Below are 121896 nucleotides of genomic sequence, written 5' to 3'. Positions count from 1 at the left end.
TTCCCTGCTCCCGCACAGCCAAGGCCGAAGGGCTTGGGATCATCGCAGACATTTCCCTCTGGCGCTCCGTGCCTCAGTTTCCCCGCGGGGGCAGCGGGGTTTGGGTTCTCCTGCTGGCCGGGAATTGGGAGTGGAAGGATGGAAATCCCCCGGAGCTGGGACACGGATCCGCCTCCTTCCCTCCGGGCGGGAATTCCAGGGAAAACTCCGCCCTTTTCCAAGGAGGCCACTTGGGGGGATGCTCCTGGGGAGGGATATTCCAGCCCCGTCTTCCCTCGGAAATGTTCCAGCCCCGATTTCTCCAGTCCCGGTTCCATTTCCCTGGAATAGTCCAGCCCCGACTATCCCGCTCTCCATTTCCCAGGAATATTCCAGCCCCACTATCCTTTCTCTCCATTTCCCGGGAATATTCCAGCCCCCATTCCCTCTCTCCATTCCCGGGAATATTCCAGCCCCGATTCCCCCTCTCTCCATTTCCCGGGAATATTCCATCCCCGATTCCCTCTCTCCATTCCCGGGAATATTCCAGCCCCGGTTCCCTATTTCCATTCCCCCGGGAACATTCCAACCCCGATTCCCCCTCTCTCCATTTCCCGGGAATATTCCAGCCCCGATCCCGCCTGTCCATGACCGGATTTCCCCGGGAAATGCTCCTGTCTCAGTTCCCCCTGTCCCGTTTTCCCGGTAAATGCCCCTATCCTCGTTCCCCCGGTCCCGTTTTCCCGGGGTTTGCTCCTGTCCCGTTCCTGCCGCGGGACGCTCCAGCTCCGCTCCCGCGTGTCCCGGTTCCCCCGGGAGATGTTCCCATCCCGGTTTCCCTTATCCCGTTTTTCCCGGGAGATGTTCCCGCCCCGTTTTTCCCGGGAGATGCTCCCAAACCGGTTTCCCCTATCCCGGTAACCCTGGGAAGTGCTTTGGTCCCGGTGCGCCCTGTCCCGGTCCCACCGGGAGACTCGCTTGTCCCGGTCCCTCCTGTCCTGGTACCACCGGAAATTCTCCTGTCCCGGTGTCCCCAGGAGATTCTCCTGTCCCGATCCCCCCGTCCCGGTTCCACCGGGAGTTTCTTCTGTCCCGGTTCCCCCTGTTCGAGTATTCCCGGGAGATTCTCCTGTCCCGGTTCCCCCATCCCGGTCCCACCGGGAGTCGTTCCAGCCCCGTTTTTTCCGGAGGACGCTCCGTTCCCGGTTCCCTCCTCCCCTGCCCCGGTTCCATTGGGAGATTCTCCTGTCCCGGTTCTCCCTGTCCCGGTACCCTCGGGGGATTCGTCCTGTCCCGGTTCCACCAGGAGTTTCTCCTGTCCCGGTGCCCCGTGTCCCGGTGTCCCCTGGATATTTTCCTGTCCCGGTCCCCCTGTCCCGGTTCCCCCTGTTCGAGTATTCCGGGGAGAATCTCCTGTCCCGGTCCCCCTGTCCCGGTACCACCGGGAGATTCTCTTGTCCCCGTTTTTCCCTGTCCCTGTTCCCCCTGTCCCAGTTGCCCTAGGAGTCGTTCCAGCCCCGTTTTTCCCGGAGGACGCTCCGTTCCCGGTTCCCTTCTCCCCTGCCCCGGTTCCACTGGGAGTTTCTCCTGTCCCGGTCCTCCCTGTCCCGGTACCACCGGGAGATTCTCCTCTCCCGGTTCCCCCTGTCCCGGTTGCCCCAGGAGTTTTCCAGCCCCGTTTTTCCCGGAGGACGCTCCGTTCCCGGTTCCTCCCTCCCTTCCCCTGCCCCTCTCGCGGCCCCGGGCGGGCTCGGGGCGGCGGGGGCGGCCCCGGTGGGCGGGCGGGGGCGCGGGGAGCCCGGCCCCGCTCCGGTTCCGCCTACAAAGGGCTCGGGCCGGGCGGGCCCCGCTCACAGCGCCGGGACCCCGCACCCATGGGCGGCTGCCGGGCCCCGCCGCCGCCCGGGGCGGCTCCTCGCCCTCCTCGGCCCCCGGTAGCGGCCAGCGCCGGCGGGACACAGCCCGGGGACTGAGGGAAATCCCGGGAAGAGGCCACGGGAAGCTCGGGAAATCCCGAAGGGTGAGCGGGGACGGGGCGGGGGGACACGGAGCGCCGGGAGGGGAGCGGGGTGGGCGGAGAGGGAGATGCTCCGGTTCTCCCGGGATGCTCCAGTCCCGAATTCCTGTCCCGGTTCTCCCGAGGGATGCTCCAATCCCGAATTCCTGTCCCGGTTCTCCCGGGATGCTCCAGTCCTGAATTCCTCTGTCCCGGTTCTCCTTGTCCCAGTGGCCCCGGTTCCTGTCCCGGTTCCTGTCTCGGTTCCTATCCTGGTTCCTATCCCGGTTCTCCCTGTCCCCGTTTCCCCGGGGGAAGTTCCTGCCCCGAATCCTTGTAGGGGATTTCTGCCCCGGCATTCCCAGGGGATGCTCCTGTCTCTGTTTTATCCTATCCTAGTTCCTATCCCAGATCCCCTGTCTTGGTTCCTATCCCGGTTCCTATCACAGTTCCTATCCCTGTTCCCGTCCTGGTTCTCCCTGACCCGGTTCCTATCCCAGTTCTCCCTATCCCGGTTCCTATCCCGGTTCCTATCCCGGTTCCTATCCCGGTTCCTTTCCTGGTTCCCCCTATCCTGGTTCCTATCCCAGTTCCTACCCCAGTTCCTACCCCAGTTCCTGTCCCGGTTCTCCCAGTCCCAGTTCCTATCCCAGATCCCTTATCCCAGATCCTATCCCAAATCTCCTATCCCAGTTCCTATCCCAGTTCCTATCCCGGTTTCTATCCTGGTTCCTATCCTGGTTTCTATCCCCAATCCCCTATACCAGTTCCTATTCTGGTTCCTGTCCCAGATCCCCTATCCCAGTTCCTCCAATCCCAGTTCCTATCCCAGTTCCTATCCCAGATCCCCTATCCCCGTTCCTCCAATCCCAGTTCCTATCCCAGATCCCCTATCCCATTTCCTCCAATCCCAGTTCCTCCAATCCCAGTTCCTGTCCCAGATCCCCTATCCCCATTCCAATCCCAGTTCCTATCCCAGTTCCTGTCCCAGATCCCCTGTCCCAGTGTCCCGGGTCAATCTCCACCTGGAGTTTCTCCCTATCCCACTTCCCCCTGGACACTCCTGCCCCCATTCCCCATCCCCATTTCTGTGGGGAATTTGAGACCCCTCTGGAATTCCCGGATGGATTTTCCCCCTTGGAAGCGGGACTGGAGCTGGGAGTTCTGCTGGTGGAACTGGGGTGGGGGTGACAAAACCCCAGCAGCAGCAAATTCCCAGGGAAAACAGAATCCAAGGATCTGTGCCTGCCCCAAACGCCGTCCAGACAGCCTGGGACGCTGCCAGGGATTCTCTGGGAATCCCAGCCCAGCCAGGAATCCCTTCCCAAGGTCCCACCATCCCAAACTCCCCTTTCCCACTGGAAGCCATTCCCTGCCTCCTGCCCCTCCAGCCCTTGCCCAAATTCCAGCTCTCCTGGAGCCCCTTTGGGATGGGGAAGCGGCTCCAAGGATTCCCTGGATCCTGCCCTGATCCAGCTGCACATTCCCAGCTCTCCCAGCCCTGCAGCAGCTTCACAGTCTCCTCTCCAGCTCCCTGTCCCGCTGATTTCGGGATCCCAATTCCAGGTGGGCTCTCACCTGCCCCATCCCAATGCAGGAGCCAGGATTGGGATTGGGATTAGGATTTGGGATTGGGATTGAGATTTGGGATTGGGATTGGGATTTGGGATTGGGATTGGGATTGGGATTTGGGATTGGGATTGGGATGTGCCAAGGCCCTGTAGGACATTCCTGTTTTTCTCCAGCAGGATGGAGAACAAGGCCGTGGATCTCCACACCTTCTCCGAGAGGGAGAACGGATCCGTCCTGGAGGAGCCCTTCGAGGGACGGAGCCTTTCCAAGCTGAACCTCTGTGAGCACGGTGAGGGCGGATCCGCCTCCGGATCCACTCGGGATTCACCTCTGGATCCACTCCAGGATCCCCCTGGGGATCCACATGTGGATCCTCTTCTGGATCCAGCTCTAGATCCACCTCTGGACCCACTACTCCTGCATCCACCTCCAGATCCAACCCTGGATCCACCTCCAGATACACCCCTGGATCCACCTCGGGATCCACTTCTGGATCTGCCCCCAGATCGTCCCCCGGATCTCCCCTAGGATCCACCCCGGATCTGCCTCCAGATCCATCCCAGATCCACCCTGGGATTCCCCTCGGGATCCACCTTTGGATCCACCTCTGGATCCACCCCAGGATCCACCTCCAGACCCCCCCCTGATTCACCTCAGTATTCACCTTGGAATCCACCTCAGGATTCACCCTGGATCCACCTTGGGATCCCCCCCGGATCCATGGCGGGAGTGGGAGCGCACAGATCTCCCGGGAAGGAGCTCTGGACGTGGCTCCTCTGGTGCAGGGATGAGCTCAGCTCTCAGCTCCACGTTCCAGCCGGGATTCCCAGCCCTGGGAACGGTGGATTCCATGGTGGGAGCAGCACCGGGAGCTGTCCTGGCCCTGGCCCAGGTTTTCCAGGGATTCTGCGGCTCTCCCATCCCTGGCAGTGTCCAAGGAAAGGTTGGATGGGCTTGGAGCACCCTGGGATGGTGGGAAGTGTCCCTGGGATGGGATTTGACGTCCCTTCCCACCAAACCATTCTGGAATTCTGGGATCAAGGACACTCAGGATCCATCCCGAGGGATTTTTATGGAATCTGGGGATGGAAAAGGGAAGGGAGACCCTCCCTGGAGTCCCGAATTCCCAGTGAAGCCCCTGGATCCTGAAATTCCTTCTTAAGGAGGAGTCGGGATGGGGATGGATCCAATGGCAGGCTGGGAGGGCTGGGAATGTGCAGCTGGATCAGGGAAGGATCCAGGGAATCCTTGGAGCCACTTCCCCATCCCGAAGGGGCTCCAGGAGAGCTGGGATTTGGGCAAGGGCTGGAGGGGCAGGAGGCAGGGAATGGCTTCCAGTGGGAAAGGGGAGCTTGGGATGGTGGGATCTTGGGAAGGAATTCCCGGCTGGAAGGGCGGGAGGGGCTGGCTGGGCTGGGAACATCCAGCTCCGGATGGGAATGCTGCAAGGGGCTCATGGAGGTGACTCCGAGGGGATCTGTGGGAGTAGGGACAGTTTTGGATCCAGAGGGAGAATTTCCCATCCAGGAGATCCCTGAGTGTTGATCCCATTCCCCAAATCCCTGCTCCTGCCTCTTCCCAGCTTCCCGATCCTGCTGTTCCCATCCCTTCCCACTGGGAAACGCTGGAAAAGCCGGAGCCCCCCAGGACCGAGCCCAGAATTCCCAGCAAATCCCTTGCCCTGGGAAAGGCTGGCGGTGCCTCCCTGCCTTTGGGGTTTGATGGAATTCTGGAATTCCAGATTCCCTGGAATTCTCGGGGCTCATCCCAAGGCGAGGCTGACCCTCCAGGGAACCCCATTCCCAAGGGAGAGGAATTTCTGGGAAGGGACTGGAATAAAGTCACCCCCTGAGGTTGGGACCAGCCGGATCCCGCCCGAATTCATGGAAAACTCGAACCGGGGGTTCGAGGATCCATCGGGAGAGCAATCCCAACCTTCTGCTGGCCCAGGAACGCCATTCCCGGACCTTTTCCAGGGTTTCGGGGACCCCAAATCCCCGAATCCCGCTTGTTTTCCTCCTCCCGCTCCCTGGAGCCTGGGCAGGGGCAGGAAATGTTCGCTTTTCCTTGGATCCCGGCCCTTTGCACGCTTCCAAGGGCCGGGAATGGGAGTGGGTGGATCGGGGCGCGCCGCCAGCTCCGCCCGGGGTGTCCCGGGAGCCGCCGCGAGTGCGAAATGTCAGCAAAACATCGGCGCCCTCCTCGTCCCGCGGCTCCATCCCGGGAACGGCGGGCGGGGAGCGGGGGATGAGATCCAGCTGGAGCATCCCGGATCCCACCTGAGCCGCGTTCCCGCGGGACCCAGCCCGGAGCTCAATCCCGAGCTCCCAAAGCCGGGCTGGCTTTCGGGATCCGCCCGCCGTAACCCTTTCCCGGCCGGAGCCTTTTCCAGCCATCCCCGTTTTCCCGGGATGGACACACGGGGACAACGATGGCGTGGGGGAGGGTCCCTGGAATTCTGGGATCCCCCCATCCAGGGGTTCCATCGCCGGAATTCCAGGGAGCAGCGAGATCCCACCTGGGCATTGCCCGACAGGGATGGGCCAGGCTGGAAATGGGAATTGCCGTGGGATGGGATCCCAAATCCCAGCAGGGGTGGGATCCCAAATCCCAGCAGGGATGAGATCCCAAATCCCAGCAGGAATGGGTCAGGCTGGAGCTGGGAATTGCCGTGGGATGGGATCCCAAATCCCAGCAGGGGTGAGATCCCAAATCCCAGCAGGGATGGGATCCCAAATCCCAGCAGGAATGGGTCAGGCTGGAGCTGGGAATTGCCGTGGGATGGGATCCCAAATCCCAGCAGGAATGGGTCAGGCTGGAGCTGGGAATTGCTCCTGGCCATGGGATGTGATGAGATTCTCAAATCCCAGTGGGAATGGGTCAGGCTGGAGCTGGGAATTGCCATGAGATGGGATCCCAAATCCCAGCAGGGATGAGAGTCCAAAATCCCAGCAGGAATGGGCCAGGCTGGAAATGGGAATTGCCATGGAATGTGATCCCAAATCCCAGCAGGGATGGGATCCCAAATCCCAGCAGGAATGGGATCCCAAATCCCAGCAGGGGTGGGATCCCAAATCCCAGCAGGAATGGGTCAGACTGGAAATGGGAATTGCCATGGAATGTGATCCCAAATCCCAGCAGGAATGGGCCAGGCTAGAGCTGAGATTTGCTCCTGGACAGGGAATGAGATCCCAAATCCCAGTGGGAATGGCCCAGGCTGGAGCTGGGAATTGCCATGGGATGGGATCCCAAATACCAGCAGGGATGGCCCAGGCTGGAGCTGGGAATTGCTCTGACAGGGAATGAGATCCCAAATCCCAGCAGGGGTGGGATCCCAAATCCCAGCAGGAATGGGTCAGGCTGGAGCTGGGAATTGCTCCTGGCCATGGGATGTGATGAGATTCTCAAATCCCAGTGGGAATGGGTCAGGCTGGAGCTGGGAATTGCCATGAGATGGGATCCCAAATACCAGCAGGGATGAGATCCCAAATCCCAGCAGGGATGGGATCCCAAATCCCAGCAGGGATGGGATCCCAAATCCCAGCAGGGATGACCCAGGCTGGAGCTGGGAATTGCTCCTGGACAGGGAATGAGATCCCAAATCCCAGCAGGGAGATGATCTCGAATCCCAGCAGGGATGGGATCCCAAATCCCAGCAGGAATGAGATCCCAAATCCCAGTGGGAATGGCCCCAACTGGAGCTGGGAATTGCCATAGGATGGGATCCCAAATACCAGCAGGGATGAAATCCCAAACCCCAGCAGGGATGGGCCAGGTTGGAGATGGGAATCACCATAGCATGGGATCTCCCAGCAGGAGATGGGAATTTCCATGGGATGGAATTCCAAATCCCAGCAGGAATGAGAGTCCAAATCCCAGCAGGGTTGCTCCAGGCTGAGTCCGGCCGTGGATCAGTGCTGTGTTCATCCAGAAGGTTTGGAGGAGGATCCCTGAGGGATGAGGGGCTCTGGATCGGAGCCTCGGAGCTCTGAGGAGCACAAAACACCAGGATGGAGGCTCCAGGTGGGAATTCTGGGCTTTTCCTCCATCTTCCATTGGTGTCTCCTTGGAGAAACTCAGATTTGGGAAAGGGCAAATGGAGCTGGACTGAAAATGCTGGGAAAAGCTGCTCCCAGATATCCAGTGTTCTTGCCAGGATCCAACAGGGAATGCTTTGGGTGGGAAGAGACCTTCAAACTCATCCCATTCCATGGGCAGGGACAATTCCCAGAATCCCAGGGTGCTCCAAGCTTATCCCACCCTTCCTTGGACACTGCCAGGGATTCTCTGGGAATTCCAGCCCAGCCAGGAATCCCTTCCCAAGATCCCACCATCCCAAGCTCCCCTTTCCCACTGGAAGCCATTCCCTGCCTCCTGCCCCTCCAGCCCTTGCCCAAATCCCAGCTCTCCTGGAGCCCCTTTGGGATCGGGAAGAGTCTCCAAGGATTCCCTGGTGCTCAGGGTTTTCCTTGGAGCTGCATCCCACGGGATTTGCCTGCTGGGAACCCCAGCCTGGATCCATCCCAGCAGCTCCAGAAGATCCCGGAATGGTTTGGGTGGGATCCATGGACCTCCAATCCAATCCCACCCCATCCCAACACCTCCCGCCATCCCAGGTGTCTCCAATCCCACCCAACCTTTCCTTGGCCGTCCCAAGGGTGGAGCCTCGGGGCTGATCCCAGCCATTCCCGTGGCATTCCAAGGCCTCCCTGAGCCCGTGTCCCGCTCCCTCCCGCAGATCCCGGCCGCAGGATGAGGCCCTGGGGGTGCCGTGGCCGTGTGGGCTCCGTGGCGGCGCTGAAATATTCCGTGGTGGGACTTTACCTGCTGGTGCTCCTCATCCTGGTGGGAATCTTCATCCTGGCAGGTGAGGCTGGGCCTGGGCTGCTCCCAGGACTTCCAGGAGCTTCCATGGAATTCCCGCACGGGAGGGTTTTCTGGGTCATCCAGGGGAGGAAAAGTCGGGATCCAGCAGGGAAAAGAAACCCAAACAAAAACCACCCCGAATCTAAAGAAAACCAGTGAAAAACCCTGAAGAACTAAAAAAAAAATCCCCCCAAAATATCCCAAAAACTCATAAAAATCCCCAAAGAAGTAAAAAAAAAATCCCCCCAAAAAATCCCTAAACCCCATTAAAAAACCCCTAAGAATTCTAAAAAAGTCCCCAAAAAAACCCAAAACCCATAAAAACCCATGAGAAGTCCAAAAGAATTCTAAAAACAAAATCCCCCAAATAATCCCCCAAAAAACCCCAAACCCTATTATAAACACTTAAAGAATTAAAAAATCCCCCAAAAAAACATTAAAACCCCCAAAACCCATTAAAAACATCAAAGAATTTTTAAAACATCCCTAGAAAACCTCAAAAAAATTCCTAAATGAACCCAGAAAACCCCAAAAACTCATTGAAAACCCCAATGAATTAAAAAAGCCAAAAAATCCTAAAATTCCGCAAAAATCTGTAAAATACCACGAAGAATTCTAAAAAGAATCCCCCAAAAAAATCCTCAAAACACCCCAAAAACCAATTGAAAACCCCAAAGAAGTAAAAAGAAAATCCCCAAAAAACTCCACAAAAACGCAAAACCCCATAAAAAATCCCAAAGAATTCTAAAAAAATCCCCCCAAAAAATCCCCAAAACCCATTTAAAAAAACCATTAAAAAACACAGAGATTTTGGAAAAGAAAAAAAAAAACAAAAAAAGGTCCCAAAAAAACCCCTAAAACCCCAAACTCCCATAAAAAAATCCCAAAGAATTCAAAAAATCCCAAAAAAAATCCCCAAAAAATCCCAAAAAACCCCAGAGTTCAATGGGATCCCAGGCTTGTTCCCCCCTTGCCCTCCTGGAAGAAATTTGGGAATTTCCCACTTTGATCCCCAATCCCGGGATCTCCCTTGATGGGTTGGAAACCCCACCTCCATGGATCCATCCCTCCTTCCTGGAGTTTATCCCGCTGTTCATGGTGGGGAGGGATGTGACCCCCCCTTTTCCACCCCCCAATCCCCCCGACTGCTCTCCAAAGGCTGGGAAAGGCCAGAGAAGATTTTCCTGGAATTTTGGGGCCTCTCCCACCGATTTCTCACCATGCATTGTTTGGATGTTGTTGTAAAAACCCCAAAAAGAAACCCCTAAGGAAGTTGGAAAAAAAACCCAAAAAAAACCCTCCCAAAAACCCCAAACCCCCATTAAAAAAATCCCAAAGAATTCAAAAATCCTCCAAAAAATCCAAAAAAAGGGTTGGGAAAGGCCGGAGAAGATTTTCCTGGAATTTTGGGGCCTCTCCCACCAATTTCTCACCATGCATTGTTTGGATGTTGTTGTAAAAACCCCAAAAAGAAACCCCTAAGGAAGTTGGAAAAAAAACCCAAAAAAAACCCTCCCAAAAACCCCAAACCCCCATTAAAAAAATCCCAAAAAATTCAAAAATCCCCCAAAAAAATGAAAAAAAAAAAGGGTTGGGAAAGGCCGGAGAAGATTTTTCCTGGAATTTCGGGGCCTCTCCCGCCGGGCATTGTTGGGATGTTGTTGTTGGCCGGAGGATCCCGCAGCGAGGGCTGCGATGGATCCGGGACAAGCTCCAGTCCAGGAACAACAACAACATCAACCCCTGGCTCCGGGAATCTCCCAATTCCCACCTCCCGGAGCAGCGGGACTGGCGGGATTCCAGGAAAACCCCGGGAAAACCATTCCAAGTTGTTGCCCAAAATCTTGAAAAAGGGGAGCAGGGGGAGATCAGGGACATCATCTCCGTGGCTGCGGCTTTCAAATTCCAACTTCAAATTTCTTTCGAAATTTTGGAGTTTTGGGATTTTAAGCCGAGCGTCTGGATCGGGATGGGGTCCAGTGCTGGAATTCTGAGCTGGGGGTGTCCAGGGGGGTTTATCCCACAGGGATGGGGTGGGATAAAGGGGTCACATCCAGCCATGGGGAAACAGCCCCAGCTCCGAGCACTGGAGCTGCTGGTCCTTGGAAAACTGGGAATTTTCATGGACACCTCTCAGGCCGGAAGGCTGAGATTTCCCATGGAAAATCCCTTCCTGAGCTCCCGGAGACAGACACGGAGCCAGGAATTCCTCTCCAGCTCTGTCTCCTACCTGAGGGGAAAGGGAATGGAGAGATGCATGGAATCATGGAATGGTTCTGGTGGGAAGGGACGTGGAAGGATCTCAAATTCTACAGGGACAATTCCCACTGTCCCAGGATGCTCTGAGCCCCGTCCAACCTGTCCTGGAATGTTTTGGGGTGGGTTTGGCCGGGAATTGTTTGGGATCCAGCTGGGCCACGCGACTTTCCTTGGAAAAGAGGTTGGGGAAAGGGTCAGCGGCACAAATCCAAGGAAACACCTCGGGATCCAGCAGGAAAAAACAAAACAAAACAAAAACCACAAAAACCCATAAAAAACCCAGAAGAAGCCCCAAAGAATTCGAAAAAACCCCCCAAAAAAACCCCAAAACACCCCAAAACCCCATAAAAGCCCCCAAAGAATTAAAAAAAAATTCCCTAGAAAACCTCCAAAAAAATTCCCCAAATAATCCTAAAAAACCCCAAAAACCCATAAAAATCACCAAAGAACTAAAAACAAACTCCAAGAACCTCCCCCAAAACCTACAAAACCCCATTAAAATAAAAACAAAGAATTACAAAAAAATCCCCCCAAAAATCCATAAAAAACCCCAAAGAATTCTAAAAATAATCCCCCCAAAAAACCCAAAACACCCCAAAACCCCATTAAAAACTCCAAAGAATTTTAAAAAATCCCCCCCAAAAAACTCTAAAAACCCATTAAAAACCCCAAAGAATTAAAAAAATAAATCCCCCCCAAAAAACTCCAAAACCCCATTAAAAAAAAACATTAAAACCCATTAAAAACCCAAAAGAATTTTAAAAAAATTCCCAGTGGGAACGGGATGTTTTCCTCTCCAGAGCTGGAGTTTCCCACATGGATCTCAGGCGGCGCCTGGGAATTCCCATTCCCTGTATCCCCACCCCTGATCCCCCAATCCACTAAAAATCCTCTGAACCTGCGGCTGGGAATCTGATCTCCAACTTTTTCATGGAATTGTGGAATCGTTGAGGTTGGAAAACTTCCTTGGACCCCCTGGAGTCCAACCATTCCCCTGATCCACGTCCCCAGGGATTGAAATCCCTCCAGGAATTATCCTGGCACATTCCAGGGCTCCTGCCTCCCCTTTCCCAAATTTTGCTGAGTGCAGGGATGGCAAAGCCCCTTGGGAATGCCTGGAATTCCCACCCAGCCCCTCGGCACAACCTTTTCCCTGAGGGAATTGTTCCGAATTCCAACCTGAACTTTCCCCGGCAAAACTTGGGACTGTTCCCTCTGGTGATTCATAAATATCCCAAATATCCCAAAGTTTTTCCTCAGGGAATGTTTTTCCCTGTAGTTTTCCATCCTTCCCATGGGATCTGCTCCACCTGAGCCTCCTCAATCCCTCAGATCCCTCCCAGGAATTCCGGGGACCAGCTGGGATGAGCAGAGGGAACTGAACCCTGCGCCATTCCAGGAGGAGAATCCCGGCTGGAATTCTGGGACAAACCGTGGGATTCAGGAACGGGGATTGGGAAGATGCCTGGAAGAACCTGATTCCAGCTTGGACGGGGACAGGGGGAGGTGTCAGGGCTGGGATGGGGTGGGATTGGAGGTCCCTTCCCACCCAAACCATCCCGGGATCCTGGGATGGATCCAGGCTGAGGTTCTGTGTCCCAGCAGAGAAATCCCATGGGATGCAGCTCTGAGGGACCAAAGGAAAACCCTGAGCTCCAGGGAATCCTTGGAGCTACTTTCCAAGCCTCAAGGGGCTCCAGGAGAGCTGGGATTTGGGCAAGGGCTGGAGGGGCAGGAGGCAGGGAATGGCTTCCAGTGGGAAAGGGGAGCTTGGGATGGTGGGATCTTGGGAAGGGATTCCTGGCTGGGCTGGAATTCCAGAGAATCCCTGGATCTCTGGGAGTGTCCCAGGAAAGGCAGGATGGGCTGGGATCACCCTGGGATCATGGGAATTGTCCCTGTCCAGGTGGAACAGGATGAGCTTTATGGTTCCTCCTCACCCAACCCATCCCAGGACCCTCCAGCCCTTCTCCAGCACCCGCCCTCCTTCTCCAGCCTTGGATCCCTTGGATGGGAGGGATCCTCTGGGCTGGGAACTTCCCCTCCAGGTGCCGAGGAACCGGGAATGTCCTTGGGAGGACATCCCAGCTCTCCTCCTCACCTCCCACCCTCCTCCACCACCACAGTGTCCCGGCCCCAGGCGTCCCCCGAGGAGCTGAAGGCGCTGATGGGGAACGTCCAACGCCTCAACGAGACCTTCCGGGACCTTCAGCTGCAGCTGCTGCCGCGCCCCCCGCCCCAGGGCGACCTCCTGGAGCACATCTGGAGGCTCCAGGACCTCCTGCAGAACCACTCGGACTCGCTGCTGCTGCTCTCGGGCTCGCTGCAGAGGCTGCAGGCGCTGCTGCGGGCGCTGCAGAGCCAGGCCGGACAGACGGACAGCTCGCTGCAGAGGCTGCGGGACTCGCTGGGCCAGCAGAGCGACGCGGCGCAGCTGGAGCTGTCGCGGCTCTCGGTGGAGGCCAACAGCAGCCGGCTGCTCCTGGAGCACCACCAGCACCTCCTGGGACACCTGGGCGGGCGGCTGGAGGCGCTGGGCGAGCAGGCGGCGGCGCTGGGCGCGGCGGTGGAGTCCACGAACCGCAGCTTCTCCTACGAGCTGCGCCTGCAGCGCTCCCGGCTCCGGGACCTGCAGGGGCTCCTGGGCAACGCCAGCGCCGACGGGCGCAGGATGAGGGCGGCGCACGGGGCCATGGAGAGGCAGCTGAGGCTGGAGCTGGCCCTGCTCAACAACGTCACCGAGGAGCTGCGCATGAAGGACTGGGAGCATTCCGTGGCGCTGAGGAACATCTCCGTGATCCGGGGTGAGTGCGTGGTGGGAATTCTCCGGAACATCTCTGTGATCCGGGGTGGGAACATTCCAGAACATCTCCATGATCCGGGGTGAGTGCGTGGTGGGAATTCTCCGGAACATCTCTGTGATCCGGGGTGGGAACATTCCAGAACATGTCTGTGATCTGGGGTGAGTGCGTGGTAGGAATGATCTGGAACGTCTCCGTGATCTGGGGTGAGTGGTGGGAATGCTGCAGAACGTCTCCGTGATCCGGGGTGAGTGGTGGGAACATCTCCATGATCTGGGGTGAGTGATGGGAATGATCTGGAACGTCTCCGTGATCAGGGGTGAGTGGTGGGAACATTCTGGAACATCTCCGTGATCCAGGGTGAGTGGTGGGAACAGTCTGGAACATCTCTGTGATCCGGGATTATGTGGTGGGAATGCTGAGGAACATCTCCCTGATCTGGGGTGAGTTGTGAGAACGCTCCTTAACAGATCCAGGGTGAGTGGTGGGAATGCTCTGGAACACCTCCGTGATCTGGGTTGAGTGATGGGAACAGTCTGGAACATCTCTGTGATCCAGGATGAGTGAGTGGTGGGAATCCTCTGGAACATCTCCATGATCTGGGGGTGAGTGGTGGGAACATCTCCGTGATCTGGGGTGAGTGGTGGGAATCCTCTAGAACATCTCCATGAATCCAGGGTAAGTGGTGGGAATCCTCTGGAACATCTCTGTGATCTGGGGTGAGTGGTGGGAATGATCTGGAACATCTCTGTGATCCAGGGTGTGTGGTGAGATCAGGAATGGTCCCCATGGGATGTGTCTGTGGGTGCTCAGGGATTGGAGAATCCCTGGATTCTCCAGTTGGAGAACAGCTCCAGTGGAGTTGTTGAGGTTGGAAAGGCTCTCCAAGGTCATGGAGTCCAGCTGGTCACCACCACTGATCCATGTCCCCCCAAATCCAAGCGGACTTTAATCCCATCAGGGATGGGGATTCCAAACCACCCAGGGCCTGTCCAACCCTTCACAGCCCTTTCCATGAAGGAATTGTTCTCAATATCCAGCTAAACCTTCTCTGGTGCAGCCTGAGGACCTTTCCTCATCCCATTTCTTGTTTCTTGGGAGCAGATGCTAAATCCCAACCAGCTCCAACTATTCATGAAGTGGTGGAGAGGGAAAAGGTCCCCCCTGAGCCTCCTTTTCTCCAGGCTGAGCCCCTTCCCAGCTCCCTCAGTCTCTCCTGGGGCTCCATTCCCTTCCCAGCTCCGTTCCCTTCCCTGGACATGCTCCAGCCCCTCCAGGTCTCCCCAGTCAGGAAGGTCCCAGATCCATCCCCATCCATCCCCACTCAGGTGTCTCCATGCCCTTGGACTCTCCAAATATTCCCCGTCCATGGTTTGGAAGGAATCTCCCAAGGTTCCCTCAAAGCTGCCAGGAAAAACCAACCTCCCCCATCCCATCTTCTCTTCATTTCCCACCCTCAGCCCTTCCCAAATCCCGGAATTGTTGGGGTGGGAAGGGCCCTTGAATCCCATCCTGTTCCAACTCCAACACCCCCCACTGTCCCAGGCTGCTCCCAGCCTTGTCCAGCCTGGCCTTGGACACTTCCAGGGGTCCAGGGGCAGCCCGAGTTTCTCTGGGAATGCCGTGCCAGGGAGGAGGAAATCCATGGAGAAACCCAGGAGATCCCAGTGGGAGCTCCAGGGCGGAGCAGGAGGTTGGGAGCAGCTCCTGCCCCGTTTTCCACCTGCTGCTCCTGCAGAGACCCCACGGGCTGTTGTTGCTCATTCCTGATGCTTCCAGCTGGAATTCCAGGATCCCACTCCAGATCCCACTCTAGATCCCATCCGGATCCCACTCCGGATCCCACGGATTCCTACAGAGCATTCCCAGATCCCAATTCCTGATGCATTTAAACAAATCCCTGCCCTTCCTGCCCCTTTTCCAGCTCCCAGAGCCCTGGCTGGATCTCAGCTTCCCGAATTCCCAGCTTTTAGGATTTCTCAGAAAACAGTTCCCAGTCCTCGCCCTGGATGGGTGGGAATGACTCTTCCCAGCTTCTCCCTGCCCTGTTGTCTCTCATCCCAGGAATATTTTTTTTCTTCCCTGTTATTTTTCTCTTCAAACTCCTTGTTCCCATTGTTTTGTGTCCTGATTATTTTCAGCTTTTGGGATTTGAGCCTTTGCAGAATGAGGGATGTATTTTGCTGGAATTCCAGCTGGAGTTCCAAGGCCAGGGAATTCCAGTGCCAAGGCACTTGTTCCCCTTTTTCCAGCTGCTGAGCTGGAGGGGATGGATGTGGTGGATCCCCAGGAGCTCCAGGAGATCCATCCCTCCGGAATACCAACAGCTCCTGGGGTGCTGCCCCTCATCCCGGGGGACCCTGGCTCCCGATCCCTGGTTTTGGGATGTTTTTGGGATGTTTTGGGATGCTGGGATCACCCTGCCCCAATCACTTCGATATTTCCCTATTTCCCCGCTCTTGGATCCCACTTTTCCCTCCCCATCTGTGGGAATGATGTCACCTGCTCTGGGATGAAGCCACCAAGGGTGGGACCTGTCTCAGAGCCCTGGAATCGCGTTATCCCAAAGCAGACCCCTCCCCGAGGGCCGGCACCGGATTTATCAGCCCTGACACATTCCTGGCATCCCAAACTTCCCTCTCCTCCCATCCCATGGACGATTCCTGGGGCCTCGTGCCCAGCTGGATCCATCCCAGCTCCAGATGTCCTTGGGTGAGTCCGTCCTGTTCCCGGCTGGGTTTGGCCGAGCCCTTCCCTGCCTGGGGGGGCCTTTTCCTTCTCCCCAAATCCTTGGCTATCCTGGATCCTGGAATTGGGTGGTGGCAGCTTGGGAAGGGTCCCCAGGCTCCTCTCCAGCATCCAAGGATTGCTCCAAGCACCTCCTGTGGCTCGGGAAGGACAACATGGAGGAGTTTTTGGAGACTTTCAGAGTTTTGGGAATTTCGGGAGTTTTTGGTGACTCCCATCTTGGGAGTCATCACGAGGGAGAATTCCTGGGATCTGCTCAGTGGATCCCTGGGTGGGATGTCCTGGATCCCAGCAGGTCCCAAAGGTGACAGGACAGTCCCGTCCCTCAGGAAATGCCTCATCCCTCTGGGATTGGAGGAAGCAGGAATGGGATTTCCCAGGTGTGACCCTCAGGAGCTGTGGGGTGGGAAGGGCTGGGAATGCTCCGGAGCCTCTCCCAGCCAACATTCCCGGTTTTCCTTCAGCCCAGCTGCTCCCTGGGTCCCGAGAGCTGCTCCTGGGATGGGACCGTCCCCGGGAGCATTCCAGAAAATCTGAGGCTGCCCCATCCCTGGAAATGCCCATCCCAAGGTTTGGGATCCATTCCCAGGATCCAGTGTCCATCCTCAGGATCTGGGTCCATTCCCAGGATCCGAGGTCCATTCCCAGGGGTCTGGGGTCCATCCCAAGGGTCTGGGATCCATTCCAAGGTCTGGGGTCCATCCCAAGGGTCTGGGATCCATCCCCGGGATCCAGTGTCCATCCCTGGGATCTGGGGTCCATCCCTCATCCCCTCAGACCCTGGAGCTGTTCATTCCCTGGGAAAGAGACAGTCAGGGCCAGTAATTCCAAGTTTCCCATCATCCTTTCCTATTCCAAACCGTCTCCAGTTGGAATGCTTCCCAACCTTGACGTGGTTCAGGATCCCACTCCAGATCCCACTCCGGATCCCACGGATTCCTACAGAGCATTCCCAGATCCCAATTCCTGATGCATTAAAACACATCCCTGCCCTTCCTGCCCCTTTTCCAGCTCCCAGAGCCCTGGCTGGATCTCAGCTTCCCGAATTCCCAGCTTTTAGGATTTCTCAGAAAACAGTTCCCAGTCCTCGCCCTGGATGGGTGGGAATGACTCTTCCCAGCTTCTCCCTGCCCTGTTGTCTCTCATCCCAGGAATATTTTTTTTCTTCCCTGTTATTTTTCTCTTCAAACTCCTTGTTCCCATTGTTTTGTGTCCCGATTGTTTTCAGCTTTTGGGATTTGAGCCTTTGCAGGATGAGGGATAAAACCCAGGATTGGAATTTTGTGTGCATTCCTGGGATTTCACCAAATTGCTGTCAATCCTCTCCTCAGGGATCATCTCCAGAATTCCCAGAGGATCATCCCAGCTGGACAAATGGAAAGTGTCCCTGTCCCTGGATGATCCTTAAAATCCTTTCCAACCCCCAAAATTCCAGGATCCTATGAACATTCCCAAAATCTGTATTTTCCCAGATTTCTTGCAATCATTTCATTGGAAATGTCCCATTGTTCCAAAGGAAAATTCCCAGAGTCGCGCTCAAGGTGGAGCTTCCAGGTGAATTTTCCTGGCACTTGGAGCAGGTTGGTGGGATCCAGCTTGGAATTTCGGATCCCCAAATCCCGGGAGTTTAAAATCATGGAAAACTGCTTTGTCCTGGCTTTGTTCCCATGTTTATTGGTGATCCTGGATCTCCTGGAGCTCCTGCTGCTCATTCCCAACTCCAGAATGTGATCCTGGATCTCCTGGAGCTCCTGGTGCTCATTCCCGACCCCGGGATGTGATCCTGGAGCTCCTGGAGCTCCTGCTGCTCATTCCTGACCCCGGCATGTGATTCTGGATCTCCTGGAGCTCCTGCTGCTCATTCCTGACCCCAGGATGTGATCCTGGAGCTCCTGCTGCACATTCCCGACTCTGGGATGTGATCCTGGATCTCCTGGAGCTCCTGCTGCACATTCCCAACTCCGGGATGTGATCCTGGTTCTTCTGGATCTCCTGCTGCACATTCCCGACTCCGGGATGTCATCCGGGATCTCCTGGAGCTCCTGCTGCACATTCCCAACTCTGGGATGTGATCCTGCATCTCCTGGAGCTCCTGGTGCTCATTCCCGACCCCGGGATGTGATCCTGGATCTCCTGGAGCTCCTCATGCACATTCCTGACTCCGGGATGTGATTCCCGCCCTCCTGTTGCATTCCAGGGCCACCGGGACCCAAAGGAGACCGAGGCACGGAGGGGATGGAGGGGGAACCCGGCCTGCCCGGCCTCCCCGGGCCCCGAGGTAAGGAAAACATTCCCGGTATCCATAAAATCCCTCCCAAACCCCATCCTGAAATATCCCGGCTGATCCAAACCCACGGGGGCAGCCCCCGGTGATCCCCACCCATCCCTTGGGATGTCCCAGCTCCTGAGGGACACCAGGATGGATCTGCTCTCTTGGATCCTGGAACATCCATCCTGGAGGGAAAAACCTCACGGCCCGCCCGGCTCCAGGAAATCCGTGCTGCTATTCCCAGATTTCCAGGGTGTCCCAGCCAGGCTGGAGCAGGAATTGGCCACCCCATTCCCAAACGGAGCTTTCCAAGGCACCAGGGCTGGAATTGCTGCTGGATCCCTCCAGCAGATCCCGGGAATCTGACAGAGGGGCCTTGGCTCCGAGATTTTTCCAGAATTTTCTTTTTCCAATGCCAATAATGCCAATTTCCCCACCCTCCCTTCTCAATTCCATTGTTTTGGGGAGGAATTCCATTGGAAGCCACCAGAGGACATTCCCACCCTGAGGAAGACTTGGCTCCAGCTGTTTCTGATTTGAAGGAAACCTGGGAATGCTGCTCTGCTTCCAAGGGCTGGGAATGGCTTGGAGCAGGGGCAGGATCCCCCCGGGGACAACTTTGTCCCATGAAGGTGACGGGATCCATCATGTCGGGAGCAGGGATCCGCTGGGATCCACAGGATGGAGCTCCAGGGCCAGGACCAGAGCCAGGTTTGGATCCAGATGCAGGTCCAGGAGCAGGTCCAGGAGCAGGTCCAGATGTGGATCCAGATCCAGTTCAAAGACTAGATCCAGATCCAGATGTGGATCCAGATCCAGATCCAGATCCAGATCCAGCTTTGGACTCATACCCAGGTTAAAGTCTGGGTCCAGGTTTAGGTCCAGATCTAAGTCCAGGTTCAGGTCCAAGTCCAGGCCCAGATGTTGATCCAGATCCAGGTCCAGTTCAACATCCAAGGCCTGGTCAAGGTCCAGGACCAGCTCCAGGACCAGATTCAGGTCCCAGTTCAGATCTGGATCCACATCCAGATTCAAAACCAGGTCCAGATCCAGGATCAGGACCAGTTTCAGGTCCAGGTCCAGACCAATCCCTGTTATCCCCTGTTCCAAACCCACCCCACAGGACTCTGGATGTCAGAGGCAGGTCCAGACCAAGACCCAGACCCTGACCCAGACCCAGATCCAGACCCAGATCCAGATTTGGATCCAGACCCAGATCCAGACCCAGATCCAGATCCAGATCCAGACCAAGACCCAAACCCTGACCCAGATCCAGACCCAGACCCAGATCCAGATTTGGATCCAGACCCAGATCCAGACCCAGATCCAGATCCAGATCCAGATCCAGATCCAGATCCAGACCCAGATCCAGACCCAGATCCAGATCCAGATCCAGACCCTGACCCAGACTCAGATCCAGATCCAGATCCAGATCCAGATTTGGATCCAGATTTGGATCCAGACCCAGATCCAGACCCAGATCCAGACCCAGATCCAGACCCAGACCCAGATCCAGACCCAGATCCAGATCCAGATCCAGATCCAGACCCTGACCCAGACTCAGATCCAGATCCACATCCAGAGCCAGATCCAGACCCAGACTCAGATCCAGACCCAGATCCAGATCCAGACCCAGACCCAGATCCAGACCCAGACCCAGACCCAGACCCAGCCCCAGATCCAGATCCAGATCCAGATCCAGATCCAGATCCAGATCCAGATCCAGATCCATGCCTGGAATCCTCTGCTCCAAGGATTCTGAGGCCCTGTGACCTTGCTGGGACTGCTTTGGGCTCAAACCCTGGGATTTTGGGATCGCTCCTTCCCTGGCCCAGCCCAGCGAGGCAGAGCCAGCCTGGAAATCCGATCTGCCTGGGCCAGCCCCTCCAGCTGCCCGCGTTCCTGCTCCCTCCAGCTGGAATTTCTGGCACTGACGGACTCGTGGCTGTTTTTCCTGGGTGTAACAACCCTCAGAATTATATTGGCTCTTTTCCTCGGTTTTCCTTTTTTTTTGTTCCCCTTCTTTTTCTTGTTCAAACAGAAAAACAAAGCAATCCCAGGAGGGTTCACCTTCGGGAAGAGCCACGATTTTTAAGTCTTTTCCTGGAGTTTTTCGGGATGCAGGCACCACCCTTTGGATCTGAGAAGGTTGGGCTCAGGTGTATCCCTGGAAAATCCCATTTTTTATGGAAAATCCCCTTTTCCATGGAAAATCCACCCTCCTGCCCCCATCCCGCAGAAATCCAGGTCCTGATCCCTCCTGGGGATGGACACAGCAGGGAAGGATCGGAGCTGGGGATAATCCCTGCTGGAGCCAGGGCTGGAATTCCTCCTGGAGGATTTTTTCCTCATAAACCGGAGGAAAATCGTGGCTGAGTTTGGAAAAGCCCGGCCCAGGCAGGGCGGGAGCAGCAGTGCTGGGGAACCCAGGGCTCCCTCCATGGGGACAGACCAGGCTTAGATCCTGGTGGAGCTTTGGATCCAAGCCCGGCTCAGACTCGGGATGAATCCCGCATGGATCGATCCCATGGGATCATCCCCAGGTCCCAGCAGATCCCGTCTCCAGCACAGGGTCCCTCCCTCCACCCTGGAGCCAGACCTGGATCCAGGTCCAGGACCAAGCTGGGCTCCAGGACTAGATGCAGATCCAGGTCCAGATCCAAGTCCAGATTTCAGATCCAGACCCAGATACAAGTCCAGTTTCAGGATCAGAATCAGGTCCAGGATCAGATCCACAACTGGGTTTAGGCCCAGGTCAAGGTTCAAGATCAGGACCAGATCCAGGTCCAGGACCGGATAAAGATCCAGGTCAAAATCCAGGTCCAGCACCAGGTCCGGGACCAGGAGCAGATCCAGATCTGGGTCCAGGTTCAGCTCTGGGACCTGGACCAGAACCAGATCTGGATCCAGGTCCAGGAGCAGATCCAGGTCTGGTCCAGATCCATGTCCAGGTCCAGGTCCAGATCCAGGTCCAGATCCAGATTCAGGTCCAGAACCAGGTCAAGATCAATGTCCATGTCCAGGTCCAGGTCCAGATCCAGATCCAGAGCCAGATCCAGATCCAGATCCAGATCCAGATCCAGATCCAGGTCTCAGGTGGATGGAGGTCACCTCCAAGGTTTGGATGTGTCCCCTGTGAAGGAATTCCCAAACTCCAGCCCAATCCCCACCTCCCAGAGGTGGGGAATGCTCACCCCTGGGCTTTCCATCCCCCGCTTCAACAAACATCCACCCCCTTGGACAACATGGATCCTGGAGACCTGGGGCTCACGGGGGACACATCCCAATTCCTCGGGATGGATCCTGGTTTCCTTCCCTTGATCTCCAGCTTTGGAGCCCAGTTTGGCTCCATCCCAGCCTAAGGATGCTCAGGAATTCCTTAGCACCCAGATAAATCCATCCTGGATCCCAGGGAAGCGCAGGAAAGGATGGGACTGTAAGAGCCGAAATGAGGGATGCAGGGCTCCAGGCATTTTTCCCCCCCGTTATTTTTCCATTCAAATTCCTCGTTCCCATTGTCTTGGCTCCTGATTGTTTTCAGCTTTTGGGATTTGAGCCTCTGCAGGATGAGGGATAAAATCTGGGATTGGTTACATTGCATTATATACTTTTGTTTACATTGCATTATATACTTTTCTTTGGGTTACATTGCATTCTATACTTTTCTTTTGGTTACAATGCATTATATATTTTTCTTTTGGCTACAAATCCTTTTTCATATTTTTCTTTTGGTTACATTGCATTATATACTTTTCTTTTGGTTATAATGCATTATATACTTTTCTTTTGGTTACATTGCATTATATACTTTTCTTTTGGTTATAATGCATTATATACTTTTCTTTTGGTTACATTGCATTATATACTTTTATTTTGATTACAATGCATTATGTACTTTTGTTTTGGTTACAATGCATTATATACTTTTGGTTACAATGCATTATATGCTTTTCTTTTGGTTACATTGCATTACATACTTTTCTTTTGGTTACAATGTATTATATACTTTTCTTTTGGTTACATTGCATTATATACTTTTATTTTTGGTTACAATGCATTTTATCTTTTTATTTTGGTTACAATGCATTATATATTTTTATTTACATTGCATTATATACTTTTCTTTTGGTTAAAATGCATTATATATTTTTCTTTTGGCTACAAATGCATTATATACTTTTCTTTTGGTTACAATGCATGATATATTTTTGGTTACAATGCATTCTGTATTTTTCTTTTGGTTACAATGCATTCTATACTTTTCTTTGCTGAGCATCTCAATACAGTAGAACCAATCTACTCCTTAACTATCACCTACAGCCCATCATAACTACTGTAATTACAATATTCATGTTACTGTTCTCCAATCACTAAAAGTCAGTGCATTGCAGTTTAAGCTAGAAGTTGTTTTTCAGTTTTCTTGCAGTGGAAAATTCTGAGACCTTTTTTCTACTTTTTTGCCTGTGTTATTTTTCTGCTTGGTACAAACATCTCCTTGTTTGGGGTGGGTTTATCCTTTGCTCTAAGCCATACAAACCCCTTCTAACTCACACACCCTTTGCCTCCTTTGTTATCCAGTGAGACTGGCTCAGCAATTCTTTTATTCTTATCAAAACTTTCTTCCATCTCTATTCCTTCATCAGCCTCTACATTTAAAAATCTTTCTGCTAAGCACAGATATCTGTGAGACTTCCTTGTCAAATTTTCATCCTTCCCAGCACAGGGCGGACTCTCTGGGCTCTCACAATCCACATTGGGATTGTGGAATTCTGCTGGAATTGGCTCATTTTGTGTCCTGCTCCCCATTCCAGGCCTTCCCGGGGAGCGGGGACTGCCCGGCCCGCGTGGACTGAAGGGGGACCCGGGAGAGCTGGGCCCGCGCGGCCCCGCGGGAATGCGGGGGCTCAAAGGTACGGATGCGGAATTCCGGGCGGGAATCCGGGATCAGACGGGCTCTGGAGATCCCAGGATGAGGGGCAGAGCCCTGGGAGTGGGACCGGGGGATCCTCTGGCTTGGAAACCACCCGGATCTCCTGGAGAAATAGGAATCCCAACAATTTCTGCTCCAACTGCCAACAATTGGGAATCCCAACAATTCCTGCTCCAACCGCGGAGGGAACGGATGGATTTGGGATGTCCTCCCATTCCATGGGGCTCCAGCAGGGATTTGGGAATGATCTCCTGGTGTTTTCTGGGGCGTTCCTGGCCCGCTGTGGTTTCCCATCTTCCCAGGAAAACTGTGGGAGTAGGAAGTTGGGATTTAGCGGGACACAGCTGTCCCGGGACACCTGGGATGGGAAATTCCCAGCTGCAACCAAAACCGGGATTGAAAACCCCAAAAAACGCTCTTTGTGCCTCAAAATTCCTGCTGGGGAGGCTGGAAGGGAAAACACCCTGGGAAGGGCTGGGAATTGCAGGGAACAGACACCTGGAGAGGATTGGGATTGGGACTGGGATTGGGATTGGGATTGGGACTGGGATTGGGATTGGGATTGGGATTGGGATTGGGATTGGGATTGGGTTGGAAGGGACCTTAAAGACCCTCAAATTTCATGCCCTTCCACATCTCCCACTATCCCTGGTTGCTCCAGGAGGTTGGAAAACCCCTGGACACATCCCTGGAGCACCAGGAATGTCGGGATTTCCTCACTGGTTCATGCCGAGAGCTCCTTAAATGCAGAAAATGATCCCAAAAGTCCCCGGCTGGTTGGGTTGGGATTTGCGGGCCCGATGTAGGATTTGCTCGGCAAAGAATCATGGAATTGTTGAGGCTGGCAAAGCTCTCCGAGTCCAACCATTCCCACCCCAATCCACACCTCCGAGCGCCACATTCCCACGGATTTTGATCCCCCAGGAATGGGGGCTCCACCTCTGGTCTTGATGATCCCTCAGGGCTTTTCCAACCTCAGCAATTCCATGAAAACCCCAAAGCCATTCCCGGGTCCCGTCCCCATCCCAGGAATCCCTGCTGTCCCCACTCCAACGTGTCCCCCACCCCAAAAATCCATCCCCACCTCCCTCCCCTGGGGAGATCGGGAATGTCGGATCCAGGGCTTCATCCGACCCCTTTTCCACTGGAATTCCAGCCCCCCTGGCAGCACTCGGGCAGTTTATGGGATTCTCTGGAATTTATGGGAAACAGACCCGGGCCTGGGCACGGATCCAAAGCCAAGCTTTGCCTTAAATCCCGGATTTCTGCAGGACCCTTCTCCAAGGACTTGGCAGGAGCCCTCGGTTCCTCGGGAATTGCATCCCAGGAATCCTGGGATGGGGTCTTGGGTGTGCAGGAGCCTCCTCGTGGAAAATTCCAGGTTTAAACCTCTCCCAGAGTGGCTCCAACCTGGCAGAGGAAGGGCAGATTCCCAGGTCTTTTTCCTCTTTGGTGTTTTCCCTTTTTCGATGGATTTTTCCTCAAAATCACCCCAGTGGAGAATTTCTTTCCTCATTTCCAAATGGGAAAAATTATCCTGGGAAGTGAGGACAGGCCCACCCTCCCCACTTTTCCATGGAAAACGTCATGCAGGGAATGCACTCAAGAAGAAAGAGTGGGAAAAATCCAAGCTGGGATCGGAATTTTGGGATAAATTCGGGGGGATAAGAGAAGATTCCTTCTGGAACATCCCCAGGGTGGAGATTTTTGGGAATGTTCATGGAGGCAGAACCTGCTTCCACCCAGAAAAATGGGATTGGTGGATTCTCCTGGGCTTTTCCCAAGATTTTGGGATCCATCCATCCCTGTGGATCTGTGGGAGGAGCTGAGGGTCTCTCTCACTGTGTCTGGGCCTACATTTTGTGCCCAATCCCAAAAACAAAATTGGGAAAATGCCTGGAACACTTTGATGGTGGCTGGGGGAAGGCACCGGGCAGGATGGAGCGGGAGAGGCTTTTCCCAAATTCCCGGCTCTGTCCCAGCCCTGAGGCTCCCTCCAGGCTCTCAGGGAGTTGGATCCCATTTTTGGGATCTTCTCCAGCCCCAACACCGGAGTCACCGAGTTATTCCCACCAGAAAATTCCAGGGAAAAGGGGAGAGATGGGGAAAGGGGGAAGGAAGGAGACAGAGAAGCTGTGGCTGCCCCTGGATCCCCGGGAGTGTCCCAGGAAAGGTTGGAGCACCCCGGGAATAGCGGGAGGTGTCGGGGCTGGAATGGGATGGGATTGAGGCTCCCTTCCCACCCAAACCATTCCGGCATTCCCGGATTGCTGCTGCTGCTCTCGGAGCGGTGACGGACACCGGGAAAAGCTGGGGATTTGGGATTTCGGGATGGGAATCCTCTTCCACATTCCACGATCCCAGGGTGATCCAAATACACTCTTGGACACTGCCAGGGATCCAGGGATTCTCTGGGAATTCAGGACTCCAGGAAGGGTCTCCCTTCCTTTTTCCATCCCCAAATTCCATAAAAATCCCTCGGGATGGATCCTGAGTGTCCTTGATCCCAGAATCCCGGAATGGTTTGGGATGGGATCCCTGGACCTTCAATCCCATCCCAGGGACACTTCCCACCATCCCAGGGTGATCCAAATCCACCCTGGGACACTGCCAGGGATTCTCTGGGAATTCCAGCCCAGCCAGGAATTCCCTTCCCAAGATCCCACCATCCCAAGCTCCCCTTTCCCACTGGAAGCCATTCCCTGCCTCCTGCCCCTCCAGCCCTTGCCCAAATCCCAGCTCTCCTGGAGCCCCTTTGCGATGGGGAAGCGGCTCCAAGGATTCCCTGGATCCTTCCCTGATCCAGCTGCACATTCCCAGCCCTCCCAGCCTGCCATTGAATCCAGCCCCATCCCATCTCCTCCTTGAGAAGGAACTTTGGCATCCAGGGATTCTCTGGGAATTCAGGACTCCAGGAAGGGTCTCCCTTCCCTTTTCCACCCCCAAATTCCATAAAAATCCCTCAGGATGGATCCTGAGTGCCCTTGATCCCAGAAACCCAGAATTCCTGGGATCACTCCGTCTCCCCCACCCCATTTTGGGGACGAATCCCCCAAAACCCGGAATTGCCGCTTCCCAATCCCGATTCCTGGACGTGAGGAGCCGGGGCCGCTCCGTGATCCCGACCCCGTCCCGAGGCGGGAGCCGCATCCCTGGCCCCGTTCCCGGTAATTTCCATCTGGATCCCATCAGCTCCGTCCCACACAGCCCGCGGGAGCGATCCCGCTCTCCCAGGGAGCGGGCGGGAATTTCCTGCCCGGCTCGGCCCTGTTGGGATCGTTTCCCATCCCGTGTTTTCCCTTCTCCCGGGTTTTCGGGCGTTGTTTGTTGTTCCTGGAGCATCCCCGAGCCTTTCCCTGGGATCGGGCCAGGCCTGGCCAAGCCGGGATCGGCAAATCCGGGCCTGGAAAAGCCGGGAATGAGGGAGGAGGAGGCGCCGGGAGAGCCAAGGAATGTCCGAGCTCGTTAGTGAGGTCATTAACGGGATATTAAACAATAATTGGGATATGGAATCATTCCCGGGATATGGAATCATTCCCGGGATATCAAACTATGATTGGGATATGGAATCATTCCCAGGATATGGAATCATTCCCGGGATATTAAACCATGATTGGGATATTGAATAATTCCCAGGATATTAAACCATGATTATTATACTGAATAATTCCCAGGATATTAAACCATGATTGGGATATGGAATCATTCCCAGGATATGGAATCATTCCCGGGATATTAAACCATGACTGGATATGGAATAATTCCCAGGATATGGAATCATGATTGGAATATTAAACCATGATTGGGATACTGAATAATTCCCAGGAAATTAAACCAATATTGGGATATGGAATCATTCCCAGGATATCAAACCATGGCTGGGATATTGAATCATTCCCGGGATGTTAAACCATGATTGGGATAGTGGAACATTCCTGGGATATGGAATCATTCCCAGGATATCAAACCACGATTGGGATATGGAATCATTCCCGCGATATTAAATCATGATTGGGATACGGAATAATTCCCTGGATATTAAACCATGATTGGGATATGGAAACATTCCCAGGATATTCAGTCATTCCTGGGATATTAAACCGTGATTGGGATACTGAATAATTCCCAGGATATTAAACCATGATTATTATACTGAATAATTCCCAGGATATTAAACCATGATTGGGATATGGAATCATTCCCAGGATATGGAATCATTCCCGGGATATTAAACCGTGACTGGATATGGAATAATTCCCTGGATATGGAATCATGATTAGGATATCAAACCATGATTGGGATACTGAATAATTCCCAGGAAATTAAACCAATATTGGGATATGGAATCATTCCCAGGATATCAAGCCATGGCTGGGATATTGAATCATTCCTGGGATGTTAAACCATGATTGGGATATTGGAACATTCCCGGGATATGGAATCATTCCCAGGATATCAAACCACGATTGGGATATGGAATCATTCCCGCGATATTAAATCATGATTGGGATACGGAATAATTCCCTGGATATTAAACCATGATTGGCATATGGAAACATTCCCAGGATATTCAGTCATTCCCGGGATATTAAACCGTGATTGGGATATGGAATCATTCCCTGGATATTAAACCATCATTGGGATATGTAATCATTCCCGGGATATTAAACCATGATTGGGATATTGAATCATTCCTGGGATATTAAACCATGACTGGAATATTGAATAATTCCCAGGATATCAAAGGGGCAGGAATGTTTATCCCCCCTGGCATCGCCCTTTTCCATGGACACCATTCCATGATTTCCTGGCACTCCCTCAGGGATTTGGGAATCCCCAGCCCGACCCTCAAATGAGGCGTTTTTAGCCCCAAACGAGGTTTTCCACCCCCAAATCGGGAATTTCATCCCAAAATCCAGATGGGATTTATGGGATCTGCAGTCAGGAATTCCAGGAGCGTCAGGCTTTTGTCCTTCCTCCACCACAGAACGCGTTCCCAGAGGATTTTTGGGATTTCCCATTTTTGGGAGCAGGGATGGGAAATGGGATATTGGGAGTGAGGGGATTTTGGGGGGATTTATGGGGTCTGGAGGGGTCAAAGAGGGATGGGAATTTCTGGGAACTTATGGGAATTTATTGGGATTTCTGGGGGTCCAGGGGCACCAAAGAGGGATGCGGATTTCTGGGAATTTCTGGAAATTTCTGGGGATTTCTGGGAATTTCTGGGAGTCCAGGGACATCAAAGAGGGATGGGGATTTCCCAGAATTTCTGGGAATTTCTGGGAATTTCTGGGTATTTATTGGGATTTTTAGGGGTCCAGGGGGAATCAAAGAGGGATGGGAATTCCTGGGAATTCCTGGGAATTTCTGGGGATTTCTGGGAATTTCTGGGGATTTATGGGGGTCCAGGGACATCAAAGAGGGATTGGAGGATTAATGAGGATTTATGGGAATTTATGGGAATTTAGTGGGATTTATGGGGTTCAGTGGTATCAAAGAGAGATGGGGATTCCTGGGAATTTATGGGAATTTCTGGGGATTTCTGGGAATTCCTGGGGGCTGTGGGGGGCTCAGTGCACCCCCAAATTCCATCTCCTCTCTTCCCAGGCGAGCGCGGCCCCAAGGGGGACAAGGGGGACCGGGGGGACCGAGGAGCGGCCGGTGGCACCGGTGAGTTCCAGGCGCTCCCCACGGAGACCCCGGCGCGGAATTTGGGGGGATTTTTGGGAATTGGGAGCCCGGGGAGGGGAAATTCCTGATGGAAAGAGGAATTTCTGATGTTGGGAAAACCATCCCGGGGTTCTACTGCGATTCCAGGGACGTCCCAGCCTGGGGACATTGCCCATGGAATTCCAGGGACGTCTCTCCTTGGGGACATCCCACCTTGGGGACATTCTCCATGGAATGCCAGGGATGTCACTCCTTGGGGACATCTCAGCCTGGGGACATTCCCCCTGGAATCCCAAGGACATCCCTGGGGACACCATCCCTGGAGATGCCACCATGGATGATGTCAGCTTGGATGATGTCAGCTTGGATGACATCACCATCCCTTTGAGATGCCACAATCCCTGGGGATGTTGCCATGGATTATTCCACCGTGGATGACATCGCTGCGGGTGACATCACTGTGGATGATGTTCGCCATGGATGATGTCACCATGGGTCATGCCACCATGGATGATGTCACCATGGATGATGTCACATGGATTATGTCCCCATGGATGATGTCACCTTGGATGATGTCACATGGATTATGTCCCCATGGATGATGTCACCTTGGATGACATCACCATGGATGATGTTCTCCATGGATGATGTCACCGTGGATGCTGTCCCCAGGGCTGACATCCCCATGGATTACATCCCCATGGCTGCTTTCCCCATTGCTGATGTCCCTACGGCTGATGTCCCCACAGCTGCTGTCCCCAGGGCTGTTGTCCCTGGTGGCTGATGTCCCCCGGCTGCTGTCCCCACAGCTGAAGCCGCCATGGACGACATCGCCATGGGTGCTGTCCCCACGGCCATGGCTGCTGTCCCCATGGGTGACATCCCCACCGATGCTGTCCCCTGTCCATCCTGCCATCCCGCAGCTCCGTCCGAGGGCTCGGTGCGGCTGCTGTCCCCCTGGCTGCTGTCCCCATCGCCATGTCTGCTGTCCCCAACCCCCTGGCTCCTATCCCCATGTCCCTCCTGGTGTCCCCATCTCCATCTGAGGGCTCAGTGTGGCTGGTGAACAGCTCCTGTCCCCACATTTGCTGTCCCCGTGTCCATGTTTGCTGTCCCCATGTCCATGTTTGCTGTCCCCATGTCCCTCCTGGTGTCCCCATGTCCCTCCTGGTGTCCCCAGCTCCATCCGAGGGCTCGGTGCAGCTGGTGAACGGCTCCTGTCCCCACGTTTGCTGTCCCCATGTCCATCCTGCCGTCCCCATGTCCATCCTGCTGTCCCTCCTGGTGTCCCCAGCTCCATCCGAGGGCTCGGTGCGGCTGGTGAATGTCTCCTGTCCCCATGTCCATCCTGGTGTCCCCCTGTCCATCCTGCAGTTCCCTCGGTGCGCCTGGTGAACGGCTCCTGTCCCCGTGTCCATCCTGGTGTCCCCATGTCTATGTTTGCTGTCCCTCCTGGTGTCCCCAGATCCGTCTGAGGGCTTGGTGCAGCTGGTGAATGGTTCCTGTCCCCATGTCCATCCTGATGTCCCCCGGTCCGTCCCACAGTTCCCTCCGAGGGCTCGGTGCGCCTGGTGAACGGGTCCTGTCCCCATGTCCATGTTTACTGTCCCCATGTCCCCCTGTCCATCCTGCAGTTCCCTCGGAGGGCTCAGTGCACCTGGTGAACGGCTCCGGGGGCCACATTTACTGTCCCCATGTCCATCCTGTTGTCCCCATGTCCATGTTTACTGTCCCCATGTCCATTCTGCTGTCCCCTGTCCATCCCCAGTTCCCTCCAAGGGCTCGGCGCAGCTGGTGAACGGCTCCTGTCCCCATGTCCATGTTTACTGTCCCCATGTCCCCATGTCCATCTGGCAGTTCCGTCCTAGGGCTCGGTGCGGCTGGTGAATGGCTCCGGGGGCCACACTTACTGTCCCCATGTCCATCCTGGTGTCCCCCTGTCCATCCCGCAGTTCCCTTGGAGGGCTCGGTGCGCCTGCTGAATGGCTCCTGTCCCCATGTTTGCTGTCCTCACATTTGCTGTCCCCATGTCCATGTTTACTGTCCCCGTGTCCATTCTGCCATCCCGCAGCTCCCTCGGAGGGCTCGGTGCGCCTGGTGAACGGCTCCTGTCCCCACATTTACTGTCCCCATGTCCATCCTGGTGTCCCCCTGTCCATCCTGCAGTTCCCTCGGAGGGCTCGGTGCGCCTGGTGAACGGCTCCTGTCCCCGTGTCCATGTTTACTGTCCCCATGTCCCCCTGTCCATCCCGCAGCTCCCTCGGAGGGCTCGGTGCGCCTGGTGAACGGCTCCTGTCCCCATGTCCATGTTTACTGTCCCCATGTCCCTCTGTCCATCCCGCAGCTCCCTCGGAGGGCTCGGTGCGCCTGGTGAATGGCTCCTGTCCCCGTGTCCATGTTTACTGTCCCCATGTCCCCCTGTCCATCCCGCAGCTCCCTCGGAGGGCTCGGTGCGCCTGGTGAACGGCTCCGGGGCCCACGAGGGGCGCCTGGAGATTTTCCACGAGCGGCGCTGGGGCTCCGTGTGCGACGACGGCTGGGACGGGCGGGACGGGGACGTGGCGTGCCGCATGCTCGGCTACCCCGGCGCCGCCGACGTCTTCCGCATGGCGCGCTTCGGACAAGGTGCCAACAACGGGAACGGGATTTGGGATCGGGAATGGGATTCGGGATGGGGAACGGCTCCTCAGGACCGGGAACGGGATTTGGGATCGAGAATGGGATTTGGGATCGGGAATGGGATTCGGGATTGGGAATGGGATTCGGGATGTTGAACGGCTCCTCAGGACCAGGAACGGGATTTGGGATCGAGAACGGGATTCGGGATTGGGAATGGGATTCAGGATGGGGAACGGCTCCTCAGGATTGGGAACGGGATTCGGGATTGGGAACAGGATTCAGGATCAAGAACAGCTCCTGTGGGATTTGAGAACGGATCCTCAGCATTGTGAATGGCTGCTCGGGATTGGGAACGGCTCCTCGGGATTCGGAACAGGATTCGGGATGGAGAACAGGATTCAGGATGGGGAACGGGATTCAGGAAGAGGATTTGGGATTGGGAATGGCTCCTCGGGATTGGGAACGAGATTCAGGATTGGGAACGGGATTTGGGAGGGGGAACGGCTCCTCGGGACCGGGAATGGGATCAGGAACGGGATCAGTAACAGGATTTGGGATTGGGAACGGGATTTGGGATGGGGAACGGCTCCTGTGGGATTTGGGAATGGCTCCTCGGGATCCCAGGGAATGGCTCCTCAGGACTGGGGACAGCTCCTGAGGGATTGAGAACAGCTCCTGTGGGATTGGGAATGGCTCCTGTGGGATTGGGAACTGCTCCTGTGGGATTGGGAACTGCTCCTGTGGGATTGGGAACGGCTCCCGAGGGATTGGGAACGGCTCCTGTGGGATTGGGAACTGCTCCTGAGGGATTGGGAACAGCTCCTGAGGGATTGGGAACAGCTCCTGTGGGATTGGGAATGGCTCCTGGGGGATTGGGAACGGCTCCTGTGGGATTCAGGAACGGCTCCTGTAGGATTGGGAACTGCTCCTGTGGGATTGGGAACTGCTCCTGTGGGATTTGGAACAGGTCCTGGGGGACTGGGAACGGCTCCTGTGGGATTGGGAACTGCTCCTGTGGGATTGGGAACGGCTCCTGTGGGATTTGGGAACAGCTCCTGTGGGATTGGGAACTGCTCCTGTGGGATTGGGAACGGCTCCTGAGGGATTGGGAACTGCTCCTGTGGGATTGGGAACTGCTCCTGAGGGATTGGGAACAGCTCCTGAGGGATTGGGAACGGCTCCTGTGGGATTGGGAACTGCTCCTGTGGGATTGGGAACAGCTCCTGTGGGATTGGGAACTGCTCCTGAGGGATTGGGAACTGCTCCTGTGGGATTGGGAACTGCTCCTGTAGGATTGGGAACAGCTCCTGTGGGATTGGGAACTGCTCCTGAGGGATTGGGAACTGCTCCTGAGGGATTGGGAACTGCTCCTGTGGGATTGGGAACTGCTCCTGTGGGATTCGGGAATGGCTCCTGTGGGATGGGGAACTGCTCCTGTGGGATTCGGGAATGGGTCATCGGGATCCCGGGGAACGTCTCCTTGGGTTTCAGGAATGGCTCCTGTGGGATCCCAGTAATTCTGTCCTGGGGACATCCCTGTAATTCTGTCCGTGTCCGTGTGTCCGTCCGCAGGCACGGGGAAGATCTGGATGGACGACGTGTCCTGCACGGGCACCGAGGAGTCCCTGGAGCTCTGCAGCTTCTCGGGGTGGGGCCGCACCAACTGCGGCCATGCCGAGGACGCCGGAGTGCGCTGCCGGACAGACTGACAGCGACCGGACAGACTGACACCGACCAGACAGATTGACACTGACTGGACAGATTGACACTGACTGGACAGGCTGACACCAGCAGGACAGACTGACAGTGACCGGACAGACTGACAGTGACCGGACAGACTGACATCGACCGGACAGGCTGACAGCGACCGGACAGGCTGACACCAACCAACCGGACAGACTGACACCGACCGGACAGACTGACATCGACTGGACAGGCTGACACCAGCAGGACAGACTGACAGCGACCAGACAGACTGACACCAGCCGGACAGACTGACACCAACTGGACAGACAGACTGACACCGACCAACCGGACAGACTGGCACCAGCCAGACAGACTGGCACCAGCCGGACAGACTGACACCAAACTACATCCCAAAAGGGGATGATCCCAAAACCCATCCCATCCCATAGGGACTGACCCCAAACCCACCCCAAAGGAGAAATCCCAAAATCCATCCCAAATGGCCACGGACCGCGGCCATGCCGAGGACGCCAGAGTGAGCTGCCGGACAGACTGACACCAAAATCCATCCCATCCCATAGGGACTGACCCCAAATCCATCCCAAAAGGGACTGACCCCAAACCCACCCGAAAGGAGAAATCCCAAATCCATCCCAAAAGCGACTGACCCCAAAGACGCCTCAAAGGGACTGACACTAAATCCATCCCATAAAGGGAATGACCCCAAATCTATCCCATAAGGGACTGACCCCAAACGCACCCCAAAGGAGAAATCCCAAATCCATCCCCAAAGGGAATGACCCCAAACCCACCCCATAACAGACTGACCCCAAACCCACCCCAAAAGGGAATGACCCCAAACCCGCCCCAAAAGGGAGTGACCCCAAACCCGCCCCAAAAGGGACTGACCCCAAATCCATCCCATAACGGAATGACCCTAAACCCGCCACAAGGGACTGTTCTGTAATCCACCCCAAAGGGACTGACCCCAAACCCACCCCAAAAGGGAATGACCCCAAAATCCACCCCAAACGGGACTGACCCCAAACCCACCACAAGCGACTGTTCTGTAACCCACCCCAAAGGGACTGACCCCAAATCCATCCCAAAAGGGCCAAGAACTGACCCCAAATCCATCCCCTAATGGACTGACCCCAAACCTGCCCCGAAGGACTGACCCCAAACCTGCCCCAAAAGGGAAATCCCAAACACAACCCAAAGGGGCTGACCCCAAACCCACCCCAGAGGAGCTGACCCCAAGGGACTGACCCTAAATCCGTCCCAAAGGGAAACTCCAAACCCGCCCCAAAGGCAAATCCCAAATCCATCCTGGAGGGGAAATCCCAAACACATCCCAAAAGAGAAAATCCCAAATCCATCCCAAAAGGAGAAAATCCCAAACACATCCCAAAAGAGAAAATCCCAAATCCATACCAAAGAGACTGGGGAGAAATCCCAAACCCATCCCAAAGGGGAAAACCCCAAATCCATCCCGAAGGGGCCAGGGGTGATCCCAAAAAGGACGACCCCAAATCCATCCCAAATCCGCGTCGCAGCCCGGATCCCAGGAATGGGATCGTTCCCAGAGAAATAAAGGATTTGGTTTTCTCCCGGTGGGGTTTTGGGATTTATGGGTGTTGGTTTTTTTTGGTTTATGGGGTTTTTTTGCTTTTATGGGGTTTTATGGGGTTTATAGGGTTTTAGGGGGGCTTATGGGGATTTGTGGGGGTTTTTGGGATTTTATGGGGTTTAATGGGGTTTTGGGATTTATGAGGGTTTTTTTTTTGTTTATGGGGTTTTTTTGCGTTTATGGGGTTTATGGGGTTCATGGGGTTTTTATAGGGTTTATGGGAGGTTATGGGGTTTATGGGGTTTTATGGGGTTTATAGTGTTTTAGGGGGGCTTATGGGGATTTGTGGGGTTTTTTTGGGATTTTACGGGGTTTTATGGGGTTTTGGGATTTATGAGGTTTATGGGGCTTTTATGGGAGTTTGGGGGATTTATGGGGATGCAAGGATGGGGCTTTAGGGGGTCTATGGGGTTTTATGGGGTTTATGGGGTTTTTATAGGGCTTTATGTGGTTTATCAGGATTTTGGGGGTTTTATGGGGGTTCAGGGGATTTATGGGGTTTGGGGGATTTTGGGGGTTTTATGGGGGTTTAGGGCATTTCTGGGGGTTTTGGGGGATGTATGGAGGTTTAGGGGGATTTATGGGGTTTATGGGGTTCTGGAGGGTTTTATGGGATTTATGGCTTTTAGAGGTATTTTGGGGGGTTTTATGGGGGTTTTGGGCATTTATGGGATTTTTATTGGGGTTTTGTGGGGCATTTATGGGGTTTCCTGGGGGTTGAGAGGGATTTATGGGGATTTATGGGGTTTATGGGGTTTTACTGGCTTTTACGGGGTTTATGGAATTTACGGGGGTTTGAGAGTTTTTATGGAATTTTTGGGGTTTTGGAGAATTTTATGGGGTTTATGGGGTTTAGGGTGTTTTATGGGGTTCAGGGGTTTATTGGGGTTTATGGTGTTTATGGGGTTTAATGGGGCATTATGGGAATAATGTGGTTTATGGGGTTATGTGGTTTATGGGGTTTATGGAGGTTTGTGGGGCTTTGTGTTATTTTTTTTTTGTTTGTGGGGTTTATGGGGTATTTTAGGGGTTTTATAGGGGTTTGGGGTATTTATGGGATTTTATTGGGGTTTATGGGTATTTATTGGCTTTTATGGAGTTCATGGGGTTTTAGGGCATTTATGGGGGTTTTTGGGGTTTTATTAGGGTTTATGGGGGTTTTATGGACATTTATGGGGTTTTTATGGCCGTTTATGGCATTTATGGGACTTTTTTGGTTTGCCAGGTTTATGGGGTATTTTTGGGATTTTATGGAAATTTATGGGGTTTTATGGGGGTTTAGGGGGATTTTTTGGGTTTTATGTGGTTTATGGGGTTTTAGGGGCATTTATGGGGTTTCATGAGGGTTGAGAGGGATTTATGGGGGTTTATGGGGATTTATTGGCATTTATGGGATTAATGGAGTTTATGGGGTTTTGGGGGATTTTATGGGGTTTAAGGGGTTAATGGGGGTTCATGGTGTTTATGAGGTTTAATGGGGCATTATGGGATTAATGGGGTTTATGGGGTATTTTAGGGGTTTTAAAGGGGTTTTGGGTATTTATGAGGTTTTATTGGGGTTTATGGGTATTTATGGGCTTTTATGGAGTTTGTGGGGGTTTATGGGGTTTTATTGGGGTTTATGAGGGTTTTATGGGGTTTTATGGACATTTACGGGGTTTTTATGGCATGTATGGTGTTTTATGGGGGTTTAAGGGGATTTTTGGGGTTTATAGGGTTTAGAGGTATTTTTGGGGTTTTTATTCGGTTTTCGGGAATTTATGTGTCTCCACCGACCCCCCCCCCAGCGCCCCCCAAAATTCCAGGGCACCCCCTCTCCCCTCTTTGACCCTTCCCAGCCCCCGGAGCGCCCCAAATCCCCCGCGCCGCTTTTGGGGCCGCCCCAAAACCCCCCGGGACCGCCCCAAGCCACGCCCACCCCGCGCTGGCCACGCCCCCACACTGCGCACGCCGCTTACGTCACCCCGCCAGCGCTCGGCCACGCCCTCGGCTCTGATCACGCCCCGCGCGGATCTGGCCACGCCCACATCCCCGCCTTCTCGCACCATATTTGGTGTTTGGCCACGCCCCCAGGAAGGGGCGGGGCCGGCGGGAGCGCGCGCGCGCGGTTCGAACGCGGCGCCCGAAAACGGCCGGAAAAGGCGGGAAAAGGATCCAGGGATTCCCCGGGAATTTCCTTGGGGTCGGCACCGGGAAAAGGATCCGGGAATTCCCGGGCACCGGCGGCCGCAGCCAGCGAACCCCGGAGCGAGGTGGGACCGGCGGCTCTTCCTGGGAACCCCCGGAGCTGGGATCGCCCCCCAAAATCCTGGGATTCCCCCCCAGTTCCCAATTCCCGACCCTGGATCCCAATCCCTGTGTTGGGATCCTCCCCCGCGCCACAATTCCCAAATCTGGGATCCCCCAGCCTGGGACCATCCCAGTTCCCGGGGCCGGGATTTTGGGGATCCCCCCAATTCCCAAATCTGGGACTTCCCGAATTCCCCAGTTTGGGACCCCCCCCCCCCATCCCAATTCCCAAATCCAGCCCCCTCCCCCCCACAATTCCCAAATCCAGGATTTCCGCAATTGCCAAAATTTCCAATTCCCAAATCCAGCCCCTCCAGTTCCAAATTCCAGGACCCCCCAATTCCCAAATCTAGGATTTCCCCAATACCCAAAATTTTCCCCTAATTCCCAAATCCAGGATTTCTCCAATTCCCAAATCCAGCTCTCACCAGTTCCCAAACCCAGCCCCCTCCATTTCCCAAAATTTCCCCCAATTCCCAAATCCAGGCACCCCCCATTCCCAAATCCAGGATTTCCCAATTCCCAAACACAGGATTTCCCCAATTCCCAAATCCAGAATTTCCCGATTCCCAAATCTGGAACCCCCCAATTCCCAAACACGAGACCTCCCCTAGTCCCTAAATTCAGGATTTCCCAAATTTGTGGTTTCCCCAATTCCCAAAATTTCCCCACTTCCCAAAATTTTCCCCCAATTTTCAAATCTGCCCCTGCCAATGCCCAAATCTGGGATTTCCCAATTCCCAAATCCAGCATTTCTCTAATCCCCAAATCCAGGGTTTCTCCAATTTCCAAACCCAGGATTTCTCCAAATCCAACCTCCCCCAATTTCCCAAAATTTCCTCCAATTCCCAAATCCGGGATATCCCCATTTCCCAAAATTTCCTCCAATTCCCAAATCCACCCCCCCCAATTCCCAAATCTGGGATATCCCCATTTCCCAAAATTTCCTCCAATTCCCAAATCCACCCCCCCACCCCCCCCCAATTCCCAAATCCAGGATATCCCCATTTCCCAAAATTTCCTCCAATTCCCAAATCCACCCCCCCACCCCCCCCAATTCCCAAATCCGGGATATCCCCATTTCCCAAAATTTCCTCCAATTCCCAAATCCGCCCCCCCGCCCCCCCCCACCAATACCCAAATCCAGGATTTCCCAATTCCCAAATCTGTGATTCCCCTCAATTCCCAAAATTCCCCCCAATTCCCAACCCGCCCCCCCAGTGCCATTGGGGTCCCTCACGTCCCCTCGTGTCCCGCAGGATCGGGATCATCGGGATTGGGATCGGGATCGGGATCGGGATCGGCTCCATGGACACCTTCCAGTCCCCAACGCCCTCGGCACGCCGGGACAAAGCCGGTGAGGAACAGCGGGAATGGCCTGGGGTGATCCCAGAGGGATCGGGATGGTCCCAGAGGGGTCGGGATGGTCCTGAAGGGATCAGGATATTTGATCCCGGAATGATCCCAAAGGGATCGGGATGTTCCCAAAAGGATAGGAATGTTCCCAAGGGGATGGAAATATTCCCAAAGGGACTGGGATATTCCCAAAGCCACTGGAATGCTCCCAAAGGGGTTGGGATGTTCCCGAAGGGTTTGCGATGTTCCCAAAGGGATTGCCAGACCCCAGGGGCTGTTCCAGGGAATGCCCTCATCCCAAATCCAAGGCCTTGGAAGGATCCCTGGGATGAATTCCAGAGGCTGCTCCAAGCCCTGTCTGACCTTTCCTGGGACAATCCCGCAGATTCCCGGAAAAACTCTGCCCGTCTCTCCCCATTCCTCTTCCTCCTCCTCATCCTCCCAGTTTTATCCCTGAGCACATCCAGGTGGGAAATCCCTGGGATCAGCTGGGATTGGTTTTCAATCCCCATTTCCCATCCCCGTCCCCATCCCTGTTCCCATTCCCATCCCAGATCCAATCCCTGTTTCCCATCCCCATTTTCCAATCCCTGTTTCCCATCCCCATTTCCCATTCCCGTTTTCCATCTCCATTTCTCATTCCTGTTTCCCATTCCCGTTCCAATCCTCATTCCCATTCCCGTTTCCCATTTCTGATCCGCATTCCCATCCCTGTTTTCCCATATCCATTTCCTGTCCCTGTTCCCATCCCTGTTCCCATTCCAATTTCCATCCCCATTTCCCATTCCTGTTTCCCATTCCCATCCCCATTTCCCGTTCCTATCCCAGCTCCCTTTTGTGCTGCCCAGAATTCCCCTCTGGAATTGGGGCTGGATCTGCGGGATCTCTGTTTTTTAGGGAACAGACCCCTCCAGGGAACGGAGCCAAAATTTGGGAAAACACTGTGGGGGTTGGAAGGAGCTTTCCTAAAAATCTGGGTCAGGAACAGGTTCAGAGCATCCCGTGGGAATCATGGAATATTTTTGGCTGGGAATTCTGACCATTCCCAGTTCTGCCAAGGATCTGCGACCCTGAAATCCCCTGGGATTTAAATCCTGCAGGGAATGGGGACTCCAGGGCTGAGAATTCCAGACAGGATCTGTTCCCAAAATCCAACTGAACTTTCCCAGGAAGTTTGAGGCCGTTCCCTCCCATCCTGTGGGTGATTCCTGAGGAGCAGATCCAGGATTTCCCCTGGGATCAGCAGATCCCATTCCCAGTTGGATTTTCCTGTAGGATCAGCAGATCCCAATCCCAGTGGGTTTTTCCACTTCCAGTGGATCCCAGCGGGATTGTCCATGGGATCAGCAGATCCCAACCCCAGAGGGGTTTCCCATGAGATCAGCAGATCCCATTCTCAGTTGGATTTTCCTGTAGGATCAGCAGATCCCAATGCCAGTGGGATTGTCCATGGGATCAGCAGGTCCTGATCCCAGTGGGATTTCCCATGGGATCACCGGGAATTCTCCCCGCAGAGCCCGGCCCCGTGTCCGTGACCATCCCGGCCTCTCCCTTCATGCAGAAGTTGGGATTCGGCACCGGAGTCAGCGTCTACCTGATGAAAAGGTTGGGAATGGCCTCGGGAATCCCAGGAAATCCCGGAGATTATCCCAGTTTTCCTCCCTGTGGATACAGAGCCGAGGGAGGAATTTGGGAATTGTGGAGTGGGGAAGGAATGTGGAGTTTTGGGATAACCCTGTCCCGGCTGGAATTCTGGGATTTAGGCTCCATTCCTGGGAATTCTGGAATTTGGGCTCCCTTATTTTGGGATAATCTTGTCCCAGCTGGAATTCCAGGGATTTGGGCTCCATTCCTGGGAATTCCAAGATTTTTGGGCTCCGTTGTTTTGAAATAACCCTTTCCCATCTGGAATTCCAGGGCTTTTGGCTCCATTCTTGGGAATTCTGGGATTTGGGCTCCATTATTTTGGAATAACCCTGTTCTGGCTGGAATTCAGGGATTTTGGATGCCTTTATTTTGGGATAGCCCTTTCCTGGCCGGAATTCCAGGATTGGGCCCCATTCTTGTGACTTCCAGGATTTGGGCTCCATTATTTTGGGATAATCCTTGCCAAGCTGTAATTCTGGAATTTGGGACTTCATTATTTTGGGTTAACCCTGTCCTGGCTGGAATTCCAAGATTTTGGGCTCCATTATTCTGGGATAACCCTTTCCCAGCTGTAATTCTGAGATTTTGGGCTTGATTATTTTTGGATAACGCTTTCCCAGCTTGAATTCCAGGGATTTGGGCTCCATTCTTGCGAATTCCAGGATTTGGGCTCCATTCCTGGGAAGTGCTAGATTTTGGGCTCCATTATTTTGGGATATCCCATTCCCAGCTGGAATTCCAGGGATTTGGGCTCCATTATTTCAGGTTAACCCATTCCCAGCTGGAATTCCAGGGGTTTAGGCTCCCATTATTTCGGGATAACCCTGTCCCGGCTGGAATTCCAGGGATTTGGGCTCCACTCCTTCTCTCCACCAACCCCACCTGGAAACGGGATCAAATAAAACTTCCCTTTCCCCGAAAATTCCCTGGAGGGATTCGCAGCATTCCCGTCCCGCGGCGGGCGGATCGGATCCCTTTCCCGTTGGGAATTCCGTGGGAATTCCAGCGTTTTTCCCGGGCAGGTCCCCGCGGGGGCTGCCCCGCTCCCCGTGGGCCGTGAAGAAGATCAACGCCGGCTGCTCGCAGAGCCAGCGCAGCCTCTTCCAGCGGAGACTGCGGGAGGAGGCACGGACCCTGCGGAACCTGCGGCACCCCAACATCGTCGGTGCGCGCTCCCGGGAACGGAGGGGCCCCATCCCATGGGAATGGAGGGGTTGGCTACATTGGGAATGGGGTTGGGTGCGATGGGAATGGAAATGGATTTGATGGGAATGGGGTGGGGTACATTGGGAATGGGGTTGGATCCATGGGAATGGAGGGGTTGGATTTGATGGGAATGGGGTTGGGTACATTGGGAATGGAGGGATGGATTTGATGGGAATGGATCCATGGGGATGGAGGGGTTGGATCCATGGGAATTGGTTGGATCCACTGGGAATGGAGGGGATTTGATGGGAATGGGGTTGGATTTAATGGGAATGGGGAAGGATCCATGGGAATGGAGGGGTTGGATTTCTTGGGAATGAGGATGGATCTGTTGGGAATGGAGGTGTTGGATTTGATGGGAATGGAGGGATAAATCCATGGGAATGAAGGAGTTGGATCCATTGGGAATGGAGAGATGGATCCATGGGAATGGGGTTGGGTACATTGGGAATGGAGGGATGGATCCGTGGGAATGGAGGGGTTGGATCCATTGGGAATGGAGGCATTGGATCTATTGGGAATGGGGTTGGATCTGTTGGGAATGGAATTGGATTTGTTGGGAATTTGGTTGGATCTGTGGGAATAGAGAGGTTGGATTTGTTGGGAATGGGTGGGCTGGATTTGTGGCAATGAGGGGATGGATGAATGGGAATGGAGGGGTTGGATCCATGGGAATAGAGGGGGAGATGAGGAGGATCAGGGATTGGGAAATTCCAGACCTCCCAGTGCCTCTGGAATTCCCAGGGAAGCCAGGGCTGCCCCTGAATCCCTGGGAGTGTCCAAGGATGGATTTGGAGCTCCCTGGGATCATGGGAGGGCTCAGGGTTGGACTGGGATGGGACTGAAATCCATTAATCCCATCCGGAATATTCCATGATTATGGTTGCTCCCCCATTCCCGTTGCCATCCCCATTCCCATCCCATTCTCACGGATCCCATTCCCATTAATCCCATTCCCATGGATCCCACAGCTCCGATTCCCATGAATCCCATTCCCCCTCCAATGGATCCCATCCCCATTCCCATTCTTACAGCTCCCATTCCCATGGATCCCATTCCCATGGATCCAATCCCATTGCCATTCCCACAATTCCATTCCCATTCTCATGGCTCCCATTCCCACAAATCCCATGGCTCCCATTCCCATTCCTATGGATCCCATTCCCACGGATCCCATCCCCATGGATCCCATCCCCTTCCCATGGATCCCATGGCTCCCATTCCCACTGATCCCACAAATCCCATTCCCACGGCTCCTGTTCCCACTGATCCCATGGTTCACCCATTGATGCCATTGCTCCCATTCCCATGGCTCCCATTCCCAGTGATCCCATTTGCACGGATCCCATTCCCTGTGATCCCATAGATCCCATTCCCACATATCCCATGGATCCCATCCCAATCCCAAGGAGCCCATTTCCATCCCCATTCCAATTGTCAGGGATCCAATTCCCATGGCTCCCATTGCCATGGATCCTATGGATCCCATTCCCATGGATCCCATTCCCACGGCTCCCATTTCCAGTGATCCCATGGATCCCACAGCTCCCATTCCCACATATCCCATGGATCCCATTCCTATGGATCCCATCCCAATCCCAAGGATCCCATTCCCATCCCCATTCCAATTGTCAAGGATCCAATTCCCATGGCTCCCATTCCCATGGATCCTATGGATCCTATGGATCCCATTCCCAGGGATCCCATGGATCCCATCCCATTCCCATGGATCCCATTCCCACGGATCCCATTCCCATGGATCCCATTCCCAGTGATCCCATGGATCCCATTCCAGGGTACCGGGCGCTGACGAAGGCTCCGGACGGGAGCCTCTGCCTGGCCATGGAATTCGGGGGGGAGAAATCCCTGAACGACCTCATCGAGGAGCGCCGGGAGCAGGGCCTGGGAATGTTCCCGGCAAACACCATCCTGCACGTGGCCCTCAGCATGGCCAGGGGCCTCCAGGTACCGGGAAAATCCCGGGGAAATCCCGGAATTCTGGGGAAACCCTGGGAATTCTGGGAAAGTCATGGGATTCCGAGAAGATTCTGAGATTCCAAGGAAATCCTGAAAATCTGGGATAAAGGGGAGCCAGAGGGGCTTTCTAGATGCTGGGATAGGGATGGGGATGGGTGGGATTTCCCGGCTGGGCTGGAATTCCCAGAGAATCCTGGGGAAAGTCCAAGGAAAGGTTAGGGCGGCCTGGGATTGGGGTTGGAATGGGATGGGATTGAAGGTCCCATCCCAAACCATTCCATGATTGTGGGATCAAGGATGCTCTGGATCCATCCTGAGGGATTTTTATGGAATTCGGGGATGGAAAAGGGAAGGGAGACCCTTCCTGGAGTCCTGAATTCCCAGTGAAGCCCCTGGATCCCGAAATTCCTTCTCAGGGAGGAATCGACATGGCGATGGATCCAATGCCAGGCTGGGAGAGCTGGGAATGGAGGGAATTCCTAGGAAAGAGGAGCTTGGGGGTGGGATTTGGGAAGGAATTCCTGGCTGGGCTGGAATTCCCAGAGAATCCCTGGGAGAGTCCAAGGAAAGGTTGGAGCAGCCTGGAACTGAGGTTGGAATGGGATGGGATTGAATGTCCATGGATCCCATCCCAAACCATTCTGAGATCAAGGACACTCAGGATCCATCCTGAGGGATTTTTGTGGAATTCGGGGATGGAAAAGGGAAGGGAGACCCTTCCTGGAGTCCTGAATTCCCAGGGAAGCCCCTGGATCCCGAAATTCCGTCTCAAGGAGGAATTGAGATGGGGCTGGATCCAACCCAGGAGAGCTGGAGGGGGATTTGGGAAAAGGGCCTGGAATGGCAGCACAGGGAATGGCTCCCACTGCCAGAGGGTCGGGATTTTGGGATGTTGGAAAGGAATTCCCAGTTGGGCTGGAATTCCCAGAGAATCCCTGGCAGTGCCCAAGGAGCGGCTGCAGGATTGGACTGATCCATGAGATCCCCCAATCCACGGATTCCGAGCCACCCCTGAGGTTTTGAGGCTGGATCCGGGATTTGTCCTTGATCTGAATTCCCGGCATTCCCGGGGTTTCCCGCAGTACCTGCACACGGAGCAGCGGCTGCTCCACGGCGACATCAAATCCCCCAACGTCGTCGTCCGCGGCGCCTTCGAGACCGTCAAGATCTGCGACGTCGGCGTCTCCCTGCCCCTGGATGAGAACCTGACAGGTGGGAACCCGGGAATGCCCGGGAATGGGTGATCCCCGTAAACTGGTATGGAGTGTGGGACTCCCATCCCATGGATCCCATTCCCAGCATCCCTTTGATCCCTGGATCCTGTGGCAGTGAGTGATCCCCTTCCCAATCCTGTTCCCGATATCCCGTTATCCCGCTGCAGTGAGCGATCCCATTCCCACTCCCAATCCCAATATCCCTTTGATCCCATTATCCCGCTATCCCTCTGCTGCCGCTGCAGTGAGCAACCTCGATCCCAATATCTCCATCCCAAAATCCCTTTGATCCCATTATCCCGCTATCCCTCTGCTGCCGCTGCAGTGAGCAATCCCATTCCCAATATCCCGATCTCAATATCCCTTTGATCCCATTATTCCCAATTTGTTCCCTCCGCTCCGTCGGCAGTGAGCGATCCTGATCACATTCCCAATCCCCTTCCCTATGTCCCTTTGATCCCATTCTCAATCCCATATCCCAATCCTGATATCCAGTTGATCCTGATTTGTCCCTGTTATCCCTGTGCAGTGAGAAACCCGTCCCTGTGCTACGTGGGCAATCCCGATCCCAATATCCCATTGATCCCAATATCCCGTTTTTCCCGCTGCAGTGAGCAACCCATCCCTTGCTACATGGGCACGGAGCCCCATTGATCCCATTATTCCCAATTTATTCCCGATTTTTTCCTGTTATTCCCATGGCAGTGAGCAACCTTTCCCTGTGCTACGTGGGCACAGAGCCCCATTGATCCCTTTGATCCCGTTATTCCCTGCACAGTGAGCGACCCCTCTCTGTGCTATGTGGGCATGGAGCCCCATATCCCATTGATCCCAATATCCCGTTTTTCCCGCTGCAGTGAGCGACCCATCCCTTGCTACATGGGCACGGAGCCCCATTGATCCCGTTATTCCCAATTTGTTCCCGATATGTTCCCGTTTTTTCCTCCACAGTGAGTGACCTGTCCCTGTGCTACGTGGGCACGGAGCCCATTTGATCCCATTGATCCCGTTGATCCGGTTATCCCATTGATCCTGTTATTCCCGATTTATTCCCGTTTTTCCTGCTGCAGTGAGCGATCCGTGCCTGTGCTACGTGGGCATGGAGCCCCATATCCCGTTGGTCCTGTTGATCCCATTGATCCCGATTTATTCCCTCCACAGTGAGCAACCCGTCCCTGTGCTACGTGGGCACGGAGCCCCATATCCCATTGATCCCGTTATTCCCAATTTATTCCCGTTATCCCTGTTGCAGTGAGCGATCCATCCCTGTGCTACGTGGGCACGGAGCCCATATCCCGTTGATCCCATTGATCCCGTTATTCCCGATTTATTCCCGTTTTTCCCTGTGCAGTGAGCGATCCATCCCTGTGCTACGTGGGCACGGAGCCCCATACCCCATTAAACCCATTATTCCCGATTTATTCCCGTTTTTCCCTGTGCAGTGAGCGACCCCTCCCTGTGCTACGTGGGCACGGAGCCGTGGTCGCCGCCCGAGGCGCTGGAGCCGGGCGGGGCCATCTCGGACCGCGCTGACGTCTTCGCCTTCGGCCTCACGCTCTGGGAGATGCTGGCCCTGAACGTGCCCCACCTGCCCCCGCTCCGCGACGACGGATCCGACGGTACCGGGAACACAACGGGAATGACGGGAATTACGGGAATTATGGGAATTGCAGAGAGGGAACGGGCGTGGGGAAGGGATCCGGGGAGTGCTCGGGTGGGAAAGGGGCTCCGGGATTTGGGGAAAGGGGAATGGGATGGGATGGGATGGGATGGGATGGGATGGGATGGGATGGGATGGGATGGGATGGGAAGGGATGGGATGGGATGGGAAGGGATGGGATGGGAAGGGATGGGATGGGATGGGATGGGATGGGATGGGATGGGATGGGATGGGATGGGATGGGATGGGATTCCCGCTGGGAAAGGGGAGCTTGGGATTGTGGGATCTTGGGAAGGAATTCCTGGCTCAGCTGGAATTCCCAGAGGATCGCTGGGAGTTTCCCAGGGTGTATTTGGAGCACCCTGGGATGGTGGGATTAGAGTGGGATGGGATTGAAGGTCCATGGATTCCATCCCAAACCATTCCAGGATTCTGGGATCAAGGACACTCAGGATCCATCCCAAGGGATTTTTATGGAATTTGGAGATGAAAAAGGGAAGGGAGACCCTTCCTGGAGTCCTGAATTCCCAGGGAAGCCCCTGGATCCCAAAATTCCTTCTCAAGAAGAAATCAGGATGGGGCTGGATCCAATGGCAGGCTGGGAGAGCTGGGAATGTGCAGCTGGATCAGGGAAGGATCCAGGGAATCCTTGGAGCCGCTTCCCCATCCCAAAGGGGCTCCAGGAGAGCTGGGATTTGGGCAAGGGCTGGAGGGGCAGGAGGCAGGGAATGGCTTCCAGTGGGAAAGGGGAGCTTGGGATGGTGGGATCTTGGGAAGGAATTCCTGGCTGGGCTGGAATTCCCAGAGAATCCCTGGCAGTGTCCAAGGGTGGATTTGGAGCACCCTGGGATGGTGGGAAGTGTCCCTGGGATGGGATTGAAGGTCCAGGGATCCCATCCCAAACCATTCCAGCATTCTGGGATCAAGGACACTCAGGATCCATCCCGAGGGATTTTTATGGAATTTGGGGATGGGAAAGGGAAGGGAGACCCTTCCTGGAGTCCTGAATTGCCAGGGAATTTCCTGGATCCTGAAATTCCCTCTCAAGGAGGAGTCAGGATGGGGATGGATCCAACCCAGGAGAGCTGGAGAGGGATTTGGGAAAAGGGCCTGGAATGGCAGGAAAGGGAATGGCTCCCACCATGGACAGAGAGTCGGGATTTGGGAATCTTGGGGTTTTGGGATCTTGGGAAAGAATTCCTGTCTGGGCTGGAATTCCAGAGAATCCTGTGGGAGTGTCCAAGGAAAGGTTAGGACCCTGGGAACATCAGGAAGCGCCAGGCTGGGATCAGGGCAGGATTCCTGGGATCTGCTCCCTGCCGCCATTGCAGAGGGTTGGGATTTTGGGATCTTGGGGTTTTGGGATTTTGGTAAAGAATTCCTGGCTGGGAAGGTGAGGAGGTGCAGTGTCAGGATCACTCTGGGAATTTCAGGAAACACCGGGCTGGAATTGGGGCCGGGATTCCCGCTCCCTGCCGCCATTCCAGAGGCTTGGGGTTTTGGGATTCTTGGATTTTGGCGTTTTTGGATCTTGGGATCTCAGAAGGGAATTCCTGGCTGGGAGGGTGAGGAAGGGCTGGGCTGGAATTTCCAGAGAATTGCGGAGAGTGCCCAAGGAAAGCTTGGGATCACCCTGGGTACATCAGGAAGCGGCAGGCTGGGATCGGGGCCGGGATTATTCTCGGTATCCGCTGCTGACGGCCGCTCCCCCTCTCTCTGTCTCCCTGTCCCTCCTTCCCGTTATCCCAGAGGATTCGTGCTCGGAGGATTCCCTGGACGAGGCGGCGTACCAGGCCGCGCTGGGGTCGCGGCCGCCGCTGCCCGCGGAGGCGGCGCAGGAGCCCTCACAGCGGCCCGTGCGGGAGCTCTTCTGCGCATGCACCGCCCGCGAGCCCCCGCGGCGCCCCCCGGCGGCCACCATCGTCACTGCGCTGCTGCAGCTGCGGGAATGCCAGGAACGGGAACAGCCGGGGGGAGAGCGGGAATGAGGGGCGGGATAACGGGAATAATGCCGGGATAACGGGGTGGGAATGATGAGGGACAGCGGGGATAGCCGGGATAACACTGCAGGAATGAGGGGTGGGGGACAGCGGGAATGATGCGGGACAACAGAGCGGGAATGCCCTCGCAGCAGCCCGTGGGGCGCTCTTCTGCGCATGCGCGGCCCGCGGCGCCCCCCGGCGGCCACCATCGTCACTGCGCTGCTGCAGCTGCGGGAATGCCGGGAACGGGAACAGCCGGGGGGAGAGCCGGAATGAGGCGGGATAACGGGAATAATGCCGGGATGACGGGGTGGGAATGATGAGGGATAGCGGGGATAACACAGCGGGAATGATGAGGGATGGGATAGCAGAGCAGGAATGCCCTCAGCGGCCCGTGCGGGAGCTCTTCTGCGCATGCCCCGCCCGCGGCGCCCCCCGGCGGCCGCCATCGTCCCTGCGCTGCTGGAGCTGCGGGAATGCCGGGAACGGGAGAGCGGGAATGAGGGATGGGATAACGGGAATAATGCCGGGAGAGTGGGAATGAGGGACAGGGGACAGCTCGGGAATGCTGAGGGACAGCTCGGGAATGATGGGATAACAGAGGGGGAATGACGGGATAACACAGCCCTGAGGGACAGCGGGAGTAGCCGGGATAACAGAGCGGGAATGAGGGATGGGGGACAGCTCGGGAATTATGAGGGAGAGCAGGAATGCCGGGAGAGCGGGAATGAGGGATGGGGGAGAGCTCGGGAATGCCAGGATAACACTGCGGGAGTGATGGGATAACAGCCCTGAGGGCAGAGTGGGAATGCTGGGAGAGCGGGAATGACGAGGAATAACAGAGCGGGAATGATGGGATAACACAGCGGGAATAGCCGGGATAACACAGCGGGAATGAGGGACGGGATAATGGAACAGGAATAGTTGGGATAACGGAACGGGAATAGTTGGGATAACGGAGTGGGAATGACAGGATAACCACGGAGTGGGAACAGCCGGGAGAGCAGGAATGATGAGGGAATGAGGGACAGAGTGGGAATGCCGGGATAACAGAGCGGGAAGAACGCCAGGAGAACGGGAATAGCCAGGATAACACAGGAGCGGGAATGATGGATGAGGGACTGCGAGAACGCCGGATAACACAGCCCTGAGGGACAGTGGGAATGCTGGGAGAGCAGGAATGATGAGGGATAACGGAGCGGGAATGATGAGGGATAACAGAGCGGGAATAGCCGGGATAACAGAGCAGGAATGAGGGATGGGATAACGGAACAGGAATAGTTGGGATAACAGAGCGGGAATGCCGGGATAACTGACGATGGAGCAGGAATTCTGGGATAACACAGCCCTAAGGCACTGGGATAAGGGAGCAGGAACTCTGGGATTGCGGAGTGGAAATTCTGGGATAACAGAGCCCTGAGAGACCTGGATAACAGAGCGGGAATTCTGGAATGACAGAGCTGGGATTCCGCGATAACGGAGCGGGAATTCCTGGATAACAGAGCCCTGAGAGACTGGGATAACAGAGCTGGAATTCCACGATAACGGAGTGGGAATTCCTGGATAACAGAGCCCTGAGAGACTGGAATAACAGAGCTGGAATTCTGCAATAACGGAGCGGGAATTCCTGGGATTACAGAGCCCAGAATTCCAGAGCCTTGAGAGCCTGGGATAATGGAGAAGGAATTCCACAGCCCTGAGAGACTGGGATTATGGAGCTGGAATTCCTGGGATAATGGAGCTGGAATTCCCAGGATTATGGAGCTGGAATTCCTGGGATTATGGAGCTAGAATTCCCGGGATAATGGAGCTGGAATTCCTGGGATTATGGAGCTGGAATTCCTGGCATAATGGAGCTGGGATTCCCGGGATAATGGAGCTAGAATCCTGGGATTATGGAGCTGGAATTCCTGGCATAATGGAGCTAGGATTCCCGGGATAATGGAGCTGGAATCCTGGGATAATGGAGCTGGAATTCCCAGGATAATGGAGCTGGAATTGCTGGGATTATGGAGCTGGAATTCCCAGAATTCCAGAGCCCTGCGAGCCTGGGATAACAGAGCTGGGATTCCTGAGGTTCCAGAGCCCGGCATTCCCAGGATTCCAGAACCTGACACTCCTCCCACTTTTCCAGAGCCTGATATTCCCAGATTTCCAGGATGTGGCTCTGGATCCTGACATTCCTGGAATTCCAGGGCCCTGACATTCCCAGATTTCCGCCAGGATGTGATTCCTGACGTTCCTTGAATTCCAGGGCCTGAAACTCCTGGAATTCCAGAATTCTGACATTCCCAGATTTCCTTTCTTGTTGGAGTTTCCCTCTTTTTTGGGTCAGATTTTCCCAAGTTTTCCGGTTGGATTCCCTCAGATTCGGAGTTCGATTTTCCCTCTTTTCTGGGCTGGAATTTCCCAAGTTTTCCCATTGGATTTTCCCCCCTATTTTAATTGGATTTTTCCCCGTTTTTAGGTTGAATTTCCCACTCTTTGGGGTTTGGATTTTTCCTCTTTTTTGGATCGGATTTTCCCAAGTTTTCAGGTTGGATTCTCCCAGGTTTGGGGTTGGATTTTCCCTCTTTTTGGAGTTTGGATTTTCCCAAGCTTTTTGCTGGATTTTCCCCTGTTTTAGGTCAGTTTTTCCCACTTTTTTTTTTCAGTTGGATTTTCCCTCTTTTTTTGGGCTGGAATTCCCAAGTTTAGGTTGTATTTTCCTTCATTTTTGGTTGCATTTCCCAATTTTCCCTTTTCTTTGAGGTTTGGATTTTCCATCTCTCAGGCTGGAATTTCCCTCATTTTTAAAATTGGGTTTTACCTCTTTTTAGGTTGGATTCTCCCTTTTCTAGGTCAGATTTTCCCTCTTTTTTTGGGCTGGATTTTCCCTCATTTTCCCACTCTTTGGGATTTGGATTTTCCCTCTTTTTTAGGTCAGATTTTCCCAAGTTTTCAGGTTGGATTCTCCCAAATTTGGGGTTGGATTTCCCAAGTTTCAGGTTTGGATTTTCCCAAGTTTTTAGGGTTGGATTTTCCCTCCTTTTTGGGCTGGAATTTCCCTCTTTTAGGTCAGATTTTCATTCCTGTTTTAGTTGGATTTTCCCTCTTTTTTAGGCTGGAATTCCCAAGTTTAGGTTGGAATTTCTCTCATTTTTTAAATTGGGTTATCCCTCTTTTTAAGTTGGGTTCTCCATTTTTTAGGTCAGATTTTCCCTCTTTTTTTGGGCTGGAATTCCCTCTTTTTGGGGTTTGGATTTTCCCTCTGGGCTTTGGATTTTCCCAAGTTTTTTCCCTGGATTTTCCCTCATTTTGAGTTGGATTTTCCCCAGTTTTCCCTCAGGAATGTTTCAAATAAATAAATTTGTTCCTCTCTCTGGAATTGCTGGATTTTTCCTTGGGATTTGGGTTTTCCAGAGTGGAGGGAGCCTGGATGGGATTTGGGTGCTCTGAGGGGGGAAAATTCCCAAAAAACCCCCGGAATATTTCCATAAAAACCCCAAAAATTCCCAAAAAACCTGGAATATTCTCATAAAACCTTTGATTATCCTCAAAAACCTGGAATATTCCCATAAAACCTTGGAATATCCTCAAAAAGCCTGGAATATTTCCATAAAAATGAAATAACAGAAAACTTGGGAGTGTTTTCAGAAATTTATGGAATAACTTCAGAAAACCTTGGAATAATGAGAGAAAACAATGGAACAGCATCAGAAAAACTTGGAATATTGACAGAAATTTATGGAATATCCTCAGAAAACCTTGGAATATTCCCACAACGCCCTGGAAAACCTTGGAATATTGACAGAAATTTTTGGGATGTCTTCAGAAAATCTTGGAATATTGACAGAAATTTATGGGTTCTCGTGGTAAAACCTTGGAATATTGACAGAAATTTATGGAATATCTTCACAAAAGCTTGGATTGTTGACAGAAATTTATGGAATATCTTCACAAAACCTTGGAATATTCCCACAAACGCCTGGAATTCCCAATTCCAAGGCAACAGGAAAAGCCAATTCCCAGTAACGAAGCCCCGACCCCAATTAACTTAAATCCCAAAAAAACACCTGGGAAAAGGCAGGAATTTGGGGGGATCCTGGAGAATTCCAGGATTTCCAGTGGAATTCAGCAGCAGCTGGGCAGGAAGGGAGAGGGGAGGGACCCCCAGGGAGATTCCCAAGGGAAAGGAAAATTCCCAAGGGAATCAGGGACCTAAAGGGAATGAGCATTCCCAAGGGAATGAGGGATCCCAAAGGAATCAGGGATTCCCAAGGGTAAGAATTCCCAAAGGAGAATTCCCAAGGGAATCAGGAATTCCAAAGGAATGAGGGATCCCAAGGGAATGAGGGATCCCAAAAGGAAAGGGAATTCCTAAAGGGATCAGGGATTCCCAAGGGTAAGAGAATTCCCAAAGGAAAGGAGAATTCCCAAAGGAATCAGGGATCCCAAAGGAATGAAGGATCTCAAAGGGAAGGGAATGAAGGGATTCCCAAGGGAATGAAGGATTCAGGGAAGGGGTTTAGGGAGGGATTCCCAAGGGAAAAGAAGGGAAAGATTCCCAAAGAAAGGGAGGGAATGGTGGATTTGTAAGGGATGGGATTTGGGAAAGGATTCCCAAGGGAATGAAGGATGTGGGAGGGAAGGGATTTGGGAAAGGATTCCCAAAGAAAGGAAGGGGATGAGGGATTCCCAAGGGAAGGATTCCAAAGGGAATGAAGGATTTGGAAAGATTGGGAAGGGATCCAGGGAAAGATTCCCAAGGGATTTAGGGAAGGGAAAGTTTCCCAAGGAACTCAGCATTCCCAAGGGAGGGAAACCTTCCCAAGGGAATGAAGGATTCCAAAGGGATTTAGGGAGGAATTCCCAAAGGAATGAAGGATTTAAGGAAGGGATTTAGGGAAAGACTCCCAAGGGAATGAAGGGGAAGATTTCCAAAGAAAGGAAGGGAATGGTGGATTTGGAAGGGATGGGATTTGGGGAAGGATTCCCAAGGGAGCTCAGCATTCCCAAGAAAAGGAAGGGAAGGATGCCAGGAAAAGAAGGATTCCGGAAGGGAAGGGAAGGGAAGGGAAGGGAAGGGAAGGGAAGGGAAGGGAAGGGAAGGGAAGGGAAGGGAAGGGAAGGGAAGGGTGATTCCGGAGGGAAGGGATTTAGGCAAGGATTCCCAACTGGAAGGGAAGGATTCCCAAGGGATTTAGGGATTTGGGAAGGATTTAGGGAAGGATTCCTGATCCTGCTGATCCCACTGCTCCCGCTGCTCATCCCAATCCTGATCCCAGTGATCCTGCTGATCCTGGTCCTGATGATCCTGATTTCAACTCCAATGATCCTGATCCCAATCCTGATGATCCCGATCCTGCTGATGCCGGTGTGGATCGCGGTGCTGATCCCGGTGATCCCAGTGCCGATCCCACTGCAGATCCCGGTGTGGATCCCGCTGATCCTGGTGTGGTTCCTGGTGCTGATCCCGGTGCTGATCCTGGTGTTCCTCCTGATCCCGGTGCCGATCCTTGTGTGGCTCCTGGTGCTGATCCCAATGCTGATCCTGCTGCAGATCCTGGTGCAGATCCTGCTGATCCCAGTGTTGATCCCGGTGCTGATCCTGGTGTTGATCCTGGTGCAGCTCCTGGTGATCCTCCTGATCCCGGTGTCGATCCCAGTCCGGATCCTGGTGCTGATCCCCGTGTAGATCCGGCTGCAGATCCTGGTGGTGATCCCGGTACTGTGGATCCTGGTGGAGATCCCAGTGCAGCTCCCGGTGATCCCAGTGTGGCTCCTGGTGTGGATCCCGATACTGATCCCAATGATCCCAGCGATCCTGCTGATCCCGGTGTGGATCCCAGTGCAGCTCCTGCTGATCCTGGTGTGGCTCCTGGTGTCGATATCAACGATCCCAGTGCAGATCCGGGTGATGATCCTGGTGATCGCGGTGTGGATCCCGGTGATCCCGGTGCCTTGGATCCCGGTGTTCCTGGTGTGGATCCCGGTGCAGATCCCGGTGCCGGTGTTCCTGGTGTTGATCCCAGCGTTCCCGGTGCAGACCCCGGTGTGGATCCCGGTGCTGTGGATCCCAGTGCTGATCCCGGTGTTCCCAGTGCTGTGGATCCCGGTGCAGATCCCAGTGCTGATCCCGATGCCAATCCCGGTGTTCCTGGTGTTCCCAGTGCCGTGGATCCCGGTGCAGATCCCAGTGCTGATCCCGATGCCAATCCCGGTGTTCCCGGCGTGGATCCCGGTGTGGATCCCGGTGCGAGGGGGCTGTAGACGAGGAAGTCGTGGCGGCCGCAGTAGCGGGCAGCGAATCCCCTCCCGTCGGCCGTGGGGTCGGAAAAGGCCAAATCCTGGGAACTCAGCACCGCCCCGAACACGAACGTGCGCCTGGAACGGGACAACGCGCGTCAGGTCAGAGGGAAATTGGCAATGGGGAAACGGGGAACGACACCAGGAAAAACAACGGGGAAAATAACGGGGCAGCACCGGGAAAAATAACGGGAGAATGGAAAACACCAAGAAAAATCAAATCACCAGGAAATGGAAAACACCGGGAAAAATAAAGAGCGGGAAATGGGAAGCACTGGGAAAAATAAATAATGGGGAAATGGGAAGCACTGGGAAAACTTTAGGAAAAGTAACGAGGAAAATTTCAGGAAATGGGAAACACCAGGAAGAAGAATGGGAAAATGGAAAACACTCGAAAAACATTCCTGCCTGAATCCCGGTTTTCCTGTTATCCCTGCCCAAATCCCACTTTCCCCATCCACAATTCTCTTTCCCCATCCCAAATCCCACTTTCCCCATATCAAATCCCAGTTTCCCATCCCACGTGCCATTTCCCCATCTCCAATCCCAGTTCCCCATTCCCATTTCCCCCTCCCCAATCCCATTTCCCCATCCGCAATCCCATTTCCCCCACCCCAAATCCCAGTTTCCCCTATCCCCAATCCCATCCCCCCATCCCCAATCCCACTTTCCTCATTCCCAATCCCATCCCCCCATCCCAAATCCCAGTTCCCCACCCCAAATCCCAGTGTCTCCCCCTCCCCAATCCCAGTTCCCCATCCCCATTTCCCCCACCCCACATCCCAGTTTCCCCATCCCCAGTCCCACTTTTTCCTCCCACTCTCCCTTTCCTGCCCCCTCCCATCCCGCCATTCCCAACATTCCCGCCATTCCCGGTTGCATTCCCACCAGAGGGCGTCCAGCACTCCCAGACCTGGCAATCCCAGTTTTCCGTGTTCTCCCTCCCCAAATCCCAGTTCCCTATCCCCAAATCCCAGTTCCCCATCCCCAATTTCCAGTTCCTCATCCCCAATTTCCAGTTCCCCGTCCCCAATCCCCATTTCCCCCCACCATTGCCGGCATTCCCGGGTGTTTTCCCCCACCTGAGGGCGTCCAGCACTCCCAGACCTGGCAATCCCAGTTTTCCGTGTTCTCCCTCCCCAAATCCCATTTCCCCATCCCCAATTTCCAGTTCCCCATCCCCAATTTCCAGTTCCCCATCCCCAATCCCCATTTCCCCCCGCCATTCCCGGCTGTTTTCCCCCACCTGAGTGCGTCCAGCACTCCCAGACCTGGCAATCCCAGTTTTCCGTGTTCTCCCTCCCCAATTCCCATTTCCCCACCCCAATCCCCGGTTTCCCCCGTCCCCAATCCCCGTTTCCCCCCGCCATTCCCAACATTCCCGGCATTCCCGGCTGTTGTTTCCCCCCACCTGAGGGCGTCCATCATCCTGCGGGCGATGCCGCGGCGCCGCCGCGCCCCCAGCACCCAGAGGCGGCTGATGCCGCACGCCGCCGGCTCCGGGCACAGCGAGCAGCGCCAGGCGCGGGCACACGGATCGCTCTGCGGATCCCGACGGGAATCCCGATGGGAATCCTGGGAATGCCGGGGGTCACGGGGATCACGGGAATGCTGGGGGTCCTGGGGGTCTGGCAATGGTGCCAAGCCCGGCTCCGGCAGCACGCGGAATGCCTGCGGGAATGGGGATGGAAATGTGGGAACGGGGAATTGGGAATGGGGATGGGAATTGGGATGGGGAAACTAGGAATGGGGATGGGAATTGGGAAACTGGGAATGGGAATTGGGAACTGGGAGTGGGAAACTGGGAATGGGGATGGAAACGTGGGAATGAGGAATTGGGAATAGGAACTGGGAATGGGGGAATGGGAATGGGAACTGGGAATGGGAACTGGGAATGGGGAACTGGGAGTGGGGAACTGGGAGTGGGGAACTGGGAATGGGGAACTGGGAGTGGGAAACAGGGAATGGGGATGGGGATGGAAACGTGGGAATGGGGAATTGGGAATAGGAACTGGGAATGGGGGAATGGGAATGGGAACTGGGAATGGGGGAATGGGAATGGGAACTGGGAATGGGGAATGGGAACTGGGAATGGGGAACAGGAAACTGGGAATAGGAAACTGGGAATGGGGAACTGGGAGTGGGAAACAGGGAGTGGGGATAGGGATGGGAAACTGGGGATGGGAAACTGGGAATGGGGATGGGAATGGGGAACTGGGAGTGGGAAACAGGGAATGGGGATGGGGATGGAAACGTGGGAATGAGGAATTGGGAATAGGAACTGGGAATGGGAATGGGAACTGGGAATGGGGAATGGGAACTGGGAATGGGAACTGGGAATAGGAAACTGGGAATGAGGAACTGGGAATGGGGAAAGGGATGGGAAACTGGGGATGGGGATGGGAATTGGGAAACTGGGAATGGGGAATGGGAAACGGAATGGGGATGAGAATTGGGAAACTGGGAATGGGGAATGGGAATTGGGAACTGGGAGTGGGAAACAGGGAATGGGGATGGGGATGGAAACGTGGGAATGGGGAATCGGGAATAGGAACTGGGAATGGGGGAATGGGAATGGGAACTGGGAATAGGAAACTGGGAATGGGAAACTGGGAATGGGGAACTGGGAATAGGAAACTGGGAATGGGGAACTGGGAATGGGGAACTGGGAATAGGAAACTGGGAATGGGGAACTGGGAGTGGGAAACAGGGAATGGGGATAGGGATGGGAAACTGGGGATGGGAAACTGGGAATGGGGATGGGAATTGGGAAACTGGGAATGGGGAATGGGAAACGGAATGGGGATGAGAATTGGGAAACTGGGAATGGGGAATGGGAATGGGGAACTGGGAGTGGGAAAGAGGGAATGGGGATGGGGATGGAAACGTGGGAATGGGGAATTGGGAATGAGGAATGGGAACGGGGAACTGGGAATGGGAACTGGGAATGGGAAACAGGGAATGGGGATGGGGATGGAAATGTGGGAATGGGGAACTGGCAATAGGAACTGGGAATGCGGGAATGGGAACTGAGAATGTGGGAATGGAAATGGGAACTGAGAATGGGAACTGGGAATGGGAAACCGGGAATGGGAAACTGGGAATGAGGATGAGAACTGGAAGCTGAGAATGGGGATGGGAACTGGGAATGGGGATGGGGACAGGGATGGGAATGGGGATGAGAATTGAGAACTGGAGATGGGAATTGGGAATGGGGATGGAAACGTGGGAATGGAAAATGTGGGAACTGGAAATGGGAACTGGGAAATTGGGACTGGGGATGAGAACTGGGAAACTGGGAATGTGATAATGGGAACTGGGAATGGGGATGGTAATGGGAAACTGGGAATGGAGATGGGAATTGAGAACTGGAGATGGGAACTGGGAACAGGGAAACTGGGAATGGGGAAACTGGGAATTGAGAACTGGAGATGGGAATTGGGAATGGGGATGGGAACTGGGAACAGGGAAACTGGGAATGGGGAAACTGGGAATTGGGAATGGAAAGTGGGAATAGGGATGGGAAACTGTGAACGGGAACTGGGAACGGGAATCAGGAACTGGGAATGGGAATCTGGGAACGGGAATTGGGATGGGAACCAGCAAAGTGGGAATTGGGAATGGGGGCTGGGAATGGTAATGGAAAACTGGGAATGGGAACCAGGATGGGAATGGGGATGGGGTTGAAAAAATGGGAATGGGATGGGGATGTGAATTGGGAACCGGGAATGTGGATGAGACCTGGGAATGGGGAATAAGGATGGGGATGGAAACTGGGAATGGGAAATTGGGGATGCGGGAATCCCTGGGGGGGATCACGCACCTGGCGGATGGGCTGTGCCACCAGGCAGCCCAGCACGCACTGCCCGGGGCTCACAAACAGGTACACCCGTGACTGCGCCGGGAAAATCCGGGAACGCTGCCCGGAACTCAGCCGGGACTGCTCCGGGAAACCCAGCTCGGAATCCACCACGGCCAAAACCTCCTCGGCCTGCGGGGAGAAACGGGGTGGGAATTCTGGGATAAATAGGGTGGGAATTCCTGGGATAAATGGGGTGGGAATTCTGAGAGAAATGGGGTGGGAATTCCTGGGGAATGGGGTGGGAATTCCTAGGAAAATGGGGTGGGAATTCTGGGATGAACGGAGTGGGAAAACTGGGATAAATTGGGTGGGAATTGCTGGGGAAATGGGGTGGGAATTCCTGGGAAAACGGGGTGGGAATTCCTGGAGAAACGGAGTGGGAATTCTGGGAGAAGGGGATGGTAACTCCAGGATAAACAGCGTGGGAATTCCTGGGAAAATGGGGTGGGAACTCCAGGGAAAAGGGGATGGCAATTCTGAGAGAAATGAGGTGGGAATTCCTGGGAAAATGGGGTGGGGACTTCTGGGGAAATGGGGTGGGAATTCTCAGAGAAATGGGATGGGAATTCCCATGAAAACGGGATTTGTTCCCAAGAAAGGCTGGGTTTGCACAGGGATTTAGGGATTTCTGAGGGATGGGAATCAGGGATTGGGTCCTGCTGGGATTTAGGGATCAGATCCCATTGGGATTTGCAGTTTTGGGATCAGACTCTGTTGGGATTTGGGATCAGATCCTGCTGGGATTTAGGAATCAGACTGCATTGGGATTTGGGATTTAGGCGCTGGCTCCCATTGGAATTTGGGATTTAGGGATCAGCTCCCATTGGGATTTCGAGATCGGCTCCCATTGGGATTTGAGATTTCGGGATCAGCTCCCCTTGAGGATTTGGGATTTCAGAATCAGATCCCATTGGGATTTCGGGATCAGACCCCGTTGAGGATTTGGGATTTCGGGATCAGATCCCATTGGGATTTCAGGATCAGATCCCATTGGGATTTCGGGATGAGACCCCATTGGAATTTGGGATTCCAGCTTCCATTCCCAAAGGAAACCCCAGGAATTGCCAGTACCTTCCTGAGGGCGTATTTGGGATCCTCGGGAAGGATCAGGAGGATTTTCCCATCCCAGAATTCCGCCACCACGCGCTCCTGCTTCCAGCCCTGCCGAGGGAAAATCCCGGGAATCCCCTCAGGATTGGGGGATCCAGGATTGGGGGAATCCTGGGAATCACCTCAGGATTGGGGGAATCCCGGGAATGCCTCAGGATTGGGGGATCCAGGATTCCACGATTGGGGAATGTGTATGTCCCAAGATGGAATTCCAGGAGGGAATTCCAGGGAAGAATCCCAAGAGGGAATTCCATGAAGGAATCTCAAGGAGTAATCCCGGGCAGGAATTTCTCCTGCCATTCCCAACATTCCCCCATTCCCTCTGTTCCCAGTATTCCTGCATTCCCATCGTTCCCAGCACTCTCACATTCCCACCATTCCCCCATGCCCCAATCCCTGCATTCCTGCCATTCCCAGAATTCCCATCATTCCCCCATTCCCATTCTCTCATTCCCAGAATTCCCACATTCCTCCTGTCCCTCATTCCCATTCTGCCAATCCCATTCCCACAGTTCCTGCCATTCCCAAATTCCCACCATTCCCACATCCCCCATTCCCATTTCCATTTCCCCATCCCAATTCCCATTCCCCAAATTCCAGGAATTCCCCCATTCCCACTCTCCCCATTCCCATATTCCCATTCCCCTGGAATTCCCTCTCTCCCCTCCCACCCAGCTCCCCCCCTCCCTGGATGCTGCAGTCCCATTCCCACCATTCCCATTCCCACCATTCCTACCATTCCCATTCCCATCATTCCCATTCCCATCATTCCCACCATTCCCATTCCCACCATTCCCATTCCCACCATTCCTATTCCCATCATTCCCATTCCCATTCCCACTCCCACCATTCCCATTCCCACCACTCCCCTGGAATACCTGGGATCCCCATTCCCATCCCCACGCCCATTCCCATCATTCGCATTCCATTCCCCTGGAATTCCCACTCCCATCATTCCCCTGGAATTCCCACTCCCATCATTCCCCTGGAATTCCCACTCCCATCATTCCCCTGGAATCTCCACTCCCATCATTCCCCTGGAATCTCCACTCCCATCATTCCCCTGGAATCTCCACTCCCATCATTCCCCTGGAATTCCCACTCCCATCACTCCCCTGGAATCTCCACTCCCATCATTCCCATGGAACGTTCCCATTCCCACGGAATTCCCATCATTCCCACGGGACACCCCCATTCCCATCCCGCTGCCGGACCGTGTGTGTCAGGGCCTGGCGCAGCCTCCGGTGGTGCCGCAGGTGCTGCAGCCGATCCTCGGCAACGCCGGGAGCGAACAGCATCCCGCACGAGCCGCACTGCCGCGGGCCCAGAGAGTGCTGCCCCGCGTCCTGGGGGAATACCGGGAAAAATGGGAATTCTGGGAATGGGGGAATCCTGGGATAACTGGGAATGAACACAGGGAATGCCGGGAATGGGCAATGGAAGAGCATCCCGCACGAGCCGCACTGCCGCGGGCCCAGAGAGTGCTGCCCCGCGTCCTGGAAATGGGGAAGGGAAAATGGGAATTCTGGGAATTCTGGGAATGGGGGAATCCTGGGATAACTGGGAATGAACACCGGGAATCCTGGGATAACTGGGAATGAACACAGGGAATGCCGGGAATGCGGAATGGAAGAGCATCCCGCAGGAGCCGCACTGTCGCGGGCCCAGCGAGTGCTGCCCCGCGTCCTGGGGGAATACCGGGAAAAATGGGAATTCTGGGAATGGGGGAATCCTGGGATAACTGGGAATGAACACCGGGAATCCTGGGATAACTGGGAATGAACACAGGGAATGCCGGGAATGGGCAATGGAAGAGCATCCCGCAGGATCCGCACTGCCGCGGGCCCAGAGAGTGCTGCCCCGCGTCCTGGGGGAATACCGGGAAAAATGGGAATTCTGGGAATGGGGGAATCCTGGGATAACTGGGAATGAACACAGGGAATGCCGGGAATGGGCAATGGAAGAGCATCCCGCACGAGCCGCACTGCCGCGGGCCCAGAGAGTGCTGCCCCGCGTCCTGGAAATGGGGAAGGGAAAATGGGAATTCTGGGAATTCTGGGAATGGGGGAATCCTGGGATAACTGGGAATGAACACCGGGAATCCTGGGATAACTGGGAATGAACACAGGGAATGCCGGGAATGCGGAATGGAAGAGCATCCCGCAGGAGCCGCACTGTCGCGGGCCCAGCGAGTGCTGCCCCGCGTCCTGGGGGAATACCGGGAAAAATGGGAATTCTGGGAATGGGGGAATCCTGGGATAACTGGGAATGAACACCGGGAATCCTGGGATAACTGGGAATGAACACAGGGAATGCCGGGAATGGGCAATGGAAGAGCATCCCGCAGGATCCGCACTGCCGCGGGCCCAGAGAGTGCTGCCCCGCGTCCTGGGGGAATACCGGGAAAAATGGGAATTCTGGGAATGGGGGAATCCTGGGATAACTGGGAATGAACACAGGGAATGCCGGGAATGGGCAATGGAAGAGCATCCCGCACGAGCCGCACTGCCGCGGGCCCAGAGAGTGCTGCCCCGCGTCCTGGAAATGGGGAAGGGAAAATGGGAATTCTGGGAATTCTGGGAATGGGGGAATCCTGGGATAACTGGGAATGAACACCGGGAATCCTGGGATAACTGGGAATGAACACAGGGAATGCCGGGAATGCGGAATGGAAGAGCATCCCGCAGGAGCCGCACTGTCGCGGGCCCAGCGAGTGCTGCCCCGCGTCCTGGGGGAATACCGGGAAAAATGGGAATTCTGGGAATGGGGGAATCCTGGGATAACTGGGAATGAACACCGGGAATCCTGGGATAACTGGGAATGAACACAGGGAATGCCAGGAATGCGGAATGGAAGAGCATCCCGCAGGAGCCGCACTGCCGCGGGCCCAGAGAGTGCTGCCCCGCGTCCTGGAAATGGGGAAGGGAAAATGGGAATTCTGGGAATTCTGGGAATGGGGGAATCCTGGGATAACTGGGAATGAACACCGGGAATCCTGGGATAACTGGGAATGAACACAGGGAATGCCAGGAATGCGGAATGGAAGAGCATCCCGCAGGAGCCGCACTGCCGCGGGCCCAGAGAGTGCTGCCCCGCGTCCTGGAAATGGGGAAGGGAAAATGGGAATTCTGGGAATTCTGGGAATGGGGGAATCCTGGGATAACTGGGAATGAACACAGGGAATGCCGGGAATGGGGAGAAGGGAAGAGCATCCCGCAGGATCCGCACTGCCGCGGGCCCAGCGAGTGCTGACCTGCATCCTGAAAATCAGGAAAAGTGAGAAAAATGGGAATTCTGGGAATGCGGGAATGAGGGGATGGGAGTTGTGGGAATGGGGGAATCCTGGGATAACTGGGAATGAACACAGGGAATGCCGGGAATGGGGAGAAGGGAAGAGCGTCCCGCAGGATCCGCACTGCCGCGGGCCCAGCGAGTGCTGACCTGAGTCCTGACAGAGGGAAAATGGGAACGAACACCAGGAATTCTGGGAACGGGGGAAGTCCAGGAAAAAACACAGGGAATGTCAGGAATGAGGGAAAATTGGGAATGGGATAACTGGGAATGCACACAGGGAATGGCAGGAATGGGAGAAGGGAAGAGCATCCCGCAGGATCCGCACTGCCGGGGACCCAGCCCCCCCTGCCCTTCATCCCGATGGGAAAAACGGGAAAAATGGGAATTGTGGGAATGGGGGAATCCTGGGAATGAGCGCAGGAAATCCTGGGATAACCGGGAATGCACACCGGGAATGCCGGGATTTCCCCTAAGGGAAAAACGTCCCCAAGGGATTCCCGGATTTCCCCTCCCGTGGAAAGTTCTGGAACTGCGGAATTCCTGAATTGCCATTCCCAGGGAATTCCCAGATTTCTCCTCCCCAATTCCAGAACTCCTGAATTTCCCATCCCACGGAAAGTTCTAGAACCCCGGAATTCCCACATTTTTCCACCCAGGGAACATTCCCATGGAATTCCCAGATTTCCCAGCCCACGGAAGGTTCTGGAATTCCCGGGATTCCCGTTTTCCTGCCGCTCTCACAATGATGAGCTGATCCCATGAGGATTCCCGGGATTTCCTGGGAGCTTTTCCAGAGGGACCAAAGGGAGCCGGGAGCTCCTCCAGGGGCCTGGAAAAACAATGGGAAAAACAAATGGGAAAAGTGGGAAAAAATGGGAAAAATCAGGGGAAAAATCAGGGGGAAAATGGGAAAAATCAGGGAAAAACATGGGGGGAAAATGGGAAAAAAGCGGGAAAACAATGGGAAAAAAGTGGGAAAATGGGATCTCACCTCCTCCTGCTGGGCAGGAAAATCGGGAAGAGCCCGGCCGGGCACGGAGAGCCTGGGAAAAAAAGGGGAAAATTCCAGGAAAATCCAGGAAAAATCCGGAAAAAAAAAAACGGAATTGTGAGCTCAGGGATTGCCAGTGGGAGTGCTGGGAATTCCAGGGCAGAATTCCCAAGGTTTTCCCAAAGTTTTCCCGAGATTTTCCCCACTCACTCAATTCCTGCTGGGCCGGGGCATCCCGGGAATCCGAGCTCGTTCCAGAGGGTTCCTGGAAAAGAGGGAATTGCAGGAAAAATGGGAATTCTGGGGGTTTTACATGGAATTCTGGGGTTTTCAGGAATTCCGGGAAATGCCCAAGGAAATCTTGGATCAGTCTGGGAATTTGGGGATGTTGGGAAATCCAAGGATTTTCCTGGAATTCTGGGTTCATTCCCGGGGGTTTTGAGGGAATCTGGGGATGGAAAAGGGAGATTCCCAAAAATATCAAAAAGTCCCAGAAATTCCCAGAAATTCCAGAAAGATTCCCAAAGATCTATGGAATTCCCTGACAGTTCTTGAAATTCCAAGGGAAATCCTGGGAATTCCCCAGAGTCCCCTGAAATTCCCTGAAATTCTCTGACATTCCAAGGAACTTTCAGGGAAATTCCCAAAAATTCTGTGAAATTCCCTAAAAACCCCCTGGAATTTCAAAAAGTTCCCCAAAATTCCGCAAAAATCCCAGAAATTCCCAGGAACTTCCCAAAATCCCCCAAAATTCCCAGAAATCCCTTGACATTGGAAGGAAATTCCCAAGGAAAATCTGTGAAAATTCCCAAGAAATTTCCCAAGAAAAGTCCCCACAAGTCACAGAAATTTCCCAAAATTCCCAAGGAAATTCCCTGAAATGCCCAAAAAATCCCCTGGAATTCTGAGGAATTCCCAGGAATTCCAAGGAAATTCCCTGAAATTTGCAGAAATTCCCAAGAAAATCCCCAAAAAATCCCAGAAACCCCCCCCAAAATTCCCAAGAACATTTTCCAAAGTTCCAACAGAAATTCCCAAGAAAATTCCCAGAAATTCCCCCAAATTCCCAAAAATCCCCAGGAATTCCTTGAAAATGCCCCGAAACTCCTAAGAAAATTCTCTGAAATTCCAATGGAAATTCCCAAGAGAATTCCCAAAAAATTTCCCAAAAAAACCCAGAAATTCCGTGATAGTCCCCAGGAATTCCCTGAAAATCACTGAAAATTCCCCAAAATTCCCAGGGAAATTCCCAAAGCAAATTTGAAGGAAATTCCCAGGAATTGCCAAAAATTCCCTGAAACTCCCCAAAATTCCCTGAAGTTCCTGGAAATTCCCAAGAAAATTTCCAGAAATTCTCCCCAAATCCCTGAAAATTCCCCAAATCCCCTGAAATTCCCAAGAAAATTCCCCCAAAATCCCCAGGATTCCCACCCCTCACTCACCTCCTTCCCGCTCCATTCCCGTTGATTTTTCCCGGTTTTTTCCCGGTTTTCCTTGCCCGCTGTTTCCGGAAGGTTCCGCGCCGGTTCCTGGGGATTCTCCCCGGGGGTTTTTTGGGATTTTCCCGGATTTTTCCTGGCTCTGCTCCCGCTGCGGAAGAAGGCGCCGCCCCGGGGGAGCCGCAAACGCGGCCGGACCCCGGCCTGGAGCACCCGGAATTCCCTGGGCTGGGAATTCCCGGAATTCCCCAAAATCCTGGAATTCCCAACCCCGGAAATCTGGGAATTCCCAACCCCAGAAACCTGGGAATTCTCGGCCTTGGAAATCTGGGAATTCTTGAGCTCGGAAATCTGGGAATTGTCAGCGTTGGAAATCTGGGGATTTTCAGCAATCCCAGAATTCTGAGAATTCCCAAACTTGGAAATCTCAGAATTCTCGAGTTTGGAAATCTGGGAATTCTCGGCCTTGGAAATCTGGGAATTCTCAGCCTTGGAAATCTGGGAATTCCCAAGTCCACAATTCCCAGCCAGAGAAATCTGGGAATTCTTGGCCTTGGAATCCTGGGAATTCCCAGCACTGAAATTCTGGGAATTCCCGAGCTCGGAAATCTGGGAATTTGCAATCCCAGAAATCTGGGAATGCTCAGCCTGGGAATTGCCACCAATCCCTGAATTCTGGGAATTCTCAATGCTGGAAATCTGGGAATTCACAGTCCCAGAAATCCGAGAATTCTCGGCCTTGGAAATCCAGGAATTTTCACCAATCCCAGAATTCCCAACCTCAGAAATCTGGGAATTCTTGAGCTCAGAATTCTGGGAATTGTCACGATTGGAATTCTGGGAATTCCTGAGCTCAGGTTTCTGGGAATTCCCAATCTTGGAATTCCAGGAATTCCCGCTGCCTTTCCCCTTGGAATTCCCTTTGGAGCTGCTGTGATTCTTCTTGGAATTCCCGGATTTCCCACCAGAATTCCCAAATTTCCCAGCAGAATTCCCGGATTTCCTGTTGGATTTCCCACCAAACCTCCCAAACCCCAAATTCCCAGCTCTGGAATTCCCAGAATTCTGGGATTTTTCCGGGATTTTCCCCTCCCCCAGCAGCTCCCGCAGCCGTTTCCTCTCCAGGGGATCCAGGTAATTCCTGTGCCCGTAGAAAACCCCCACGGAAAAGTGGGAACTCCTGGCAATTCCCAAATTTCCCGCTGGAATTCCCGAATTTTCTGATAAAATTCCCAAATTTTCTGCTGGAATTCCCGGATATCCTGCTGGGAGCTGCAGTTTCCGGGACGGCGCCGGTTTCTCCCGGATTTCCTGCTCGGAATTTTGGGAATTTGGGGAATTCTGGGATGCAGATCCCGGAGCAGCTCGGGGCCGTTTGCACAGAGGGGTCCGGAATTCCGAGCAGGAGCTGGAAAAAAAAAACGGGAATTTCAAATTTTTTGGGAATTTTGGGATTTTTGGGGATATGGGGGGTTTTGGGTTTCAGGTTGTTGGGATTTTGGGATATTTGGGATTCTGGGGGGGATTTTTTGGGGTTTTTGGGGTCTCACCTGTCGGGCTCCCGGCTCCGTTTCCGGGGCGTTCCGGAGCTGCTGCAAATCCAGGAGGGAGTTCAGGGCTTGGGAGGGAATTCCAGGGAAATCCCAATCCCAAAATCCCTAAATTCCCAAATCCCCAAACCCCAACCCCCAAAACTCAAAAACCCCAAAATCCCCAAATCCCTAAAGCCCCAAAACCCAAACCAAACTCCAAAACCCTCAAAAAAACCAAACCCCAAAGCCCAAAAAATCCCCAAAACCCCAAATCCCCAGCCGGGGGTTCCGGTTCCCCTCAGAGCCCCAATCCCAGCCCAGAGCCCTTGGAGCTCCATCAGAGCTCCCTCGGAGCTCCATCACAGCCCCCTTCGGAGCTCCATATGAGCCCCCTTCGGAGCTCCATCACAGCCCCCCTCGGAGCTCCATATGAGCCCCCTTCGGAGCTTCATCTGAGCCCCCCTCGGAGCTCCATCACAGCCCCCCTCGGAGCTTCCCCTCAGAGCTCCATCCGAGCCCCCCCCCACGCCCCGGAGCTCCATCAGAGCCCCCCCTCGGAGCTCCATCAGAGCCCCCCCTCGGAGCTCCAAATCCCGGCCCAGAGCCCTCGGACCCCCACCACGCTTCCTCAAAGCTCATCAGAGCCCCCAGAGCTCCTCAAAGCCGGCCCCAAATGCTGGCCTGGAGACCTCAGAGCCCCCTTGGAGCCCCTCCCGAGCTCCTCAGAACCCCTCAGAGCCCTCTCAGTTCACCTCAGAGCCGCATCCTCAGTTCCCGCAAAGCCTCCTCGGAGCTCTCTCTGATCCTCCTAAGAGCGCTTCGGAGCCTCCTCAGAGTTCCCGGAAAGGCCCCTCGGAGCTCCCTCAGGGACCACTCAGAGCTCCTCAGAGCCCCTTGGAACTCAGTCAGAGTCCCCTCACCGCTTCCTCAGAGCCCCTTGGAGCTCCCTCTGATCCTCCTCAGAGCCCCCTCATATCCCCTCAGAGCCTCCTCAGAGTTCCCGCAAAGCCCCCTCGGACCTCCCCACAGAGCCCCTTGGAGCCCACTCAGATCCCCTCGGAGCTTCCTCGGAGCTCCCCCAGATCTCCCTCAGAGCCCCTTGGAGCTCCCTCTGATCCTCCTCAGAGCCCCCTCAGATCTCCATTAGAGGCCCCTGAGTGCTTCCTCAGAGCCCCCCAAGAGCTCCCTCAAAGCTCCTCAGTGCTCCATCAGAGCCCCTTGGAGCTCTCTCTGAGCTCCCTCGGAACCTCCTCAAAGCCCCCATCAGAGCTGCTCAGAGCTCCCTGAGAGCGCCCTCAGAGCCTCCTGAGAGCTCCCGCAAAGCCGCCTCGGAGCTCCTTCAGAGTCCACTCAGAGTCCCTCGGAACCCACTCAGGTCCCACTCTTCCCTCAGAACCCCTCGGAGTTCCCGCAAAGCCCCCTCGGAGCGCCCTCAGAACCCCTTGGAGCCCACTCACATCCCCTCAGAGCTCCCCTGGAGCTCCATCAGAGCCCCTTGGAGCCCACTCACATCCCCTCAGAGCTCCATCAGAGCCCCTTGGAGCCCACTCACATCCCCTCAGAGCTCCCCTGGAGCTCCATCAGAGCCCCTCGGAGCCCACTCACATCCCCTCAGAGCTCCCTTGGAGCTCCATCAGAGCCCCTTGGAGCCCACTCACATCCCCTCAGAGCTCCCCTGGAGCTCCAAAGCCGCCCCAGAGTTCCCTCACAGCGAGGCAGAGCAGAAATTCTCCAGAGCAGAAATCTATTTGGATTTTTGTGAAATGTACATCTAGTTTGAAAATACAGCTGTTTAGTCTGACTGCCCGTTCTCGTAAAAAGCCCAGGCTCAGAGAAACTGCTTCAGCCAAAGGACAGAGATAAAGGGGGAGAGACAGAGAGACAAAAACCTGCTATGAGAGCCGGTTAACCTGACCTAGGAATTGTTTCTGATAAAGAAGAACTAGCGGCAAATGTCACCCGAAATTTGCAAAAATGAATATGCATGAATCTATTGTAAAATTGCACGCTGAAGTATTTAAAGAGGGGGATAAAAAAGGATCTGGAATTCCAGAAGCATGCATGTCTTTAAAGGAGAGTAATCTCCACAGGCATCCGGCGCTGTAATAATAAACATAGCGGAGGTAATAAAACTTTCACAAAGCTGTGGAGTTTTGTTTGTCCCCGCAAAACAACAGCTCCGTAAGAGCCCCCTCAAAGCTGCTCAGTGCTCCATCAGAGCCCCTTGGAGCTCACTCGGAGCTCTCTCGAGCCCCTCTGATCCTCCTCATAGCCCCCATCAGAGCTGCTCGGAGATCCCGCAAAGCCCTCTCGGAGGTCTCTCAGAGCCCCTCAGAGTCCCCTCAAAGCCTCCACGGAGCCTCCCTCAGAGCTCCATCAGAGCCCACTCAGAGCTCCATCAGAGCCTCCTCAGAGTCCGCTCAGAGCTCCATCAGAGCCCACTCAGAGCTCCATCAGAGCCCACTCAGAGCTCCATCAAAGCCCCCTCAGAGTTCCATCAGAGTCCCCTCAGAGCCTCCTCACAGCTCCCGCCTCAGAACTCCTTCACAGCCCCCTCAGAGCTCCTCCAGAGTCCCCTCAGAGCCTCTCCACAGCCCCCTCAGAGCCCCCTCGGAGCCGCTTCCTCACCTCAGCGCCGCCTCCGCCATGGCTGCTTCCCGCCTTCAGCCTCGCGCCTTCGAACCGCCCGCCCTGCGCTCCCATTGGCTGAGCGCCGCGTCGTCCAGCTGTGCTCCCTCGCCATTGGTTGAACAGCGCGCGGCTCCGGGTTGTGCCCGCCCCCGCTGCTTTGCAGCCAATCAGAGAGCGCGGCTCTCCGCGCGGGCCAGCCATTAGACTACAACTCCCAGCGTGCCGTGCGAGAACACAGCGGCTCTTCCTCGCTCTGCGGCGCGCGGGAGCGGATGGGAGTTGTAGTCTCTCCTCCGCGCGTCCCGGGCGCGGGAGATTCTGAGGCAAAGGAATGCGGAAGGGTTGGGAGTTAATGGGCGGGTAACGAGGCGCTAATTAAGGATTCTTGTGTTAATGACGGCACCGGGGAGCTGCTGTGGGCGGGCATCCCTTCCACCGCCCCGGGGTGCTCCAAGCCCCAGTGGCCAGCATGGGAAAAGGGGAAAAAACGGGTAAAAGGAGAAAAGGCGGCTCTTGAGTGGATCTTTCACATTTTATCCACCAAAACTCCAAATAAATTCTTCTTTTTTGCTCTGATATGGCCCAGCTGGAAGGGTTTGGTTCCCTGTTGGTGATCGATCCCTTGCCTGGGATGTTCATTCGGTTCAAATTGTTGAATCCCCCCCCCATTTTCGGGGATAAAAAAAGGAAAAAAAAATGGGGAAGAGAGCGAAAAGGAGGGAGAAGAGGAAAGGGGTGAAGAAAGGAAAGGAAACAAGGAATGAGATGAGAGAAAGGAAAGGGAAAAAGGGGAAAGGGAAGGGGGTGAAAATAGCGGGAAGGAGAAAGAAAAAAGGAAAAGAGAAAGAAAGGAAAAGGGGAAATGGGAAGAGGAAAAGGAAAGGGGAAAAGAGGAGGCAGTGAAGGAAAGAGAGGAAAAAACCAAGGCGAGAAAAAAAAGGAAAGAAAAGGAAAAAACAAGACATCCCCCACGGCACTGCGCATGCGCAGCTCGCTGCCATTCGCGTCTACGGTTGATCTGCGCATGCGCAGTGAGATTTTCCGTACGGTGTCATGGCCGCCCTCGCAGAGGCGGTTCTATTTTCCGTACAGTGTCATGGCCGCTTTGCGCACGCGCAGTTCCATTTTCCGTACGCTATCATGGCCGCCCTCTCACACGCAGATCTATTTTCCGTACAGTGTCATGGCCGTCCGGCGTACGCGCAGTGACGTTTATGGACAGCGTCACGGCCAGTGTACGCATGCGCAGTGAGATTTCCGTACAGTGTCATGGCCGCCCGCACACGCGCAGCTCCCGTTACCGAGCGCTCCATATCTGCTCTGCGCATGCGCATTCTCCGCACGCAGCTCTGACGTCATTACGCGCGGCCCCTTCCCTGCCGGGCCTTCCCTGCGGAGGAGGCGGCGGAGCCCCGGGACGGGCCCGGGAAAAACCGGGATAAAAACGGGATAAAGCGGGAAAACCGGGATAAACCCGGGATAAGCGGGAGCGCCGGGAGCAGCGGGATCAGCGCCGCCGCAGCCATGGTGTTCTACTTCACCTCCAACGGTGAGAGAGGGAATTCCCGGGAATTCTCGGGGAATCCCCGCCCCAATCCCCTTTTCCCGCCAATTCCCGCTGCAATTCCCGCCCTGCTCCACAATTCCCGCCCTTTTCCTGCATCCCCCCCGGAATCCCCGCAATTCCCGGGATTTCTCCTTTCCCCGAGGTTTTCCCACGGGATTTTCCCACGAGTTCCGGAATTCCCGCGGGAAAACAAATCCCGGGGATGTTCCCGCCGGGAATTCCCGGGGAAAACCGGGAATGGCTCCACAAAATCCGGGAATTCTCCTTGAATTCCCAATTTGGGGCCGAATTTCAGGGGCCGGCTTTTCCTGGATTTTCCTGCAATTTTCCAGGACTTTTCCTTCATTTTTCCTGGATTTTTCCTCCATTTTCCAGCCCAATCCGGGACTATTTTCAATTCCCATTTTCCCATGAGGATTTTTTGGGATTTTGGGAATTTTATGATGCAACCATTCCAAAATAAAAGGCAGGAGCAGGGTGGAATTTGGGAATTTTGGGAGGAATTTGGGAATTTGGAGAATTCCAGCCGGAATGTGCCGGAATTCCCAGGCATCCAACCCCACAGGAATTCCCAGATTTCCCTGGAAAAGCCCAGGGAGGGAATTTGGGCTCCCCATAAACCTGGGGAAAAAATTCCCAGGAATCCAGAAATTCTGCTGGATTTTGGGGTTTTTTTTCCTGAGTTTTCCATGGATCCGTTCCTGGATCATTTTCCATGGGGGTTTCTAAGGATCCAATCCCGAGTTTCCAGAGATCCAGTCCCAGGTTTTCCATGGATCTGTTCCCAGGTTCTCATGGTTCCATTCCATTGTTTTCATTGATCCATTCCTGGGTTTTCCATGGATCCAATCCCGGGTTTTTCCCGGGTTTCCCATTAATCCATTCCTGAGTTTCCCATGGATCCATTCCGGGTTTTCCATGGATCCTTTCCTGGGTTTTTCCTGGGTTTTCCATGGGTTCAGTCCTGGGTTTTTCATGGATCCATTCCCAGGTTTCCATGGATCTGTTCCTGAGTTTTCCATGGATCCGTTGCCGGTTTTCCATGGATCCAGTCCAGGTTTTTTTCCCAGTTTTCCCTGGATCCATTCCTGAGTTTTCCATTGATCCATTCCCAGGTTTTCTATGGATCCATTCCTGGGTTTTCGGTGGATCCACTCCAGATTTTCCATTAATCCACTCCCGGGGTTTTCCATGGATCCATTCCCAGGTTTTGCTTAGATCCGTTTCCAGGTTATTCCCAGGTTTTGCTTGGATCCATTCCCAGGTTTTCCTTGGATCCATTCCTCGGTTTCCATTGATCCATTCCCGATTTCCATTGATCCAATCCCAAGATTTTCCATGGATCCATTCCCAGGTTTCCATGGATCCATTTCAGGTTTTCCATGGATCCATTCCTGGTTTTCCATGGGGGTTCCCATGGATCCATTCCCTGGTTTTCCACTGATCCATACCTGGGTTTTCCATTGATCCTTTCCTGATTTCCATTAATCCATTCCTGAGTTTTCCATGGATCCATTCCCGGTTTTTTCCCAGGTTTCCATGGATCCATTCCGGGTTTTGCATCAATCCAATCCCAGTTTCCCATGGATCCATCCCGGGTTTTCCATGGAACCATTCTGGAGTTTTTCCCCAGGTTTCCGTGGATCCATTCCTGGGTTCTCCATGGATCCAGTCCCAGGTTTTCCATGGATGTATTCCTGGGTTTTCCCTGGGTTTTCCATGGATCCATTCCCAGGTTTTCCATGGATCCAATCCCAGATTTCCCATGGGTCCATTCCCAGGTTTCCACACATCCATTCTGGGTTTTTCATGGATCCATTCCTGGGGTTCTCCATGGATCTGTTCCTGATTTTTCCATGGATACATTCCATAGTTTTCATTGATCCACTCCCGGGTTTTCCATTAATCCATTCCCGTGTTTTCTATGGATCCATTCCCAGGTTTTCCATGGATCCAATCCCGGATTTCCCATGGGTCCATTCCCAGGTTTCCACACATCCATTCTGGGTTTTTTGTGGATCCATTCCTGGGGTTCTCCATAGATCAGTTCCTGAGTTTTCCATGGATCCATTCCATAGTTTTCATTGATCCACTGCCGGGTTTTCCATTAATCCATTCCCGTGTTTTCTATGGATCCATTCCTGGCTTTTCCACGGATCCATTCCCAGGTTTCTCCCAGGTTTTTCCCAAGTTTTCCATGGATCCATTCCAGTTTTTATTGACCTATTTGTGGGTTTTCCATGGATCCATTCCCAGGCGTTTTCCATTGATCCCTTCCGGGTTCCCCATGGATCCATTCCCATTTTTCATTAATCCATTCCCGGGGTTTCCCCGGATTTCCCATGGATCCATTCCCCGTTTTCATGAATCCATTCCTGGTTTTCCCGCAGCCGCTGCCGCCGTCTACACCATCTACATGGGCAAGGACAAGTACGAGAGTGAGTGACCCGCCGGGAATTCTGGGAATTTTTGGGAATTTTGGGAATTCTGGGGATTGTTTTTTGAGTTTTGGAAATTCTCTGGGAAGTTTTTGAGTTTTTGGGGGGAAATTTTGAGAATCGCAGGAATTAATTTGGGATTTTTTGGAGGACTTTGTGGATCATTTTGGGAATTTCAGGAATTGTTTTGGGGAATTATTTCAGGAGTTTTTGGGGGAATTTCGAGGTCTATTTTCAGAATTTCAGGGATTTTTTGGGGGGGGAATTTTGTGGCTGGTTTTGGGGTGGGAATCCTGGGATTTGGAGTGGGAATCCCAGGATTTGGGATCTGAATTCTGGGATTTTGGGATGGGAGTCCTGGGACTTGGGGTGGGAATTCCTGGATTTAGGGTGGGATTTTCAGGCTGGATTTGGGGTTACAGTTCTGGGATTTGTGGCAGGATTTGGGGCTGGAATCTGGGAATTTAGGGCTGGATTTGGGGCAGGGGTCCTGGATTTGGGACTTGAATCCTGGGATTTGGGTTGGAATCCCGGATTTGGGGCTGACCCCGTTCCCGTTCCCGCAGACGAGGACCTGATCAAGTACGGGTGGCCCGAGGACGTCTGGTGAGCGCCGGGATCCGGAATTCCACCCGGAAATCGGGAATGGGGATCTGGGGGGGAGAGGGGCTGGCGGTGGGGGGATCAGGGGTCCTGGATTCCCATGGATCCCGTTTGTTCCCATGGATCCTGTTTGTTCCATTAGATTCCAATTGTTTCCCTGGATCCTGGATTCCCTTGGATCCCATTTCTTCCCATGGATCCCAATTGTTTTTCTGGATCCCATTTGGGTCCTGTTTGTTTCCCCGATCCCACTGGATTCCCCTGGATCCCATTTTTCCTTGATTCCTTTTGTTTCCTGAATCCTTTTTGTTCCCCTTGATCCCATTTGTTCCCTTGGATCCCATTTCCCCGGATCCCATTTTTCCCCCTGGATCTCATTTTCCCCTTGATCCTGTTTGTTCCCTGGGTCCCATTTGCTTCCCTGATCCCATTTGGATCCTGTTTGTTTTCCCAGATCCCATTTTTCCCCTGGATCCTGTTTCCCCCTTGATCCCCCTTGTTCCTCTGATCCCATTTGGATCCCACTTGTCACCTGGATCCCATTGGATTTCCCTGGATCCTGTTTGTCCCCTAGATCCCATTCGTTTCCCTGATCCCATTTGTCCCCTGGATCCTTTTTGTTCCTCTGATCCTGTTTGTTCCTTTGGATCTCGCTTGTTCCCCTGGATCCCATTGGATTCCCCTGGATCCTGTTTGTTTCCTTGGTCCTGTTTGGGTCCCATTTTTCCCTGGATCCTGTTTCTCCCTGATCCCATTTGGATCCCATTTGTTCCCCTGGATCCCATTTTCCCCTGATGCCATTTGGATCCCATTTTTCCCTGGATTCTGTTTTTTCCCTGGATCCCACAGGGTTTCCCTGGATCACGTTTGTCCCCTGGATCCCATTTGTTTCCCTGATCCCATTTGGATCCTGTTTGTTCCTGTGGATCCCATTTCCCCCTGGATCCCCTTTGTTCCTCTGATCCCATCTGGATCCCATTGGATTTCCCTGGATCCCATTGCCCCTGGATCCCATTTTTCCCTGATCCCATTTGGATCCCATTTCCCCCGGATCCTGTTTGTTTCCCTGGATCCCATTTGTGTTCCCATTTCTTCTCATGGATCCCATTTGGGTCCCAGCTGTTCCCCTGGATCCCATTTGCTTCCCTGATCCCATTTGGATCCTGTTTGTTTTCCCAAATCCCATTTGTTCCCCTGGATCCCGTTTTGTCCCCTGGGTCCCATTTGGATCCCATTGGATTCCCCTGGATCCCATTTGTTCCCCTGGATCCCGTTTCCACCTGGATCCCCTTTGTTCCTCTGATCCCATCTGGATCCCATTGGATTTCCCTGGATCCCGTTTGTTTCCCTGATCCCATTTGGATCCCATTTCCCCCACATTCCCCCCAGATCCTGTTTGTTTCCTGGATCCCATTTGTGTTCCCATTTCTTCCCATGGATCCCATTTGGGTCCCAGCTGTTCCCCTGGATCCCATTTGCTTCCCTGATCCCATTTGGATCCCATTGGATTCCCCTGGATCCCATTTGTTTTCCCTGATCCCGTTTTTCCCCTGGATCCCATTTTTCCCTCATCCCATTTGTCCCCTGGATCCTTTTTGTTCCTCTGATCCCGTTTGTTCCCTGGATCCCATTTGGATCCCGGTTGTTCCCCTGGATCCCATTTGTTTCCTTGGTCCTGTTTGGATCCCATTGGATTTCCCTGGATCCCATTTTCCCCTGATCCTGTTTGCATCCTGTTTATTTTCCCAAATCCCATTTGTTTCCCTGATCCCATTTGGATCCCATTTTCCCTGGATCCTGTTTGTCCCCCTGCATCCCATTGGATTTCCCTGGATCCCATTTGTTCCCCTGGATCCCATTTCCCCCTGATCCTCTCTGTTCCCCGGATCCCGTTTGTTTCCCTGATCCTGTTTGGATCCCGTTTGTCCCTGTTCCCATTTCCCCCTGGATCCCGTTTGTTTCCCCAATCCCATTTGCACCTCATTTTTCCCTGGATCCTGTTTGTTCCCATGGATCCCATTGGGATCCCGTTTGTTCCCCTGGATCCCATTTTCCCCTGATCCTGTTTGGATCCTGTTTGTTTTCCCAAATCCCATTTGTTTCCCTGATCCCGTTTGTTCCCCTGGATCCCATTTTCCCCTGATCCTGTTTGGATCCTGTTTGTTTTCCCAAATCCCATTTGTTTCCCTGATCCCATTTGTTCCCCTGGATCCCATTTCTTCCCATTTGGGTCCCATTTGTTCCCCTGCATCCCAATGGATTTCCCCAGATCCCATATGTTCTACGGATCCTGTTTGTTTTCCCAAATCCCATTGGTTTCCCTGGATCCCATCTTTTTCCCTGGATCCTGTTTGTTGCCCTTGATCCCATTTGCTCCCCTGGATCCCATTGGATTTCCCCTGGATCCCATTTCCCCCTTGACTCCATTTGTTCCCCTGATCCCGTTTTTCCCCTGGATCCTACTTCATTCCCAACTTTTCTCCCATTTTCCCCAGTCCCCCACGTCCTCTCCTCGGGATTCCCAGGAATTCTCCCCCCAAGGCCCCGTTCCCTGTGGGGATGATCCTGGATTCCCATGGATTTGGGATCGGGAATTCCCAGGGCTGGCTCCGGGCTGGAATTCCCAGAATTGCCGGCTCAGAATTCCCAGGCTGGCTCTGGGTTGCAATTCCCAGAATTCCCGGAATTCCTGGATCAGTTTTCCTGCTGTTCCCGCAGGTTCCATGTGGATAAACTCTCCTCAGCCCACGTCTACCTGCGGCTGCACCAGGTAATTCCAGGGAGAACCTTGGGAAAACCTGGGGGAAACCTCGGGGAAACCTCAGGAAAAACTTGGGAAAAATCTCAGGAAAAACTCGGGGAAACCTTGTGAAAAACAACGGGAAAACCTTGGGATAACTTTGCAAAAACCTTGGGAAAATCAGGATATCCTCTGGGAAACCACAGGATAAACCTTGGAAAAGCCGTGGGAAAACATTGGGGAAACCTCGGGAAAAACTTGGGAAAAATCTCGGGAAAACCTGGATGTCCCCTAGGAAACCACGGGAAAAACAGTGGGAAAAACTCAGGAAAAATACAGAATAGACTCAGGGAAAATCTCGGGAAAAACCTTGGGAAAAACCTCAGGAAAATCAGGGAAAAATCCTGCAAGAAGAGGGATTACCCCCAAGGAAAACTTGGGAAAAACCTTTGGAAAAACGGGGATATTCCTCGTGAAACCTTGGGAAAAATGGGAAAAATCTCGGGAAAAGTTGGATATACCCTGGAAAACCACACAAAAAGCCAGGATGTCCCAGGGGAAACCTCGGGAAAAACCTTGGGAAAATCAGGAAAACTCTTGGGAAAATTGGGATATTTCTTGGGAAACCTTGGGAAAAGTTAGGATATTTTGTGGAAACCTGGGGTAAAGGGGATGTAAAAATGGGATTTTTGGAAATTTGGGATTTTTGGAATTTGGGAATTCCCTGCAGGGCCAGACCATGGACGACATCCCCAAGGAGGTGCTGAGCGACTGCGCCCACCTGGTGAAGGCCAACAGCATCCAAGGTACCCGGGGGAAAAATGGGGAAAAATGGGAGAAAAATGGGAAATCCCAGGAAAAAAAACCCCCATGAAATCCTGGGAAAAACATTGGGAAATCCCAGAAAAAACCTCAGGAAATCCTGAGAAATCCACTGGGAAATTCCAGAAAACCCCAGAAAATCTTGGGATAACCCCGGAAAATCCAGGCAAAACCCTGGGAAATCCCAGGAAATCCTGGGAAAACTCCAGGAAAACCTGAACTTTCTCTGGTTGTTTTTCCCCATTTTTTTTTCCATTTTTGCCTTTTTTCACCCATTTCCTGCAAGCTGCAAGCTGATCCCGTTTTTAGCTGTTTTAATCCCATTTTTGCCTGTTTTTGCCCCATTTCCAGGCTGCAAGCTGAGCTCGGTGACCGTGGTTTACCCCATTTTTGATAATTTTTCCCATTTTTGCCCCATTTCCAGGCTGCAAGCTGAGCTCGGTGACCGTGGTTTACCCCATTTTTGATAATTTTTCCCATTTTCGCCCCATTTTCAGGCTGCAAGCTGAGCTCAGAGACAGTGCTTTACCCCATTTTATCCATTTTTTTCCCATTTTCCCCTGTTTTCCCCCCGTTTCCAGGCTGCAAGCTGAGTTCAGTGACCGTGGTTTATCCGTTTTTATCCATTTTTGCCCATTTTCCCCCATTTTCACCCCGTTTCCCGCAGGCTGCAAACTGAGCTCAGTAACCATGGTTTATTCATTTTTATCCATTTTTATCCTGTTTTTTCCCATTTCCCCCCGTTTTTGCCCCGTTTTTAGGCTGCAAGCTGAGCTCGATGATGGTGGTTACCCCATTTTATCCCATTTAATGCCATTTTTGCCCATTTTCCCGTTTTTCCCCCATTTCCCACAGGCTGCAAGCTGAGCTCGGTGACCGTGGTTTATCCGATTTTATCCATCTTTTTACTGGTTTTGCCCTTTTTCGCCCCGTTTCGTTTCCAGGCTGCAAGCTTAGCTCGGTGACGGTGGTTTGCCCCACTTTTAACTGTTTTATCCTGTTTTTGCCCTTTTTTGCCCGTTTTCACCCCGTTTCCAGGCTGCAAGCTGAGCTCGGTGACCGTGGTTTACACGCCCTGGAGCAACCTGCGCAAAACGCCCGACATGGACGTGGGGCAGATCGGCTTCCACCGCAGCAAGGACGTGAGTGAGATGGGATAAATCCGGGAATTTGGGATTTTGGGAACTTGGGAATTTGGGAATGGGGCAGATCGGCTTCCACCGCAGCAAGGACGTGAGTGAGGGGGTAAATCTGGGAATTTGGGATTGGGAATGTGGGAATGGGGTCAGATCGGCTTCCACCGCAGCAAGGACGTGAGTGAGATGGGATAAATCCGGGAATTTGGGATTGGGAATTTGGGAATGGGGTCAGATCGGCTTCTAACACAGCAAGGACGTGAGTGAGATGGGATAAATCCGGGAATTTGGGAATTTGGGAATTTGGGAATGGGATCAGATCAGCTTCCACCGCAGCAAGGACGTGAGTGAGGGGATAAATCCGGGAATTTGGGAATGGGATCAGATCGGCTTCCACCGCAGCAAGGACGTGAGTGAGGGGATAAATCTGGGAATTTGGGATTGGGAATTTGGGAATTTGGGAATGGGGTCAGATCAGCTTCCACCGCAGCAAGGACGTGAGATGGGATAAATCCGGGAATTTGGGATTGGGAATTTGGGAATGGGGTCAGATCGGCTTCCACCGCAGCAAGGACGTGAGTGAGACGGGAATGGGAATGGGAAAATGGGAATAAATCTGGGAATGTGGGAATGGGATCAGGTCGGCTTCCACCGCAGCAAGGACGTGAGTGAGGGGATAAATCCGGGAATTTGGGATTGGGAATTTGGGAATGGGGTCAGATCGGCTTCCACCACAGCAAGGACGTGAGTGAGATGGGATAAATCTGGGAATTTGGGATTGGGAACTTGGGAATGGGATCAGATCAGCTTCCACCGCAGCAAGGACGTGAGGGAGATGGGAATAATCTGGGAATAAATCTAGGAATTTGGGAATAAATCTGGGAATGTGGGAATGGGATCAGATCAGCTTCCACTGCAGCAAAGACGTGAGTGGGATGGGATAAATATGTGAATAAATCTGGGAATGAATATGGGAATTTGGGAATGGGATCAGATCAGCTTCCACCGCAGCAAGGACGTGAGTGAGGGAATGGGAATAATCTGGGAATAAATTTGGGAATGGGAACAGATCAGCTTCCACTGCAGCAACGACATGAGTGAGGGAATGGATAAATCTGGGAATAATCTGGGAATTTGGGAATGGGAATGGGAACAGATCGGCTTCCACCGCAGCAAGGACGTGAGCGAGGGGGATGGATAATATGGGAATAATCTGGGAATGTGGGAATAATCTGGGAATTTGGGAATGGGATCAGATCGGCTTCCACCACAGCAAGAATGTAAGGGATAGGAATGTGGGAATGGGAGTGTGGGAATAAATCTGGGAATGTGGGAATTTGGGAGTAAATCTGGGAATTTGGGAATGGGAACAGATCGACTTCCACCGCAGCAAGGACGTGAGTGAGAGAGGGGAATGGAAAATGTGGGGATAAATCTGGGAATGTGGGAATGGGAACTGGGAATGTGGGACGGGATTGGGAAAATGGGAATGGGGATAGGAATGGGAATGGGAAGAGATCGGCTTCCACCACAGCAAGGACATGAGTGAGGGAATAAATCTGGGAATTTGGGAATGGATATGGGAGTGGGAACAGATCAGCTTCCACCCCAGCAAGGATGTGAGTGATGGGATAAATCTGGGAATAAATCTGGGAATTTGGGAATAAATCTGGGGATTGGGAATGGGAACAGATCGGGTTCCACCACAGCAAGGATGTGAGTGGGGGAATGGGAATAATTTGGGAATATGGGAATGGGATCAGATTGGCTTCCACTGCAGCAAGGATGTGAGTGAGAGAGGGGAATAAATCTGGGAGTTTGGGAATGAATCTGGGAATGGGAATGTGGGAATGGGATCAGATCAGCTTCCACCGGCACAAGGACATGAGACAGACACGGGAAATCTGGGAATTTGGGAATGGGAACAGATCGGCTTCTACTGCAACAGGGACGCGAGTGAGGGGCGGGAATGGGAATAAAAATCTGGGAATGTGCAAATGGGAATGGGAACACGTAGGCTTCCACCAGCACAAGGACGTGAGAGATGGGAATAAATCTGGGGATAAATCTGGGAATTTCGGAATGAATCTGGGAATTTGAGAACGTGGGAATGGGACCAGTGAGAATGGGGGAATGGGAGTGGGAGCAATGGGAAAAGCAGGGATTGGGAATGGGATCAGATTGGCTTCCACCAGCACAAGGACATGAGAGACACAGGAATGGATATGGGAATAAATCTGGGAATGTGGAATGGGAACAGTGGGAATTGGAAGTGGGAATGGGAGTGGGAACAGATCAGCTTCCACCAATTTATTCCCATTCCCATGTCCCTCACCTCCTTGTGGTGAGGGACATGGGAATGGGAATAAATGTGGGAATTTGGGAACAAAGGAATGTGGGAGTGGGAATGAGAATGAGAATGTGGGAATGGGAACAGCGGGAATTGGGAATGGGGAACCTCGGGAATCAATTTGGGAATAGGAACCTCAGGAATTTGGGAATGGTCATTGGGAATCTGGCAATGGAAACAATGGGAGCAGCGGGAACTGGGAATGGGAACAACAGGAATGTGGAAATGGAAACATGGGAATGGGAACAGTGGGAATGGGAACAATGGAAACAGTGGGAATGTGGGAATGATCATTTGGAATCTGGGAATGGGAACCTCGGGAATCCAGGAATGGGAACACCAGGAACATTCTGCATTCCCAATTTCCCCCACAATTCCCAACACAAACCAGGACTGGGACGTTTTTCCCATTGGGAATATTCCACATTCCCGGTTTCCCCACAATTCCCGCCATCGCCAGCAGAGAGCAGCACCGGGACGCATCTCCCGTTGGGAACAGCCCCAATTCCCCATTAAATTCCTGCTTTAATTCCCAGTTCAATTCCCGGTTTAACTCTTGGTTTAATTCCTGTTTCCCAGGTGTGGTCCATGATGGTGGAGCAGTGCAATCCCAATTCCCACTTTAATCCTGATTTAATCCCGGTTTAACCCCGGTTCAATCCCAGGTGCGCTCGGTGACGCTGGAGCGGCAGGCAGCAGAGCAGCGCGCTCTCAGTTCCCAGTTTAACTTCTGTTAATCCGGGTTTAACCCCCAGTTTAGTCCCCAGTTTGACCCCAGTTCAATCCCAGTTTAAATCCCGGTGTGACCCGGGTTTAATCCCGGTCTAAGCCCCGTTCAATCCCAGGTGCGCTCGGTGACAGCGGAGCTGTGCAGGGCGGAGCAGTGCAGTCCTGTTAGTCCCTGCTTAATCCCTGGTTTCATTCCCAGTTTAACCCCGGTTTAATCCCAGTTTAAGCCTGGTCTAAGCCCAGGCTAAACCCTTGTCCCAGGTGCATTCAGTGACGGTGGAGCGCTGCGGGGCGGAGCAGCAAAGTCCTGTTAACCCCTGGTTCAATCCCAGTTTAACCCCGGTTCAATCCCAGTTCAATCCCAGTGTAACCCCGGTTCAGTCCCAGTTCAATCCCAGTTTAAACCCCGGTCTAACCCCGGTCTAACCCCGATTCCAGGTGCGCTCGGTGACGGTGGAGCGTCGCTGGGCGGAGCAGCGCACCCCCATCACACCCTGGTTCAATCCCCGGTTTCATTCCCAGTTTGACCCCGGTTCAATCCCAGTTTAACTCCGGTTCAATCCCCAGTTTAACCCCTGTTCAATCCCAGTTTAAGCCCCAGTTTAACCCTGGTCTAACCCCGATTCCAGGTCCGTTTGGTGACAGTGGAGCAGCGCGGGGCGGAGCAGCGCACTCCCATTAAACCCGGGTTTAATCCCTGGTTTCATTCTCAGTTTAACCCCGGTTCAATCCTTGATTTAACCCCAGTTCAATCCTGGTTCAATCCCAGGTTAACCCCAGTTTAAGCCCTGGTTTAAGCCCAGTTCAATCCCAGTTCAATCCCAGTTTAAGCCCAGTCTAACCCCGATTCCAGGTGCGTTCTGTGACGGTGGAGCGGCGCGGGGCGGAGCAGCTGCGGCGGCTGGAGCGGACGCGCGTGGAGCGCTTCCCGGACCTGGCGGCCGAGCGGGAATGCCGGGACCGGGAGGAGCGGGGGCGGCGCCGCATGGAGCTGCAGGAGCAGCGGCGGGAGCAGCGCGAGGAGCAGCGCCGGAAAAAGGAGATGGAGGAGCTCAGGTGGGAATTCCGGGAATGCTGGGAGTGCCAGGAGTGGTGGGAATGTCTGGTGGGAATTCCCTGAATGTTTGGTGGGAATGTTTGTTGGGAATGTTTGGTGACGGCGCCCGATGGAGCTGCAGGAGCAGCGCCAGGAGCAGCGCGAGGAGCAGCGCCGGAAAAAGGAGATGGAGGAGCTCAGGTGGGAATTCCGGGAATGCTGGAGATATTGGGAATGGTTATTGGGAATTCCGGAAATGTCTGGTGTGAATGTTGGGAATGTTTGGTGGGAATGTTTGTTGGGAATGTTTGGTGACGGCGCCGCATGGAGCTGCAGGAGCAGCGCCAGAAAAAGGAGATGGAGGAGCTCAGGTGGGAATGAATGCTGGAATTCTGGGAATGCCAGGAGTGGTGGGAATGTCTGGTGAGGACGTTGGGAACGTCTGGTCAGAATGTTGGGAATGTTTATTGGGAATGCAGCGCCGGATGGAGCTGCAGGAGCAGCGGCGGGAGCAGCGCGAGGAGCAGCGCTGGAAAAAGGAGATGGAGGAGCTCAGGTGGGAATTCCAGGAATTCTGGGAATGCTGGAAATACTGGGAATGGTTGTTGGGAATTCTGGGAATGTTTGACAGCTGTGTTTGGTCAGAATGTGTGTTGGGAATGTTGGGAATGTTTGGTGGCGGTGGCACATGGAGCTGCAGGAGCAGCGGGAGGAGCAGCGCCGGAAAAAGGAGATGGAGGAGCTCAGGTGGGAATTCCGGGAATGCTGGGAGTGCCAGGAGTGGTGGGAATGTCTGGTGGGAATTCCCTGAATGTTTGGTGTGAATGTTGGGAATGTTTGGTGGGAATGTTTGTTGGGAATGTTTGGTGACGGCGCCCGATGGAGCTGCAGGAGCAGCGCCGGGAAAAGGAGATGGAGGAGCTCAGGTGGGAATTCCGGGAATGCTGGAGATATTGGGAATGGTTATTGGGAATTCTGGAAATGTCTGGTGTGAATGTTGGGAATGTTTGTTTGGAATGTTTGGTGACGGCGCCGCATGGAGCTGCAGGAGCAGCGCCGGGAGCAGCGCGAGGAGCAGGGCCAGAAAAAGGAGATGGAGGAGCTCAGGTGGGAATTCTGGGAATGCTGGAGATATTGGGAATGGTTATTGGGAATTCCGGAAATGTCTGGTGTGAATGTTGGGAATGTTTGGTGGCGGTGCCACATGGAGCTGCAGCAGCAGCGCAAGGAACAGCTCCGGAAAAAGGAGATGGAGGAGCTCAGGTGAGAATTCCCGGAATTCTGGAAATGCCAGGAGTGCTGGGAACGTTTGTTGGGAATGTTGGCAGTGCTTGGTGGGAATGTCTGGTGGGAATGTTTGGTGGCAACGCTGGGAATGTGCAGTAGAAGTGTTTATTGGGAGTGTCCGGTGGGCATGTTTGGTGGGAATTCCAGGAATGTTTGGTGGGAATGTTTGGTGGCAACATTGGGAATGTTCGCTGGGAATGTTAGGAATGTTTGGTGGGAACGTTGGGAATGTTTGGTGGCAATGTTTGGTGGCAATGTTGGGAATGCCAGGAACGTCTGGTGGGAATGTTGGGGAGGTTTGGTGACAGTGTTGGGAATGTTTGGTGGGAGTGCTGGGAATGTTTGGTGGGAATGTTTGGTGGTGGCACCGCACAGAGCTGCAGGAACAGCTCCGGGAAAAGGAGATGGAGGAGCTCAGGTGGGAATTCCCGGAATTCTGGGAGTACCAGGAGTGGTGGGAACATTTATTGGAAATGTTTGGTGGGAATTTCGGCAATATGTGGTGGGAATGTTTGGTAAGAATGCCAGGAATGTTTGGTGGGAATATGGGGAATGTGTCGTGGAAATTCCCTGAATGTTTCACAGCAATGTTGGGAATGTTTGCAGGGAGTGTTTGGTGGGAGTTCTGAGAATATTGGGAATTCCAGGAATGCTTGGTGGGAATGTTTGGTGGGAATGTTTGGTGATAATTCCAGGAATGTCTGGTGGGAATATTGGGAATGTTTGGTGACAATGTTGAGAATCTTTGGTGGGAATCTGGGAAGGTTTGGTGGGAATTCCAAGAATATTTGTTGGCAAATCTGGGAATGCTTGGCGAGAATTCCAGGAATGTTTGGTGACAATGTTGAGAATGTCTGGTGGGAATGTTGGCAGTGTTTGGTGGGAATGTCGAGTGAGAACGTTGGGAATGTTTGGTGGCAATTCCAGGAACGTTTGGTGGGAATTCCCAGAATATTTGCTGGGAGCATTGGGAATGTTTACTGGGTATGTTTGTTGGGAACGCCAGGAATGTCTGGTGGGAATGTTGAGAGTATTTGGTGGGAAATGTCTGGTGGGAATTCCAGGAATGTTTGGTGGGAATGGTGGGAATGTTTGGTGGGAATTCCAGGAAGGTTTATTTGAAATATTTCCTGGGAATGTTGGGTGAGAATTCTGGGAATATCAGGAATTCCAGGAATGTCTGGGGGAATGTTTGGTGGAAATATTGGAAATGTTTGGTTGGAGTGCCAGGAATGTTTAGTGGGAATTCCCAGAATATTTCTGGGGAAATCTGGGAACGTTTGATACCAATGTTTAGTGGGAATGCCAGGAACGTTTGGTGGGAATTCCGGGATCAGAGCTCCTGGGGGTTTTCCAAGGAGAATCCCGGCTTCAGTCCTGGAGTGGGGACTGGGAATGCTGGGGGAGAGAGCCCGGAACTGCCTCTGGAATCACCTCTGGAACTGCCCCAGTTTCCTATGGAATTCCCTTTGGAATTGCTCTAATTCCTTTTGGAATTCCCTCTGGAATTCCCTCAGATGCCTCTGGAATTGCCTCTGGACTACCTTTGGAATTGCCTTTGGAATTGCCTTTGGAATTGCTGTGGAATTTTCTCTGGAATTCCCTTTAGAGGTGCCCCAGTTGCCTCTGGAATCCTCTCTGGAATTCTCTCTGGAATTGCACAAGGGATTTGGGATTCCCAGGATTCCCTTGGGAGCTTCCCTGAGCTCCACAAAATCTGGGATTGAAGGAAATCCGGGAATTTCCTGGGATCCAGGCTGGGAAATGAGGGATTGGGAATTTCCCAGGATCCAGGCTCAAAAATCTGGGATTGGGATCCCAAATCCAGGAATTTCCAGCTGGGAGGTCCCGGAGAAGAACCTCAGGAAAAAGGAATTGCGGGATAATCGATGAGGGGGTGGAATTCCAGAGGGAAAACCCTTGGGAATTCTGAGATGCACTCTCCGTTTTTCTGTGGGAATTCCCTCGGAATTCCGGGATGATTGTGGGAATTGTCCCTGCAGGAGCTACTCGTCCCTGATGAAGGCCGAGAACATGTCCTCCAACCAGGTGAGCAGGGAGCCCCCGGAATTCCGGGAATTCCTCGGGAAAGGGGCAGGGAAACCAGGAATAATGGGGAGAATGGGAAATATGGAAATAATGGGAATGGGGTTGGGAATGGGAATGATGGAAAAAATGGAATAAGTGGGATTGGGAATAATTGGAATGGAATGATGGGAATGGGATTGGAATGGGAATAATGGGATTTGGAGTAATGGGAGTGGGATTGGGAATAATGGGATTAATGGGAAGAACAGGAATGGGAATGATGGGGATACTGGGAATGGTAGCAATGGGATTGGGAATGATGGGATTAATGGGATTGGGAATAATGAGATAAATGGGAATGGGATTGGGACTGGGAATGGGAATGGGAATAATGAGATTTGGAATAGTGGGAATGATGGGAATGGGATGGGAATAATGGGAGGGATGGGAATAATGGGAATGATGGGAATGGGACTGGAATGGGATTGGAATGGGAATGGGAATAATGAGATTGGGAATAATGGGAATGTGATTTGAATAATGGGAATAATGGGATAAATGGGATTGGGAATAATTGGAATGGGAATTATGGCAATTAGGCGATTCATAGGAATGGGATAAATGGGATTGGGGGTAATGGGAATGGGAAAAATGGGAATAATGGGATTGTGAAGAATGGGAATGATGGGATTAATGGGAATGGGAATAGTGGGGGAAATGGGATTGGGAATAATTGGAATAATGAGAATGGGATTGGGAATAATGGGAATGGGGTGGGAATGGGATTGGGAATAGTGAGAATAATGGGGATGGGAATAATGGGAATGGGATTAGGATTGGGAATAATGAGAATGATTGGAGAAATGGGATTGGAAATGGGATGGGAATAACAGGATTGGGAATGATGGGATTGGGAATGAGATGGGAATAGGAGGAATAATGGGGATGGGAGTGGGAATAATGGGAAATATCGGAATCATGGAGATGGGACTGGGAATGGGGATGGGAATGATGGAAATAATGGGATTGGGAATAATGGGATTCAGAATAATGGGAAGAATGGGAATTATAGGAATAATGGGATTAGGAATAAGGGGAAGAATGGGAATTATGGGAATAATGGGATTGGGAATACTGGGAATAATGGGAATGGGATTGGGAATGGTGGGATTGAGAATAGTGAGAATGGGAATGATGAGAATTCCCAGAGCTCCAGACCCCAAAATGTCCCCATGGGAATTCCCCCATTCCCAATTCCCATTCCCAAATCCCACATTCCCCCATTCCCAATTCTCATTCCCAAATTCCCACATTCCCAAACTCCCAATCCTGTTCACACATTCCCAATTCCCAGTTCCCAGTTCCCAATTCGCAGTTCCCAATTCCCAGTTCCCACATTCCCAATTCTCCCATTCTGAATTCCCCAATTCCCAAATTCCCCAATCCCACATTCCCGTTCCCAAATTCCCCATTCCTATTCCTCCATCCCCCCATTCCCAGTTCCCAAAAATCCCAAATTCCCACATTCCCAATTCCCAAATTCCCTCTCTCCCCGCAGGACGGGAACGACTCCGACGATTTCATGTGAGGATCCCTCCGGCCCCGGGAGGATCCTTCCGGAATTCCCAGGAAAATGGAAATTCCCAGGAAAATGGAAATTCCCGGGAACAGGAACTCAGGCTCCGGCCCCTCGGGGACCTCGGGAGCGCTCCCGGACTTTGGGGGGAATTCCCAGGAATGTCGGAGCCAACAAAGGAACAAAGGCTGGGATCGGCCGGGGCCGCCTCTGGAATTCTTCAGATTTGGGGAAATTGGGAAAAAATATGGGGAAAACTGGGAAAAACCAGGAAAAACCTGGAAAAATGGGAAGAAAAAGTGGAAAATAGGGAAAAACTGGGAAAAACCAGGAAAAAGTGGGGGATATGGGAAGAACAGAGAAAAACTGGGAAAAACCAGAAAAAACTGGAAAAATGGGAGGGAAAATAGGGGAAAATGGGGGGAGAACAGGGAAAAACTGAGAAAAACGGGAAAATGAGGAAAAATGGGGGGAAACTGGAAATAATGGGAAAAATGGGGGGAAAACTGGGAGAAACTGGGAAAAAAACGGAGGGAAAAAAACCAGGAAAAAATTGGTGAAAATGGGAAAAACCTGGAAAAATGGGGTGGAAATGGGAACAACAGAGAAAAACAGGGAAAACCAGAAAAAACCTGGAAGAATGGAGAAAAATGGGAGAATAGGGGGAAAATAGGGAAAAACTGGGGGAAAACTCAGAAAAAAACTGGGAAAAACCAGGAAAAGGTGAGGGAAATGGGGAGAACAGAGAAAAACTGGGAAAGTGGGGGGGAAATAGGGAAAAAATGGGGGAAAAGGGGGTAAACAGGGAAAAACTGAGAAAAACTGGAAAAAGGAGGAAAAATGAAGGGAGACTGGCAATAATGGGAAAAACAGAGGGAAACGGGGAGAAACTGGGAAAAACTGGGGAAACAGTGGAAAAAAAACCAGGAAGAAACTGGGGAAAATGGGGGGCAATCCAGAAAAACAGGAAAAAGCAGGGAATTCCCCCGAATCCTCCCCAGTTTCCCGAAAATCCCGTGGGGATGTTCTTGGCACGTCCTCGGGGTCAGCCCCCCCCCAGAATTCCCCCCAAATCCCGTTGGGATGATCCCAGCGTTTCCCAGGGCTCAGCCCCCCAGATCCCCCAAATTCTCCCAAAATTCCATTGGGACGATCCCAACCCTTCCCAGGGCTCAAGCCCCCCCCCCCAAATCCCCCAAAATCCCCCCCAAATTCTCCCAAAATCCTCCCCAAATCCGTCGGGATGATCCCAACCCCTCCCGGGGCTCAGCCCCTCCAAATTCCCCAAGATTTCCCAAAATTTCCCCCCAGATTCCCCAAAATCCGGCAGAAATGCCCCCAAATCCACCCCAAATTTCCCCAGATCCCGCTGGGATGATCCCAGCCCGCTCCCATCCCTGCCATGAATTCCCGGTCTCAGCCCCCTCAAATCCCCGCCCCCCTCCCCCAAATCCCCAAAAATTCCCCTAAATTTCTTGAAATTACAGAAAGATTCTCCAAATTCCCAGAAATTCCCCCCCAGAATTCCCACAAATCCCAAATCCCCCCTCCCTGCTGTTTTCCCAGCGGCCGCGCCCGGATTTTGGGATTCCCCTAAAGCTGGGGTTGGGGATCCCCCCCCAAAAGCCGAGATTTGGGGTCCCCTAAATTCTGGATTTGGGATCTTCCAAAGCTGGGATTTGGGAATGCCGGCCCGGGATGAGGGAAAGGGGAATAGGAACCCCGAAATTTGGGATTTGGGATCTCCTAAAACCGAGATTGGGGATCCCCTAAATCTGGGATTTGGGATCTGGGTACGGGATGAGGGAGAGGGGAATGGGAACCCCTAAATTCGGGATTTGGGAATGCCAGCCCGGGATGAGGGAAGGGAGGATGGGATCCCCTAAAACCGGGATTGGGGTCCCCCTAAAACTGGGATTAGGGATTTGGGATCCGGGATGAGGGAAAGGGGAATGGGAACTCCTAAATTTGGGATTTGGGATCCCCTTAATTCGAGATTTGGGAATCCCAGCCTGGGATGAGGGGGAAGGGAGGATGCGATCCCCTAAAACCAGGGTCTGGGATCCCCTAAAACCGGGATTTGGGATCCGGATCTGGTATGAGGGAAAAGGAGATGGGAACCCCGAAATTTGGGATATGGGATCCCCTTAATTCGAGATTTGGGAATCCCAGCCTGGGATGAGGGAAGAGGGGATGGGATCCCCTAAATCTGGGATTGGGGATCCCCCAAAGCTGGGATTTGGGAATCCCCTAAAGCCAAGATTTGGGATCCCCTAGATTCAGGATTTTGGGATCCCCTAAATCCGGGATTTGGGAATCCCCTAAAGCCAAGATTTGGGATCCCCTAGATTCAGGATTTTGGGATCCCCTAAATTCGGGATTTGGGAATCCCCTAAAGCCAAGATTTGGGATCCCCTAGATTCAGGATTTTGGGATCCCCTAAATTCGGGATTTGGGAATCCCCTAAAGCCAAGATTTGGGATCCCCTAGATTCAGGATTTTGGGATCCCCTAAGTTCGGGATTTGGGATCCCCTAAAGCCAAGATTTGGGATCTGGGGCTCGGAGCGTTCCCAGTTCCCGCTGGGCTGTCCCAGAATTCCCAGTATTCCTGGAATTCCCAGTTCAGGATGCACAGGGACCTTTATTGAGCCGCGACACCGCGGGGACACCTCGGGGACACCCCCAGGCCCAGCCGGGACCCCCCCGGATTCCCGAAAAATTCCCAAAAAAATTCCCAAGGAATTCCTGGGGGCGAGGACCGGCCCCTGGCCCCGAGCTGGGAGGGACACTGCAGGGACACTGCGGGGACACCGCGGGGGTGGCACTGGGGTCCCTGTCCCCGTCCTGGGGTGACACTGGGGACCCCTTGTCCCAGTTCCTGTCCTTGTCCCCGTGTCCCCTCCCGGGGGTGGCGCTGCCGTCCCCCCGTCCCTGTCCCGCTGTCGCTGCCCCTGTCACCCTGTGTGACACACGGCCGTGTCCCGCTGTCGCTGTCCTGGGGGTGGCGCTGCTGTCCCCCTGTCCGTGTCCCCTGTCCGTGTGTCGCTGTCCCTGTCCTGGGGGTGGCACCGCTGTCCCCCTGACCGTGTCCCCCTGTACTGTACCCCTGTCGCTGTCCCGGTGAGGATCCCGGTGTCCCCCTCTCTCCGGGATGTCCCTGTGTCACCGCTGTGTCCCTGTCCCGGTCAGAGTCCCGGTGGCCCGGGCGGTCCCGGTGTCCCCGGCATTCCCGGCTCTCCCGTCTCCCCGGGTTCTCCCTGTCCCCGCTGTCCCCTGTCCTTCTGTCCCCCTGTCCCTGTCCCAGTCATGGTCCCGGTGTCCCCTGTCCCTGTCATGGCCCCGTTGTCCCCGGTATTCCCGGCTCTCCCCTCTCCCCAGGCTCCCCCTCTGTCCCCGCTGTCCCTGTCCCAGTCGTGGTCCCGGTGGTCCGGGCGGTCCCGGCAGTCCCGGTATTCCCGGCTCTCCCCGGGCTCCCCCGCTGTCCCCCTGTCCCTGTCCTCAGTCATGGTCCCGGTGGTCCTGGTGTCCCCTGTCCCTGTCATGGTCCCGGCAATCCCGGTATTCCCGGCGCTCCCCTCTCCCCAGGCTCCCCCGCTGTCCCCCTGTCCCTGTCCCAGTCATGGTCCCGGTGGTCCGGGCGGTCCCGGCAATCCCGGTATTCCCGGCTCTCCCCGGGCTCCCCCGCTGTCCCCCTGTCCCTGTCCCAGTCATGGTCCCGGTGTCCCCTGTCCCTGTCATGGTCCCGGCAGTCCCGGCATTCCCGGCTCTCCCCGGGCTTCCCCGCTGTCCCTGTCCCCCTGTCCCCAGTCATGGTCCTGGTGGCCCGGGCGGTCCCGGCAGTCCCGGTATTCCCGGCGCTCCCGTCTCCCCGGCTCTCCCGCTGTCCCTGTCCCGCTGTCCCTGTCCCCAGTCATGGTCCCGGTGGTCCGGGCGGTCCCGGTGGCCCGGGCGGTCCCGGCAATCCCGGTATTCCCGGCTCTCCCCTCTCCCCAGGCTCCCCCGCTGTCCCTGTCCCCAGTCATGGTCCCAGTGGTCCGGGCAGTCCCGGTGGTCCGGGCGGTCCCGGTGGCCCGGGCAGTCCCGGCAATCCCGGTATTCCCGGCTCTCCCCTCTCCCCGGGCTCCCCCGCTGTCCCCGGTTCCCCGGCAGTCCCGGTCTCCCCGCGGGCTCCGGGCTGTCCCTCTGTCCCCGGTACCCCCTTGGCTCCCGGGGCTCCGCTCCCGCCCGGTGTCCCCGGTTCCCCGCGGGCTCCGGGCAGGCCCATCCCGCCCTTGGCGCCCTTGGGCCCGGGGCTCCCCGGCGCTCCGCTCGGGCCCGGTTCTCCGCGCGGCCCCGGCGCTCCGGGCGCTCCCGGCGGCGCTCCCGGCGCTCCCGGCGCTCCCCAATCCCCGCGGCCGCCCCCGGGGCCCGCAGCTCCCGGAGCGCCCCCGGACCCGGTGTCGCCCTCGGGGCCGCGCGGCCCCGGCAGCCCCGGAACGCCTGGAACGACAAAGAGGGGATACGGGAATGGGAATGGTCCGGGAAAAACGGGAATGGCACGCGGGGAATGGGAATGGTCACGGGAAAACCGGGAATTTCACACAGGGAATGGTCACGGGGAAACTGGGAATTTCACACAGGGAATGGTCACGGGAAAACCGGGAGTGCTACATGGGGAATGGTCACGGGAAAAACGGGAATTCCATCCTGGGGAATGGGAATGCTCCCGGGAAAACCGGGAATTCCACAAGGGGAATGGGAATGATCCTGGGGAAACCGGGAATTCCACACGGGGAATGGGAATGATCCCGGGAGAAATGGGAATTCCATCCGGGGAATGGGAATGATTCCAGGAGAACTGGGAATTCCATCCCAGGAAAAACGGGAATTCCACACGAGGAATGATCTGATACCAGGAAAAACAGAAATTCCATCCAGGGAATGGGAATGGTCCTGGGGAAACTGGGAATGCCATCCCGGCAATGGGAATGCTCCTGAAAAACTGGGAATTCCACACGGGTAATGCTCTGGTCCCAGAAAACCGGGAATTCCATCTGGGGAATGCTCCAGTCCCGGGAAAACCAGGAATTTCATCTGGGGAATGCTCTGGTCCTGGAAAACCAGGAACTCCATCCCAGGAATGCTCCGGTCCTGGAAAACTGGGAATTCCATGCCAGGAATGCCCTGGTCCTGGAAAACTGGGAATTTCATCCGGGGAATGCTCTGGTCCCAGGAAAACCAGAAATTCCACGGAGGGAATGCTCTGGTCCCAGGAAATTTGGGATGGATGAAAATTTCATCCGGGGGATGCAGGAACACTCCAATCCCGGGAAAACTGGGAATTCGACCCAGGGGGATTGGGAAGAGCCGCTGGTTCCGTGCTGGGAGGACACAGGGGATTGGGGGGGGGAGTGACACCGGAGGGAGTCGGGGACATTCCCAAATCCCAAAATCCCACCGCTCATCCAGAGGGGGCAGCCCCACATCCACGGGATGATCCTGGTGCCATCCCAAACTTCTAGTTTGGATCCTCCTCCAGCTGCTTTGGGATCAGGATTCCCAAAATCCCACCCCTCATCCAGGGAAGGGTCACCTCTCCCTGGGACAGCCCCACACGCATGGGATGATCCCGGTGCCATCCCAGACCTCGGAGTGGGGCTTTGGATCCTCCTCCAGCTGCTTTGGGATCAGGATTCCCAGAATCCCACCCCATCCCAAGAACAGTCACCTCCCTGCTGTCCCTGTGCCCCCATCCGGGGACAGCCCCACATCCCGGTGCCATCCCAGACCTCAGACCTCTCTTCCACGTTCCTTGGGATCAAGATTCCCAAAAATCCTACCCCATCCCAAGAAGTGTCACCTCCCTGCTGTCCCGGGACAGCCCCAGACCCACAGGATGATCCCAGCCCAGACCTGATGGTTTGGATCCTCCTCCAGTAGATTTGAGATCAGAGTTCCCAAAATGCCACCCCATCCCAAGAACAGTCACCTCCCACTAGGACAGCCCCAAACCCATGGGATGATCCCAGTGCCATCCCAGACCTCAGGGTGTGGATCCTCCTCCAGAAGATTTGGGATCAGGGTTCCCGAAATGCCACCCCTCATCCAGGGAAGGGTCACCTCTACCTGGGGCAGCCCCAAAACCCATGGGATGATCCCAGCCCATCCCAGACCTCCGAGTTTGGATCCTCCAGCAGATTTGGGATCAGGATTCCTGAAATGCCACCCCATCCCAAGAACAGTCACCTCCCACTAGGACAGCCCCAAACCCACGGGATGATCCCGGTGCCATCCCAAACCTCAAGGTTTGGATCCTCTTCCAGCTGATTTGGGATCAGAATTTCCAAAATCCCAGCCCTAATTCAGGGAAGGGTCACCTGTCCCTGGGACAGCCCCGCACCCATGGAGTGATCCCAGCCCATCCCAGAAAGATGGGATTCTTCTCCGCGTTCCTTGGGATCAGGATTCCCAAAATCCCACCCCATCCCAAGAAGAGTCACCTCCCTGCTGATCCCAGTCCATCCCAGACCTCAGCCGGGATCATTCCCGGGGATCAGGACCCCCCAATCCCGCCCCATCCCGGTAAATCCACATTCCCTCCCCGGCTCCGTGCTGACCTCGGATCTGGCTGGCATTCCGCAGCATCTCCCCGTGCCGCGCATCCACCGCCCTCATCTCCTGCACGGCCAGGCTCAGGTTCCTCACGCCCAGCTCCAGCCGCATTCCCAGGATCCCGGATCGCTCCCGCAGCTCCTCCGTTCCCGCCCGGATCGCCGCCGCGTCCCTGCTCATCTCCCGCAGCTCCCGGCCGTGCCCGCGCAGCTCCCGCCCGCAGGAATCGCGCGCGGCCTCGAGGAAGCGCAGCATGGCGCGCACGTGCGCCTCCGCGCCGCCCGCGCCGGCCTCGACGCTCCGCAGCTCCTCCCGCAGCGATTCCAGCCGGGATTGCAGCTCCCGCAGCCGCTCCTGCCCGCGCTGGCGCCCGCGGGCGCGGCGCCGCCGCAGCTCCTGCGCGCCGTCCCGCTGCTCCTCCAGCTGCGCCGCGGCCCCGTCCAGCCGCAGCTGCAGCGCCAGCAAATGCACCGCCAGCTCCTGCAGCCCCTCGGAATTCCGGGAGGTTTCCCGCACGGCCGGGCCCAGCCCCGCCTGGAAGCTCCGGAGCTGATCCGCGCTCCGGGATGAATCCGCGCGGAGCGTCCCGAGGAGCCGCGTCAGGCTCTGCCCCTTGGCCGACGCCGCCCGCAGCGCCGGCGCCTCCTCGGCCGCGTTCTCCTGGAGCTCGCGGAGACGCCAGGAGTTCTGCGCCAGGCTGGAATTCAGCAGCTCCACCGCTGCTCCAAGCTGGGATTCCCGCCAGGCCAGATCCCGCAGGGAATTCCGCAGGCGGGCGGTGCCGCCCTGGCACTCCCCAGCCCAATCCCGCAGCCGCTCCAGGCTCTGGCTGATGCTCCTCAGGGAACCGGAGCAGATTTCCAGCCCCATGGAGAGGTCGGAGCCGGCGCTGGCCAGGCGGGCCTGGCTGTGGGCAGTTTGCTCCAGCTGGAATTCCTGCGCCTGGAGCGTCTCCCGCAGCTCTGAGAGCTCCCGCTGCAGCTCCGAGAGCTCCCGGCCCAGCGACGCCGTGTCCCAGAACACGGAGCTGTTCCCAGAGCTTCTTCTCCCGCCTGAGATGGGGACAGGATCTGGATGTTATCCTGTTATCCCGCTCTTCTGTTATCCTGTTACCCTGTTATCCTGCCATCCCATTATCCCTTTACCCCGTTATCCCATTATCCTGTTATGCTGTTATTAGCCTGTTGTTATCCCGTTATCCCGTTACCCCTTATGCCATTATCCTGTTATCCTACTGTTATCCTGTTGTTATCCTGTTACCCCCTTATCCCATTATCCCCCTATTCCATTATCCCATTACCCCATTATCATATTATCCCATTATCCTGCCATCCCGTTATCCCTATTATCCCATTGTTATCCTGTCATTATCCCCATTATCCCGTTATCCCTTATCCTGTTGTTATCCCATTGTTATCCCGTTTTCCCACAATCCCGTTATCCCATTACCTTGTTATCCCGTTATCCCCATTATCCCATCTTTACCCCATTGTTATCCCATTGTCTTTTCATTATCCCCTTGCCATCCGGTCATTATCCCATTGTTATCCCGTTGTTTTCCTGTTGTTATCCCATTGTTATCCCATTGTTGTCCCATCGTTATCCCATTGCTATCCTGTTCTTATCCCACTGTTATCCCGTTGTTATCTCGTTGTTATCATATTGTTATCCCGTTGCTATCCCGTCATTATCCCGTTGCCATCCCATTGTTATCGCGTTGTTATCCTGTTGTTATTCTGTTCTTATCCCACTGTTATCCCATCATTATCCCATTATCCCGTTGTTATCCCGTTGTTATCTGATTACCCTCTTGTTATCCCATTGCTATTCCATTGCTATCCTGTTGTTATCCCATTGTTATCCCGTTGTTATCCCAAATCCTTTGGAATTCCAGGATTCCATGATCCCGGAAATGGGCACTGGGGAAATTCCAGCCTGATCCCAAATCTCTTCCCACCCAAATCCTTCAGAATTCCAGGATTCCATCACCCCAGAGATGGGCACTGTGGAAATTCCAGCTTGATCCCACCCAAATCCCTTCCCACCCCAATCCTTGGGAACTGGAGGATTCCGTGATCCTGGAGCTGGGCACTGGGACAATTCCAGCCTTATCCCACCCCAATCCATTGGAATTCCAGGATTCCATGATCCTGGCACTGGGCACTGGGAGATCTTCTCCAAAGCCCCACCCACCAACCCCACCCTCGGGATCTGCCCAAAATCCTGGGAAAAAAAGCGGGGAGCTGGAAAAGGAGGGATCCCTGCGAAAGGGGGAATCCCTGGGAAAGGGAGGGATCCCTGGGAAAGGGGGAATCCTGGGAAAAGGGAGGGATCCCTGGAAAAGGGGGAAATTCATGGAAAAGGGGGAATCCCTGGAAAAGCTCACCCAATCCCTGGAGAAGGGGAATCCCTGGAGAAGGGGAATCCCTGGAAAAGCTCACCCAATCCCAGGGAAAGGGGAATTCTGGGAAAAGGGGAATTAATCCCTGGAAATCTCACCCCTTGCCTGGAGCTGCTGGTGCAGGGAGAGGATCCTGCGCTCCCACGAGGCCTGGGCTGAGCTGATCTCCGCGGAGATGGAATCCACCCTCCGGAATGCTGCCCGGGAATGTGGGAATGCCGCGGGATCGGGATGGGCATTCCCGGGACTGGGATCTGCCAGAGATCCTCCAGGATTGATCCCTTGGGAATGGGAGATCCCTGGGGATCACCTGGGAGGGGTTGGGGTCCAATCCCCCCGGGAATTCCATCCCTCGGGAATGTGGGATCCCTGGGATCCCCCTGGGAATTGCTGGAATCCAACATCCTCCAGGATTGATCCTTTGGGAATTGCCGTCCCTGGGATCCGCCTGGGAATCTCTGGGATCTCCCCTCCAGGTGATGCCCACGGTGCCCATGGATCAATCCCCCCCATCCCAGGATAATTCCCGAGGGATCCCAGGGGCTCTGGGAGTCCCACCCCGATCGTATTCCCGGAACCCCCGATGGCAATCCCGACCCCAACTCTGACCCTGATCCCAATCCCAATCCTGATTGCTATCCCAACCCCGACCATGACCCCACTCCCAATCACAACCCCAGTCCCAATCCCAACCTGAATCTGATTCCAACTCCAATCCTGACCCTAATCCCAATTCTGATCCCAATCCCACTCACCCAGCGCTCCCAGCGTGGCCATGGCGGCCAGGATCAACCCAATCATGTTCCCGATCATGATCCTGACCCCAGTCGCAATCCCAACCCCAATCCCATTCCCAACTCCAATCTCTACATCAAACCCAATTCCGATCCCCTTCCCAATCCCGATCCTGATCCTGCTCACCCAGCGTGGCCACAGCAGCCAGGATCAGCCCGGCCATCCCGAACAGGATCCTGATCCCAATCCCGAACCCAATCCTGATCCTGATCCCAATCCCAAACCCAGTCCTGACCCCGATCCCAATCCCTCTCACCCAGCGCTCCCAGCATAGCCACGGCAGCCAGGATCAGCCCGGCCATCCAGAACAGGACCCTGATCCCAATCCCAAACCCAATCCCAATCCCATCCCCATTCCCAATCCCATTCCCGTTCCCAATCCCGCTCACCCAGCGTTTCCAGTGTGGCCACGGCCACCAGGATCATCCTGGCCATCCCGAACAGGATCCTGATCCCAATCCTGACCCCAATTCCAACCTCAATCTCAATCCCATTCCTGACTCAATCCCGCTCACCCAGCGCTCCCAGCGTGGCCACGGCCGCCAGGATCATCGCGGCCATCCCGAACAGGATCCTGATTGTGATCCCCACCCCGATCCCAATCCCGATCCCGATCCCATTCCCGATCCCGCTCACCCAGCGCTCCCAGCGTGGTCACGGCTGCCAGGATCATCCCGGCCATCCCGAACAGGATCCTGATTGTGATCCCCACCCCGATCCCAATCCAGATCCCAATCCCATTCCCAATCCCGCTCACCCAGCGTTCCCAGCGTGGCCACGGCCGCCAGGATCATCGCGGCCATCCCGAACAGGATCCTGATTGTGATCCCCACCCCGATCCCAATCCCGATCCCAATCCCATTCCCGATCCCGCTCACCCAGCGCTCCCAGCGTGGCCACGGCCACCAGGATCATCGTGGCCATCCCGAACAGGATCCGCACGGCAGCGCCCAGCCCGGGATCCCCGCGGCACCGGGACCGGGACTGGGAACGGGAATGGCCTGGAAGGGATCCCGGCGTTGGGATGGGCCTCTCCCAATGGCCCTGACCCCAAACCCCGACCCTGAACCTGACCCCAAACCCCAAACCCCGACCCCAGACCCGAAACCCGACCCCATATCCTGACCCCAAACCCGACCACAAACCCCTAACCCGGCCCCAGACCTGACCCCAAACCCCAAACCCTGAGCCCAAACCCTGACCCCAAACCTGACCCCAAACCCCAAACCTGACCCCAAACCCCAACCCCAAACCTGACCCCAAACTCCAAACCCCGACCCCAAACCCTGACCCCAAACCCGACCCCAAACCCCCAGACCCGAAACCCGACCCCACATCCTGACCCCAAACCCGACCACAAACCCCCTAACCCAGCCCCCGACCTGACCCCAAACCCCAAACCCTCAGCCGAAACCCCAAACCCTGACCCCAAACCTGACCTCAAACCCCAAACCCGACCCCAAACCTGACCCCAAACCCCAACCCCAAACCCCGACCCTGAACCTGACCCCAAACCCCACTCACCTCTCCCTTTGGGGCCGAAGGGTGGCCGCGCCTCCTCCTCTTCCTCCTCCTCCTCAGCTGCCGTGGCCTCTGTGGGCACAGAGAGCGGGGTCAGGGACACCGAATCCCATCCCTGATCCCTGCGATCCCAAATCCCACCCAGATCCCATCCCTGATCCCTGCGATCCCAAATCCCACCCAGATCCCATCCCTGATCCCTGCGATCCCAAATCCCACCCAGATCCCGTCCCGGATCCCTGCGATCCCAAATCCCACCCAGATCCCATCCCGGATCCCTGCGATCCCACATCCCATCCTGAGCATCCCTGGGATCCCACTCCAAGGATCCGTGAGGTCCCAAATCCCGTTCCAGGGACCCCTGAGAGTCCAGATCCTATCCAGGAGTCCCTGAGATCCTGAATCCCATCTTGGCATCCCTGAGATCCCAAATCTCATCCCAGGTTCCTGAGATCCCAAATCCTGTTCCCGGGATCCCTGAGCTCCAAGATCCCATTCCAGGGATCCCTGATATCCCAAATCCCGTTCCGGGATCCCTGCTATTCCAAATCCTATCCCAAGGATCCCTGAGAGCCCAGATCCCATTCCAGAGATCCCTGAGATCCCAAATCCTGTTCTAGGGATCCCTGGGAGCCCAAATCCCATCCCCCTCTCCCCCCAATGGATTTTTGGGATATCCCCAGTGGAAATTTAGGATTTCCCCCTGGGTGGGGTTTTGGAATCTCCTTCCCGCCCATGGATTTTTGGGATTCCTCCAAGTGGGTTTTGGGATTCTCCCTGGGTGGGTTTTTGGGATTCTCCCCAGGTGGTTTTGGGATCCCCTCCCAGTGGGATTTTTGGGATTCTCCCGGGTGGGTTTTTAGGATTCCCAAATGGGATTTTGGGATTGTCCCCGGGTGGGTTTTTGAGATCCCCCCCCCAGTGGGATTTTGGGATTCTCCCAGCTAGGTTTTGGGATTCCTGGGTGGGATTTTGGGATTCCCGAGTGAGATTTTGGGATTCTCCCTCTGTAAATTTTTGACATCCCCTCTAATGAGATTTTGGGATTCTCCCGGGTGAGTTTTTGGGATTCCCGAGTGGGATTTTAGGATTCTTCCAGGTGGGTTTTTGGTGAGATTTTCAGATTCCCGAGAGGGATTTTGGGATTCCCAAGTGGGATTTTGGGATTCCCCCTGTAAGTTTTTGGGATCCCCTTCAATGGGATTTTGGGGATTCTCCCCCAGTGGGTTTTTGGGATCCACTCCCAGTGGGATTTTTGGGATTCTCCTGGGTGGGTTTTTGGGATTCCCTCCTGGGGGTTTTGGGATCCCCTCCAGTTTTGGGGGAGGGGATTTGGGATATTGGGATCCCCTTCCAGTGGCATTTTGGGATTCCGGGGTGGCATTTTGGGATTCCCGAGTGAGATTTTGGGATCCCCCCCGGTTGGGATTTCGGGTGCTCACCTCTCATGTTCCCCGGGCCGGGCTCAGCGCTCCCAATTCCCGGAATTCCGAGCCCGGAGCAGCTCCGGGAGCGGCGCCCCCGCTCCGGCCCCGCGGCCCCGAAACCGCCCCGGGGGCAGCGCGCGGGATTCCCGGCGGGAGCGAGCGGGGAAAAACGGGAAAAACCGGGAAAAACGGGAAAAACGGGAAAAACCGGGGAAAAGGGAAGAGCGGGGGAAAACCGGGAATAGGGGGAATAACGGGAAAAGTTGAAAAAGGGGGGAAAAGTGGGAATAGCGGGAAAAGAGAGAAAATAGGGAAAAGGTGGAAAAGGTGGAAAAAAGGGAAAAGTGGGAAAGGCAGGAAGAGCAAGAAGAGCGCGCCCCGGCCGGGTTGGACAGCGGCCATCAAAAACCGGGATTTGGGATCGGGGCTGGAAAAGGAGCGGCCGATGCCGAGCCCGCCCCCAGGGAGGGGAAAGGGGCGGGATCGGGAATGGGGTCGGGAACGGGGCTGGGATTGGGGGCGGGATCGGGAATGGGGTCGGGAACGGGGGCTGGGATTGCGGGCGGGAATTGGGGATGGGGTCGGGAACGGGGCTGGGACTGGGGGCGGGAATTGGGGTCTGATCCCTGGATTTGGGGGCAGGATTGGTTTGGGATCTGACCCCTGGATTTGGGATGTGACCCCTGGATTTGCGGCAGGAATAGGGGATGGGTTTGGGATCTGATCCCTGGATTTGGAGTGGGAATAGGGGATGGGTTTGGGATCTGATCCCTGGATTTGGGGCAGGGATGGGGGATGGATTTCGGGTCTGATCACTGGATCTGGGGCAGGGACCTGATCCCTGGATTTGGAGTGGGAATAGGGGATGGGTCTGGGGCAGACATTGGAAAATGGGGATGCTGGGAATGGCCTCTGGATTTGGGGATCTCATGTGGGAAACAGACCTGGGATGGGATTCCTGATCTGGGATTGGATTCCTGGATCTGGAACAGGGATCTGGGATGGGATTCCTGATCTGGGATTGGATTCCTGGGTTTGGGATGGGATTCAGGGATCTGGGATGGGATTCCTGGATCTCAGGTGGGATTCCTGAACTGGAATGGGATTCAGGGATCTGGGATGAGATTCCTGGACCTGAGACAGGGATCTTGGATGGGATTCCTGGGTTTGGGAGGGGATTCCTGGTTGGGGATAGGATTTCTGGTCTGGGATGGGGATCTGGGATGGGATTCCTGGGTTTGGGATGGGATTCCTGGGTTTGGGATGAGATTCCTGGATCTGGGATGGGATTCCTGGGTTTGGAATGGGATTCCTCATCTGGGACAGAGATCTGGGATTGGAATCCTGATCTGGATCAGGGATCTGGGATAGGATTCCTGGGTTTGGGGTGGGATTCCCGATTCCCGATCTGGGACAGAGATCTGGGATGGGATTCCTGATCTGGGATGGGAATCTGGGATGGGATTCCTGGGTTTGGGATGAGATTCCTGGTCTGGGATGGGATTCCTGGTCTGGGATGGGATTCCTGGGTTTGGGATGGGATTCCTGGACCTGGGATGGGATTCCTGAGTCCGAGATGGGATTCTTGGACCTGGGACGGGGGTCTGGGATGGGATTCCTGGGTTTGGGAAGGGATTCCTGATTATGGATGGGATTCCTGGTCTGGGATGGGATTCCTGGTCTGGGATGGGATTCCTGGGTTTGGGGCAGGATCTCTGAGCTGGGATGGGATTCAGGGATCTGGGGCTGGATCAGGGATCCTGGGAACATTCCCTGGATCTGGGGCCGGGTCCCACCTGGATCCCAGGGTGATCCCAGTGATCCCAGGGCAGGGCTGGGATTCCCACAGGATCAGGAACATCCCGAGGTTCCTCAGCCCCCCCATCCCACCCAGGGAATTTAAAAATTCCCAGGAATCTGAGGGAGCAGAGCCCTCCTCGGGCTGTGTCCTCAGCTCATTCCCGGATTTTGGGGATCCCGGGATCTTCCTCCTCCTCCTCCTCATCATCATCCCCATCCCTGGGAATTCCCAGCCCCTGGAGCTGATCCCAAATCCTGCTCCGGGATTTCCCGGCTGGTGGATCCCAGTTTGGGATTCCTGGGATTTTGACCTCTCAGGGCTCTTTTCCCATCCCAGTTTTTCCAGAATTCCGGGGTTTTAGGGGCCAGAGGGGCTCGGGGAGCCTGAAATGGGAAAAATGGGAAAGGAGGGTCCAGAACCTTTGGAAGGAGCCTCGGGAAAAGCCCCTGGAAAAATTCAAATTGGGATTTGAATTGGAAATAAAATTGGGATTCAGTTTGGGATTTTAATTGGGATTCAGATTGGGATTTTAATTGGAATTCAAATTGTGATTTCAATTGGAATTAAAATTGGGATTTTAACTGGGATTCAGATTGGGACTTTAATTGGAATTCATATTGGGATTTTAGTTGGAATTAAAATTGGGATTTTAATTGGAATTCAAATCGAGATTCAGCCCCCAAAATTCCCTGGATCTGGGGGTGGACTCCATAGAAACTCCCCCTGGAATGTGAGGAGGAGGAATGGCCTTGGGGCTGTGGAGATTGCCCAGAGAATTCCCGAAGAATTCCCGCTTATCTCCTCCAAGGATTTAACCCCATCCTGCCCGGAGCCGGCGGGAACGGGGACGGGAGAAGGAGGAAAAGTCAAGGCTGGAGTTCAAACTCGGTTTTAATGAAAGCAACGAGAGGTAGAAACGGAGGGAAAACATCCCGGGGGAAAACCTTCCAGGGGGAAGAACATTCCATAAAAAACATCCCAGGGGAAAAACATCCCAGGGGGAAAATATCCCAGGGGAAACATCCCAGGGAAAAAACTCCAGTGAAAACATTCCATAAGAAAACATTCTATGGGAAAAACTCCAGTGAAAACATTCCATAAGAAAACATTCCAGGGAAAACATGTCCCTGCCAGCGGAGCAGGAGGTCGAGCCAGGCTTAGTCCGGCCTGAAATCTATCCCGGGCCTAAACGTGCCCCAGTCCTGGCTTAAAGCTTCACCAGTCCTAAAAGGTCCCGAATCCAGCCTAAAACCTGTCCCAGTCCTGCCCAAAACCTCCTCAATCCAGACTAAAGCCTCCCAGCCTGGCCTAAAAGCTCCTCAGTCCAGCCTAAAACCTCTCCCAGGCCTAAAACCTCGCTCAGTCCCACCTAAAATCTCTCCCTGGCCTAAAAGTCCTTCAGTCCCGACTTAAATCCTCACCAGTTCTAATAGGTTCCAATTCTCACCTAAAATCCCTCCCAGTCTGGCTTAAAAGAGCCCCAGTCCTGTCTAAAACCTCTCCCAGGCCTAAAGCTCTGCTCAGCCCTGCCCAACAGCCCAGTCCCACCTTAAAGCCTCTCAGTCCCGCCTAAAACCTTCACCAGGCCTAAAAGCTCTCCCAGTCGAGCCTGAAATATCTCAAAGTCCAGCCTAAAACCTCTCCCAGCTGAGCCTAAAAGCTCTCCCAGCCCTGCTTAAACCTCTCCCAGCCCTAAACCCAGCCCATGTCCCACCTAAATCCCCCAGCACAGCCCAACCTCCCCCAGCCCCTCACAGTGGGGCCCAGATCCGGCGCATCCCAATCCTGGATCCCAGATCCCAATCCTGGATCCCAGATCCCAAATCCCAATCCTGGATCCCAGATCCTAATCCTGGATCCCAGATCCCAATCCTGGATCCCAATCCTGGATCCCAGATCCCAATCCTGGAACGCAGATCCCAATCCTGGAACGCAGATCCCAATCCTGGATCCCAATCCTGGATCCCAGATCCCAATCCTGGAACGCAGATCCCAGATCCCAGATCCCAATCCTGGATCCCAGATCCCAATCCTGGAACGCAGATCCCAGATCCCAGATCCCAATCCTGGATCCCAGATCCCAATCCTGGAATGCAGATCCCAGATCCCAATCCTGGATGCCAGATCCCAATCCTGGATGCCAGATCCCAATCCTGGAACGCAGATCCCAATCCTGGATCCCAGATCCCAATCCCAATCTCAATCCCCCAGCTCCCACCCCTGATCCCAGCTCCTGGATCCTGGTTCCTGATCCCAAACCTGGCTCCCAATCCTGCGTCCCACATCCCAAATCCCAATCCCAGCTCCCAGTGCAGAATCCAGGCTCTCAATCCCAATCCCAGCTCACAGATCCTCATCCTGGATCTCAGATCCTGATCCCAGCTCCTGATCCTGGCTTTGGATCCCAATCCTGGACCCTGATCCCAATCCTGGCTCTCAGTCCCAGCTCCCAATCCTGGCTCCTGATCCCAGCTCTCAGTTCTGGCTTTGGATCCCAATCCCAGCTCCCAATTCTAACTCCCACATCCTGCTCTCAATCCCAGCTCCCAGATCTTGGTTCCCGATCCCAATCCCAGATCCCAATCCTGGCTCTTGGATCCCAATCCCAAATCCCAATCCCAGCTCTCCAATTCTGATCCTGGATCCAGATCCCAATCCCAGCTCCCAGATGCCGACCCTAACTCCCAGATCCCAATCCCAGATCTTGGTTCCTGATCCCAATCCCAGCTCCCAGATCCCGATCCCAATCCCAGATCTTGGTTCCTGATCCCAATCCCAGCTCCCAGATCCCGATCCCAATCCCAGATCTTGGTTCCTGATCCCAATCCCAGCTCCCAGATCCCGATCCCAATCCCAGATCTTGCTTCCTGATCCCAATCCCAGCTCCCAGATCCCCATCCTAACTCCCAGATCCTGATCCCAATCCCAGCCCCCCGATCTTGGTTCCCAATCCCAGATCCTGATGCCAGCTCCTACCAGAGCGCTTCCTGCACCTTTTGCCGGTATCCCTCCAGGATCTCCATCGCGTTCAGCCACAAGAGCTCGTTCTCCTTCCCATTCCCATTCCCACTCCCATTCCCACCGCACTCCCCCTTCCAATCCGAATTCCTGCAGCGCACCTCCAGCGGCAGCCCGGGGATGCAGAGCAGCGCTCCCAGCTCCTCCTCCCGCACCCACTGGGCCGCGAATCCCGCCCGGATCAGCGGCAGCGCGGCCGCCCAGCCCTTCCCGAGCGCCTGAGCCACCCTGGCCACCCCCGGTGCCGCTCCCTCCGCCGGCTCCGCGGGCTCCAGGCGCCCGTGCCAGCCCAGGAGGGGCGGCCGCCGCAGCAGGTGCCACAGCCAGGCGGGTTTGGGCTTCAGCAGCACCGTGCCCACCCTCCCGAAGCGCCCAAACACCTCGTGCAGCAGCACCCGGCACACCTCGGGCTGCGCGGGCTCCCGCAGCGGGAAGGCGTCGAGCCAGCCCGAGAGCTCGTCCTGCACCAGCAGCAGCGCCCGGAACCCCTCGGGGCTCTCCAGGAGCCCCGTGCAGAGGCTGAGCCACAGCCGGGACCAGGGGCCCCGCTCGCGCTGCGGGGCCGGGTCGGGGTCGGGATCGGGAACGGGATTCCCCTCCTGGCACCGGGGGCAGCGCCGCACCCAGCGCGCCACGTCCTCGTGGGCGTTTGTCCAGGACCGCACGTGCTGCACACGGCGCAGCGTTTCCTGCGCGCCGTCGTGGCACCGGCGGTGGCACTGCGCCACGATCTCCTGCCGCTCGTACGCCGACGGCTCCCAGTCCTTCCGGCTCTTCACGGGGTTCTTGGCCATGGCTCTGGCTCTGGCTCTCACCTCCTGCATCCATCTGCTCTCGTCCGGCGCCACGTTGCCGTGCCATCCCACCTGGCGCACCTGCAGCATTCCCGGGCAGGAGCGGAGCCGGCGCAGCGCTGCAGGCACCGTGCCCTGGCTGTAGCGCCAGCTCCGCTCGAGCTGCTTCAGCCTCGGCGCCAGCAAGGGCCAGCTGGAATAGAGGAACAGCGGGTGGCAGCTCCGGTGCTGCTCCTGCAGCTCCTGCAGCGCCTCCAGCAACGCCGCCTCCTTGTCGCAGCCCTGCCGCAGCCCCAGCAGCCACCGCTCCTCCAGGTTCACGGCAGCAAACGCCACGGACTGTTTTCCGGACGATCCCTTCTCCACGGCCAGGAACCAGACGTTGGCTTTGGGAATGTCGGCAGGCAGCTGCCAGAGCGCCGGGGCCAGCGGGATCGACACCAATCGGGGTTCCTGCAGCCCCGGGGCCAGCGGGATCGGCGCGGTTTGGGATTCCTGCCGCTCCAGGCCCTTGGTGGTCACCAGCAGCCTCCATCGCTCCGGGAGCTCGGGGTCGCAGGTGCAGCCCTCGAGCAGCGGCTTGCCCCGGAGCAGGTAACGCCCGGCGGGGCCCTGGATGAGGATGGGAGCCGGCCCCGTGAGGCTCTGGAAGGCCTCAACAGCCCGGGCGGCCGCCAGGCACGCGGCGTCCTGCGGGGCCCAGCTCTGGCCGCGGAGCCTGTGGGAGCAGTGCCGCACCGGGAGCAGCTCTCCCTCCCTCTCCTGCAGCAGCACGGCTCCCACCGAGCACTCGTGCACCGACAGCCGGATCACGAAGGGCTGGGATTTATTGGGGAAAAGCAGGGTGGGTGCCGCCTTCAGAGCCTCCTTCAGCCGCTGCAGCTGCTCCCAGCCTCCCTGTCGCCATTCCCGCTGCCACTTCCATTCCCGCTCCCCTTGCCACTTCTCCGGCACCGCCAGGGCCTGCAGCGGCATCGCCAGCTCCAAGTAGTCGGCGATGAATTCCTTCAGATCGTTGAACTCGCCGAGGACGGAGCGGAGCCGGTCGGGATGCCAGGGCTCGGGAGCGTCGCAGTGCTGGCAGATCTGGTTCAGCCTCTCGTGGGGCACGCGGCGCCCCGCGGCGCTCAGGGTCAGGCCCAGGAAATTCACCTCGGGCTGCACCAGCTGCGTCTTCTCGCGGTTCACTTTGAAGCCGGTGCTCTGGATCAGCTGCAGCACGCGGCGGGTGCGGAACCGCAGCTGCCGCCGGCGCTTGGCGGTGATGAGGATGTCGTCGGAGTAGTGGAAGACGCCGCGGGCGGTGTCGGGGCTCAGCTGGCTCAGCATGGCGGCCACGCGGCGGTGCAGGATGGAGGCGGTGCCGCGGAACGTCGGCGGCAGCCGCGTGAACAGGAACTGCTGGTCCCCGAAGGTGAAGGCGAAGCGGTGCCAGCAGCTGGAGGCCAGCGGGATGGCGAGGCAGGCGTTGGACAGGTCCAGCACGGAGAAGAAGCGGCTGCGGGGGTTGATGGAGGTCAGGAGCCTGTCCCGGTCCAGCCGCTCCTGGGGCTCCACGGGGGTGGCGGCGTTGAGGGCGCGGCAGTCCAGGCTGAGGCGGACGCCGCGCCCATGCGGTTTTTGGTAGAGAATCAAGGGATTGTTGGATTCAGAGGTGCCCTTCACCACGATTTCCTGGTCCTGGTACTCCTTCAGCAGCTCCGCCATCTGCTCCTCCTCGTCCGGGCGCAGCGGGCGCTGCTGCTGGAAGGGCACCGGGGCCCCGTCCAGCTGCACCTCCTCGGCCACGCGCCCGCAGTCCAGCCGGGAGCGCGCCCACACCTCCGGGAACCTCAGCTCCAGGCGGCTGGGAGCCTGCACGCCGTTCATGGCGGCCTGATCCTGATCCTGATCCTGCTCCAAGCCAGAGTCCTCCTCCGAGCTCTCGGCGTTCCCGCTGGCCCTCAGCATTCCGATGAAGCAATTTCCACATGGAATGTCGCAGTCTGGGCTGGCTCCAGAGCTCTGCTCCCAGCCTGAGTCCTCCTCCGCGCTCTCAGTGCTCCCACTCGCCCCCCGCATTCTGAGGAGGTTCCTGTAACGCCCACTGGAAATGTGATCTGGGCTGGCTCCAGAGCCCTGTTCCCAGCCCAAGCTTGAGCTCGAGCCCGAGCTTGAGCCTGAGTCTAAGCCTGAGCCTGAGCCTGAGCTTGAGCCGGAGCCCGGGTCCTCCTCTGCGCTCTCGGCGCTCCCGCTGGCTCTCAGCATTCTGAGGAGGCTTCCATAAATCCCGCTGGGAATGTCGGGGTCCGGGCTGGCTCCGGAGCTCCGCTCCCGCCGGGCGCTGCGGGTGCCCCCCGGCCCCTCGGGGTAGCTGCAGAGGGGCGTCTCCGCGATGCGCCGCGCCAGCCCGGCCGCCAGCTCCGCCGTGGGCTTCCCTTCCCAGTTCGCCATGTCCTCTCCCAGCTGGAGCAGCCTCTGCCAGAGCCACTCCCTGCGCTCCGCTCCCGACAGAGCTTCCGTCCGTCTGTCCCTTCCGGGGGTGGTGGCAGCGGCAGTGACCGTCCCCCGGCTCCGGGAATTGCTGCCGGGCTCTCCCTCCTCATCCTCCCTTTTGGCAGTCCAGACCGAGGGAACGCACGCGGGCTGATCCATCCCTTCCCCTGGCACATTCCCGTTCTGGAGGGCAGTGCCACTGTCCTTGTCCCGGCTCCGGGAATTGCTGCCGGGCTCTCCCTCCTCATCCTCCCTGCTCCCAGCCCGGGGTGGGAGCGGGGCCCGACGCCGAGGCCGATCCGTCCCTTCCCTGGGCTCATTCCCGTTGTGGGTGGCACTGTCCTTGTTCGTGTCCCTCTCCTGGCTCCGGGAATTGCCGCTGGGCTCTCCCTCCTCATCCTCCCTGTTCCCAGCCCGCGGTGGGAGCGGGGCCCGACGCCGAGGCCGATCCGTCCCTTCCCTGGGCTCATTCCCGTTGCTGGCCTGGCGTGGGACACCCGGCTTGTCCCCAAAGTCCTTCCCGAGGGCTTGGGTCCCTCTGGGGCTGTTCCCCACCTGCGGCTGCTCCTGCCGGGCTCCGCCGCTCCCCGGCCCTTTCCCGTTCACCTGCGCACACCCGGGCCCGGCTCCCGCCTCTCCCGGTATCCCGGCGTCTCTCCCGGTGTGCCCGGCTCCCGGGCAATGCCGCGTCCCGGTGTGCCCGGCTCCCGGGCAATGCCGCGTCCCGGTGTGCCCGGTTCCTGGGGAATGCCCCGTCCCGGTGTGCCCGGTTCCTGGGGAATGCCCCGTCCCGGTGTGCCCGGTTCCTGGGGAATGCCCCGTCCCGGTGTGCCCGGTTCCTGGGGAATGCCCCGTCCCGGTGTGCCCGGCTCCCGGGCAATGCCGCGTCCCGGTGTGCCTCCACAGGCAGGCCCAGCCCTGCCCGGGCTGCCGGTGCCGGGACTGGGGGGAAAACTCCTCCGGGAGAGCTCCGCGATCCGCGGCCCCGGGGGCATCCTCGGGGCGCCTCCTCCTCCAGCGGGGCAGGAAGCGGAACATGGCCCCGGAGAGCGGGACGGGAACGGCGCCTCCTCTCCTCGCCGGGGCTGCGGCCAGTGCCAAACGTGGCCCGGGAATTCCGGCAGTCCCGGGGGCGTCCCAGGAATGTCCTCAGTATCAAGAGCGTTCCAAGGGTGTCCCAAGAATTTTTTTTTGAGTCCCAAGGGGTGTCCAGGAAATTTTCAGAGTCCCAGAAGTGTCCTGGAAATTCCAAAAGCGGCACGGGAATTCCGGCAGTCCCGAGGATGTTCCGGAGATGTCCCGCGGATGTCCCGAGGGTGTCCCAGGGATTTTCTCAGTCCCAAGAGTGTCCCAAAGGTGTCCAGGGAATTTTCTCTGTCCCAAGAGTGTCCCGGGAATTCCGGCAGTTCCGGAGATGTCCCGGGGGTGTCCCGGGAATTTTCTCAGTCCCAAGAGTGTCCCAGGAATTTTCTCAGTCCCACGATTGTCCCGGGAATGCCGTGAGCGCCGCGATGTCCCCGCGGTGTCGCAGCCGCCGCCCGACGGTTCCGAGCCCGGGGGAGGAAGAGGAAGTCGGGCACGAGGAGGAGGAGGATGAGGATGAGGAGGAAGGTGCGCGCTCTTTCCGGGGCCACCGAGGTCACCGCCCGAGCCCGGGCCCGCTCCGGTGATTCCCGGCCGCGATTCCCGATCCCAGGGAACGTCGGAGCTGCGGGAACAGCGGGACACAAATTTTAGTGAATTCAGAGAGACACAAACTGTAATGAATCTAGAGACACAAATTTTAGTGAATTCAGAGAGACACAAACTGTAATGAATCTAGAGACACAAACTGTAATGAATCTAGAGACACAAATTTTAGTGAATTCAGAGAGACACAAACTGTAATGAATCTAGAGACAAATTTTAGTGAATTCAGAGAGACACAAACTGTAATGAATCTAGAGACACAAATTTTAGTGAATTCAGAGACACAAACTAATGAAGTCAGAGAGACACAAACTGTAATAAATTCAGAGAGACACAAACTTTAGTGAATTCATTGAGAGACAAACTTTAAGGAATTCAGAGACACAAACTTTAGCGAATTCAGAGAGACATAAAATTTAATGAATTCAGAGAGACACAAACTTCAGTGAATTCAGAGAAACACAAATTAATGAAGTCAGAGAAACAGAAACTGTAATGAAGTCAGAGAAACAGAAACTGTAGTGAATTCAGAGAGACACAAACTTTAATGAATTCGGAGATTTTTAGAGAAGATTTTAGTTAGAGATCAGCTTTGCTGGAGTTAATTAAAATAAATAGGCAGGCCTTGATGAACTTAAGAGTAGTTAACTAATAATTGATTGTCTGTTAGCACCATGTTGGTGAAGCCCCAAAACAGATAGCCTTCAAGAAATAATGAGTTAAAACACAGAATGTGAGGCATTTGAAGAAAGCATAGCATTTAGGAAACACACAGAGCAATAAATCGGCTAAAGCACGGAACACAATGACAGGGAAGAGAGATAGGGATGGGGGAACTGATGGGCTGAGCATGTTCAGAGCCAACAATGTCAAACTGACCCTAAGAGCCTCGCCAAGCCATGGGGACCAAGCCAAGCACACGGGGAATTGGCCAAATTAGGAAAGGGGTTCAAAGGTTCAAGGAGGAAGACTCATCAGGAGACCCCAGGCCATGATGAAGGCGACCGGAACGACCACCAAGATGATCCTCAAAAGAGGCGTCCCCGCCCACGCTCCGCCTACGCCACGCCCCCTATGAATATTCATGCAAAGATACGATTATGTATATGATCTGATGTAATCCTATATCCAAAACTGTATAAAAGGCCTGCCTTTGTTACGGGAAACTCAGAAATCCATTTTGTGATTTCCCCGACGCGTTGCAATAAAATACCTCCTGCTTATTAGACTTAAGCTGAGTCTCTTAGGCAGTTATTCTCGCCTTTTGGGGCAAAATCCGGCATCATTGGGTTAGCTGAGTTTATAATGAAGAATGAAGAAACTGATAAATAGCTTTTGACTGATAAATAGAAACGGATAAATAGGAATGGAAAAGTAGAAATCGATGAATAGAAATTGATAAATATGGGACAATTGTAGGAACATAAGACAAATTCCTCTGTTCTGACACCAATTGAAGACGGGAGTGGGAGTTCTACAAAGGGTTAATTTGTCGTGTTTGCATTGAAAAGGTCAGAAGGAGGAAAACTTCATTTACTTCCTCATTTTGGGACCCCTCCCCATGGAAGGGACAACGGACCCATTTCGAGGAACAAACTGCGCATGCTTAACGACTTTTGAACTAATTATCATGCTTAAGGACTTTTGAACTAATTACCAAAGTGCTGAATATTTGTATTTTGGGTGTTCAATACCCAATTATGGATAAAATAAGGGCTCTGTGATCGATCGCCTGTAAATTGCGGTGTGAATTTGGGAGCGATCCCACAATAAACCTGTATTTTCTAACTCTAAACTGTGCGAGTTTTTGTCCCTGACAGTTGGATATCGGTACGGGATCGATATCGATATTTTTAATAAATCAGCAGAACCGGGAGTGCCCCTCCCCCCCGGCACGGCCGCCCCTCCCCCATCCCGCTACACCCCAAATTTCCCCTCCCCCCCCCCAAAAGCGCGGCTGGGACCCCCCAAAATGGGGGCAGCGACCCCCGGGATGCGGGAAGGGAAAAGGAGCCCCCGGGAGAAGGCGCGTCCCGCAAAACGCGGGGAAAACCCGGCCCGACGTGTTCTGACGTGTCCGGACAAGGCCCCACATGTCGCGACATGGCCCCCGCGGAGCGCGACCCGGGAGGGACCGGCCCGGCCCGGCCCAATCCCGGCATCCCTCCCCGCACTCCCGGGCTCTCGTTCCTGGGATCCCCCCACATTCCCGGGGTCCCGTTCCCATTCCCGGGGTCCCGCTCCGATCCCGGGATCCCCCCGCATTCCCGGGGTCCCGTTCCTGGGATCCCCCCGCATTCCCGGGGTCCCGTTCCCATTCCCGGGGTCCCGTTCCTGGGATCCCCCCGCATTCCCCGGGTCCCGTTCCCATTCCCGGGGTCCCGTTCCTGGGGTCCCCCCACATTCCCAGAGTCCCGTTCCCATTCCCGGGGTCCCGTCCCGATCCCGGGATCCCCCCGCATTCCCGGGGTCCCGTTCCCATTCCCGGGGTCCCGTTCCTGGGGTCCCCCCACATTCCCAGAGTCCCGTTCCCATTCCCGGGGTCCCGTTCCGATCCCGGGGTTCTCCCGTTCTCATTCCCGGGGTCCCGTTCCCATTCCCGGGATCCCCCCCGCATTCCCGAGGTCCCGCACGCATTCCCGGCGTCCCCCCACATTCCCGGATTTCCCCCTTATTCCCGGGGTCCCGCTCCGATACCGGGATCCCCCCGCACTCCCGGGGTCCCGTTCCCATTCCGGGGGTCCCGCAGCCCCCCAACTGCCCCGCTCATATTTCCGGGGTCCCGCTCCCATTCCCGGGGTCCCGTCCCGATCCCGGGGTCCCCCCCCCCGCATTCCCGGGATTCTCCCACATTCCCGGATCCCCGCACGCACTCCCGGGACCTCGCTCCCATTCCCGGGGTCCCCCCCAATCCCGGGGTCTCGCTCGCATTCCCGGGACCCCGCAACCCCCCGAGTGTCCCGCACGCATTCCCGGGGCCCCTCCTGCATTCCCGGGACCTCGCCCGCATTTCCTGGATCCCGCAGCCCCCCGAGTCTCCCGCACGCATTCTCGGGGTCCCCCCAAATTCCCGGGATCCCACTCCCATTCCCGGGGTCCCGTTCCCATTCCCGGGGTCCTTCCCGCATTTCCAGGATCCCCCCACATTCCCGGGGTCCCGCAGCCCCCCGAGTGTCTCGCACGCATTCCCGGGGTCCCGCCCCCACTCCCGGGGTCCCGCTCCCGTTCCCGGAGTCTCGTTCCCACTCCCGGGTCCCGTTCCCATTCCCGGGGCCCGCTCCCATTCCCGGGTCCCGTTCTCATTCCCGGGGTCCCGTTCCCATTCCCGGGTCCCGTTCTCATTCCCGGGGTCCCGTTCCCATTCCCGGGTCCCGTTCCCATTCCCGGGGTCCCGTTCCCATTCCCGGGGCCCGCTCCCATTCCCGAGTGTCCCGCACACATTCCCGGGATCCTCGCACATTCCCGGAATTTTCCCTCCCATTCCCGGATCCCGCAGCCCCCCGAGTGTCCCGTACCCGCTCCGGGGTCCGCGGCCGGGCCGGGGGTCCCCGATCCCGGTCCCGATCCCGGTCCCGGTGCAGCTCCCGATCCCGATCCCGGTCCCGGTCCTGATCCCGATCCCGATCCCGGTGCCGGTCCCGATCCCGATCCCGGTCCCGATCCGGGTCCGAGTCCCCGCGGGATGGGGGCGGTCTCGGCCCCGCCCCGCCCCCGCCCCGCTGTCCCGGTTCCCGGTTCCCATTGTTCTCCGGGAATGACGGACCCGGATCGGGCGGGACCCGGCGGGCCGTGCCTCAGTTTCCCCTGGGAATGTGCTGCTCCAGGAATTTGGGCGACCCCAGGATTGGCGGTCTGTGCCTCAGTTTCCCCCTGGAATGTTGCAGCCCGGGAATTTGGGGGATCCCAGGACTGGACCGGGCTGTGCCTCAGTTTCCCCAGGAATATCGCAGGAACGAACGGGAATTTGGGGGATCCCAGGATTGGGGGGGCTGTGCCTCAGTTTCCCCCGGAATGCCGCAGGAAGAAGCGGGAATCTGGGGGGATCCCAGGATGAAGGGGGGTTCGTGCCTCAGTTTCTCCGGGAATTTGAGGCGGGAATTTCAGGGTGGGAATTTGGGGGATCCCGGGATGTTGGGCGGTTTGTGCCTCAGTTTCCCCCTGGAACGCTGCAGTGAGGAGCCGGAATTTGAGGGACCCCAGGATGAAGGTGGGTGTTTGTGCCTCAGTTTCCCCCCGGAATGCGGCAGCTCTAGAAAGGAGAAGGAATTTGGGGGATCCCAGGATGTTGGGGGGCGGTGCCTCAGTTTCCCCTGGAATACCGCAGTAAAAAGCCGGAATTTGAGGGATCCCAGGATGAAGGCGGGTGTTCGTGCCTCAGTTTCCCCAGGAATGCGGCAGCTTGAGGAAGGAGCGGGAATTCGAGGTGGGAATTTCGGAGCGGGAATTTCGAGGATGCCAGGATGGATGGGGGGGGGGGGGGGTTGGTCTGTGCCTCAGTTTCCCCTGGAATGCTGCAGTAAAGAGCCGGAACTTGGGGGATCCCAGGATGAGGTGGGGTTCGTGCCTCAGTTTCCCCAGGAATGTGCGACTCCAGGAATTTGAGGCGGGAATCTGGGGGATCCCAGGATGTTGGGGGTGCTGTGCCTCAGTTTCCCCAGGAATGCTGCAGGAACCAGCAGGGATTTGAGGGATCCCAGGATGAAGGTGGGGCTTTGTGCCTCAGTTTCCCCCAGGAATGTGCGACTCCGGGAATTTGAGGCTGGAATTTCGGGCAGGAATTTGGGGGATCCCAATGTAATATGTGATGTAAAGTAACTCATGCTTAGGCGGGAAATGTATAAAATAAAAATTGTAAAAGAAATTAAACGTCTAAGGAAAATCCAACGGGCCTCTGAGCACGGACAGCCCAGAGAAACATTGCCACTATGATATTCAATGTAAAATAATTAATACTTAGGTGTAAAATGTATAAAAAAAAATTGTAAAATAAATTTAATATCCAACGAGCCTCTGACCATGGACAGCCCGCAGACAGATTGCCACACCGAAGTTGAGGTAATATATAATGTGAAATAATTCCTGCTTAAGGGAGAAATGTATAAAATAAAAATTGAAAAATGAATTAAACATCCAAGGCACTGCTGACCATGAGCAACCCATGGACAGATTGCCACCCTGAAATTGCTGTGATATGTAACGTAAAATAATTCATGTTTAAGTGGAAAATGTATAAAAATAAAAAATTGTAAAATAAATTTAAACATCCAATGAGCCTCTGAGCACGGACAGCCCACAGACAGATTGCCACGCCGAAGTTGCTGTGATATGTAATGTAAAATAATTCATATTTAAGGGTGTAATTTGTAATGTAAAGTGACTCAGGCTTAGATGGAAAATATATAAAATAAAAAATTGTAAAATAAATTAAATATCCAGCCACCCTCTGACCATGGACAGCCCACAGACAGATTGGCACAATGGAATTACTGGAATATGTGATGTAAAATAATTCAGACTTATGGATGTGATAGAGAATGTGAAATAATTCATACTTATGGATATAATATATAATGTGAAATAATTCATGCTTAGGTGGAAAATATATAGAATAAAAATTGTAAAATAAACTTAACATCCAACGAGCCTCTGACCGTGAGCAACCCAGAGATAGATTAGCACAGAGCAGTTGCTGTGATATATAATGTCAAATAATTAATTCTTAAGCGGAAAATGTATAAAAATAAAAAATTGTAAAATAAATTCAATATCCAATGGGCCTCTGAGCACGGACAGCCCGCAGACAGATTGCCACACCGAAGTTGCTGTGATATGTAATGTAAAATAATTCATACTTAGGGGTGTAATTTGTAATGTAAAGTAATCCATTCTTAGGTGAAAAATGTATAAAAGAAAAATTGTAAAATAAATTAAACATGTAATGAAAACCTAAAGAGCCTCAGACCACGGACAGCCCATGGACCGATTGCCTCACTGAAGCTGCTGTAAGATATAATGTAAAATAATTCATATTTAAGGGTGTAATTTGTAATGTAAAGTGACTCAGGCTTAGATGGAAAATATATAAAATAAAAAATTGTAAAATAAATTAAATATCCAACCAGCTTCTGACAAGGGACAGACCACAGACAGATTGGCACAATGGAATTACTGTATTTGGCTCTTTTTGAGAACTGAATTTTTAGTCACGAATATAAAACCTTTCACGTTTATTAATTTGGCTTTCTGATTGTTAATTTATAACATGGACAGAGGGGGATCCCATGCGATGGAGGCCGGATCCGGGTTCACCCAGAGCCGATCCCAGGCTCCACGCTGTCCCTTTGGCTGGGGATTTTCAGAACTGAATTTGGGTTTTGAGAACTGAATTTTTAGTCACGAATATAAAACCTTCCACATTTATTAATTTGGATTTCTTGTTGATAATTTATAACATGAACAGAGGGAGATTTGATGCGATAGAGGCCGGGTCTGGGTTCACCCAGTGCCGATCTCGTGTTTGACGCTGTCTCTTTGGCTGGGGGTTTTGAGAACCAAATTTTTTAGTCACCAAAATAAAATCTTTCGCATTTATTAATGTGAATTTCTGCTGATAATTTATTACATGATCAGAGGGGGATCCGGTGCGATAGAGGCCAGATCTGTGTTCACCCAGGGCTGATCCCAACGCTGTCTCTTTGGCTGCTGGTTTTCAGAACTGAATTTTTAATCACGAAAATAAAATCTTTTGCATTTATTAATTTGGATTTCTGATTGCTAATTTATCACATGAACAGAGGGGATCCCATGCAATAGAGGCCGGATCTGGGCTCATCCGGAGCCGATCCCGGGCTCCACGCTGTCCCTTTGATTGTGACTTTTGAGAACTGAATTTTTAGTCACCAAAATAAAATCTTTCGCATTTATTAATTTGGATTTCTTGTTGATAATTTATAACATGAACAGAGGGAGATCCGATGTGATAGAGGCCGGATCTGGGTTCAGCCAGGGCTGATCCCGTGCTCGACACTGTCACTTGGATTTTGACTTTTGAGAACTGAATTTTTAGTCACCAAAATAAAATCTTTCCCATTTATTAATTTGAATTTCTGCTGATAATTTATAACATGATCAGAGGGGCATTCAACGTGATAGAGGCCGGATCTGTGTTCACCCAGGGCTGATCCCAACGCTGTCTCTTTGGCTGTTGGTTTTCAGAACTGAATTTTTAATCACGAAAATAAAATCTTCTGCATTTATTAATTTGGATTTCTGATTGCTAATTGATAACATGAACAGAGGGGATCCCATGCGATGGAGGCTGGATCTGTTTTCACCCAGCACCAATCCCGATGCTGTGTCTTTGGCTCTTTTTGAGAACAGAATTTTTAGTCACGAATATAAAACCTTTCACGTTTATTAATTTGGCTTTCTGATTGTTAATTTATAACATGGACAGAGGGGGATCCCATGCGATGGAGGCCGGATCCGGGTTCACCCAGAGCCGATCCCAGGCTCCACGCTGTCCCTTTGGCTGGGGATTTTCAGAACTGAATTTGGGTTTTGAGAACTGAATTTTTAGTCATGAAAATAAAATCTTTTGCACTTATTAAATTGGCTTTCTGATTGCTAATTTATAGCATGAGCAGGGGGATATCCAATGTGATAGAGGTCAGATCTGGGTTCAGCCAGTACTGATCCCGTGCTCGACACTGTCTCTTTGATTTTGACTTTTGAGAACTGAAGTTTTAGTCACCAAAATAAAATCTTTCGCATTTATTAATTCGGATTTCTTGTTGATAATTTATAACATGAACAGAGGGGCATTCAACGTGATAGAGGCCGGATCTGGGTTCACCCAGGGCTGATCCCAACGCTGTCTCTTTGGCTGTTGGTTTTCAGAACTGAATTTTTAATCACGGAAATAAAATCTTTTGCATGTATTAATTTGCATTTCTGATTGATAATTTATCACATGAACAGAGGGGATCCCATGCAATAGAGGCCGGATCTGCGTTCACCCAGCACCAATCCCGATGCTGTGTCTTTGGCTGTTTTTGAGAACTGAATTTTTAGTCACAAATATAAAACCTTTCACATTTATTAATTTGGCTTTCTGATGGTTAATTTATAACATGGACAGAGGGGCATCCCATGCGATGGAGGCCGGATCTGGGTTCACCCGGCAGCAATCTCGACGCTGTCCCTTTGGCTGTGGGTTTTTAGAACCAAGTTTGGGTTTTGAGAACTGAATTTTTAGTCACGAAAATAAAATATTTCGCAGTTATTAATTTGGGTTTCTCGTTGATCATTTATGACGTGAACAGAGGGAGATCTGACGCGACAGAGGATCCAGGAGCACCCAGCGCCGATTCCCGGCTCGGTGCTGTTTCTTTGGCTGTGGTGGCTTTGAGGTTCTGGGCTTTGGGTTTTGTATCTTTTTAGTCACAAAAATAAAATCTTTTTAATTTATTAATTCAGATTTCTGGCTGATCATTTATAACACCCAGGAATGTGGCAGCTCCAGGAAGGAGAAGGAATTGGGGGTGGGAATTTGGAGGCGGGCATGGGCGTGATGAATGGATAGGATTCGTGCCAACTAAATTGCAACTATATCAATAATTTAGAATATTAAAATATATATTAATATATATTATTATATATTAATAAAATATTTAAACCTATATTATATTTAGATAAAACGATTATATATTATCTATATTATATATATAATTATATATAGGTATATATTATACATATAAGAAAAATATATATTTATATTCCAAAATATATTGTAATATATTATATATAAATACTTTTTTGTTTTTGCTTGTTATAAAGTAGAAAATAAAAAGTAGATGTGATTAGTGTGATAAATGGACATGATTTATGCTGAGTAAATTGTAACTATATCAATATTTTAGAAAATAAAAAAAAATGTATATAATTATTTACATACAATAGATAATTTATAAATATTATATTTATTTTATATATGGATTAAAATATACATTATGTATAATAGAATTATAGATGTATATCTAATATATATTAGAAAAATAAATTATAATATAATGTAATGTAATATAATGTAATGTAATATAATATAATATAATATAATATAATATAATATAATATAATATAATATAATATAATATAATATAATATAATATAATATAATATAATATAATATAATATAATATAATATAATATAATATAATATAATATAATATAATATAATATAATATAATATAATATAATATAATATAATATAATATAATATAATATAATATAATATATATACACTTTTCCTTTATTACTTTTAATAAAGTCACAGATGTGAAAATCAGGACACACGTGGAATGTTGGGATAAACAAGATCCCAGTTCTGATCCTGGCCTTGGGACTGACAAAGTCGGGACAATTCCAGGTTTGGAATCCAAGCTGCGATTTAATCTATGAATTAATGAGGCTTAATTGGAGCATAATTGTTTAATTACGTAACTCAGAGCTCAGTGCGCATGCGCAGATGAAAGGGTTATCCAGGGGGCAGCGAGGGAGAGGTGGGGAGAGCCCAAAAATCCAGGAGCCCCAAAATCCAGGAGCCCCAAGTATCCAAGAGCCCCAAAAATCCAGGATCCCCAAAATCCAGGAGTCCCAAATTTTTTGAGTCCCCAAAATCCGGGATCCCCAAACTCCATGGCCCTAAAATCCAGGAGCCCTAAAATTCAGAGCCCCAAAAATCCAGGAGCCCCAAAATCCAGGGCCCAAAAATCCGGGGTCCCCTAAAATCCAGGATGTAGGAATGGATTCCCAAAATCCACAACCCCGATAATCCAGGAGCCCCCAAATCCAGGAGCCCCAAAATCTGGGAGCCCCAAAATCCAGGAGCCCCAAAATCCAGGAGCCCCAAAAGTCCAGGGTTCAGGAATGGACCCCAAAAATCCAGGATTCCCAAAATCCAGGATCCTCAAAAATCCAGGGTGCAGTAATGGAACCCAAACTCCAGGATCCTCAAAAATCCAGGAGCCCCAAATCCAGCATCCCCCCAAAACCCAGTTGCCCCAAAATCCAGAAGCCCCCAAAAACCAGAGCCCTAAAATCCAGGAGCCCAAAATCCAGGAGCCACAAAATCCAGAGCCCCAAAATCTGGGATCTCCATAAGTCCGGGGTGCAGGAATGGGCCTCCAAAATCCAGGATCCCCAAAAATCCAGGAGCCCCAAAACCCCAGGAGCCCCAAAATCCAGCATCCCTCCAAAATCCAGGGAGAAGGAATGGATCCCCAAAATCCAGTACCCCTAAAAATCCAGGATCTCCAAAAATCCAGGAGCCCCAGAAATCCAGGATCTCCAAAATCCAGGATCCCCAAAAGTCCAGGATCTCCAAAATCCAGCATCCCCCCAAAATCCAGGGTGTAGGAATGGACCCTGTAAAGTCCAGGACTCCCAAAAATCCAAGTGCCCCAAAAATGCAGGAGCCCCAAAATCCAGGATCCCCTAAAATCCAGGATGCAGGAATGGACCCCAAAATGCAGGAGCCCCAAAAATCCAGTACCCTCAAAAATCCAGGAGCCCCAAAAATCCAGGATGCAGAAAAGGAAGAGAACAAAAGGATAAATCACTCAATATATATTACATAAATATTATGTTATATCATATTATATTATGTTAGGATGTTATGTTATGTTAATACTGTATTATATATAGTAAATTATTTATTTCAGATATAGCATATTATATATTATATAAATTGTATACCATACGCATAGTATATAATGTATTATATAAATAGTATGTTCTTTATATAATATATTGTAGGTTTTTCATAGCATGTAATTTACATAGTATATTATAGATTCTATACATAGCATATTATATATACAGTAAATTATATATCTAGTATAAAAATATATATTATAGTATATCATATATATAAAATATACTATATTATATTTAGTATATTCTATGCATTGTATATTATATGGTATTTATGATATGTACTATATTGTATACAGTATATTATATATTATAGATATAGCATTTAACAGATATAATATAGATATTGCATAATATATTATTTATATACTATATAATATTAAGTATATTATTATATATTTATATTTATATAATGTATTATATATAATTGATATGATATGATATATTATATGATATGAATTATATTATATTATATTATATTATATTATATTATATTAGCTTATATTATATTAGCATATATTATATTAGCACATATTATATCTTCATATTATGTATTATATATAATATACACAATATTTTATAACGTTAAATATAATATTTACTATATTATACATAGTATAATATAGTATATAATAATATATTATAGATATAGTATATTACATCTGTAATATTTGATACATATAGTGTATTATATATTATTTATATACTATATTAGATATATATGTTATGTATAGAGTATATTACATATTTAGCATATTACGCATTTTAATAATATGATATAATATAATATAATATAATATAATATAATATAATATAATATAGTATTGTAATGTAATGCAATGTAATGTAATGCAA

At 53.7% G+C, this 121896-nt stretch overlaps 6 protein-coding genes and 2 long non-coding RNA genes across 10 annotated transcripts; 3 read left to right on the top strand and 5 right to left on the bottom strand.

Annotated features, from left to right (window-relative positions):
- The first annotated feature begins 1838 nt into the window (after window positions 1–1838).
- SCARA5 (scavenger receptor class A member 5) lies at window positions 1839–33654 on the top strand. Of its 2 annotated transcripts, none has more exons than XM_059469216.1 (9): window positions 1839–1999; window positions 3724–3836; window positions 8286–8414; window positions 12799–13476; window positions 18419–18499; window positions 23302–23400; window positions 29028–29090; window positions 31524–31715; window positions 33282–33654. In XM_059469216.1, exons 2-9 carry the CDS (start codon window positions 3725–3727, stop codon window positions 33416–33418), a joined length of 1491 nt encoding a protein of 496 aa, XP_059325199.1. In that variant the 5' UTR covers window positions 1839–1999; window position 3724; the 3' UTR covers window positions 33419–33654. The 2 variants fall into 2 exon arrangements, with proteins under 2 accessions (XP_059325199.1, XP_059325200.1); XM_059469217.1 differs by having other exon boundaries at window positions 1840–1999; window positions 3721–3836.
- Window positions 33655–37138: 3484 nt separating this feature from the next.
- On the top strand, window positions 37139–48632 carry PBK (PDZ binding kinase). The gene is made up of 9 exons (XM_059467701.1): window positions 37139–37277; window positions 38574–38671; window positions 40185–40275; window positions 41340–41482; window positions 43319–43488; window positions 44583–44712; window positions 46157–46333; window positions 48124–48352; window positions 48506–48632. The coding sequence occupies exons 2-9, from the start codon at window positions 38623–38625 to the stop codon at window positions 48630–48632; spliced, it is 1116 nt and encodes a 371-aa protein (XP_059323684.1). The 5' UTR covers window positions 37139–37277; window positions 38574–38622.
- A 3351-nt stretch (window positions 48633–51983) lies between these two features.
- LOC132071578 (uncharacterized) lies at window positions 51984–53241 on the bottom strand. The gene is made up of 2 exons (XR_009418145.1): window positions 52302–53241; window positions 51984–52259 (listed from the first exon to the last, which is right to left on the bottom strand). It is a non-coding gene; the product is annotated as an uncharacterized LOC132071578 (long non-coding RNA).
- A 987-nt stretch (window positions 53242–54228) lies between these two features.
- ESCO2 (establishment of sister chromatid cohesion N-acetyltransferase 2) lies at window positions 54229–69520 on the bottom strand. Its single transcript, XM_059467700.1, has 11 exons — window positions 69501–69520; window positions 65344–66031; window positions 64112–64166; window positions 63902–63953; window positions 63652–63739; window positions 60831–60962; window positions 59578–59667; window positions 58468–58635; window positions 56056–56315; window positions 54596–54722; window positions 54229–54354 (listed from the first exon to the last, which is right to left on the bottom strand). Exons 1-11 carry the CDS (start codon window positions 69518–69520, stop codon window positions 54229–54231), a joined length of 1806 nt encoding a protein of 601 aa, XP_059323683.1.
- A 1357-nt stretch (window positions 69521–70877) lies between these two features.
- Window positions 70878–88014, top strand: CCDC25 (coiled-coil domain containing 25). 2 transcript variants are annotated; one of them, XM_059468234.1, is made up of 9 exons: window positions 70878–71052; window positions 73461–73508; window positions 74075–74114; window positions 76830–76881; window positions 77582–77657; window positions 78712–78815; window positions 82742–82944; window positions 86215–86260; window positions 87798–88014. In XM_059468234.1, the coding sequence occupies exons 1-9, from the start codon at window positions 71028–71030 to the stop codon at window positions 87825–87827; spliced, it is 624 nt and encodes a 207-aa protein (XP_059324217.1). In that variant the 5' UTR covers window positions 70878–71027; the 3' UTR covers window positions 87828–88014. The 2 variants fall into 2 exon arrangements, with proteins under 2 accessions (XP_059324217.1, XP_059324218.1); XM_059468235.1 differs by lacking the exons at window positions 78712–78815; window positions 82742–82944; window positions 86215–86260; window positions 87798–88014 and adding an exon at window positions 78025–78155 and having other exon boundaries at window positions 70881–71052.
- Window positions 88015–91834: 3820 nt separating this feature from the next.
- On the bottom strand, window positions 91835–100573 carry SCARA3 (scavenger receptor class A member 3). Its single transcript, XM_059467699.1, has 6 exons — window positions 100567–100573; window positions 99128–99196; window positions 98482–98604; window positions 96907–97005; window positions 94413–95459; window positions 91835–92295 (listed from the first exon to the last, which is right to left on the bottom strand). Exons 1-6 carry the CDS (start codon window positions 100571–100573, stop codon window positions 91835–91837), a joined length of 1806 nt encoding a protein of 601 aa, XP_059323682.1.
- Window positions 100574–103225: 2652 nt separating this feature from the next.
- LOC132071576 (uncharacterized) lies at window positions 103226–104007 on the bottom strand. The gene is made up of 2 exons (XR_009418144.1): window positions 103689–104007; window positions 103226–103526 (listed from the first exon to the last, which is right to left on the bottom strand). It is a non-coding gene; the product is annotated as an uncharacterized LOC132071576 (long non-coding RNA).
- A 1317-nt stretch (window positions 104008–105324) lies between these two features.
- On the bottom strand, window positions 105325–113984 carry LOC132070711 (uncharacterized). Its single transcript, XM_059467698.1, has 2 exons — window positions 113844–113984; window positions 105325–110347 (listed from the first exon to the last, which is right to left on the bottom strand). Exon 2 carries the CDS (start codon window positions 109675–109677, stop codon window positions 105325–105327), a length of 4353 nt encoding a protein of 1450 aa, XP_059323681.1. The 5' UTR covers window positions 109678–110347; window positions 113844–113984.
- Window positions 113985–121896: the final 7912 nt, after the last annotated feature.

This window comes from Ammospiza nelsoni, chromosome 3, assembly GCF_027579445.1.
Source record: "Ammospiza nelsoni isolate bAmmNel1 chromosome 3, bAmmNel1.pri, whole genome shotgun sequence".
Classification (NCBI taxonomy): domain Eukaryota; kingdom Metazoa; phylum Chordata; class Aves; order Passeriformes; family Passerellidae; genus Ammospiza; species Ammospiza nelsoni.
The sequence above is the reverse complement of the archived record's forward strand: the minus strand, read 5'-3'. Positions and strand labels throughout refer to the sequence as shown.

Bases quoted from the DNA above. Each gene is read 5' to 3' on its own strand.
- LOC132070711 (XM_059467698.1), bottom strand. From the start codon at position 109,677: ATGTTCCGCTTCCTGCCCCGCTGGAGGAGGAGGCGCCCCGAGGATGCC.
- SCARA5 (XM_059469216.1), top strand. From the start codon at position 3,725: ATGGAGAACAAGGCCGTGGATCTCCACACCTTCTCCGAGAGGGAGAAC. The intron at 8,415-12,798 runs GTGAGGCTGGGC...CCACCACCACAG, and splicing joins GGGAATCTTCATCCTGGCAG to TGTCCCGGCCCCAGGCGTCC. The intron at 18,500-23,301 runs GTAAGGAAAACA...TCCCCATTCCAG, and splicing joins CGGCCTCCCCGGGCCCCGAG to GCCTTCCCGGGGAGCGGGGA.
- ESCO2 (XM_059467700.1), bottom strand. From the start codon at position 69,520: ATGGCGGAGGCGGCGCTGAG. The intron at 60,963-63,651 runs GTGAGAGCGGCA...GTATTCCCCCAG, and splicing joins CATGGGATCAGCTCATCATT to GACGCGGGGCAGCACTCTCT. The intron at 59,668-60,830 runs GTCCGGCAGCGG...TTCCCTCGGCAG, and splicing joins GCCAGGCCCTGACACACACG to GGCTGGAAGCAGGAGCGCGT.
- PBK (XM_059467701.1), top strand. From the start codon at position 38,623: ATGGACACCTTCCAGTCCCCAACGCCCTCGGCACGCCGGGACAAAGCC. The intron at 43,489-44,582 runs GTACCGGGAAAA...GGTTTCCCGCAG, and splicing joins GCATGGCCAGGGGCCTCCAG to TACCTGCACACGGAGCAGCG. The intron at 48,353-48,505 runs GCGGGAATGAGG...ATGCCCTCGCAG, and splicing joins CGGGAACAGCCGGGGGGAGA to CAGCCCGTGGGGCGCTCTTC.
- SCARA3 (XM_059467699.1), bottom strand. The intron at 97,006-98,481 runs GTGAGCGGGATC...ATTCCCGGGCAG, and splicing joins GGCCACGCTGGGAGCGCTGG to CATTCCGGAGGGTGGATTCC. The intron at 95,460-96,906 runs GTGAGATTTCCA...TCCCCATCTCAG, and splicing joins CCAGCAGCTCCAGGCAAGGG to GCGGGAGAAGAAGCTCTGGG.
- CCDC25 (XM_059468234.1), top strand. From the start codon at position 71,028: ATGGTGTTCTACTTCACCTCCAACG. The intron at 71,053-73,460 runs GTGAGAGAGGGA...GTTTTCCCGCAG, and splicing joins GTTCTACTTCACCTCCAACG to CCGCTGCCGCCGTCTACACC. The intron at 77,658-78,711 runs GTACCCGGGGGA...CCCCGTTTCCAG, and splicing joins GAAGGCCAACAGCATCCAAG to GCTGCAAGCTGAGCTCGGTG.